The sequence below is a fragment of the Zingiber officinale genome, chromosome 10A (assembly GCF_018446385.1).
Source record: "Zingiber officinale cultivar Zhangliang chromosome 10A, Zo_v1.1, whole genome shotgun sequence".
NCBI classification, from domain to species: domain Eukaryota; kingdom Viridiplantae; phylum Streptophyta; class Magnoliopsida; order Zingiberales; family Zingiberaceae; genus Zingiber; species Zingiber officinale.
In genome coordinates this window covers 71,653,586-71,797,764 of record NC_056004.1, presented here as the reverse complement: position 1 = coordinate 71,797,764, position 144,179 = coordinate 71,653,586, and the positions used below count along the sequence as shown (strand labels likewise).

General features: G+C 37.3%; 1 protein-coding gene, 1 long non-coding RNA gene and 2 pseudogenes across 2 annotated transcripts; 2 read left to right on the top strand and 2 right to left on the bottom strand.

The window, feature by feature from the left end:
* Window positions 1-39,360: 39,360 nt before the first annotated feature.
* LOC122027702 lies at window positions 39,361-41,463 on the top strand. Its single transcript, XR_006124502.1, has 3 exons — window positions 39,361-39,779; window positions 40,359-40,420; window positions 40,770-41,463. It is a non-coding gene; the product is annotated as an uncharacterized LOC122027702 (long non-coding RNA).
* Window positions 41,464-44,344: 2,881 nt separating this feature from the next.
* On the top strand, window positions 44,345-55,449 carry LOC122027701 (annotated as a pseudogene).
* Window positions 55,450-56,048: 599 nt separating this feature from the next.
* Window positions 56,049-70,105, bottom strand: LOC122027700 (auxin response factor 19-like). Its single transcript, XM_042586701.1, has 14 exons — window positions 69,690-70,105; window positions 69,476-69,588; window positions 68,292-68,390; window positions 68,150-68,206; window positions 67,544-67,699; window positions 67,376-67,460; window positions 67,033-67,123; window positions 66,590-66,754; window positions 66,338-66,460; window positions 60,384-60,459; window positions 59,992-60,127; window positions 57,738-59,611; window positions 57,178-57,368; window positions 56,049-56,670 (listed from the first exon to the last, which is right to left on the bottom strand). The coding sequence occupies exons 1-14, from the start codon at window positions 69,733-69,735 to the stop codon at window positions 56,457-56,459; spliced, it is 3,426 nt and encodes a 1,141-aa protein (XP_042442635.1). The 5' UTR covers window positions 69,736-70,105; the 3' UTR covers window positions 56,049-56,456.
* Window positions 70,106-72,192: 2,087 nt separating this feature from the next.
* On the bottom strand, window positions 72,193-72,438 carry LOC122028328 (annotated as a pseudogene).
* Window positions 72,439-144,179: the final 71,741 nt, after the last annotated feature.

The following is a 144,179-nucleotide window of genomic DNA, read 5'->3' as shown; positions in this document are numbered from 1 at the left end:
AATTACATTAACAATAGTTTATAACCATTGTTTTATTATCATAATGATTCTTCGTGCACTATTATTCTAAGTATTGTAAAAATATTTTTATTGATAATGATTCATTATACCATTATTTTAACTATGGTTAAAATTATTTTTTCAGGTAAAATACAACTGTTTTATTAAAAATCATTAACTTTTACTAAATTACAATAATTTTTCTTAAAATTATTTTCTTTATAGTATTGTCTTTTAGTAATTTTGTTGTAGTGACTATATTATCACACGGTCATTTGGTAAGCCTTTATATAGACGACCATGAGTAGTCGTTGATAAATTCATCCAAGACCTAATCTTCTTCCTCCAAAATTTCATTTTCAAGCCCTCTTCAAGTCTATTTTCATCCCTTCTCTTGAGCTTGAGTTTGTGACTCATTCCCCATGTCGAGGTATATTATTTAACCTGCCTCTTTTAATTCTTTTCGATTAAACATAATATTCTTTGCCTTTCAGTATGCTTAAATAATTGTTAGAACTGTTTATACTTAAGCATAGAGAGACTGAGGCCAATATCTTTTAACATCCTTTAACTGGCCCATGTTTTCCATCTGAGAACCATAGGATTAGATATAGTCAGTACACCTACTAACCTATGGATACTCGATATGTAAGTAGGAAATTCTTCATTGACCACTGTGCTAATGTTATATATATTGATCCTGTCGGGAAGTTGAGAAGACGGACTTGTCGGTGTGACGTGCTTGGAATGCTGACCACATCCCCATGACCCGGATGGTGAGCTGTCTCCTGTGTTGACCAAGTCGCCTGAAATCCTCGGGTCAACAATACCTGTAGCCATCGACCGGGTTGCCCCGGTCTCTAGTACCTCGGTGCTCGAGGCGAATCCCACAAATATATAAGCAGCCGAATACTAATAACAGAATAGTGAAATAAATGCAAGAAAAATACGATGACGTACCCTGGCCCCGGGGGGCGCCCTCGGATAGGTCGGTGAACTGGTTGCGGTGCTGATCGAGTCGCCGCTGGCGTGCAGAGTGGATAGATGTCCACTAGATGAGTAGTTAGCTCCGGTGACTCGAAACCGGACTCGATATGGATCCGCAGGACGGAGCACGGTCCTACTACAACATCGGCTCGTAGGCCGGAATAGGGACACGAAGACCAGAATACAACCACGGCGCGAGGGCCGAACAGTCTCTCGGCTCGCAGGCCAGGATACAATAAAGGCACGAAGGTCGGACACACTCTCGGCTCGCAGGCCGGAATATAAACATAGAACGATACCTGAGCACTCGGACGGTTATGACTCGGAGGGTAACGACGGTTGACAGGCGGTGCCGACGGCTGCGGCAATGGTTGCCAGAGATGACGGCGCTAAATGCCGAAGGCACTGGCTGCCCAAGGCAGCTGGGGCAGTGGCTACCGGAGGCGATAGTTGTTGCTAAGGGTGGATGAGGGTGGCGATTGCCGCTAAGGGCGGCTACTGCCGCTGTGAGTGCCTGTTGCCGGTGGCAGTGCAAGTCCAGCGGCGCTAGTGTGTCGAAGGAAGGGAGAGAGTGACGGAAATCGCCGGCTAGCCGTGGGCGAGGGAGACGGGGATGAGGAGAGCATGAGGTTCGGCTGCTGGCCATCGCGAGGGCGGCGATCTGTTCGTGGAGGCTTGCCGGCGAGGAAGGAGAGGAGTGAGAAGAGCGCTGGTGGCGACCAGCGATGGCACCGGCGATAACACCGGTGAGGCGCCGGAAAGGATAAGGAAGAGGGTTTTTTTTCCTGTGTGCGGTGGCAGAACCACCCTCCTCCTTTCGATCAATGAACAGTGCCTTATAAGCACTCAAACCCTTCTCCTGCCATAAGACGAAAATGCCCTTCCCATCTTCTCTAATCTCTCTTGTGCCATAAACCACATCCGCATCACAAGCCTCCCTTTCAAGTCTAGTCGAAGGAAGCGCAAGTCCGACTAACTGGACCAAGCCCTAAACAGAATCGCTACCGAACGCGAAATCACTAGGCTTGTCTTATTACGTCGAGCGAGTGGCAGTGGCGATGCCGCACAAGTGACTCAAGTAGTATCGAGCAAGTGACGAGAAATAATACGATCCAGGCAACGGAGATAGTGCTGATCAGGTAGAAAGACGGGTGATCAAGCCGAGCACGCGATCAAGCAGATACCGATGCGAACCGAGTAACCGAGAGAGCGTCACACGGGAGATGGTAACGATGTTGGGCGAACTGCGAGAAATAATGTCAAGTTGGAAGCCAGCACGATGCCGAGAGGACGAAAAAACGCAATGCTAAGCGAGCGGCAAAACGCCAAGCGAGCGGCCAGTGAAATGATAGACGACTGAGCGCCACATGGGATATCGAACGCACAACCGCGAAGATGCTGACCTGACGACCGAGCGGGCGATGCCGATCGAGTGGCCGAGAAGATGTCGACCTGATAACCGTAAAATGTTGACTTGACGATCACCAGGATGTCGAGTGAAACAAGCATGCAGCTAAGTGGACGATCGGGTAATAGAATAATGATGAGGGGGAGCGAGTCCTGTAGACGGAGTGGGCGTGGAGTTCGTGAGAATCGAAGGTGAACAGGAGCAGAACCTTTGAGTCGAGCAACGAGTAAGATGCGAGTGTCAAGCAATGCGATGGGTGGGATGAGTGTTGACCGAGCAACATCACAGAGTAAAACGCTAATGATGAATGCGGGGGCAGAGTGACGAGTAAACGAGTTGCGAGCGATGAGTACAAGGAAAAATGATGGATGAGTGGCAAGCGCCAACACGGCGACCAAAAAATACTGGTCGGAGGGCCATAAAATGTGATAGGGAGACCGAGCGAGAGGCAAAGCAACACTGGGCGAGCGTGGAGCCTGAAAACTGAACGGGAACATAGCCCGTGAAATCAAGTGCAAACGGAGATGAAAGTCGTGAGCCGAACGAGCGCACCGCATGTGAACTGAACTGAGGTGTAACCCGTGAGTCAAGGGCGTGTGGAAGCGAAAGTCGTGAGCCGTGCTAGTGCATTGCACGCGAAACTGAAACCGAAGTCATGAGTCAAATGAGCGCAGGGCCTATGAGATATCCTGATTCGAAACCGGTGGAGGTACTTTTATTAAGTTTAAAATAATTTAATTAAGTTTAAATTAATTTTATTGAAAGAGGTTATTGAACTCATGTTAGATTCAAACTTAGCTTTGGGTTAATCAAGTAGGCGTCCTAAGGATAAGTTTCAGTTCAGTGACGAGGCATATGGCCTACTTGAATATCATTAGACCACTTGCTGAAGACTTTCCAAACTGTTCCTGCCCAAAAAACTTAATACTAAATTTTGGTCTAACTAGCCCATGTTTGACTGGGTAAGCTTCGGTCAGATCCACTAAGTCTAGTGCACCAGGTAGAATTCCATATTCAACCTAGACATACCTTCGACAGAGTTTCCTTGACGTACTATCATCCCAATCCATTCCGGTGCTATGTTATAGGGTTTGGTAAACCTTTTTCATCTAACCGTTCTAATAATCCTAATCCTAAGTATTGAGTTTGGTTTAATTAAGTTGGTTGGATTGTTTTTCTAGTTGCTCCCCCTGAGTCATAGCTTAGATAAGGTCTATCTAAGTAATTGATTTGACTCTTAGGAACCAAGTAGTGGTTTGGTTTGGTTTGATTGGTTTGGTTAAGTGTTTTGTTTGAACCCATGCTTGGACTTGACTTCTAACATTTTGACTGATTAGAGACATGTATGATTTATTTGTTTTGTTCGGTTTATAGCCAAGCCCTGATTTGTTGTACATAGCTCGTTGCGATCCAAGTACCATATTTAGACACTTGGATCCCATTTCGAACCTTTCCAATGTTTTCTTGAGTCGCTCGACTTGACCTTTCAAATCGGAATTTTCTTCCTCAAGTTTTTTAACTTGAGTAGAAGTTCCGACTTGAACTTGGTTAGTCGAGTCACTCAAACTAACTTGTTGCTTAAGGTGGTCTATTTCCTTAAGTAACAAGTTATTTTGTTTTTTCGAATTTGCTAATTTTTTAAACAAACATTTAACTACTTTAAGTAAATTTGACTTTGAATAAATCGTTATCATATTCGGATCTTTCGATCCGGGGCTTCTCTCGGAATCGAGGTCGAGCTCGGACTCGTATTCTTCGTCGGACTCGGACTCGGAATCTTCGTTCCTTGCCATAAATGCAAGGTGACTCGAGTGCTTCGTTTGCTCCGTGTCGGATTCGTCGGAAGAGGTTTCGTCCCAAGTCGCCTGAAGTGCCTTCTTCCGTCTTGTCGATTTGGGTCATTCTTCTTTCCAATTTAGGCATTCATTTTTGAAATGCCCCTTTTTGTTGCATCCAAAACAAATCATTTCTGATTTGTTTTGGATCTGGTTCGGTGGAATCTTTTTGGTATTTCTTCTGAATTTTTTCTTAGTCAACAATCTTCGGACCATGTTGACTAGTTCTTCTTCATTTGTTGAATCTGAGTCTGACTCGCTTTCAGACTCGATCTTTGTTTTTGATTTTGTCTCTTTGCTTGAACCTGCATACAAAGCAACTCCTTTCTCGACATGGCTCATGTTAGATTGCTCGTGTAATTCCAACTCGCAAAACAATTCGTCTAACTTAAGAATTGAAAGATCTTTGGAAACTTTGTATGCATCTACAATTGATGCCCACAAAGCATTCCTCGGAAAGGCGTTCAGAGCGTACCTTATCGTGTCACGATTTTCGAGTTCGTGTCCGATCAGGTGAAGACCGTTGAGGATGTCCTTCAATCGGGCGTGTAGTTGCGAGGTCGTCTCTCCAGGAAACATTTTTATATTAAGTAAATTATTTAAAAGAAGATCTCGTTTGTTTACCTTTGAATCGTCAGTTCCTTCTTGTAATTTGATTAGTGAGTCCCACAAGTCTTTGGCGTTGTCGTAGGGACCAACTCGGTTCAATTCCTCCATTGTGAGTGTACACTGAATGGTGTTGATCGCCTTGTAATTTAGTTGTGCCTTTTTGACCATTTGTGGAGTCCATTCTTCCGGTTCTAGAGTTGTTCCGTCCTTCGTTGGAGGAGTATAACCTTTCAAGATTGTGAACCAGAGTTCGATGTCGGACTTCAGGAAACACTCCATCCTATTCTTCCAGTAGCTAAAGTTTTCTCCTTTGAATAGTGGAGGTCGGACCGTGCTATAGCCTTCTTGATATGAATTTAACATCCTTGCAAAGCACAGATTAAAAAAAATATTTCCAAGACTTTTGTCTTGGGATTAGTAGTGCTTGAAAAAATAGAGATAATGAAAAAGAAATTTGAAGAAAAGAAAAGATTTTAAAGATGCTTAGAAAATCGGTTAAGAAATTTCAGAGCTAACTTTGCTCTGATACCAATTGATAGGATCGAGTAGCGCAATAGAGGGGGGGGTGAATATCGCTTCTTTTTAAAACTATTCTTTTCTTTTTAAGTCAGATAAATAGGAAAATAAGAAAGGAGACACATCGTTTACTTCGTCGAGCCTAGCTCACCTACTGAAGGCCCTGCGGTCCTGACGCTTAATGGGCAAACACTATAATCCTTCTTTCCAACTCCTGAAAGAAATGAATCGTCAAAGTGATATGTAAGATAGTAACACTTACTATCTTCTGAATTAAAATCTTGAAAATAAAGCTATCACCGACAATTGCGAATTTAAGTTGTGGCTCACGCAATCGGATGAAGTTGCTTGCAAATTTAATGAAGACTTATAGCGTGAGCCAGTTTGACGAGCACAGAGTTGATCGGAAAAGTTGTTTCGCCTGCGTCTTGAGCTGGTTTTATAGAGTACCGAGGTTTGGTCGATCGATCCTGTTCGATCGACCGAACCATTCGATCACCTCCACCGTCGATCTTTGTGCTTTAATTTGTCTTCAATGCTTGATCGACCAAACTTTTATCGGTCGATCGAGAACAATTTCCTTGTTTTTGAAATTGCGAGATCACCCTTTAATGCTGATTAAATGTTGATTGGATCGGTCAACCGATCCTCTTTTACGGTCGACCGATCAGCCCTTCTTTCCTTTGCTTGCTGATTTGGTGCTGATGAACTGGCTTGCTGAGTCAACAGGTTCGGTCGACCGATCTTACTTTTCGGTCGACCTCACTGTCGCTCCTCCAGTTTGCTTACCTCAACCTACCTACCAAACTTTGATCCTCCAGATCTAGTTTGGACTTCTCACTCAGCCTTGATCGGCTCCCCAGGACTTTTCCTTTGATCTTCGGTCCTTCAAACCTCTCGATCACACTGCCAAGCTTCGTCTCCCCTCAACCTTCTTGGACTTTCACCTGGGTTCCACGATCTACTAAGATTTCTCCTGCCTAGCCTCCAATTAGGTCTTTCCCGGTTGAGTAAACATTCTGCACACTCAGTAAACTTGTTAGATCACAACAAGACTTAACTTGAACCTTTGACAACATCAAAACTTAGGTTTGATTCTAGTGCAGCTTGCACCAACACTAAGCAATTCGCTTATAGATTTATTTTCCTCCTACCACAGATAAAGGAAAAGCTAAAGTATAAAGAGGAAGGCGACAAGGAGGATGCGTGATGAGGGGCGTGTGATGCCTGGACTATGGAGAGATCTGGGGATTTGCTAAGAATTTATTCTTTAAATTGTTAGAGAGTTTAAATTGTTTGATTCTTAATGTTGCTGGATCAATTCCTTCTCCCTTCAGTTGTTGCTGGAAACATTGTAGTATGCTAGATATCTAGTTCTTTGCCACTACTACCGTGTACTAGTAACATGCTAGAGTTTATGTTGCTTTCCTGGAATTATTTCAAGTATCTTGATGTTGTTTTAATGTTGCCGAATTATTCTGGTTTGGTATAGTTGAAACTGGTTTCTTTGTTAATTGCTAAAGTTAATTCCTTTTGATGCTGCTCTAATTCTTGTATAGTACTGCTAGAATTAATTCATTTAATGTTGCTGGAACATTTCTTGGATATGTTGGAATTAGATTTTTGTAGAAGAATCTCCATGATGAAACAGTAGTATGCCTTGTTAGTAAATATACTTCAGTTGTTCAAAATTCAGAACCGTAGCATGTGTTCGCAGCTAGATCTATTTCCGTTGTTTTGGTTGTTTAGTAATGCAGCATGTTTTAAATTAGAAATGCATGTTATGTTTCCTTATGTTTGGTGAGAATGTTTACAGAACCATGGTCCTGTATGGTCAGCTATCACATGATTGCATGATTGGATTTTATTTCCTAGAAATTTTAAGTATTACAAATATTAGAGTAAGGAGTTCTGAGTTAAGTAGAGCCAATAGATAAGTAACGGTTACCCTTTTAGAGAGTAGTAAGAAGGGTGGTCGTTATAGTTGGTATCAGAGCAGTTCCCATTCTCCAGCATCACACACACATCAGCATCAGCCTTGCCGTCTTCAAGTAAGAAAGTATTTAAGTTTTTCCTTTTATACTTTCTTTATTATTTGCAGTAGAGAGTAATTGCTTATATGCGCTTTAGTAAGATAGAAGTTTTGTTTTTCTTTATTTATACATATGTTTGTTTAGAAAGGATAGAGAAGATATCAAGCCTTTTTCTTTGCATAATTAGATGGCAAGAAGAGGGCGTCCCCGTACCGCTCGTACTGAGGACCAGGATCAGGAGAACGAAGGCCCAGGCTCAACTGAGCCCAATCTCTCTAAAGTTGTTGCCCAACTCCAAAAACAAGTAACAGAGCAGCAGCAAGTAATTGCCAATCTGATGACAAATCAGCAATCAGTTCCTCCCCCTCCCCCAGCTATCACTACGGAGACTCCAGTGGTAACTGAGGTTCCACCAGCTACCCAGAGAGTCGTCACAGTACCTCAGAGACAAGAAGCTTACCTCATACAGTGGCTGAAATTGAAACCAGAGAGCTTCTCAGGCACGACTGAGCCCTGGGATGCCCAGGCTTGGTTCAAAACACTAGAGAGCACAATGGAGCTTCTTGACTGGCCAGAAGTTAAGAAGGTCAAGTGCGCCTCTTTCTACGTGTCAGGAGATGCTCGTATGTGGTGGGAGAGGATAAAGACCAGGAGGGCAGCCAATCAGATGAGCTGGGCTGATTTTCAGTCAGAGTTTTATGAAGAGTTCTTCCACCTACAGATCACCAACAAGCACTATGAGGAATTTATAGAGTTCAAACAATGTGACCTGTCAGTGGAAGAAGCAACCAAGAAGTTCAACAGACTAGCTCGTCTCTGTCTAGAGCTGGTAAGTACAGAGAAGGAGTGAGTCAGACTGATGCTCAGAATGCTGAGACCACAGATAGCACTGAATGTGAGCAATGGAGCTCACCGGCCCCAGACTGGTGAAGAGCTGATCAGTAGGGCATTAGTTGCTGAGCACTACCTGAACAGCATCAAAGCACAATGAGCGCAACACAAGCCAGTCAAGATCGAAGACAAGACAGTGGGTAGCCAGAAATCCCAGTCAAGTAAACAGAACTGGAAGGGCAAGGGTCACAAGAGAAAGTAGTGGAACTCAGGAGGTAACCAGAAAAGAGGACCAGCAAACAAGCAGACCAAGTTCCCTCCCTGTCCTAAATATGGAAGAACACATCCAGGAGCTTATCTTTTGGGTAAGACGGGATGCTATTCATGTGGGCAGGAAGGACACATGGCTAAAGAATGCCCTAACAAGCTCAAAGCACCTCAGCCATAGCCAATACAATATGGGGGCAAGCCTCAGCTACATTATATGCCTGCAACTTTGGAAGGACCTCAGCTCAGTCAAGGAAGGTTGGAAGCCCCACCGGTTCTAGCCAGTGCCAGAGTATTCTCCCTCACTAAAGAGGAAGTTGTTAGTGCCTCCACGGTTGTAACAGGTCAAGTAGTTATTTTTAAGCATTTAGCTACTATACTATTTGATACTGGGGCAACCCATTCTTTCGTATCAGTACCCTTTTCCAGTAAATTACAAGTTTCTGACAACTCTTTCTTCTGGGGAAGTCATGGAATCTAACTAGTGGCTTCGGTCTGTACCGGTCAGAATTACAGACCGAGAGCTATATGTTAATCTGGTAGTCCTCTCCATGCAGGATTTTGATATCATTTTGGGTATGAATTTCCTCAGCAAGTACAGTGCTTCAGTGGACTGCCGCAGAAGGAAAGTGATCTTTAGTCCAGAAGGTGAACCATCCTTTGAGTTCACAAGGGTGCCGAAGAGGAAGACCCCGAAGTTCCTCTCTTCCCTCACAGCTCACCAGATGTTAGCTAAAGGGTGTGCTGGTTTTCTTGCATTCATTGTGAGTACAGAAGAACGAGAAAGACCCAAGCAGGAGGAAGTTCAGGTAGTCTGTGAGTATCCAGAGGTATTCCCAGAAGAGCTACCGGGACTACCTCCCAACAGAGAAGTGGAGTTTGAAATTGAATTGGTTCCTGGTGCCGGTCCAATTTCAAAAGCTCCATACCGCATGTCTCCAGCAGAGCTGAAAGAGTTATAAGAACAACTTCAGGAGCTGCTTGACAAAGGCTTCATCCGCCCTAGTCATTCACCATGGGGAGCTCCTGTATTGTTTGTCAAGAAGAAGGATGGATCTATGCGGATGTGCATAGATTATAGGGCTCTGAATCAAGTGACAATCAAGAACAAGTACCCACTGACCAGAATCGATGACTTATTTGATCAATTGAGAGGGGCAACAGTGTTCTCTAAGATAGACCTGCGCTCTGGGTACCATCAGTTGAAAGTGAAGGAAAGTGATATACCCAGAACGGCTTTCAGGACCAGATACGGACACTATGAGTTCGTAGTCATGCCTTTTGGTGTGACTAATGCACCTGCAGTCTTCATAGACTTGATGAACAGAGTGTTCAGAGAATACCTTGATAAGTTTGTCATCGTGTTCATCGACGATATTCTAGTCTATTCCAGAACCCCAGAGGAGCATGACACGCACTTGAGGATAGTATTGCAGACCCTTCAGCAAAAGCAGCTGTATGCTAAATTCTCAAAGTGCGAGTTCTGGTTAGATCAGGTGGCGTTTCTAGGTCACATAATTTCTAAAGAAGGTATCCAAGTGGATCCAGCCAAAATAGAAGCGGTCAACAACTGGAGTAGACCCAAGAACGCCAGGGAGATCAGAAGCTTCCTTGGTTTAGCTGGGTACTATAGGAAATTTGTGGAGGACTTTTCCAGGATAGCCTCACCACTGACAGCCCTCACTAGGAAGAACAAGAAGTTTGAATGGTCAGACAAATGTGAGCAAAGTTTCCAAGCATTGAAGAAGAGACTGACCAGTGCTCCCATTATATTCGAGCTCCAAAGTGACAAGAGTTTTGACATCGAGACCCGACGCTTGTGGCCCCTTTTGCCCCATTCTTGTGGTCTTATGCGGTGGCGACCTCTCATGTCGATGATAGACGACCCTCTTAGCGTTATCGTTCCACTTACCCTACTGATAGTAGTTTGCCTGCCTTTCAACTCTAAACCTCCAGCTTAAGTATTAGAGGTTTATGAATCACAGTACCAAGTGAGATCTCACTGGTTGCGGGATTCAAACTCTAATACTGAGCTGGAGGTTTAGAGTTCACCAGGCAAACCACATCACTGCCGTGGTGACAGTGGGCATGAGTAATTCGGGCTTGGCTTCACGACCGACGAACACTCGTAATAGCCGCGACATTGCGAGCCGATGAAGCAAAGGGCCGGTAAAACGGTCTAAGCGTTATGCTTTTTGACCGGTACGCCCACTTGGCTCATTGGTTTTCTGTGGTCCGTCGACGCGCCTATTCGCGCATTTTCGACCTCGTCGATGACCGGTCACGACCCGCATACTCACTAGGACTTTCCACCCCAGTGGTTTTGCCTCCCGAGATTCAAACTCTAAACCTCCGGGCTTGGGTATTAGAGTTTATGAATCCTGGTAACCAAGTGAGATGATCACGGCCAGGGTCGCTTGCGATCGGCGACAGAATGAAGTCGCCGAATGACACAAGCGACGTAAGACGACGACGACCGAGGTCGCAAAAATGGAGCCAAAAGCAAAGTCGTCTCGATGCTTCCAAGATGGGCTTAGGAGTTGTACTCATGCGGAAGGAAAAGTGATAGCTTATGCTTCCGACAACTCAAAGATTATGAAAGAACTACCCCACTCATGATCTTGAGTTGGCGGTGTGGTCTTTGCACTAAAACTCTGGCGACATTATTTGTATGGCGTGTGCGAATCTTCACAGACCATCAGAGTCTTAAGTACTTCTTCACCCAGAAGGACTTAAACATGAGACAGCGTAGGTGGCTAGAGTTGGTCAAAGACTATGACTGTGAAATCCTCTACCACCCAGGCAAAGCTAACAAAGTGGCAGATGCACTAAGCCAAAAATCTAGTGTATCCCTGATGTCTTTGTCATCATTAGCCCTGCCACTGCAGAAGGAGTTGTCATATTTTGGAATGGAAATTATTTATGGGCAACTCTCTGCATTGACCTTAGAGTCAACCCTACTTGAGGATATACAGAGAAAGCAAAGTGAAGATCCAGATATCCAGAAAATCAAGCAAGGGATACAAGAAGAAGACAATTCAGAGTTTCGAGTATCAGACAGTGGAATTCTTTATCAGGGGAGTCGCCTTTGTGTTCCCAATGATGAAGAGTTGAGAAAGAAAATTTTAGAAGAAGGCCATAGTACCCCTTACTCCATGCATCCTGGTTCCACCAAGATGTACCAAGACGTGAAACAGAGGTTCTGGTGGTCTGGACTCAAAAGAGACGTTGCTAAATATGTCAGTACCTGCCTGACATGCCAGAGAGTCAAAGCAGAACACCAGAGACCGGGAGGAATGTTACAACCTCTTCCAATACCAAAGTGGAAGTGGGAAGACATATCCATGGACTTCATAACAGGTCTTCCAAGAACTACAAATGGATATGACGCAATATGGGTAGTAGTGGACAGATTGACTAAGTCTGCTCATTTTCTAGCCATCAAGGTGTCCCACTCTATAGAGCAGTTGGCACAACTGTACGTCAAGGAAGTGATCAGACTGCATGGAGTTCCTAAATCTATTGTTTCTGATAGAGATGGGTGCTTCACCTCTCACTTTTGGGAGTGTGTTCAGACTGCACTAGGCACCAAACTCAAGTTCAGCACAGCCTTCCATCCTCAGACTGATGGACAAACAGAGCGAGTAAATCAGATCTTAGAAGATATGCTCAGGGCTTGTGCACTGGATTTCAAGGGAAGTTGGTGTAAGTATCTATGCTTAGCTGAATTTGCCTACAACAACAGCTATCAGGCTACCATCAAGATGGCACCATATGAGGCGTTGTATGGCAGAAAGTGCAGATCACCTATTTGCTGGCAAGAAGCAGGTGAGAGAAAAGAAATGAAAGTAGAGCTGGGCATCCAGACAGAGATGATAGATGAGACCACTCAGGCTATCCAAAAAATCAGACAGAGAATTGAGACTACCCAGAGTAGACAGAAGAGTTATGTTGACACACACCGTAGGCCACTGGAATTCCAAGTAGGAGATTCAGTCTTTCTCAAGGTCGCTCCTATGAAGGGAGTGATGAGATTTGGCAAGCAGGGCAAATTAAGTCCTCGCTACGTGGGACCTTACCTGATCATAGAGAGGATTGAGAAAGTAGCTTACAAGTTGGACTTACCACAAGACATGTCGGCAATACATAATGTATTTCATGTCTCCATGCTAAAGAAGTGTCTCCATGACCCTAGCCAAGTGATTGAGCCTCAGTCAATGCAGATTCAGGAGGATCTTAGCTATGAGAGCAGACCTACACAGATTGTGGACAGAGAAATTAAGAGACTAAGGAATAAAGAAGTACCACTAGTGAAGGTCATCTGGCAAAATCAGAAGCACGAGGAAGTCACTTGGGAGCGTGAGGACAGTATGAGACAGAAATATCCAGAACTATTCTAAGTTCGAGGACGAGCTTTTTATAAGGTATGGGGGATTGTAATGACCCAATGTTCCCTATTTCAAGTTCTAAAAGTCCTTATTAATACTTAGAAATGCTATAGAATATTTTAGAGATTATTAGAAATTTTTAGAGTATTTTTACGCAATTTTTGGAAGTCATTTGATATTTTTACAAAACGAAAGAAGTTTTGACAAAAAAATAATGTCCAAGCCGAGATTCGAACCGGAGACCTCGGACAGAACCAAACCTTAACCGAATCCAGCTAGCCAACTGTTCTGCAAGTGTTTCGTGAATAATTAGAGAGCGGAATAAATTTAAGTAGTAATAGATGATAGAAATACTGAGAGTTATAAAAGGGATAAGGAAGGTATTATTGAACCTATATTCCACCTTCTTGCGGTGTCTCCTCATAAGGTGGGGGCATAGATACACTGTCTGTAGGCTCTTCTAGGCGGGCTTCCGTCTGCGACCACCTCGTCAAAGAGAACACGCGGATAGGAAGGGATCATTGAAATCTTCACCTCCTCCGAACCCTAGAACCATTCCGTCAGTTGTAAGTGCAAGAACAAGAGTAAGTTCTACTCACCTGTGGTAGGAGTAGTTCCGAGCTTTAGGTTTTCATTTCCTTGCTCACAGAATTTGCAGTGCCGAATAGATGATGCTAGGGTTTGCTTTTCATTCTTTCCTTCAGTTGCTGCTTAGATATTTTGCCATGCATTCTAAGTTGGCAGAGACAACTTGTACATAAGCAGGAAGTTTCGGTTGCCTTTGAGTATTCAGGTTTTCCTTTCCTTGCTTACAGAACCTGTCGAACAGAGATTTCATTGCTAGGGATTTAGTTGGTTTTGGGTTCCTTCCTTGCTCTGTTTGTCAAGCCGAACAGTCATACCTATTTGCATGAGAATTTTAAGTTTTGTGATTGATATGCTTCAATTGTGATAATCCGAACAGTCCTCTAATTCTAGCACGTAGTTCATGTTTTAAGCATGCCTTTAGCACTTCAGTGTTATATCCTTGTGCATTTACCTACTGCCCATAAATTCTAGCAAGTTTAGTTTTCTTTTGGGCCATGCAAATGGGCGATCTTTAGCATTTCAATCTTAGGTAATCCTGGTTAATTAGTAGGCATGATCAGCAGGTTATCTAAGTGGCAATATTAGTTTTTGGTGCTATTCTTGAATACAAATAGCCCTATTTCTTTCCAGCATTACAATTCTGAATTCTTTGCTTATTTTGGTTAGCATGAACAGCCATATTACAAGGATTCGGGATTTGTTTGTCTTGCTACCTTCTCTAGCATCCCAGTATTTAGTTCCTTGCAGTTTTGTAATCTTCCTGTACTACCGTAAGCATGAATAGCATTTTCCTTGCTACTCAAAGAGCAAGAACAACCCTTTATTTAGTTAGAATGGGTTTAGCATTTTGCTTGCTACTCAAAAAGGCAAGAACAACCTTAACTTAAAGTATGTAGTGTTAGTTTCTTGGGTTCTTGAACATGAACAGCTATTAAGCTTATCTTGTAGTTTGATTGGCTTTGCTTTATTTTTATAGCATGCTCAGTTAGTTGCAATTTTCTACTTGTTAGATATACTTACAGTGTTCTAGTAAGCACTATTATGGGATTATGAGAAGTTATGAGTAGAGAAAAGACCAAGGTCTAGTTAGAAAAGATAACAAGTAATTTAAAGTAAGAGGCTAGTACCCGACTTCCAAGGTTGTCGTTAAACAATTCCAGGTGACCAATTCCAAGGTCTTGGCCCTGGTAAGACCAAGGTCTTTACCCTCATAGGACTGGAGGCTCGCTACCTCAGTCTCTATTAGGGAGCGCGCATTTGGTACTAAGCCTGGGCCCAAGAAAGAGAAGAAGAAAGTTAAATATTAATTTCAAGTATAAGGCTATAAGTAAATGAAACAAGTATCACCTATGTTTAGAACCAGCAAAGTTTAGCTCTTATAATTCTAAGCATACAGTATTAGTTTTCATTTGCTTTCCTTATGAGTTTATTGAGCATGATTAGCTTTATTTCCAGCATGCAGATTTATTCTTGTATATCATGAGTATGCAGATTATTTTAGTGTTTTGCTATTAGATGAGCATGAGTAGCTTTTCTTTTTAGTATTTCAGTTTTAGCATCCTTTGTATCTTATGCACTTTCGAGTTTTTGTGGGATAGGTTAGTACTTACTAAGCAATTCGCTTATAGATTTATTTTCCTCCTACCACAGATAAAGGAAAAGCTAAAGTATAAAGAGGAAGGCGATAAGGAGGATGCGTGATGAGGGGCGTTTGATGCCTAGACTATGGAGAGATCTGGAGATTTGCTAAGAATTTATTCTTTAAATTGTTAGAGAGTTTAAATGGTTTGATTCTTAATGTTGCTGGATCAATTCCTTCTCCCTTCAGTTGTTGCTGGAAACATTGTAGTATGCTAGATATCTAGTTCTTTACCACTACTACCGTGTACTAGTAACATGCTAGAGTTTATGTTGCTTTCCTGGAATTATTTCAAGTATCTTGATGTTGTTTTAATGTTGCCGAATTATTCTGGTTTGGTATAGTTAAAACTGTTTTCTTTGTTAATTGTCGAAGTTAATTCCTTTTGATGCTGCTCTAATTCTTGTATAGTACTGCTAGAATTAATTCATTTAATGTTGCTAGAACATTTCCTGGATATGTTGGAATTAGATTTTTGTAGAAGAATCTCCATGATGAAACAGTAGTATGCCTTGTTAGTAAATATGCTTCAGCTGCTCAAAATTCAGAACCGTAGCATGTGTTCGCAGCTAGATCTATTTCCGTTGTTTTGGTTGTTTAGTAATGCAGCATGTTTTAAATTAGAAATGCATGTTATGTTTCCTTATGTTTGGTGAGAATGTTTACAGAACCATGGTCCTGTATGTTCAGCTATCACATGATTGCATGATTGGATTTTATTTCCTAGAAATTTTAAGTATTACAAATATTAGAGTAAGGAGTTATGAGTTAAGTAGAGCCAATAGATAAGTAACGGTTACCCTTTTAGAGAGTAGTAAGAAGGGTGGTCGTTACACTTCCCGCTCCAACAATCTCCCCCTTTTTGATTATGGCAACTGAAATTCAAAGTTAAGTAAAACAAATGCATAAATATATTTAAAAAGGTTTAAGTGAGCAAGCTTAAGTATATAAATTTTAAATACAAGCATAACTTAAGCTAACACTTAAACTTTGTGAAGCTCCCCCTTAATACAGGGCTTTCTTTTTGAATCAGACTTTTACTTTTGAATTTGAATTTCCCTACTCTCCCCCTTTGCCATTTATCAAAAAAGAAGCCATTTGAAAGCAAGTTTTAAGTGTTTAGAAAAAATAGATTTCGGCTTTGAAAGAAGGTAAAAATGCTTGGGTAACACTTAGCTTATAATTAAATTTACTGAAAAAAATTGTTAGCTAAGGGAGAAAGAGGACTTAAAAAAGAATATTTTTCATCTAAGTTTAAAAGGCTAATATATGGCTGACTTCGAAGGATGACTTTAGCCACTTATGAAACTTAGTTGTTTTTAGATAAAATACTTAACTAAATTTTGAAAAACTTAGCTAGATTTTAAAGAATTTTTGGAGCCAAATTATTATTTGAAAAAATTTGAAGTCTCTTTTTACTTAGCAGAAATCTTTTGAAAGCAATGAGTTAAATTTTGCAAGTAAAGAAATATGCTTTTTAATACTTTTAGCTAAGTATAGAATGAATCTAAGAGGTAACTTAGAAAAGTATTTTAGCAAAAATTTATAAAGGTGGCTAAGTTTGAGAAAGTTTGAAAGTTGCTATATGAGTCACTTAACCAAGCCTTTTGCAAACATTGAAAATGTAGTTTCAGTTTAAAAAGGTACTTAGCTTAAAAACTTAATTTTGAAAAAAAAAAGAATTTATTAAATTTTAGGACGAAGAGGGAGTAGCTAAATATTTAATTTAGGTTATTTAATCAAATTTATTTGGTCCTTAAGTACAAGCATGAATCAAGTTAAATAGTTGTTAACTTATTCAAATTGTTTTGATCAGGTATCAGAGCCCTTAAGTACAAGCATGCTCAATGTTAAAATCTCCATTTCCTTCACCAACTGTCTAACCCTTAGCTACTTGCTGATTGTCTAGAGGGCAGCAGTTTTCACTCGGTTAGTCAAGTTAAGTTAATAGATCCAGTTAGATTTGACTAGTGTTGGAAGACTTGACTTGATTAATGTTGATTAGGTGTTTAACGCCCAGACTCATATTGATGCACAGATATAAGCATTCTTGAGTCCAGGCTATACCCTATGCATCTCACGCCATTCTATGTTTTTCAAACACAAGCAAGGTATACCTAGGTGTTTGTGAGATGCTCTGGCTTAAATCTAGGGGAACATGATTTCTAGGGTAGAGCCTAAACTAAGTCCATATTTTTAAAAGTCTAGTAAAATTGAAATTTTTTAAAAAAAACATTATTTTCCTAGAATTTTTTAAAACATGAGATGAGCAGATTTGAAATGCAGAAGAAGTGGAGATTTGATTCGAAAATCAATGACTACTCTACCCAGCACATACCTAGAATAATGATATCAAAAGACTGATAAACATAATAGATGGAGTAGTAGTACAGTCAGACTATAAAAATAAGGAGGTGTCCAAGATATATGATAATGTCAGACATCCAGATCCTTAGCTGGAGGGTTGTCAGCTGGAGGTGGTGCATGGGGCTGCTCGGGTGACAGCTGTCCCTGTCGTCGTATCTCGTCCCGGAGGGAGGCAAATCCGACAGACATCTTGGACCGTAGGGACCGGATGGATCAATGGCTATCCAGTACAACTTGTCGTGTCTGAATGGACTGGTGCTCGAGTCGAGCGAGTTTATCCTCGATGGTGGGTGGAGCCGAAGTCGAGGGGTCGGCTGATGTAGAAGGCCCGGCAGAGGTGGAAGGTGGAGGATCTCCGAAAAAGTCCTTTGCTAAGAAGTCGGGCCAGTCTTCACCCTCACCAAGTACGTCCTCGGCCTCTGGATCAACAGGAGCAGCGACTGGTGGTGGCCGGCCCTTCCAGGCCAGAATCCCCTCGGCAGTGACCTCTGCACTCGCTAACCTAAGACTACGCTGACCTAACTCATCATATATGGTGAGTGGGATGAGTGTCTCTCTGGTAGTGTCTATCCTAGAGGTGGAGAAAATCTGGGTCAAGATGTGACAGTAGGGCATGTAGATCACCCCAGATGTGACTGTGCTGGATGCATGAATGATGTTATGAAACATATGTAGGGTGATATCTATATCAAGGCGCTGGCTAAGAGCATACAAAAAGAAGGAGTGTGATGGTCGCATCTTCGAGACATCTCGAGATGTGATGGGCAAAATGCATGCTGTCAAGACTCTGTACATCACATAGTCCTGAACTCGAAGAAGAGTGGACCTGAACTCAGTCAGTCCAACGGGTCTCTCCTCCCCAAAGAAATGCATGTAGATGTCATCTAAGGTAATGTGGGAATAGGGAGCACCGAAAGGTAGCTCCCTACTCGGGTAACACAAAAATGTGCACTCAGACTCCCTAAGCTCTAAGCTAGTGCGAAGCAAGGAGGGAGTAAACTGAATGTCAGTGCCACCAACTCGGGTGGAATAGGTGCTATCATCAACCTTTTCAAGGTTGTGATAGAACTGGGCACACAAGTCTTGATTTACTGTAGTGGTACAGTTAACCAGTTTACTTAGATGATAGTAGTCTATCATCTGGATAGCGGGTAGACAAAATTGGGATAAAAGTTCCCTACCAATATACCTAGGTTTAATGGACTCAAAGGTAAACCTGGCAAAATCTATCATATGTTGCTCTGAGGGGAATCTAGGGTCCGTGGAAGGGGCCCTAGCCGGTGTAGGATCCACAATGCGACGCTTCCTATTTTTGACATTATACAAGAAAAATAGCAAACTAGCACGAAATTTATGTAATAGATGATTGAGAAGAGTTTAGAGTATACCTAGGAGGCATTACTAGGATTAAAGGAGGAAGAGATGGGTTGAAGGAACCTTGGTTGGGGAGAAATCGCACGAGAACTTCGTGTTGAGTTTCGGCAGAAAACGAACAGCATAAGCTTCTGTTCGTGGCAAAAACGTGAAATGAAGGCGCCTTAAAGGTTCCTTAAGGCGCCTTCTTGATGGTCCTAGACGCCTTAATCAGGTCGGCGGGAGATTTCCCGCCGCTGTTGAGGGCGCCTCCCTTGTGTGGGAGGCGCCTTTGTTCAGGTGCCACGTATATAAATTTTTATTTTATTTTATCGTTGAAGAAGTTTTGAGATTAAATATTAAAAGTTAATTTAATTTTCAAAAAATAATAATTTAAGTTGATTAATTTTAAAAAATAATTTTAAGTTAATTTTGAGATATAATTTTAAGTTAATTAATTTTGAAAAAATAATTTTAAGTTAATTTTGAGAAATAATTTTAAGTTAATTAATTTTGAAAAAAATAATTTTAAGTTAATTAATTTTGAAAAAATAATTTTAAGTTAATTAATTTTAAAAAATTATTTTAAGTTAATTTTAAGAAATAATTTTAAGTTAATTAATTTTGAAAAAATAATTTTAAGTTAATTAATTTTGAAAAAAGAATTTTAAGTTAATTAATTTTGGAAAAATAATTTTAAGTTAATTAATTTTGAAAAAATAATTTTAAGTTAATTAATTTTAAAAAAATAATTTTAAGTTAATTAATTTTGAAAAAATAATTTATTAAAAAAATTTGAATTAATTTTAATTTTGAATTTAATTTTGATTACGAATTTTAATTTTAATTACGAATTTAGTTTTGAATTAATTTTAATTACTTAGTCATCTCACCTGATCTAAATTTTCAATCAGGGAATCCTATAATTTTATGAGATGAATTAGTTTCAATTTAAGGGTTTTGTTTAACTTTGTGTTAGATTTAGGTTTAGTTTTGGGGTTCAACAAGCAGGCGTTCTATGGATAAACTTCTGGGCTATGGTGAGTCACAAGGACATCATTAAAGTAACCATACCTTCGAGGTTTTCCAAATAGTCCTACCCATTGAACTTAGTACAAAACCTTGGTCTAACTGGTCAGGATCCTTAAAGGGTAGCTTCGGTCAGTTCCACTTAGCCAAATGCATCAGGTCGAAGCCATATCTTCCTAGACATGCGATGACTAAGTTTCCTCAACGTACTATCATCCAATACTTCATTTACCCTGCCGGGTAGGTAAAGTTCGGTTACCCTGCCGGGTAAATTAAGTTCGGTTACCCAGTCGGGTAGTTTAGTTGGGGGTGCCAGCTATTCTGGATCCTCCTTCTATTTTTATTTGATTTAAGTTGAATTTTATTTTTAATTTTGAATTAATTTTGAATTGAATTTTGAATTTTTTTAATTTAATTTCAAATTTTTAATTGAATTTTAAATTTTAAATTTTAAATTTTTTAATTTAATTTCGAATTTTGAATTGAATTTTGAATTTTTAATTGAATTTTGAATTTTGAATTTTGAATTTTTAATTTTGAAATTTTAATTTAATTTCAAATTTTTAGAATTATGTTCGTTTTATTAATATCGTTTTTCTCTTTGCTCCCCCTGGATCATAGCCTCGATATGGTCTATCGAGGTAGTGTATTTGATCCTTCGGGATCCAATATTGACCAGGTCCAACTTGATTAATCAATTTGGACTTGGAGACCCATGCTTGGACTATTTTTCTATCTGCTCTTTGTACAAGAGATAAATAAGATTTATATTTTTTCTTTGGTTTAAATCCTAGACCAATTCTATTGTAAACGGCTCTTTGTGTCCCAAGAATTAAGTCAAGATTATTGGAATCTAAAGAAAACCGCTCTAGTGTTTTTTCCATATCCTTGACTTGAATTTTCAGGCTGGAATTCTCTTCTTCAAGTTTTTGGACTTGAATTGAATTTCCAGTCTAAACTGGTTCAGTCAAAGATTCGGAGTTAGTCACTTCTTTAAGGACTTCTACTTCCTTTAGAAGTGACTTGACTCTAAGGTTTGATTAAGCAAATTTTCATAACAAATAATTAACTAAATTATTGAGTCGAGAGATACTTACAGAGGGATCGGGCCCTTTGAAAACGGATACGGATCCGTGGCTTCGCTCGGACTCGGACTCGGCCTCCGACTCGCTCTCACTCTCGGACAGGTTGATTTGGTCCCGGGCCATCAGCGCAAGTAAACTCGTCTGATCGAGTTCATCGTCGTCGTCTTCTGAGGAAGATTCATCCCATGTCGCCTTCAGGGCCTTCTTCCTTCTCTGCTTCTTTGCTTCCTTTTGGTTAGGACAGTTGGCCTTGATGTGCCCCTTCTGGTTGCATCCGTAGCAGATCACCTCAAATTTTACCTTAGAATTCGGTTGGGCCTCCTTGGATTGGACTACGTTCTTTAGGTCTCTCTTGTTGAAACCTTTCTTCTTCTTGTAGAGTCTCTTCACAAGGTTCATGAGTTCAATGGTTAGTTCATTGTCTTCTTCATCTGAGTCGGTTTCTGCTTCCGGCTCCTGTTCGATTCTTCGTCGTGATCTTGATTCTCGAGCTCCACCGGTACCTACAAGCAAAGCAATTCCTTTCTCGGAAGGCTATGTATTAGTCTGCTCATGAAGTTTGAATTCTGAAAATAGCCCGTCTAATCTAATTGAAGATAAATCTTTGGAGACTTTGTAGGCATCTACCATTGATGCCCACAATGTACTCCTAGGAAAAGAGTTGAGTGCATACCTTATAATGTCCTTATTTTCGACCTTTTGACCGATTGCGTGGAGGGAGTTGAGAATGTCTTGTATCCGTGCATGAAGTTGGCAGACCGTCTCATCTTCCTACATTTTTAGGTTATACAATTTATTAAGCAACAAGTCGCGTTTACTTACTTTTGTGTCAGAGGTTCCCTCGTGGAGTTCGATCAGCTTCTCCCAAAGCTCCTTTGCTGATGTGAATGGACCAACTCGATTGAGCTCCTCCTTGGTTAGTCCGCACTGGAGGGTGCAGGTCGCTTTGGCATCAGCTTCCACCTTCTTGATTATGGTCGGTTCCCATTTTTTGCAGGGTGTCGGCTTGCCATCTTCGTCGGATGGGAGTTGTAGTCCAGTCTTGACGATCATCCATGTCTCGAACTGGGTTTTGAGGAATGCTTCCATTCGCCCCTTCCAGTACCCGAAGTCTTCCCGGTGAAGAGCGGGGGACGAACGGTGCTATAACCCTCTTGATGGGCCATTTGAAATCTGAATGACAAAAACAATAAAACTGGTTCCAAGACTGGGTTTTGGATTAGCAGTGCAGGAGAAATAAGGGAAAACAGGCTCGAGTGGTATTCTACCAACCTCGAGCAAAACCGATTCGATTAAAACAATTAGAATGTAGCTATTAAGCTAATTCTAATTTTACTCCGAAAAATCTGAAAATACCATAAAAAAATGTTTTGAATAGTGGTTGTACTGATTCAAAACGACCCCGCTCTGATACCAATTGTTGGATCGAGAAGTGCTAGAGGGGGGTGAATAGAGCTCGTGGCTTTCACTTTTCGAATTCGTAAATCGTACGAAAAACTAACAGAGTAATAAGCAATGGAAAATAAGAACAAGCACACAGACACGAAGGAATTTACTTCGTTTGGAACCTGTGACGACTCCTACTCGAAGACCCGCTATCCTTGATCGCTTTCCGTGGAAAACAACTATAAGCTCGAATAGAGTACAAATATTACAATTAAGTACAATTGGAAAAGACAATTATACCGACAACAGTATAGTAATCTGAAGATTTGGAGCTCCGGGTCGTTGGTGTCAAGTCGCAGCACTTCCGGGTCGTCTTGTTAGCAGCTAGTTGCAAAGGGATCGCTTGGAATTCATTCATTGAAGGTGCTACTCGAAACCCCCTTTTAAACAGTGTTCAAGGTGCCCTAAAGCTCGTCCAAGGCACCATAAACTAGCCAAGTCGCCCGCATAGATCAAGCCTGAACAGGTCGTGACTTATCCCTTCAAGGCACCTTTTGTGCTCTCCAAGGCGCCTTCATCCAACAATCCAAGGCGCCTTGAGCCTCCTTCAAGGCACCTCCAGGCTTGCTTCGCAGCCAGCTCAGCTTTGCACCCGAGGCACCTCCAAGCCCTATGGAGGCGCCTCGGACACTGTTCATCCAAGGCTGAGTTATGCTCCTTTGGTCCTGCAATAAGTGTTAGTCCCAAACACATACCCTGCAAAACAAAGTTAGCACAAAACAATATAGATATGATAATAGAATATGATGACAGTCTCCGAACTGTCCGGGTCTGACTTCAGATTTCCGACTGGAAACCCTAGGTTGACCCGACGCCTACTGTTCCCTCTACGGGGAGCGCGTCCTCACCTACTCCACTCAGGAGATTTACCTGTTGCCAGTGCGATCCTCCAGATCGACTGGACTTTTGCTCGGTGCTCGAAGCTTCCGAACTTTCTATTGGACTTCCGCTTCCCGGCTGGTCCAGTCGTTCACCTGGTTCGCGACACCAAGACTTTCCACCTAGGGTTACCCCCCCCCTTTAGGACTTTTGCCTGAAGCACTCGACCCACCAAGACTTTCCGCATAGGGTTACCACCCCCTATGACCTAGGGTTACCATCCCCTAGGTTTTGACCTTGTCTAACCATAGTTAGGGTTTTTGCCTAAGTACACTTAGGACTTTCCTGCAAACTCATTCAGACTGTTAGATCACCACACACCTTAACTTTGAATCCTTTGCCATTATCAAAACTCAGGTTCGATCGTCGGATGCTTCCCGCACCAACAGAAACTACCTCAAATGGTTCTGCTCAATACACTCAGAGTGTACTAGTGTAATTTTATAGTCAAGATAAACTAATATCAAATTACACTACGACTATTCCAATGGTTAGTTCCTATCCATCTTAGTCATGAGCTACTGTTTATAATTTATAAGGAACTGATAACATGATCTTCTGTGTGTGACACCACACACCATGTTATCTACAATATAAATTAATTGAACAACTACACTTAGCATATAAATGTAGACATTTGACCAATGTGATTCTTTATTTTAAAAATAAATGTTTACAAAAAACTAGACTTTTAGTATACACTCTAACACGCGCAACCCTTGCATGACCATGCGGCCGAACCAGAGGTGAAGCAGAACACGACCGTGCAACCCTGCATGGTCATGCACCCCATGATCGAGGCCAAGCAGCACACAGCCGTACGACCCTGCACGGTCATGTCCCCAGGAACCGAGCCCCATCATCAAATGGCCGTGACAATTGGCACGGCCCTGCAGCGCATCCAGAGCCCAATTAGGGCACGGCCGTGCCATCCTTGCACGGCCATGCCGCCGCACCGTGCCCTAGCCTATAAAAGGGGGGTTTAACCCCTTTTTCCAGGGGGGAAGGTAGGGAGGCGAGCTGTCAAGAGGAGATTCATTCTGGTGTTGTTTCACACCGTCCAAGACATCGATCCAGCGACTTTCCATCGCCACCTCAACTCTAGAAGTAAAGGATTGGATCCGGAGATCACTCATCGTCATTGGATAAGCATACTTCTTCTTTCCCTTTTCGTTTTGGAGGATTGTATTGTAACGCCCGCCCGCCCTCCCTGCTAACCCTAAGGGACAGGGCTACGATACTCCATGTACAGATTTTCCTTTTTAAAACTGCGGAAGACTTAAAATAATTTCTTAGTTTAATAAAAACTTTTCTTTTGTTTTTCTTTTCATCAGATCCGAACTACACTATCACGGCATCAATAACATGATATCAAAATTAGTAGAACCATAACATCAAGTCACACATACGGTACTACAATTCATGATACCAAAGCATAGTTCTTTAAAAGTTTTTAAAGCATGTTCTTATTTGGTTGCCTAGCCACTGCCACACACATCTCCTGGCCTCTCCTGCTGCTCCTTTAGCTCATCCAGCTTTTTCCTTTATTTGTGGTACAAGGAAAGTAAGCTATGAGCACTCATGGCTCAGTAAGTTCCTTTCCTACTCACTAAAACCGAAAATCATCACATGATCAAAGAATGTCTCAACATAACATGATCTCAACTAGTCATGGCATAACATATCATACTCTTTAAGCATATCATGCAACATAACAAAATCATAACTAGTCATGGCATATCATCTCTTAAAGCATAGCATGAAACATAACATAATCATATCTAATCATGGCATATCATAGTATCATCATAAGGTGGCATGGCATATCAAGCTCTTAAAGCATAGCATGAAACATAACATAATCATATCTAATCATGGCATATCATAAATCATAGCATCATCACAACATGATCATAAGGTATATGCAATATGATTTTGAAAACATGTATCCGAAAAACATGTGTATGTCTCATGATCTTTAAAACCATTTCTTCTTACATATATACTTGAACATAATATCAACATAATCAGGGCCCCGGCTTGTACCACACATAGATAAATCACGTAGATATGCGCGCTTCCTAAGTATATCCAAGGTAGCAAGTCTTGAATCATACTAGGAACTAGGTCCGGATCACACAGCCATAGACCTAGGGGCGTACTAAGGAGCCCATCCCTTTGTTTTTACTAGCCTGGATCACACAGCCAAAGGCCTAGGGGCTGATTAGGAGCCCACCCTTGGTACAAGCCTTACAAAGTAAAGTAGCATGTATAAAAATGCATCATTTAGTCACATAGCATATCATAGAAGTATGCATCACTTAGGCATACATTATGTTATAAAAGTATGCATCACTTAGGCATACATCATATCATAAATAGTATGCATCACTTAGGCATACATCATGTCATAAAAAGTATGCATCACTTAGGCATACATCATGTCATAAAAGCATGCATATTTTCACCACATAGCATATCATGAGAGCATGCATATTTTAGGCACATAGCATATCATCAAAGCATGCATATTTCTATCCACATAGCATATCATAAAAACATGCATATTTTAAGCACATAGCATATCATCAAAGCATGCATATTTCTATCCACATAGCATATCATGAAAGCATGCATTTTTTTTTAAGCACATAGCATATCATCAAAGCATGCATATTTCTAAGCACAGATCATATCATGGAAAGTATAAATCACAAGCATACATGTTTAAGCATAAGGGTGTATCATGTGATTATACTATCATAAGAAACATGGTAACATAGTTAGCTTGGGTTCTAAGCTTCCTAATCCCTTGGGTTCTTGTCATGGCCGAACCCCCCTTAGATCTCAATTTAGGTAAAAACAACCTCTAAGCATGTGGAACCTAAATTATCATCACATCAATTTCATAGGAAGCATTATAAGCATGATTAACTTAGTTTCTAAGTTCTCCAAGTCCCTAAACTTCATGTGGCCGAACCCTATCAGGTGTGAAACAAGGTCCCAAATGTCATGAAAGCATGGAAACCTTAAACCATATTTATAGCATTTTTTTCCAAGTAACATAGTAAGCATATTTGAGCTAGTTCCTAAGTTCTTCAAGCCCTTAACATATGTCATGGCCGAAATTTAACAAGTATTCATTAGGGATAAAAGCAAGCATACAAGCATGTGAACTTGAACTAACATCATGTATAAATTCATAATAAGGCATCATACAATGGGTATGGCCGAAACTTACCCTAGCCTCATTTTAGGTCATTAAACAACATATAGCATGAGAACTTTGGCTTTCTACTTATCATATTTCATGTAGAGTGACATGAGCATATTTAATTTTTGTTCTAGGGTTTCTAGGGCATCTATCCCTTCATGGCCAAAACATACAATGGTCCATTTAGGTCATGGAAAAATTATACAAGCATGTGACACAATCAACATATTATCATATTTCCATAAGAAGCATTTTTAACACAATTGGTTTCAATTCTAAGGCCTCTAGGTCATTTAAACCCTACTTGGCTGAGACTCATCAGTGTTTAAATTTGCTTCAAATAGCCTAAAAGCATAGGAATTCATACAAGTTTCATAGCATGTATAAAGACAAGCATAATAAACATACATGTGAATTGTGTCTTAGGCTTCCTAGGTTTCTTTCCTTTTTCTTTTATTTTTCCTCATGGCCAAAACCTACCAATCTCTAAACTAGGTTTTAAGTGGCCTAAAGCATGGAAAACCTAAGTAAGTTTCATGGCAAAAATTACTAAGAACATCATATACAAATTTGGTTCATAAACAAGCTAGGACCCTTGTGATCTTACATGTCATATATCATGTAACTAAATTCTCTATACCCTAATTAAGCATGAGAGCATTAAACAACTTTCATATCTTAATATCACAGAGGTCTTGAGCATGTTAAAATTTTGTTTAAGCTTTTCTAAGCTATCCATCTTATCATGGCCGAAAATCTTAATGAAGAGTTCATGAATTTCTAGCAATATTCGACATGCAATTCTTTAAGAGAACTCTATATTCTATCATATAAACATGGTTACCTAAATTTAAAGGTCTTCCTAACCCTAAGCTCTTTTCTTGGCCGAAACATATGAGTGGATTTCTTTTGGTTCCAAGTAACTTTCAAGCAAGAAAAACCCATAAAAGACCCTTAGTAATTCATGGAGGGAATCTTGTACTAGTTTGGTTAAACAATGCTTTCCCTAACCTCTTTAAAATATTTTTGGCCGAAATTCTAGGGTTAGGTACTCCTCTGACCAAGCATCATATAGGTATAAAAACATGAAGGAAAACCTTCCTACATAGCATAGAAAAATATCATGAAATGAGGACTTGTTTAAACCTTCCTAGATTTGAAAACTCTTCTTTGGCCGAATTTTTCTTAAATTCTATTCTAGGTTTTCTAATCCTCATAAAATCCGAAAAGTACATAAAACGCCTTGTACCACAGGTGAGGGGAAAGCTTACATCCTTTTCGCTTGTGGATCTAAGGTGTGGTGATGGAAGAAGTAGCCTCTTCTTCTAGTTCCCTTCCCTTGATTCCCTTGCTAAGTCCTCCTTGTATCTTAGGCTTTCTTAGGAGAAAACCTTGGCTTGGGGCCGAAGATGGAGGAGAGGGGACTGAGGGTTCGGTGAGGGAGAGGGAGGATGAGGGAAAATGAGAGAAAATAGAATTTTCCCTTTACATCATCTTTTTTTTTTTTTTTATATTAAGGGGGGAGAGGTAGCAAAATTGGTTTTTGCTTTCCTTCTCCTTTAACCCATTTTCTATTTTCTTTTATTTATTTTATTTTCTAATTTATTCTCATCATTTATGATGAGAACAAGGGGGAATGAATCCCCTTCATTCTCCATTTAATGTCACGGCAAGAGAGGGAAAAGAGAGAGAAAGGGAGGAAGGCAAGTTGCCTTTCTCTTGCTCTTTTCTTGCTTTCTCTTTTTAGATCTTTACTCCTATCTTTATCATGCATTCCCTTTCCTTGCTATCAATATCTTCTCTCTATCCCAATTGGTTTCTACTAATTAATTCCATAAATTATAATATAAGATGTTCAAGGTTCAATCCTTGACTACTCCCTATTTTTATTTCTTTTTATTTCTTTTTGGTTCAACATTCTACTAATATTTTTCTAAGGTAAATTCATCATTCTCTTATTTATCTTAAAAGCTTAGTGGGTGTTACATGTATGTTTAGTTTCACTATGTCTTTAGGTTCTTCTCTAGCGTCCATGGAGTAGAGTCTTTGTTCTGGGATGAGGGAGTAATTGTGGATAGGTTTGATGTAAAACTCATATCATGTTTATATTCATTGGATGATTTCGCTTGCTTTATTTCAATTCCTCGATTTCTTTGTTGTGTTGATTGATGGTGCAGGAATTGCCAACCTCGTAGAGGAAATACCTTAGATCGTACTCCCGAGGGGCCCTAGTAACAGGGGTAACCCGTTCACGGACATCTAGGGCACTTCCTCGAAAGGAGAGGTGATTCCTTCGCAAGGAAGTAAGAGACCAAACCTAGCTTCTTATTTCTATCCTTGATAACATCGGTAAGAATCATATTATTACGATCTACCGAGGCGCCCTCGTGATAGGGGTTAACCGTGACAGGATTTCGTAGGGATTGCCTCTGTCTGGTGCTTAAAGATAGTTGCTTAGGCTTCCGACGAATGCATGTCGAAGGACAATGAGTATAAGATAATATGAGAAACATCAATACCTCCACAATGAAACCGAACTCCTAGAGCTCTTCATTAACCAGGTTGATTTCCCCTTGTTGCTAATTCTCTTTCCCGCTCTCCGATCTTTTCTCTTAGATTACTACAACCATCGATAGTGTAACTAATCCTAAGTGTGCCTTCACTAGTGCTTATAACCAGTTCTTGAGGGTTCGACAATCTTTTATATTACTGATGACGAATCCGTACACTTGCGGAATCGTAACAGAGTTCTATTCCTTCGTTCTACCACACCATTCTGTTGGGGTGTACTAGGTGTAGACAATTGGGATTGAATCCCAACCTCTGATAAGTAATTCCTAAACTCTCCTGAGAGGTACTCGCCACCACGATCAGACCGTAGTGTCTTGATACTTTTACCATGATGTTTCTCCACATCAACCTTGTACTCTTTGAACTTATCAAAGCACTCAGACTTGCGGTACATCAAGTAAATGTACTCATATCTCGAATAGTTATCTATAAAAGAGACAAAATATTCAAAACCACCTCTCGCCTGGATAGTCATAGGTCCACTCAAATCAGAATGAACCAATTCCAACACATCTTTTGCTTTATACCCCTTGGCCTTAAAATGTCTCTTGGTCATTTTTCCTTCCAAGCAAGATTCATAGGTTGGAAAGTTTTCCACCACTAATGAACCCAAGAGTCCATCGGCTATTAGCCTTTGAATCCTACTCAAGTTAATATGACCAAGTTTTAGATGCCAAAGATATGTTTGGTTCATTTCTAAAGGTTCCTTTCTCTTATTAGAATTAGAGGATGTGTTATTAATTTTCATTTGTTGTTTTGTGGGAGTTATTAGATTTAGAGTATACAAATTACCAACTAATGTACCAGAATAGATAACTACCCTATTCTTCTTGATAACCACTTTGTCATCAAAAGAAACAGTATATCCATCTAAAAATAGTTTAGAAATTGAAATTAAATTTTTTCTAAAACTTGTTACATAAAGATAATTTCTCAAAATCAAAGTTCTATTCCTATCAAATGATAAGTAAACATCTCCCACTGCAACAGCCGCCACTTTCGTAGCATTGCCCATGTAGACGGTTATCTCTCCTTCATATAGTTGTCGGATTTCCTGGAACCTCTTTATTGTTTTCTTTCCTACGAGGGCAGCCCATCTTCCAATGTCCAGACTGCTTGCAAATGAAGCACTTGCCCTTCAGCTTCTTCATTCCTGCTTTTAGTCCAGTACCTAGAGATCGATTCACTTTCTTTACCGATCCAGTTTGTTTCTTCTTCTTCTTCTTGCCTTTCGACTTAGAAGTAGAAATATTTTCAGCAAAGTGGATTTGAGAACTATGACGAAATAGTCCTTCTGCTGCTTGAAGTTTTGTCAGTAGTTCCTCCAATGAATAAATCCTTTAATTCATATTATAGTTCAGGCGGAACTGCTCAAAACGTTTGGGTAGTGTTTGGAGAATAATATCGACCTGGGCTTCCCCATTGATTTCAGCTCTAAGGATTTGTATCTCATTCAAGTAAGCTATTATTTTGAGGATATGATCCCTTACGGGTGTACCCTCTAACATGGTGGTTGTCATTAAGTTTCTTATAGCCTCTTGCCTAGCAGCCTGATTCTGGTGTCCGAAGAGTTCCTTCAGATTGTACATCATGTTATAGGCAGTAGGCATGGACTGATACTGATGTTGCAGCACATTTGACATAGAAGTCAAAATGTAACACCGCGCCATCTCATCTGCCTTGACCCATTTCTTATGATACTCAATCTCCTCTTCACTAGAATCACTATTAGGCTCATTAGGGCAGACCTCTAACAGTACAAACTTATAGCCTTCAACAGTTAAGATAATGTCCAGGTTTCTTTTCCAATCTATGTAATTGGGACCAGTAAGTTTGTTCTCTTTCAGAATAATAGGAAGTGGGTTGAAAGTCATCCTAAGAATCACAAAATAAGTTTTGGTCAAAACTTAAGAATTTAAAATAATATTGATTCCTCAAACAATATCATTTAAATTCATCAACACCTCAAAACACCGTGAATTTTGTATGTCATAATAGTGTGGACGTATACAAATTCAAACATTTGTAAGAGGAGATTTTACCCATTAATTTTATTCTTGTCAACCTAACTTTATGACAAATAAAATTAATAGTTGGTGTTCCTTCGGTCACACAAATAATAGCAGTGACTCCGATGGGGAGGATACTATTAAATGTGCCTAAGTGTATACCATTACTTGATACTTAGTCCATTAAATAGGATTGTGCCCTTTCAGATGGAGAAGATCACACGCTCCTAAATAATTTCCTATAATCATCCATAAAAGTGTTGGGTTTTTTGGGCCGCGAAAACCGCTTTTTCGCGTCGCGGAAACCCCGAATCACCCTAGCCAACGGATCTCGTGCGAAGAAAAATTCGAAAACATATGAGTACGAGTTACAAAACTTCTAGATCTACATGATGAAGATCTTTACCCTTGTTGCGTGCCCTTTTGCGTATCTCACTCGTCCTCGGTACGCCGGATCTCGAAGTTGTCAATGTAGACAACTCTCTACACGTATCCACACGAACACACTAGGTGGAGGTGACGAAAAACCAAGGTGTGCTAGCACCTATGTGGTTCGGCCAAGGAAGGAGGAGAGGGAGAGCTTGAGAGGAAGAAGATGCAAAATTCCACACTTGAATGAATAAATAAAATCAATTCACACCCCATTCAAAATGTGGCCGGCCACCTTTCTCATGTGTAACTCCCCTCATTAATGCATTAAGTTGTCATCAAGGAGAGAATGTAACCTCCATGAGGTGGCACTCACTAGTAACTCCCATGAGGTGGCAACCATGATGATGTGGAGTAACATCATTAGTCCACATCAATGCCAACTCACCAATGAGGTGGCATAAAGTCAAGTCAAACTAGACTTTTAATCTTCCTCTCAAGTCAAGTCAAACTTGACCAAATCTCTTCCATGGTTGATCTAATCTAACCATTTGATTCAAGCCAATTTAATATATAATGAATCTAATTCATTAAATTAAATTGATTCAATGAGTCATAATCTAAATTAGACTCATTGAACACATGAATCAACTTGAGTCCAACTCAAGTTAGCCCAATTAGGATTACTCTTAATCCAATTTGATTCATCAAATGAATCTAATCCTCTTGGTTCATCATATGAACCTAATCTCCATCTAATTGTCCTTAGTGTGTGACCCTATAGGTTCTTGTAACGTTGGCAATGCCCTAAACCCATTTAGGAGCATAAGTAATGAGCGGTATCTAGCAACACATCATTACTACCCAAGTTACAAGAATGTCGAGATCCAACATCACCTTGTGACTACTAATTGTGACTCCTCACAATATATGACAAGTGTCCTTCTATCCTAGACATCTAGATTGGTCAATGTGAGGCATAGACCGTGTCATCCTCTGACCAATCTAAATCTTGAACTCCAAGTAGACTCACTAAATCAAATGAGCTCAATATCCTATATTGACTCATTTGGGCATGGCTATGCACTTCGTGGTCTCACTCTATCAAGAATACCGATGTCTCTCCCGTCATATAGGAGGGATAGATCCCATCTACATCACTCACATCCCTCTGCATAATTTGTTATATACCCAGTAATCACCTTTATAGTCCACCCAGTTACGGGTGACGTTTGACGAAACCAAAGTACATAACACCTTATGTAGGGAACCATGGTGACTTCAGGTCTAAGGACTAGTAGTCATACTAATAGTCACATGAGAAAGTATATGACACTCATATAACGATCCATGATACTTTCTCATGGCGGGTCATTCAGTATACATTCTCTAATGTATACCCATGTGTCAACTTGATATCTCTATATCCATGACTTGTGAGATCAAGTCATTGAGTTGACCTACATGCTAGTCTTATTGCATTAACATTGTCCCTGAATGTTAATATTCGACTAGGAATGATTAAGAGTAGTGTTCCCTATATCATCTCACTATCGGTTCAGCTAACCGATTGATATAGGTAAGAACCTTCTACTCAAAGACGTTATTATACTTAGTTTATTTGGCACCAATATAAGTAAGTATAATAACCAAAAACCAAATATCTTTATTAATATAGAATATGATACAATAAGTCCAAAATACAATCATTAAATGTGTAACGACCCGCCTCCTACTGACTAGGCTGTGAGGCCGATCGCTACATTATGCTGTGCTAAATTACTATTGCGGAAATCTGGATTGATTAAAATTTTGCTAAACTGATTACTGTAAAATCTGAACTTAATATTCTAGTGTACCTAGGAGTTATACACATGCTAGGGAAGATAATCTATGCCTCTCGGATGACATGCTAGCTGTAATCAGGCATTTCAATCGACCCATGGATCGATTGGGCTGTCGGATCGATCCAGCTTGATACTGGCACGGAGAAAACCTCTGGATCGGTCGGCTGACCGATCCATAAACCATAAAACTTCTGTATGCGGCTGGATCGGTCTACCGACCGATCCAGGAGCACACTGATCGGTCGGTAGATCCGTGCTCAATGCTGCGCGATCAGCTGGGCTAATTGAATTTTACTCTACTAAGGACGGATACAACTGATGACAGGTCTACAGACCGTCTTTGCTGGTATCCATATGCTAAGGACGGGGAATTGAACATCCCAACTGAGCTCGGGACTGGAAACTGAACTTCCCAACTACCTACTCACCTGCCGATCGATCCGTAGATCGATCGAAGTTCGATTCTGTTCGAAACTCTGATTTCAGCACTAGTTCGTGCCAAAACCTCACACAACAATTATACAATGCATGGAAAACATTCTAATATCCACTAACTAGCATTCTGACTTGACATAGTGCAAGGTTTATTAATTCATAGCATTTAAACCACTAGAAATGCATAAAAGTGTCTTAAGAAAAGAAACTAAGTTCTTAATTTGCTAAACTTCCTAAGGATTTTCATTCCAGGTTCCTGCCACACACACCATCTCTGCATTGACCTCCAGCTTCCTCTGCTAGTCCATCTTTCCTTTACCCTTATCTGCAGTATAAGGAAAAATAGTATCTGTAAGCTTTAAGCTTAGTAAGAAACCAGCTACCTCACTAAAACATGCAACGATGCAAACATGTTTTTAAAGAATGTTATTTAAAAACATGCACTGAATTTGTTAAAGCATGCACTATGTGAAAATCGATAATAGACTTCGGATATTATCCGAAGTAATAGGTAGATATTTACCGAAGTAGACGCACGTGAAGTAAAAGGGTTATTATTTTACTTCGGCACATGATTACCGAAGTCTATCATCGGTCCAAAACCGGTTCAAAATCAGACCGATTTCGAAGTAAAAAACCTTTATTACTTCATCAAGACCAATAAAATTACCGAAGTAGTTGATGATATATTACTGCAGAGGTAACATTGTCTAACGAAGTGTAAAGAAGGTACGACTTCACAATTGTTTATATTATGGTGTAGTAAATAGTTAATATTACTTCTGCATATTTTAGCTTGATCAAAGTAATTGTTATTGTAATACTTCAGCGTAGTATGGAAGTAGGAAAGCATATTTTACTACACTTCAACAATTTACGTTAACGCAGTAATACATACGAACGACTTCAACAATTTTAATCAGTGACAAAGTAAATAGTTTCTTTAACTACGACAATATTAAATATACCGAAGTCTTATGTATTGTATTGCTTCATCATTTTTATTTATAGTATCGAAGTAGTTGACTATATTTTACTACAATACAAATTTAATTGACAAAAGTGTATATCAAATATTTTACTATAACACAATAATTTTCATCACCAAAATTGAACAAATATATCACAAAATATCTGTCAAATACAATTCAAAAGTGTATTCATAAAAGAAATGTTTAAGCATAACCCAAAAACTTTTGTATCCATAAATCTCTAAATACAATCTAAACTTTATATCATAGCCTACACTTAGGCACCCACATAGAAATAGACAAATTCGCTCCATTCACTTCTGACTTCATCATACTGAGATTTATTGTAATTCTGTTTGTTTTTTTGATGCTGCAAACTGAATCATTAACAAAAATTTTAGGATCAATGAAAAATAACTTAATATTTTATAAATAAAATATTTCATAAAGAAGAAATTCACCTTTCTTTCCAATTGTGGATATTCATCTAAGACTATCTCTTTCATGTACCGCATCACACAATATCCACATTCAACACCACCATTTTGTTTAAGATTACTCTAATGAAATTGAAAATGTCATGCAAGAAGTCACAATCCAAATAATAAGAATTATTAATTGATGTCTAAATACATAGTCACAATACATACTATCAATTGTTTAAAACCTGGTCCTTTTGAAATACCCCTTGATGCATTGTATATCTTGACCCCACTACATTGTAAAAATAGAAAATTAGTTTTTCAACCTATAATGAATTGAATGCATTCAAAATTAGCATAAGTTACGACTTACTTGGTCACAATAGTTTGCCAAGCATGATCTCGGTTCCTGTTACTCAAAGAGTCCAATAAATATATCTTATTCTTATCTTCATTAATTATAGTCAAGATCCAATGGTACCTGCACACAAAAAATATAACATTGACTAGCATGTAGTAGGAAAAAATAAATAATTAAAATCTTACCCGGTGTTATATGGGATGAAGCATATGCTATCTTTGTTCGATGCTCCCAACTGAGCAGCAATATGTTGTGATAATTTACTACCATCTTCACCCACACCGCATGTAGGTATGTGACCAAGATCCACAAATGACACATACTCAGCTCTATTTTCTTTCTTCATGTATTTGTAAAGGTAACTGCAAGGTATTAATTGCAAGGTAATGGCAAAGTAATGAAAAATCTAAATATACCCTATGTAAACCAAAGCAAAAGCATGTGAACAAATATTGTGAACAAAGCAAAGCATGTGAACAAATATTGTATTTAACATATAACATACCCCATGTAAACCAAAATGTGTCTGGTACCTATCTCTTTCATCTCCATAAAGCGTAAGATATCTTCTCTTAGCAACCATACACTTTTAGGACGTCCAAACATAGCTTCATCATATTCTATGTGTATGCTCTCATCTTTAGGCATCAATCTGATAACATACGAGTAGATATACTTGCATGCCATCGGTAAAGTTTTCTCAATTTCCTTGTACTTGTCCTGATCACCATGAACATCCGAAGGAGCAAATGATTGATGTTGTACATTCTTCTGCAATATGTTAAAATATTCAAATGAGTATTCAAATGATTAAGGTTTTTTCCAATACCAACTTTTCAAGAAAATTGAAAGTACCTTCTTCTTTGGTAAAATTACCAACTCTTTAGGCCAAGCAACAATTGTTCCAAAAGCATCATTGACGATTGTTGGTCCAGACCGAATTGGGATTGGAAGCTCTGCTTCTTCATCTAAGACAACATCAATAGATACCTTGAAATTCCCTTCCCCAAGTGAAACATGATGAATCAGTATATGTGGGCCTCCTTCTGATAGTATTGCACCATATTCCACCACATTTTCACGTTGCTTGACAGCCAAGTTACATTTTTTTCCCCTTTAAGAACAATAAGAAATTGTATATAAATATCTGAATTTGAAAGAAAAATAACTTTGACATAAAATTAAGAATTATAGAACCTCCAAGTTTGAAGTGCCACATTCATAAACCTCCACATCATCTCTCCATTTTGGGTCGTTCATGTTTGAGGACTTGTTTGATATCACAACCTCACAAGTTTGATTATCAATGACCTGAGCAAGTTGAGCCTTTAATTTCTCTACTTCAGCCTTCAAGCTCTTATTTTCCTCTGATTGCTCTTTGAAGTTATCGATCGAATCCTTTGGGACTGATTCCCTTTTCTTTCTAGCAGTTTTAAAGTAGAGTTGGGGTTTTACACATCCTCCCATGCCTCTAACCCGTCCATAGTGTTCTCAATTTCCTAAGGCAGTAGTTAACACATCATTCATCCCAGATGATTTGAACTCTCCTTTGACTTTCTTTTCCAACAAATCATCCTACAATGTGAGATTGTAACAAATCAATCCAAAAATTCTAATATTATTTAGCAAGACAATATGAAAATTAGATAAAAAAAAATATTTATAATTTTTTCAGCGACTTCTGCTATCTCCATATTTGTTATGTTGCCAGATTTGTCCTCGCGGGCTTTCCGCCAAAGTATCGATCTATCAACTTCTTCATTTTCAGCAATTAATTTTTTCTCCCTCTATAATTCCAAAAATGATTAGTTACAAAATATTAAATACGTGATTGAAAATGACAAATACAATGTTTCGAAGCTTACCAATTCAGCCTCTAAGCCGATGTAACCCTTGCGAGATAGTCTGTGATGATATTTATAATGCATCGTTCGTTCTTTTTGCTTGTTATGAATCACCTACATAGAAGATACATTCATAAACACTTGTATGCATTGAGACTTGTAAGCAAACAAACTATAAAGACTTGCTGCAATCATTTGTGCAAATTGTAATCCTTCTCTTTCTCTAAAATTTTGAATATTCCATATATTTCATTGCAAAGTTAACTTCTGAACAACTGAGGGGGTTAATATCAATTTTTTTCCTTTTCTTTCGTCATTTGTTCATTTCTATCAATACAAGAATTTGCAGCGGAATTAGATAACAACAAAATAAAAAGTCATAAATGATTTACTTAGTTTTAAAATCCCAAGATTAGTATGTCCAAGACTTATGATCTGCTTATAATTTTTTCTCTTTTTCAAAACTTTTCTGGTGGCAGAGAAGCCACTTAGAATTTAAGGGGGTGTTTGGTTGATGGGTTTGGGAATGAGGGAATGGAATGATAGTAAAAGATAATGCTTGGATTATGGGTTTGGAAATCACATTTTGGGAATGATTACCAGATTTATGGGAATCAATCAAACCCATATAATTTGATGGGTTTCATTTCCATTCCTATTCCCATCCCACCCTACTATCAAACTCATACTCATAGTCATTCTCATCATTTAACCAAACGCCCCCTAAGTACAATCAAAAGATAATGAAATGACGTACATGCACTTAAATATAAATAAATTTGTCGAGTCGATTTGAAAATACGTTGTGGATTGTGTTTTCCTCGTTGTAGTGGAGTAAGTTGATATATATACATATATATATATATATATATATATATATATATATATATATATATATATATATATATATATATATATATATATATATATATATATATATATATATTGAAATTACTTATATTATTCATGTCTGAAATTAGGGCTGTAAATGGACCAAGCGTTCGTGAACAAGCTTGGTGTTCGCCTTGGTAAGAGCTTGTTTATGTTCGTTCAATATACATTAGATTAATTAAACAAACAAGCTTGAACAACTCGTTAAGCTAAACAAACAAGCTTGAACACATATGTGTTCAGCTCGTTAACGTTCGTGAACAATGTTCGTGAACAACGTTCATGAACAATGTCCACGAACAATATTTATTAATAAAATTCATTTCAATATGCTAAATAAAATAAAATAAAATAAAATAAAATAAAATAAAATAAATAAATTTAAATTATCAACCTTAATAACCAATCAAACAATTAAAAGTTTCAAACAATCAAACAAGCTTAAATTGAGAGCTTGATAACATCTAAATAAACCAAGCTTAAACTAAGCTCAAGCCAAGCTCGAACCAAACTCAAGCCAAGCTCGAACCAAGCTCAAGTCAAGCTTGAATTGAGAGCTTGATAACATCTAAATGAACCAAGCTCAAGCCAAGCTTCAAACAAGCTCAAGCTCATAAAAAATAAACCAAACCAAGCTTGAACACTCATTTCAAAAGCTTGGTTCATTTTAAGCTCGGCTTGGCTCGGCTCGGTTATCTTATCAAACAAGCTTGAACACCCCAAAACTCGGCTCGGCTCGGCTTGTTTACAATCCTACCGGCCGTGTTAGCCGAGGATTGAGAGGCCCTGAGGGCTGTGTATTTATGGATTCAGATTGTGGTACAGGGGAGATGTTGTCGGATTTTTCTCTGGCAGAGACTCTTATAGGGCGTGACAAATTTAGTATTCCTGTAAAATATAGTACCTAAATAATAATTAAATAATAAGATTATTTGTGTAAAATATGGTATCCAAATAATAATTAAATAATAAGCTTATTTGACAAATAGTTTTATTGAAATTTTTAGAAATTTTTTGAAATTTAATCGGAGCTTGTATGACATATTTAGAGGGGATATACTTATGAGATCGAAAAAAAATTTGTTCGGAATATCCAAAAATACGAGTTGATTGAGAAACCGAACTAGGGTTTAATTGGAAAGTTACTAAGTTATAAGTTTAATTCCCGTGCCCTAGCTTTTCCCTGCCTCGCCGAACTTCCTTTTACCCGAGCCCTCTCCTCTCGCGACCATCTTCTCCCCAAATCCACCGCCGGCTCTCCTCTTCTCCGCCGAGCCATTGCCACCGGTCTCCTTTCTTCCTTGCGCGGGAGCACCACAGCAGCCGGCGATTTCTCTCTTCCTCACGCGAGCACCAGCTGATCTCCCTCTCGCAATTTTCCCGAGCCGCAAAAATCGCCGGCCTCTCCTCCTCCTCGCACGGGCACCACAGCCGGCGGTCTTTCCCTCTCGAGCTACAGCCGCCTGCTCTCCTCCTTCCCAAGCCCTCACGCGACGCTGCCCAAATCCATCGCCGAGCCACAGTCGCCGACCCCTCTTCCTCACACTGACGGTGCCCTAACTGATCCAGCGAGTAGATTCCCGTCGTAAGTATGAGATGAATTTTTTTTTCCATTGGTTGCAATATGATCCGGATGATGCCCTGGTTCTGCACAAGGATTTCTGTTTTATTTTTCAGAATTTGTTGTAGTGAGTTCTTCTTGATGGGTTTGAGATTCTGGCACTGATCTGAGTGATGTGTGAGTATCTCCATGTTTGTCTCGTTTTGTTTTCATGATGTGGGATGGAGTTTTGGTGAAGATTTTACCTCTGGTTGTAGATTCAGATCCATACGGGTAGTGGTGGTAGAATTGTGATTTCCCTTGTGTACTGAATTTCTGGTGGATTCGAAGGTAGGGAGTTGAATTGGATTTAAGTTTTGGTTTAGATTTTTAGCAAGATCTCGGTATAGATTTTGGTGGTATTTTGATGTGAAATTCAGTACTGTGTTTGGTTTCCTCTTCTGGAAGAGTTTGTTTTAAAGGGGTTTGGTTGTTTTGTGCATCTATTTCGAGATAGGCTGATGGTTATGAGGGTTGTTCTAGGATTGGGTTAGATATGGTTTGAGAATTGGTATTAGCTATTTGATTCATATGAAGATAGCTAATTTGTGCGCGCCGGTGCAGGACGTTGATTGAGACGGTTGACGTGACAAGACGTGATTTGGTTCATACTACAATAAAGACGGGTACTTCTTGCTTTGACTCTTTAGTTCTTTGAATTTAGTGCATGAGCTATCTTTGGATAGAAACTGCTTTTACCTTAACTCCATCCTTATTTTTCCTGCGGTTGATACTTCCACTCGATCTTTGAGATATTCGTTTCCATATCTATACAGTCTCTCGTTATTATCCATGATACGTAGCAGATACTAGATACCATGTTTGCATGTTTTGATTGTTGTTTATTTATGTTCTGTATTGAGCATGCTGGCTTCATGTAGCATACCTGATTTCCTTTTTATATATATATGATGACTGTTGTATTGCGCGCATTATATCATTGCATACATGTCAACGACAAATTCTCCCTTGCAGTCGAGAGAGTCGTTGACCAAGGACGCATCATCGACCACTCGACAGAGTGGTAGCTAGAGTTGATGCCGCTGGTCTGTTGTGCCACATTCGACCACTTGTGGGTAGTGGTAGCTGGAGTTGCGAACAGCAGGGACCCCCTTCGCTGTGTAGCTAGGTAGCTACTCAGTACCTACCCACTCGGTCACTTGAGAGGAGTGGCGGCCTTTGAGTGGTACAGTTGTCATTGATCCGGTCTCTCGATCATACAGGGGTCGTGGTGCAGTGAGGTGGGCGGGGTGACCATCCGTGCATACGCTGTTATTATACTTGCTTTAGCTGCTGCTGTTTTACAAATGCTGTTATTGCTTACCTGTTGTTGTTCACATATGCTGATATGCTTACTTATGTTGAGATATACTCTCATTGTAGGTGTTTAGTCATTGGTTTATTTATTGGAAATGTTTATATACCTTACATATTACCTCTGTAGTTATGAGCAGTACTGTAGTAGATTTGTACTACTTTTGACCTTCTATTGTTAGCTTAGGATATGACTTCAGGTATGGACATTTATTATGGCTTTATTTTAGTATCTGCTACTTCCCTTATGAGACTATATTTCTTTTGGCATTCTCTATTTATATGTTATGTTTATGCATTATCTTTTCTTGCCCGCTGAATTCCAATACTCACCACCTCGGAAACTGGTTTTCTTCCGCCAGGTAATAGATAGATGAGTCATGGATGCTTGGAGAGATGCTGCTTGTCAGTCCTGTGTCATATCCGAGAAATGATTTTGATTTTGTTTCTCTTTACTTGCATTTCATATTTGTTAGATTTGGTGCTATGAGAACTAACTATATTTTGATATTTGTTTTGTGGACTTTGCATTTGTGGGTTTTCTTTTCGTTATTCCGCTGTGTTTTCAGTGTAGCCGTGTGGGCTGTTAGTGTTTTAAACTGCGTGGGTGTTGTTGTTTTGTTCCAGCCGAGTAGGCTGTATGAATATAAATTGCGTGGTTATGTGTGTTCCAGCCGTGTGGGCTGTTGAATGTGTTATGTTATTATGTTATATGTTGTGTGTATGTATATTAGTCCTAGTTGTCACCGGTTCAGGGGAGATGTTGCCAAAATTTTGTCGGTAGAGACTCCTCTGGGGGCGTGACAATTTCTATCACCCTCGCCTATCTATTTCACCGCCGCCTTCTGCTTCCAGAACTCTTCTTCCATACTATCTTGAAAAGTAAAGCTTGACACCTTGACATGTTAATTTTATTCGCATCAGTAGGATCACCATTAAAAGCTTACTCCACAGCCGCAAGCTGCTCTTTAACTTTCTTAACATGTCATGTATCTCTCCAAACACTTCAACATTCCACTACTGCAAATGAGCTTTTAATATTTTAAGTTTAAACTAAAATTTCTACGGTCCAATCCCATAGCAAGACAACATCTAATTTAATCTAACTGTGAGGGAAAAATTGTGATGTTTGATCCACATATATTGAAACCTAAAAGAAGCCATCAGACTCAAAAAGCATGAAATTTTAATAAGAAAAGGGCTATGATCAGAGAAAATCCTACTTAAATGCTCCACACGCATCAAGAAGTCATTATTACTCCATGATGGAGAAATTAATATTTGATCCAAACGCTTCCAAATTTTATTGATCCAAGTGAATCTATCACCCACAAAACCAGTATCCAGCAAACCACTTAGTATTAAAAATTTATTGAAATCATCCACAACTCCTAGATTAAAAAGAATTCTAACAGATTGTTCACAAAGTCTAGCAATAACATTAAAATCACCACCCACTAACCAAAGTTCCTCAACATCAGATTTGACTTCTAAAATCTTTTCCCATAAGGTATATCTTTCCACTCTCATTGTATTGGAACAATTTCTGCAGTGTCAAATTGTATTGGAAAATATGGTTTGTTCTTGATTCCATCGTAGAATGTAATGTTTTGGTGGATCATGAACAATTTCTTCACCTTAAGCTACATTCTTATTTATCTCCTAGTGATACATTGGTGACTATGGTGTATGCAAAGTGTTCGAGAGTGGAAAGATATACCTTATGGGGGGTGATTTTAATGTTATTGCTAGATTTTGTGAACAATCTGCTAGAATTCTTTCTAATCTAGGAGTTGTGGATGATTTCGATAAATTTTTAATACTAAGTGGTTTGCTGGATACTGGTTTTGTGGGTGATAGATTCACTTGGATCAATAAATTTGGAAGCGTTTGGATTAAATATTAATTTCTCCATCATGGAGTAATAATGACTTCTTGATGCGTGTGGAGCATTTAAGTAGGGTTTTCTCTGATCATAGCCCTTTTCTTATTAAAATTTCATGTTTTTCGAGGCCGATGGCTTCTTTTAGGTTTCAATATATGTGGATCAAACATCACAATTTTTCCCTCACTGTTAGATTAAATTGGATGTTGCCTTGCTATGGTCTTGGACTGTAGAAATTTTAGTTTAAACTTAAAATATTAAAAGCTCATTTGCAGTAGTGGAATGTTGAAGTGTTTGGAGAGATACATGACATGCTAAGAAAGTTAAAGAGCAGCTTGCGGTTGTGGAGAAAGCTTTTAATGGTGATCCTAATGATGCAAATAAAATATTAAAAGCTCATTTGCAGTAGTGGAATGTTGAAGTGTTTGGAGAGATACATGACATGCTAAGAAAGTTAAAGAGCAGCTTGCGGCTGTGGAGAAAGCTTTTAATGGTGATCCTAATGATGCAAATAAAATTAACATGTCAAGGTATAAAGCTTTACTTTTCAAGATAGTATGGAAGAAGAGTTCTGGAAGCAGAAGGTATCGGTGAAATGGATAGGCGAGGGTGATAGGAATACTAAATTTGTCACGCCCCAGAGGAGTCCCTACCAGAGAAAAATCCGACAACGTCTCCCCTGACAATCTGAACCCATAAATACATAGCCCTTAGGGCCTCTCAATCCTCGGCCAACACGGCCGGAACATAAGGAATAATTTAAATAAACATTCCACGCAGTTATATATATATATATATATCAACTTACTCCACTACAGCGAGGAAAACACAACCCACAACGGACTTTCAAATCGACTCGACAAATTTATTTATATTTAAGTACATGTACGTCATTTCATTATCTTTTGATTGTACTTAAATTCTAAGTGGCTTCTCTGCCACCAGAAAAGTTTTGAAAAAGAGATAAAAAATTATAGGTAGATCATAAGTCTTGGACATACTAATCTTGGGATTTAAAAACTAAGTAAATCGTTTATGACTTTTTATTTTGTTGTTACCTAATTCCGCTGCAAATTCTTGTATTGATAGAAATGAACAAACGACGAAAGAAAAGGAAAAACAATTGATATTAACCCCCTCAGTCGTTTGCACCCCTACTCTTCGCAAGTGACAAATTAAATAACAAGTTTCAGAAGTTAACTTTGCAATGAAATATATGGAATATTCAAAATTTTAGAAGGATATATTTGTAAAATTATATTCTAAATGGTAAATAAGTAAATTAGAAAAAATGCGAAGGATATACCTACAATTTTACCTGAAAGCAAAACAAACAACTAAACATAAGCGAGGCAAAGAGAAAGAGAGCGATTCCGCCATGGCCGTCGCTACGAATGTTTCCGCTCCCCACACCGTCTTCGTCTACGACACTCTGATGGATGACGAGGTTGTGCAGGCACTGCTCAAGCACATCCCTCCCTCTTCCTCCGCCGTCCTCAACCACTAGTACCTATCTCTCTTCCCCCTTCCTCCACTCCTCGATTGGTTGTTTGATTGCGCTCTTACTGTTCTCGTCTCTTTGATGGATTAGATCTCAATCTGGTTTGTCGACGACCAATCGCACTTTTACCTACGCGTTTCGTTCCGACAAATTCGGAGGGTGGTTGCCTGTGGATTTAGACATTGGCTTAGCCTGATGCCGACAAAGGGTCATATTACCGATGATACCGTATCAATTTTTAACCATGCAAACTGTTTTTGAAGTATATCCACTTCTTGACCATGCGAACTGATGATCAATGTTTGATAATGGTTTAAATCTATATTTCTTGCTTCTATTGATCGAGTTATGTTGCAACTAATTCAAATTTTATTCATGTAGGCACAGGTACAGCATAAAGGGGCGTGTTTATCCTGCAATTCTTCCCGTAGAAACTAAGAAGGTGAACATAAGCGAGGTAGAGAGCGGTTCCACCATGGCCGTCGCCACGAATGTTTCCGCTCCCCACACCGTCTTCGTCTACGGCACTCTGATGGATGACCAGGTTGTGCAGGCACTGCTCAAGCACGTCCCTCCCTCTTCCTCCGCCGTCCTCAACCACTAGTACCTCTCTCTCTTCCCCCTTCACTCCTCGATTGGTTGTTTGATTGCGCTCCTACCGTTCTTGTCTTTTTGATGGATTAGATCTCAATCTGGTTTGTTGATGACGAATCGCACTTTTACCTACGCGTTTCGTTCCGACAAATTCGGAGGGTGTGGGGTTGCCTGTGGATTTAGACATTGGATTAGCCTGATGCCGACAAAGGATCATATTACTGATGATACCATATCAATTTTTAACCATGCAAACTGTTTCTGAAGTATATCCACTTCTTGACCATGTGAACTGAGGATCAATGCTTGATAAGGGTTTAAATCTATATTTCTTGCTTCTATTGATCATGTTATGTTGCAACTAATTCAAATTTTAATCATGTAGCCACAGGTACAGCATAAAGGGGCGTGTTTATCCTGCAATTCTTCCCGTAGAAACTAAGAAGGTGACTGGCAAGGTGTGTTGTTTTACCATACTTTATCAAATATCTGAAAGGTGCTTTATTCCCGGGGTAGATTTCATGATTTGAAATCAACTGAATGGTCATTGGCTCTTAGCCTTGATTATTAAGGATTAATAATGTAATATTAAACCTAGATTGTTTCTACACCTCTTACTCATGATCTTGATGTAATTGTTTCTCTTGTAAAATGATATATGAATTGGTAGGATCCCAAGCCCCAACTCAAAATGAGAAAATTAAAACTAAGAAACCATCACTTCGTGAAAAGACAAATCCATCCTCATTATGTTACCCGACTCAAAAGGCACTTATAGCTTGTTCGGTAGTGTATACCTTTTATTTTGGAACTGCATCAACTTCCAACACTTTGTCTGCTGCCATTGTTTTGAAAAACATAAATTGGGAATTTTTATTCCAACATCCCATGAGACCATGTTTGGAAAATCCCATTAGAATTTATTGATTGTATGTATTTGTGAATTATGTACAAGTCATGGAACTAAAGTGGCTTTATAAGTTAGTACCAAATATAATCATATGATAAAATTCCAAACATGACACATGGAATTCTGGAATATTTTCCCACTTAAATTAAGAGTATAAGAATTGATGAAAATTTTCTGTGGAACTAATGGTTTATATGTCTGATACACTTTGGATCATGGCTTATAGATCTTTGAACTACTCTTTATGTAGGTCCTTTTTGGCATTACAAATGTGGAGTTGGATGTCCTGGATGCATTTGAAGATATTGAATATGAAAGGAGAGTTGTTGAAGTTTCTTTGCTAGTATGTGTTTTTGATACATTATCTCAGTATCTTCTGCAATTTTCCCAGTATTCAAGTAAAAGTTTCAATTAAGCAGGACATCTCTTTATATGTAGGTCACAAACAGTTTAATTATACCATAAAGAAACTCAGTTGATTTTACCTCAAATGTTGCAACTTATGCCCTCCATATGTCCTTTTGGATCTAATGGCCTATATCACCTCAACCATCTTATATTTTTTCTATGTCACCCTTAATGAAGATACAATACACCTATCTTTCTCTTTTATTTTTTTCCTTTAGATTTTCTTGAAGAGCCAGCCCTAAGTATTCTTTTTTGGCCTGGGGTCTAAAGTCTGTATATCACCTCAATCATTATTATTATCGTCCTTAAAGACTAATGACATTATTTTTCTTCATGTTATCTCTCCAAGAGTTTGATCTGCTGATTTGTTATCATCTTCCTATTTATCTGCATGAGATTATGATCATCCAAGTACATGTGATGTTTATCTAAAAAAATGATATATTTATGCTAAGCAAGGATAGAAATGAGCCAAGGCTAAGCAGAGCCTGAATTTAACTTTTCATCCCTTCTCCACACAAACTAGGGAAGAAAGGTTATGAACTAAAATCTTCTTTCTCATCCCTGTCATGTGAGACATATTATGACAAGATGAGAATGGACAAGGAAACAAAAAATGCAAAAGCCACTAGAAATTTATGAAAATTATTCTCAAGCACTTAAGAAAATTGCTAATATATACAGACAAATTCATTATCTATAAAATTATTTTGATTTGTGCAAGGTAGTTAGAGTCTTGTAGGAAATGTAATTAGTTTTTCTGAAAAAAATTTCCTCTATCTCAATTACTATATCCAAGAATGACGAATTGGTGTTGGTGTAGGACAAGACAGAGAAACTACTTGTTAATGCATATGTATGGTCCGACAAGAATGATCCAAACTTGTATAGTGAATGGGATTTTGAGGTGAGCTCTCTTTTCTTTGGCATTTACACTATGTTGAATTGGCAAACATGCTAATTATTTGCAAACAAATATATATATATATATATATATATATAACTTGTCTACCTTTACTCTTCCTAAAAGGTACTTTTTTTCAAAGGCAAATGTGAGGTACCATGTTGATTCCACTAATTCTTCCTTTCTATAACAGATTTTTTTGTATACAATAAGAAACATCTGTTTTTTTAGTATTATCAAATAACTTTAGGATTCTGATTTGGAGTGGAAACGCTAACAATAATATATACATTTTTTTACATTAAGTTAGATCTACATTGTGCCAGATGTATCCAACTTTACAATACAATCCATTAAGTTTAGGTTTGTTATTTGGGACCAAAGTAGATTCCTTCTAGGATAATTCACTTGAGAGGGTATTTTCTTTGTTGAGGTTCTCATGCTAGTGATTTCCCATGGATTGTAGATTTGTCATCACATAAATTAAAGGTGATAATGACTTGCCATAAAAGGAGCAATATTGTGGCGAGCTAACCATGTCTTTCATCTAGTCACATATGAGCAATGGCTTTGGGTTTTTTTATTTGTCACTTACAAGTGTGTGCAAAGTTTTGTGCATTTTTTTTGTCATTGGCGCCTAGTTGTATATGGATTAAATATTGTCTTCCTAACGTTTCTGGGCTTTTGATGAGAGCAAACAATTGGGACTGATTATTTGTTGTGTAAGAAGTTTAAGCAATCAATAATTAGTGCTATAATACTCAAAGGAAGGTTGCAACAAGTAACAAGAGTGACAACATCTTATACAATTCTCTAGCCCTCCCCTTGATTAGAAATTTGCAGTGATTAGACTTTCCTTGAACGCTAAAATTTAAAATTCCTACTTATTCCTTCCGTATTCTCCTATACCATGTAGTATTCAACTCTTGGCAAGTTATCAACTTCTTCCTTTTGGTTGTTCTTTTCAATGAGTAAGAAATGTTAAGATTAGTGATGGAGCTAGAGTGGGGTTAGACCTTAAAAATATAAAAATTGGCTACTCTTGCAAATACAAGGGTCAAATTAAGTTAGCATTTAAAAGTTTTTGTCAATGTAAACAAAAGAGACATGTTGTGGAAACAAAATATGTGAACACGAATATAATAAACAATGATAAGTGAAGATATTTAATATGGGTTGGACAACCTTGTCCCAATCCGCGACCTATAGACTCGCTAAATGAGTCACTCCTCGTAAATACCTATCAAAGAAATCTCTTTCACCTTGTACAATAGACTTTTTATAAAGATAAAAACAATTTAAAGCACGAAAGAAAACTAAAAGAAAAAAACATTTTGCAAGAACTCGAAGTTTATATTATCTTAAGCTCTTGGTTTTATTGAGAGCACTCAGGAACTATAAAAGAGAATAAAAAAATGGGTATTTTGAAATTTATGCCATTGTTATTTAGGCCTCCTTTGTTATTTAGGAATAACTTCTCTAGATTGCATTCTAGGTCCAATATTTCTAAATATGTATGTTCTAGTGTTATAATCATATTGTATGTCCAATATTTCTATAATCTTCCTTTTAGACATTAGTTTGTGTAGTTTGATAGAAATTTTATTTCTTCATTGATTGAATATCCTCCTTCTATACAAAGATAAATCCCTTAAAATTATGGGTGTGATAAGTATGAGCTAATTATAATCCATCTAGGAAATAAATCCCTACAAAATAGGGATAAAATAACAAATTGTCTGGTTTGTATTTCAACACTCCTAGTGCTAGGCAATAAATGCTCTCCAAATCCAGAATCGAACTCAGTACGGTGATGTTGGGTTTGAATAGTGTCTTTGTCAAAATGTCAACTGCTTGCAATTTTGAAGGCCCATGGCGGAGCATGATATCTTTATTTTCAATCTTCTCACTAATGAAATGTTTGTCAATCTCCACATGTTTGGTATGGTCATGCTGTATTAGATTCTTGGCAATGGTAATGATTGACGGATTGTCACACATAATTTGAATTGGATTTCTTGTTTTTAGCATGAGTTCCGTTAGAATCCATTATAACCAGATTCCCTCACAAATGCCCAATGTCAGAGTTTGAAATTCAGTCTCGGCACTACTTCGAGCAACAACTGTTTGCTTTTTACAAGTGATCAAATTTCACTGAACGAACGTACAATATCCAGAAGTAGATCTTCAGTCACTAGGTGAACCTGCCTGATCAACATCAGTGTAAACTTCCAAGGTTCGTTTGTCTGTCTTTCTAAATATGAGTCTTTTTCCTGGGTCTCTTTTTAGATATTTCAATATTCAAATTACAACATCCATGTGATCAACTGATTTCTCAGAAATTAGCTAATGTGCAAAACTTATATCTGGACAAGTGTAAGTTAGGTAGATAAGTCTGCCTACCAATCGTTGATATCATCCTTTATCAGCTTCCATTGGTATTAGGATCCATAGGTGTATCTACTCTTGTATCCACCTAATCCAATTCTTGTAGTAGGTCAAAGACATACTTTCTTTGAGACACAAAAATTCCTTTGTGACTTCTAGCAACCTCCATTCCCAAGAAGTATTTGAGTTGTTCCCGATCTTTGATTTTAAACTCCTTAGATAGGAGTGACTTGAACCTTTTGATTTCTTATTCATGGTTTCATTTGAGGACAATATCATCAACATATACAGTATTACTAAGATTTTTCCACTTGGAAAATGTTTCACAAATAGCATGTGATTAGCTTGAGACTGGGAGTAGTCATTTCTTTTAAGGACTTTAGCAAATCTGTCAAACCAAGCTTTAGGTGATTGTTTAAGCTCATACGAGGCTCTCCTTAGTTTGCAAACTTTTCCTTTTGTACTATTTGTCTCATATCTTGCAGGGACATCCATGTAAACTTCTTCCACAAGATCTTCATTTAGGAACGCATTCTTCACATCTAGCTGAATCAAGGGTCAATCTAAGTTAGTAGCACAGTAATATTCGGATTGTATTGAGTTTTGCAACTGGTGCAAAGGCTCCTGATAGTCACTCCCATAGGACTGGGTGTAACCTTTGCTACCAGTTAAGCCTTGTATCTATTTATGCTTTCATCTGGTTTTGCTTGATTGAAAAAATCGACTTATATCCCACAGTTCTTTTTTCTTTGAGGTAGCTCAATAGTGCTCAAGTCAATCTTTTCCATGGCTGTGTATTCCTCTAGGATTGTCTTGCGCCATTCAGGAACTTTTAGAGTTTCATACACATAACTAGGAATACTGATATTCTCAAGTCATAAATGCTTGGTACCCTGGAGATAAACGTGAGCAAGACATATAGTTGTGCATCGGATGAAGACTATAAGATCTAGTTCCTTGTCTGTGTGTAATAGGCTGGCCCAATGTGGGATTTGTCTATGGAACTGGTTTTATTAGATCCTACTATTTTTCAAGTTCAACTTGGCCTCGAGTTGAGCTATGATATGGCTGAATTTCGTGCAAAAATGCAAGATGTTTCTCCTCTCCTAGACTTCCACTATATCATGGGAAGGTGGTGTGTTCTTTTGTGATTCCGAGATAGGTGGCACATGCGATTGTTGTGATGATGAAAAGAACGGAGTTGATGGGGATGATGGAGAGGAAGGAGTTAATGATGATGGTAAGATTGAGGAAGGACTCTCGATTCAAGAAGGGACTCCCAATCCCAATGTTGTAAGGTATTAGAGTAGTATGGAATGTGTTCAACGAAGGTGACATCCATAGAGTGATAAAATCTCTAAGTGACATGAAAGAAGCACTTAACCTTTTTGTTGGTTGAATATCCCGAGAAAATGCACTTAAGTGCACGTGAATCAAATTTTCCCCAATATTGAGAGTAGATGTGGACAAATCCAATACATCCAAAGAGTTTGAGAGATGTTCGAGACAAGTCTAAGTGTGGGATACAGGTTTTGTAGAACTTGAAATGGAGTCTTGAACTTAAGAACCCCATAAGGGAGGCGATTAATAAGATAGGTAGCTGTTAAAACTACGTTCCCTCAAAATGTTGGAGTGTGAGCTTTGAAGAGTAAAGAGCGGGCTACCTCAAGTATATGACAATTTTTTTGTTTAACTATACTATTTTGTTAGGGTGTATAAACACATAAACTTTATTGGACTATGTCATTATATTGGAGATAGGAGCAAAAGTTGGAATTAAAGAAGTTTTTGCCATTATATGTTTTGAGACTATGTATGTCAGCCTGGAATTGGGTCTTGATCATGGTCAGAAAACTCTGAAAGATTTGTGTGGTCTCAGATTTTTCTTTTATAAGAAAGGTCCAACACAACTGTGTGTGATCATCAACGAAAAATAAGAAAAATCTGGAGCACTAAGACTTGGGTTTTTGAATGGTCCCCAAATGTCCCCATGATGAGAGAGAAAGGTTGTGTTGGTTGATATTGACGGGGTGTATAAGTGTTGTGTCTAGTATGTTTAGCATATTAGCATACATCACACTGAAAGAAATTAGGACTTTAATTGATAAATAATAAAGGGAAAAGATGTTTCGAGTACATGAAATTTGGATGTCTTAATCAATAGTGTCATATCATAATTTCACTTTGATTATTGGATAGACTATTAGACTTGAAATTATGGATTGTGTAATAGTTGAGCTTAGCAAACTGGCTAGATGTAGGAGAGTGTCCAAGAAGGTAAAGTCCGACATGAAGTTTAGCACTGCCAATCTTCCCAGTGCTAAGTCCTAAAAAACACAACAATCACCAAAGAACTTAGTTTGATACTTAAGGTCTCGGTTGAGCCTACCAACCAACACAAGATGACAAGCAAGTCCAAGCATATAAAGCACAGAATTGAGATTGATATTGTTGATAATTTTAATTGTTTCCGTTCTGACAATTTTAGTACAAGTGTCATTTGCTATATGCACCATTAGATGTTTGTCACATAATGTAAATGTTGAGAATAACATTCTGTCACCTGTCATATGTTCAGATGCTCCTGAATCGATGATCCAAGAGGACTTGTTTGTGTGCATTGCCATAGGACTGCTTGTCGATGAGTTGGAAGTTGATCTCTTAAATAGATTGTTCTACTAACATAACTTTTGGAGTATATTCAACTGCTCTTTGGAGTAAGGAGAACTCATAGATATTGAATTTTCAATAGACGCATGATGTGTCTTTGCCTCTTGGCTAGAAGGTTTCCAATCAACTGGCTTTCTATGGAATTGCCAGCATTGTTCTTTGAGATGACCTGACTTTCAGCAGTGATTGCACCAAGTCCTGTACTTCTATGGTCGACTGTCACATGCATTTCGAGGCTCACCGATGCTGCGGTTTATGGACTGACTTTGATCTACTAATGCACTAGAATTAGCAAAGGAGTCCTTGTCTCAATTTGGATTCTCTGAGATGTAGGATTGTCCCAATATTATTCGCTTGTGACTCTTCTCTCGGCTCACTTCTACAAATCCTTCCCTAAGTCTAGGTAGTGGCTTGGTGCTAAGAATTCTGCCCCGCACTTCATCAAGCCACTTATCAAGCCCACTTAAGAACTTGAAGACACGCTTTGCTTCCACAATCTTTCGATAGCAATTTCTTCCTCTGTGCACTTCCATTTGAGAGTTTTGAACATGTCTAGTTGTTGCTAATACCAATTGAGTTGTAGTAAGCTGTCACCGTAGACTTCTCTTGTTGGAGACTTTGCAGAGAGCTCTCCACTTGAAATAACTCTATAGTGTTGTCACGAGGTTTCCCAAACAACCTCCCAAATATCGCTAGTAGAGGTACGTAGAAAACAAATTCACCAACCTCCTTCATCGAGCTAATCAGCCATGACATCACCAAGTTATTCTCAGCCCTCCAAATACGATGCTATGTTGTTTTAGGATTTGGTTCTAGAATAAAACCAGTTACATAGTCATCTTTGCCTCTTCCACTCATGACCATCATCATAGATTGGGACCATTGAAGATAATTGTAGCAATTAAATTTGTGAGTGGTGATGGGAAGGAGACTGCCTTCTGGAGAAGAAGGCATGACGCAGGACATGCCGGAGGAAGTTCCTATCATGTCTTGCATTGCAAAATCAGAGTCGGCCATGATCCTATCATACTTGGAAGTCGGTTGCTCTGTTTGTTGTCGATGACGTCAGAATGGTGGTCAACGATGCTGTTGTTGAAAGAACCGACAATCGTCGGAATGGAGGTTGACATTGCTGCTGCTGGAAGAACCATCAATCGTGCGGCTTTGTCTTGCGACTAGACGAAGAACCAACTGCTAGGGTTGACAGCTAGGGTTTTTTCAGCCAAGGTTTCTGCTTTAATACCATGTATCTATTTCTTTATTGATAGTATATCCTCCTTATATACAAAGATAAATGTTGTAAAATTAGGGATGTGATAAGTATGAGCTAATTACAATCCATCTAGGAAATAAATCCCTACAAAATAGGGATAAAATAATAAGTTGCCTAGTTTGAATTTCAACAATTTGTAACCCAAATCAATCTTATACAATCAGGTGTACTTTCCTACCATGTTAAATTTTCTAGAATCATTTGCAATTTGTCTCATGTTCTTTGATTTTAAAACTAATCATTCTCATGCTTACCTAGGATTAGTTGATACTAATTTTAGCTTTTTTATGAAGTTATAAATACTTGGTCAATTTTTTAGATTCTTCTAATTGAAAAAGACAAGTCATCCAATACTTTATGTAAACTAGATTTTGTTACCTTCTTCTTAAAGACTTTCCTAGACCCCCTTGGTCTGAGCTTTCCTCTTTGATCTTTGCCTTTTTTTGCGTTATGTGCTTGATTAGGTGTTGTCTTCTGGTTCTCCTTTCTTTTCATTCTTTGCATGAGGACATTTTGTTTTGTAGTTTCCCTTTTCCTTGCATCTAAAGAATATTCTTTGATCTTTATTTTTAGTCATGCCCTCATTATTTAAGGTCAAAGGAGCTTAAAGGAGTGTTGATGATGCTTTGTTTGTCACTCAACCTTAATGCTGGAATCTCATTTTCCAAGGGCTTGAATGGTTTGATGTGGAAGTAATCGATGAATCTTTGATATTCTTGACTTTCTTCAAAATATGATTCTTGATTTATTTCCATTATTTCCACATCTTGTGCTAGTGAAGGATTTTGTGGAGGTCGACCACTTTGTGCCACGCCTATATTGTATCCGAGGGCTTGGCATCCACTTTCCACTTTTGATAGACTTGCTCTATTTAAGTGTCAATAGTCCAAGGCTCTTTAAATTTTGACATGTGTCCATTAACAGATTAAGTAAAAGTGGATCTAAGCTGTTCCCTCATCTCACGACATGTGCAATTCTTTAAATTTGTTCAATGATGATTGTTTTAGCTTTATCATTTTTCTCTACAGTTGATCCTAAAGTATATTGGAATGGATTTTTTTGTCATTTTTTTGTTTCATTTTGAATCAAAGCGTGATGTAGAAATTGTGGATGGAGCTGATTTTTTTGCAGGCTGTGGCAACTCTTCCTTGTCACACAGGGAGATGTGTATCGAGATGTGTGGAGAAATTGGTTTCCACCAACTCCTTACAGGAGCAACAACAGGTGGGGAGAGACCTTCATGCTTGGAGGCTACATAAGTGCGTAATTTAGAGCAAGCTGCAGAAAGTTGAGGTTCGAGGAATCTATGAAAGCAATCAATAGCATCTGTAAGCAGCTAAGCAACGTGCAACCTTAGAACCATTTGAGAAGGTTAGATGAGATATCGATCCCATTCACAGAGGAGGCAAACATCTTACTATTCAACAAACCCCTCTAGGTGAGGGTTATTGTTATCGGTGATACCACTTTGTTGTGCTGAAGCTCACATAACCGTAGAAGATCAGGGTCACTTGCATAGGAAGCACATGACGAGTGGGCCTTCTTGAATGAGAGCATAGCTGGTAATGGATGTTAGGATGGAGAATGCGAAGAGAAGTTGATCTAGAAATTGGTTGGTGGAATTAGAACCAGACAATTTATTGAGAACTGAGAACACCAGCAATGCATCTCTTATCCATTCAATTTACGTTCATATGAAACACATTGATTTGCTTACATGCTTTTTTTCCACCTGCCTTCCTGACACAGCTACATTGTAACTTCCCACTGAAAAACTACATTTTTCCTGACTTTCTTTTTTTGCTGTGCTTCTTAGGAATGGAAGCGACTGCACAAGGAGGGTTTTCTCTCGATGACATTGGGGTTTATGGACGAAATTGAGCAACCCGATTCAAAGACTAGGGTTGCTACATATGAATCATACTTTCAAAGTTGAAATGCACCAACTCGTACTTCGAACAATGCTGGCTGGGCTGTTTGCTTCTGTATCTAGTCATTCTTATTCAATCAGTTAAAGTTAAATTGCATAAATAAATTAATAACTAGTTCTGCATGGGAACTAATTGATGATATTACATCAACTATGTAGGCATAATTGGGATGCCATGTAAATGCTTGTCTATTGGTACCACAGCAGTATTTTCATGGAATATTGAACATTTTGCTAGAGTAATTACTAGTTTCAAGAAAGACTGCTGAATAATACATTGTCATATCAAATAGGCAGCCTACATGATGAAAGTTACAGTGTGAGTTTTGATGGTGATGCACAAGTAAGATTTAGTAGCATTTTGGTGGTTATACCTCCTCAAGCTGGACGTCCAAATCACCATGATTTCTCAAGAGCCTAAGTATTCTTTTTTTCCTAGCCACTAGATAGCTCTTTGGACCAAGTGTAATCAGCAGGTGGGCACAATAAGTTACAATTAGATTGAAAACATAAGCAGTATCAATACAGAAAATTAGCTCGTTTCTCCAGTTTTCTAAGGAGATGCTACACATTTACAAACTTGAAAACTCTGGAAACTTGTCCCCATTCTATGAGTGGGACTGGCATTTAACTACGTAACATACCTGAATCATCAGAAGACTGATGCTTCTGATAGAATCCTAATAATTGCCTCCACTTCAAGTTCTAGTCTTCATCAGAAGAAGAAAAGGATGGATGGTGTGGTCCATGTGGCTACCTGTGCTTTTCATGAATCAGCCTTGCAAACCAATGTCTTAGGAAGGATTTCAGTAGTATGAGATCATCCATCACAATTTTCTCAGACAATTTTCATTGTGAAAAGGGAAATGGTTTTGGATTACAGGTTCACTGCATGACCATCTGTCGCTCAAAATGTTCATATGACCCGGCAGATGGATTGCCTGAGTTCTGATCACATTGGCCCCTCCAGGCATTTCCACCATCTGAACTGCTGCATGCTTGATTTGGGAGGTTGTTTCCCAAATCAACATCCAGGCTCATTTGTTGAACTTCTTGTGGAGACAGTATTTTGATGTGCCGAACACAATTCACAAACTCCCTGCACATTTGTAGCAAAGCTTGGATAACAAGGAAAGAAAATATATTCGCAAAGTATGATATCAAACTATCCCCATTAAATCAATATGCATTTGAATTTGCTATTTTTTCCTTTTAATTTTATTTTGCTCTCTAGAGGTACACTGACTAGATCAGCAGATCAGCTTTCGAACAACGTCAGTGAAATACCAGAATCATAAAGAAGATAACTTATTTGGAGTCACTAATTAGTGAAATCAAGATTTAACAGTCTTGAATTTTTTGTAAATGCTTTAATACTTGCCAACATGAGAAAAACATTGCAAATTTCAGTAAAGATTTTGTAGCAATTAACTCATTATGGTTACTTCCAGAAAAACATAAATATTATCTTTAGTAATCCTATATCATAATAATGCCAGAAATTTCTAGGTCCTGTATTTGGTTTTCAATATTATGATATTCTAAAGAATACAGGAAATATTCCTCATGTCTAAAAGTCATATGTTTAAGTCATGTTATAACTTACTCCCATGGATCATCCCCGACAAGTAGAACATCGTTCTCATGATCTACATAAACAAGTTTCCAGCCGATTCTCTGACGATCTTCAAGCTGTCCCTCTATGCTGAACATCCGTGCAAGATCATGTTTTAGCTCATCATATCCTGAATAACGTGTGATATCTATTGATCTGCCAACAGCTCCTCGCTTATAGACCTACAAACAATATCACATGTGTATTAGAAAAACAGTACAGCTAATGCATAAACTAGCAGTTTAGAAGTAGATTCAACATGGTGGATTGTTTCAGCTAATATCAAAAAATTGGGCGATTCTTACATCCATCAGCAGAAAAGTTTCAGCACAAATGCTAAACCCATCTAAGCTACCATTTGCATTAAATTTCCATGCTACTACAGTATATACAAAGAGCTGTAAAAGGTTTGGACTAACTTTCACCTTCCCTTCATGGTGATCAAACCTAAATTAAGTTCAGATAAGATTTTGCAAATAAAAAAAGCAATCCAGTTCATCTTCCAATTGTATTTTCACAAAGTGATGTTTGAAGAAGTCAAAAGACCATACCTTGGTGTACGTGCGCTTGCGTTGAAGTTGTGGTGGCGGTGGTGGAGCCCAGGAGTTTAAGAACCCATTTTCACTAATAGTTGAATCAATTGAATTAAATGCCACATCTGGAACTCCAAATGATTGTGAAACCATTGATGATGACAGCTCTTGTTGAGCATCTTTTGTGGTGTTGTAACTGGCAACTATATCGCTAGGGATGTGATTCTGATACTTTTCAGAGTCAATGCTGTTAACCATCAAAGCATCAGAAGTGAAAGGTATTCCCAACGTGCCATCAATGTTAACTCCAAAAAGTACATTGTTCCTGGGGTCTGTATTAGGAACATCACTCTCTGGTGGTGCATCTCTGAGCACTGGCGGTTGATTAAAATTTGAGAGAGGGAAGATTTGATTTAAGGATCCATTAGTCTGAGATAAGCATACAGAAGTTGCTGAGGAGGTTGTGTCTAAGTAATCCATTTGCGCTGTGTTGCCTACATAAGTTTGAGGTGCTACAACACCCTGATGTTGCACCTTGGAAATTGGGATTGACGGCTTTACATTATGAACAATTTTTGGAAGCTCCTTCGGCATATTTGTATTTGCTGCTGGAGCTGAGTTTTGATTAAGCAATGTAGCAAGTGTCTGAGATGCCTTCTCTGTTGACAATTGATTGCATTGTTCATGTTTATTTAGAGCTAAATGGGGAGGAATAGCTCCATTGTTTGTTGATGGTGATGTGGAGCATGATGGGACATCATCTGTAAGCCCTGATTGTGCCCCACCAGCACCCATCAAGGAATTTCCAACTGCCGGGATAATATTTGTGGCTTGGTTAGCTGGAAGGATAGCTGCAGGTAATTCACCCAGTAGAACTTCCTGCTGCTGAGATTTTTGCTGCGGCTGGTCTTGGGATGACTGTGGCAGCCTCACAGACTGTGAAGCAACTTTTGGACATTGTTCAGAGTTGATTGATTGCTGAAATAGAGAATTGAGATTTGATAACTGCTGCGATACATCTGGGAGAGTTTTTTGGTACTCCTGACTTTGGGGGAGTTGAGCTGATTGCATTCTCGGCTGTGAAAAATGTGGATGCTGCTGCTGTTGGAGCTTCTGTAGCAACTGCAACTGAATCTGTTGGTCGGATAGTTGTTGATTTACATGGCCGGGGAGTTTAACAGGCATCATGCCTTGTGACTGCTGGTATTGCTGCTGAAGTAGTAATTGCTGCTGTTGTTGCTGTTGCTGATGTTGCTGCAGCTGATGCTGTTGTTGTTGCTGCTGCTGCTGCTGGTGGAGCAATTTCTGAGTATTTTGTTGTTGATTTTGTGGCAGGCTGGCCTGTAATAGCTGATTGTTACGAATTATCGCTTGCTGTCGTTGCTGTTGTTGCTGCTGCACTTGAGACTGTACCAGTAGTTGTGTCTGTATGACATTGTTCTGAGTCTGGTTCAGTGGTAATGCTTGGTTGACTATCTGCTGCTTCTGATGCATTGATAAATCTTGCAATTGCTGTGGAGATCTACTAGCAGCACCCACTTGGCTCACTGGAATTGAGACCTTAGCGAGTTCATCAACTTGCTGGCCTGGTTGAGATAATCTACTAGGGTGAAACTGTATGCTATTTTGCTGCAACATTTGAGCTTGCAATCCCAACTGCCTAGAAAGATCAGTTGCGCCAAGGTTTTGCATAGGTCCAGATAGAGAACGCAAATGTTCAGTCTGTAAAGTTTGGTTAGCTAATGAAGGATTCTGTTGCATGCTCATCCACTGAGCCAAACTTAAACCTGGCATTACAGTGCTCTGAGTTTGAGAATCCTGTATGCAGATTTCCTCTCCAAGCCAAGGCATTGCCCTCTTAAAAAGATTTTCCATTTCTGATGATTCATCATCTGCAACATCAACATAACCAATTCAGAAAATATACAAATTTCCCAATAAAAAAGTTGCTTGCACAATACAACCATTTCCTAGTTAAATTATTAAATTCATCTCTGACTATCGCCATAGCACTACCCACTATTTAGGCGACCTGAGTTTCAAATTACAGTTATAGCTGGTTCTTGGGCAGTTACTGATGAAATCTAGATTCATCAAGTTACAAGTTTAGACTTCAAAAATTCTTAGTTTACAACATCCAGCTGGTTTCAAGTTAATTTGGACAAGCAGTGTGAGAGAAGCAACAACATAAGATGAGAATATCCACCACACAAGGATCTAAAATTCTAAATCCACTCTAAGTATGAATTGTGTAAGATAATGCGATAAGTACCTGGCATTCCTGGTTGCCTAGGTCGTTTTCTGAAAAATGGAGGAGGACAGATGAAGAATGGTGCTATAACAGGCTCAATTTCCCATATTGAGACTCGGTTTCGCCTCTCACCAGCTGCAGACTCATCCCACCCAACCTGTCGAGAAAGAATAACAATATTAATGAAAAGGAAACTATAAACCACAGATGAAGAATGGTGCTATAACAGGCTCAATTTCCCATATTGAGACTCGGTTTCGCCTCTCACCAGCTGCAGACTCATCCCACCCAACCTGTCGAGAAAGAATAACAATATTAATGAAAAGGAAACTATAAACCAGAAAATATTAAATTACTAACTAGGCAAGCGTACAATTTAACAGATCATCATGGCTCATTGATAGAAGACCAACCTGCAGATTGCGCCATTGTGAGTTTTTCCATCTCACAGGATCCAAATCACTAATACCAGTAATTGTGCCCATGTACCTGCAGAATTTCACAGCAAATTTAACTTTCTCATAGGGTCTTCAAAGAACAAATTAAACTTCTCATGACACTTGGACATACAAATGCTACAAAAGTCCAGGAATTTAATTTCAATAAGAAATCAGTTATTTAGTCTGGTACTTAGTGGAAAAACACAAGGTCTCAATTAGACTTAATACTTTGTGTTGCCCATGGTATACTTTTAGGGTGCGTTTGGTTTAGGGATGGTTCAGTACGGTATACCGATAGTAATTTTCCCCACCCCTAGTTTGGTTCAAGGTTATCATGTAATTTTGATTATGTGATTACAGATAATCACATAATCAAACTATGGGAAATACAACATAACCTAATGTTGTTTGATTCAATCTTAGCTAATGCAATAAAACTTGTTTGTTTGGAGGTTTTAAGGTATAACTTAGTTTAATATTTTATTTAAAAAATAGTAACAATATAATTCATAATTACTAAGGAAATAAATTTATATTAATATATAGAATTTATTAGACTTTTTTAAAAATTTTCAAGAGTTTTTAAATATTTTAATAGGTTAAATCAATTAGGGTTTAGAAAAGTCTGTTTGGTTATCCTATTTAAACTGGAAATTGATTGGAACTTAACCTAAGTTTGGGAAATTAAAACCTAAGTTTTAATTAAACTCTTCCCCATCGCCGTTCCTCTTCCAGTTCTTCGCGAGCGCCCACAGCGTTGTCACCCGAGCAGCCTACCGAGTGCATGTCCTCCGGCGTCACCTCCGTCCATGCAAGACAGCAACGCACCATCCTCTCCATCCCAAACCACGTGAGACGCCGGTGCTCGTACTGGAGTTCCTCGCAAGCGCCTACAACACTGTTGCTAGAGCAGTCGGTGACTAAGTGCACATCCGAAGACGTCGCCTCCGTCCACGTGAGATATCGACACCCCATCCTTCTCCTTCATGAGCCACGTGAGACGCTGACATGGGTACTAAATGTCTGACCAGTTTGGGAAGACGAAGCTCCACCCAAGTGTGCCTTTCATTGGCCACCCCAAATCGCCGCGACTCTCTCCCCCTGCTCGTTGATCGCGTTCGACGATCGACAGTTGCTCGCACACGACAATGATAACCCCGGAATCGTCCAAAACCTTAGAATCGAGGAAACATAATCCGGTTGCATGCCTTTGTGACGTGGCGAGCATGCATAATAATTTGGGAATCGATTATTACCTAAACCAAACAAGGTTAAATAACATAGCATGAGATGGATAACTAAGGTTATCACCGATTACATTGAACCAAACACACCATTTGTACTATGATGTTTATGTGAACAACATGATACTAGCATCTGTTGGTATTTTTAATTTAAAAAATTATAATATAAAAATATAGCAATTTTTATTTCAAGTATTTTTTTTATCTTAGAGGGAAACGTGAAAAAGATGTGAAGGAATAAATATTAAACTCGAATCTTAACAGAAATAAAAAATTTTAAGCTTAGTAGAGTAAAGATAAAATATATATATTTAAATTTAATAATATTAGATGTAAAAAGACAATTGTTAAGATAGGAGACAATGAGTTGTTTATAACTAAAAGCTTTAAGTATTTAGGATCATTTTTACAAAAGAATTAGGGACTGAGACATGTCTTATATAGAATAAAAACAGGATTGTTGAAATTAAAAAGAGTGTCAATGATCTCTGTGATCATAAAATACCTCTAAGACTTAAAAAGAAGTTTCACAAAACCGCAGTTAAACCTACTTATGTTATATAAAACTTATTGTTGGACTATAACTTGAGTACATGAGCAAAAGATGAAAATTACAGATGTAAAGATATTAAGGTGTATATATAAATATAGGAGGATGAATAGAATACGAAATAAGAACATTAGAAAAAAAAGTCAAGATTGCATCTATTGAAAAAATCTCCGAAAGACACATTCAATATGGTGCAGAGATATACTAATTAGGGGATGTAAAACTATAAAAAATATGCATATCAAAGACCAAAAAGATTTGGTTAGCAATAATAAATTAAGATAAAATTTATTTAAATATAAATGACGATATAATATGGGATAGCATCCAATGGCATAAAATGATTCATATAGTCGACCCCACCTAATAGGATAAGGCTTGGTTGTTGTTACTTTGATCTCAGGAGGGAACATCTTTAGAGAAGTAACCTTAAATAAATGTAACCTTAAATCAATATAGGCCCATTTGCTCTTTGTGAAAGGAGGAATTTTAAGCATCTATGCACCAATAAGAACTCTTAATCAGCATCCATTAAATGGAGAAAGAATTAAAAATGGACACAACAATTTGGGGCATTCATTCTTTATATCAACCCAATCTTTTTGTTGAGAAACCAGTAATAAATAAATAATTAAAGCCCAGCAGGAGGAGGTTAAAAGCCACTTAACAAATGGCATGCATAAGGTAGTCATGTAAAGGGCCAATGATCAAGTGGGCAATATCCACAGCCCACTGTTGGACAAGCCATTAGCAATATCAGCTAAGGAAAAGCACTATGCACCCAGGGATGTTTGAATGCTTAGATACAGTGGCAAAAATCAGTACAGGTCAACTACTATGGCCAAATCTGAGAAAAAAGGACACATAAGGCTCCTTGTTCTTCATGAAGTAGTTAGCGAGCCTGTCCAACTCAGAAATAGCAAGCTTTTTGGTCATGTCTTGCAAAATCATCTAGTTTTTTCATGACGACCTTATGCATGCCATTTGTTAAGTGGCTTTTAACCTCCTTATGCTAGGCTTTAATTATTTATTTTTTACGGGCTTCTCAACAAAATGATTGGGTTGATATAAAGAATGAATGTCCCAAATTGTTGAGTCCATTTTTTATTCTTTCTCCGTTCAATGGATGCAACACACTGTTGGTCAATATCCAAGCACACTGTTGAACAAGCCATTGGAAATATCAGCTAAGGAAAAGCACTATGCACCCAGGGATGTTTGAATGATTAGGTACACAGTGGCAAAAATCGCTATAGGTCAACTACTATGGCCAAATCTGAGCAAAAACGACACATAAGGCTCCTTGTTCTTCATGAAGTTGTTAGCGAGCCTGTCCAACTAAGTAATAGCAAGCTTTTTGGTCATGTCTTGCAAAATCATCTAGTTTTTTTTATGATGTATGTCAAGTCCATAACCTACACGAAAGCTTCAACTCCGTTACTCGGGAGACAATAGTGTTATATATAAGGGTGAGGTTTCAGTGTATGTGTTGCCTCTGAAACACTTTGTGCAAAGGTAGATGATGGAATGATAACACTAACTTAATGGGTGCACCTCAAGATGGGGTGATGAGTAGCCTAGTAAGGTTGTTATCAAAGGCATATATTCATGAAAGGTAGATCTATAGAAAATTTTACTAACTAAAATATCAGTAATAAACTTATTTTGATGCGCTATAATGTATTATTATACATATAATTCTCATTTGTATCAAATTATATATTATTTAATAGCTCAATAAAAAAAAAATGATAAACTCAGTTAGTCCTATTGACTATCCCTGGGATGACCGGCCGGGTTCCACGGAAGTTTCCCATCGGCCACAGGGTAAATCGGGAAGCACGCGCGACGACCAACCCAGAAGCCCAGCATCATTTGGTTGCGCTCCCCATTTGGAGAAAAAATTCCTACAAATATGACATAGCTGGGGATCGAACCGCGGATACCTGGATGACAACCTGGATGTTCTATCATGGCACCGCAACCTCGGAGGCTCAATTAAGAGGTTGATTAAAGACTAATGGCAATGGTATAAATTTGATCAAAAGTATTGTTGAGCATTGATGTATACAATTAATCTAATGAAAAAGGAATGTGCTTATACATATAACTCTCCATGCAAACTTCATTATTTCTTCAGCTAGATAAGTATATGCAGGATAAATTTGGTTGTTGTGTTGGTTAAATATATGCTACAAATTTAGCACATACGCATTTATCTCCCATTTATTCAATTATTTTAAAATGTACTTATAAATTTAGTTGATAAGTTTTTAAAGGAATATAAATATTGTTTAATCATAAGATTTTTAAAATAATGTATGAGGATCTCATTAAGAAGATTGATTTCATGTCTCTTAAAAAAGAACTATACAAGTGATCACTTCAAATATAGTAAAAAAGAGATGGACAAAAATTAAAAGGGCACCCTTTTTATTAGAATCATCAAAAGGCTGTCCCTTTTTCATTAATCATCAAAATTGCACCCAACTCCATCTTTATTACCCAAATTATCCATCCTTACGCAGCTGGTCCAAATGCATGGAAACTAAACCATCGATCAGATTAACACTATGATGTCGCAGCAATGAGTAGTTACAATTCATAGTTGCTATAAAATGTGCACAACTGAGATCCTATTCAACTCAACATTGGTTGACGTTGTAGCAACAATAAATCATAGTTACTACAACATGTGCACAAGTGAGATCTTGTTCAACTTAAGTCAACATTGATCAATAACATGTTGTAGCAGGCAGCTATGGTTACTAGCTAGCACAACATATGCAAAGGTGGTTAAATATCATGTCATAACAATTATAAACCATAATTGCTATAAAATTATAGCAGCTACAATTCAAAGTTGCTCCAGCATGGACATTGGGCGAAACCTATTTGATTTAGACTGACCCAACTTAAGGGTATTAGAGTCAAACCACAGGAGGTGGGACATTGTTTTGATGATTAATGAAAAAAGAGATGTTCTTTTGACAATTTTAATTTAAAAAACGCCCATTTTTGCCCAAAAGACATACACAAAGGTATATGACTATTTTTTCAAGTAATGTATATATATTATTGTATGTCAGAAGTATGAACATTTATCTTTATCGCCCTACCTCCATAGAGTACTGAAAAAAGAATTTACCTAGTTAAAGGCAAAGACAAACTAAATTACTATCTTGAAACCCCTTTGAAGATAAAAACCATGCTTTTGAAGTTAATAATTAATCAAGATCTTATATTTGTCAATGGATATTTGTAAACAAGACGGATCTTCTTACATTGGTGAACTTGGAGGATAATAAAAATCCAGCCAACCCAAAATTTCCATTTAGAAAATTATTAGAAAGTACTTTGTAAAGGTTGGAGTTCAAGATTAAATGATCCTCTGCCTCATTCCTAAGGTGACTCAATGCAAAAGTTTCCATGACAAGTGACTCTACATCACTTAATGGTTCGCCTATATACCTGTTGATAACTATGACTAGGAGCTAGATACTCCCAAGTGTGATCACAAAAATCAAGGCATAAGAACACAACCGTCAATGCGCCAACATACATTATATATTCTTCTATGTATACTTTAGCTAAAGTCGGATCAAAAAGATTATGTAATCCTAAGAAATAATATCAAGTAAGAACTTTTATAAGATGAATGGTAATCCTAAGATGAAAATAACAATAGTTAAAGCTGGATAATAACAATAATAATTAAAAAGATTTTTCTACTTGGAAGTAAAAAATATATATAATTGAATTTTTTTTTTCAAATTATATAGAATGAAGAAAATTGTGCTATAGCAAATGTCGTCATTATTAAATGCTACATAGGAATGGTAAATAGGAAGAGGGTTGGATTGTAGGTTCGTAAGACATTAGCCCAAGTTCTACTTGGGATCTTAATCATTTAGGCCAATTTTAGATTGTAGGATTGAAAGATCTAAGGTCTGGATCACGGCAATATTGACTACCACGAGACCAAGTATCATTATTTTACTTTAATGATAGAAATTCACCTAAAGCACTAAACGAACTCTCCCTACACAACCTGTCTGACTACTTCGACACCCTTATGAAGCATCATTGCACGACAGCACAACAGTTATATGATTAATACAATAGGTTCTTACCTTCTTGTTCCTAATTCTTCAGTTTCGAACATCATACGGAAGCGCATACCAAGGGATATTTGGTTGCTGTATACTGCCTTCTGGTATTTTGCAAAAGGAACAACAAACTCTGAAGGACTGGCCCTGCAAATCAACACCAATTTTGTTACAGTTGCATATGATAAAATCATTAAATAAAGTCATTGCATGAACAATCAATTATCATTTTCAGATGGATATGCATTTGTATCTCAAGTATACAAAATAATGTACCTTGGATTGTAGAATACAGTGAATGGACTGTGGTTTGCAGCAGCATGGGCAGCCGCTGCAAGAATGCCAATGTGCATGCTATCAGTTGAAAGAACTGATGAAGATATGTTAGTAGGTTGCCTGTTAGCACGCCTAATGCCTAAAAGAAGTTGTTGCTTTTGATCCCTGCTCATGAGAACAATGAAGGAGATACAAATTAGTTGCCTACAATATAAATCCTTCAGTATGCATTTATTGTCAACTACAGAAAAGGATGAAAGAAACAATACTGTTCATGAGACAATGGAGGTACAATACTTTATCTAAAGTATTGTACACAAAATTCTAGATAAAAGAGGAACCAACATGAGCGTGCATTACATATAAACCACAAAACAATTTTCTGCTCTTTTATGTGATGAAACTAAATTAATGGAAAATCTGAATCTCTAAATTGGTATTACCTAATAAATAAAACAGAATCACCAGCAAACAGCCTCTTCCCACTCACAAATAAGCTCCAACCCGTGGTGAGCAAGTGTCTTTTGGGTTGACCTAGATTTCAGAGAAAGAAAATCAATCTTTTGGGAATGACAAGTTCAATAAGACGCATAATTTATCCCATATGCTTGGCAACTCATTGAATTTGAATATCCACGGCTATATGCTTGTTAAAACATTAACCTCTAACCCTAGTCATAGTCTTGGAGGTGTTAATCCTAAGTAATAGGATATATGTTACCAGCGAAAGAGACATGAATATTGACCTAGTAGAACATGCAGCATGATTGCTTTTATGTGACTTACCTCGATAAATATGACGGAACGTCCACTGATTATCATGCAAGTCTTTTGCTTGTAATTCTTGAGCAGGTGGCTGCATTGAGAAATCCTATGCACAAGAGCAAAGATTGATCATCAGGAAAAAGTCAGCATCACTTTCAAAGATTATACACAGTTGTGTAATTCACTCACAAGAGGGGGGAAAATTTTCTCTGCAGCACGTCGAGGCACAGAGAAACCTCCATGAGTGCTTGTGTCACTTGCAGTAAGCGTTTTGCAAAAGAAATCTGTCGGCGGTTTGGTCTGTTTTAATGCAAGCTCTGATGCCTGCAATGCCTCCTTATCATACTGCATCAATGAAACAATTGAATTAGAACTTCACACAAGTATTGGAACTAATTCACGTTGGCAACTAAAGCCCATGCCAGTAGCCAAATTGTCCTTTATAATCCATCAGCAGAATAATTATAATATGTATTCCAATGTTTAAATTGTACTACCACACAACCTAAGGATAAGGCAAAAGCATTATTTATAAAGCATATGCTAACAATGAAATTTTTTAGCAAAACAAAAAAAAAAGTGACTTTTATGAAACAACACAATTAAGTAAAGTTATGTATGCTAAGGAAAGAATTTTAGTAAAAAAAGCATATTAAACTCCTTTCAAACTCTAGTCAGAAAATTTTTCTTTTGAAGACAGGATAGAACAGTATATGCCAAGCACCTCATCATCAACTTTTAAGCTTATTATTCGTACAAGCTTGGAACAACATCAGTAGGATAACATAGACTCACAGAGTTGACTGGTTGAAGAGTCATTTGTGCATAAACTTCATCAGTTTCTGGATCAGCCTAAAGCAACATTAATAACCCAGAAAGTTATACACGATGACAGAATACAACAGTAATCAATTTGTACAAGGAGAAAAGACTTCACATGTAATGTAACATTATGAAGAAGACATATCAGCTTTGAGGGCAGATTAGGATAGTTTGGAACATGAGCATCAATATCCTTCTGCATAGAAGCTGCAACCTGAAAGAAGGCACAAATCATTAACTTTGAACATGTAACTGCAAACATTAAACTCTTAATCATAAAATATTATGAGTCTATCAACTTTGTTGTAGGAGATAAAATAATGTTATCATTTATTTGAATCAACTCCATACTATTAAGTCCAAGCCACTCAAAGTTAAAGAAGTGAGATTGAAAAGGCATCATATCTCTTGAGCCCTCTTAAATTTAAAAATATGGAAGCAGACATCTAAGAAACTAAGAGGCCCATCCACTAGCAAACTGAAACAAGACAACTGGGACTGCTATTTCAGTGATTTATTTCCTCAGTCTATCTGGTCTTTTATAGTTAATTTGATTTTTGAGTGAGGGGCAGAGGGGCCATAACCAATCAACAAATAAATTTTTAACCCCAAATATTAAAATTCAACCCCAAAAAGAGAACCAAGTCAAAAATAAAATTTAATGCAACCATGAACTCCTACCTTGAGTTAATGGCTAAAGTTATGTTCAATAATTAGACATGAAATTTCACACAACTAATTATATGGTGGATAAAATATCTGCAGATTGGATAATCAAATTATTAATAAAACCTTTACTGAATTAGTAAAAATGAAATTGCAGAAAGCGATAAGACACTTTCCATTTGAAGTTAAATTTAACTCAAAGTGAATGCTTTGCAAGATTCTTATAACAACGGCGATAGTGAATTGAATGGCACTTGAAGATCGGCAAGAATAAAACAGACTCGTTTAACTACATCAGAAGCGGTAATAAAACCAATTATAAGCTCTAAAATAACTAATTGAAAAATGGCAGGGCAAATATGGAATTCACAAACGGCAAACAGAAAAAAGGGGAAAGGATGTAGTCATAATTGCAACCAGAAAATAGGAAAAGATTCACACAAAGGTATGGTTTAGCATAAAGCTTAGCTAAAGCTTCGGTCCCTGAAAAGGAGGAGGCTTTCCAAATCCACAGGATAGGACCAGGCGCACGTTAGCAGACGGAAAGCCAAAAGCGCACATAGCGGATCGCAGGCGCCAGAAGGCGAGTGCGCGAAATTAGCAAGAACTCCTAGCCTTTCCTCATCTCTTTACCTGCTCGCTGTGCCCTTGAGGGAAGTAGACGACGAGGCTCCCCACCGGAGGCAGAGATACAAGCGGTCCCGCGCAGGCGTACCACAGCTCGGGGTTTATTGTCTTCCTCTCCCCTGCAGCCGCCGCCGTCAATCACCACAAGAGTCAAGTTAAACTCAGCTACCACTGGCACCGTTACTTAAAGCAACTACAGATTGCTCGAAACCCAACTCACCTTCGCAAGGGGTGGGAGCCGGAGCTCCGCTGGCGGCCGCCTTCATGTTTCAAACCTCGGCGATTTCCACGATCACTCTACCGTAGCTACCGGCGCTCATCCACGGGCCACCGAAGCAGCTAAGTTCCCCATGGGGAACAGATCGGTTGGAAGAGGAATAACCAAAGGCCAGGGAATCTCGAATCGGAGCCTCGGCAGGTCGATGGCAGGGCTCCCTGTTTCCGGCGTGCTTGTCCGGTGAGAAGGCGGAAGGGGACCGAGGAGGGAGGAGGGATCCCACAGGGGAGCCGAGCTGAGAGGGTCGAGGGCACTTGAAGGGGTTCGTCTCCCGACAAGGGAGAAGAAGAAGAAGAAGACGAGACAGAGAAAGCAATTTAGAGTACAGGTATACCTTCCTGGTCCAAAGCTCTCCTCGCCTATCTATTTCTTTTCGCATCTCCACTTCCTAATAGACATTTTAGTCCTCCATTTATCCATTTCCCTTTTAACCCCTTGGAACGCTTTTGGCCGCGTTCGAAAACGACAGCGGAAGCATCGAGGAGTATTTCTCTCGTACAGGGACTTTTTTGAAAAAACCTCCGCACAGGCACCGACGGGTAAACGAACGACCCGGTTCCCGTCGCGGCGCAAATCAGTAAACCAACCTCCCTACGTATCGCCTACAGATATAAATGGCAGGTGATTGGACGTCCGCATGGGACCCACCACCGCATCCAATACCAAGAAGGTAAAGCCGCGGCAGAAAAAGTAACAGACGGGCGGCTCGAGTAACCCCGCTTGGGAAACGATCCCTCATCTGAGATGGACCGTGGACAGAAATCCACGTGGCAGGCAGGAACAATCACCGGCAGGGTTTCGCATTACAAGTGTTGACGAGCGATTGGAGATGGAAGAAAAGTGTATGCTCGGAGAATTAGCATTCGTTAGCAGTTTCTTAATCACGTTCAGTAAATTCAAATCATTTGGCATTAATTTGGAATATCTGGGTTTAGGTCACGTAAATGTAACCACTAGACGCAACGCATTAAAATGCCTACGATCTTAATTCTAGCTAATGATTGCTTGCCCGCTTGTCGCTCCGAAAGACTGTGGCAAGTGCGTAATTAGACACAATCCGGAGGGTAAATCCAGCACAGGAATAAAGTGAAGCGAAACCCCGCACGCCGACGTCCGCGGCCGCCATCACGTGGAGGATTAGGAATACGACTTAAACTTAATCCTCGAATTAAACGATAATTAACTATGCTTTTTTTTTTTGCCTAACGATGCAACAACAGGGCGAGATAGATTAAATCGGTGCTGATCTGACGTGGCGCGTATTTTTCGGCGCGTGCTTTCCTCCCCGTGCGACAGCGACGGTACTGCCGACGCATCGTCAACAAAACCACGAAAATCGCCCAATGTTGCTACTCGCGCTACGATTGGGGGAGAGAGGTAAGATGGGAGGTCAATCTTTGAGTGATTTAAAAGGTGGGTTTATTTTGTAATTGTATCCGAAGTTTTAGCTTTGGTTGCGCAATTTAATACCCAGGGGAAGGAAGGGCCGCACGAGGTGGGACCGGGCAGCCATGTTTCGCGGGATGGCGAGGAGGTCCCCCGCGTACGGCAGCGCCTCGGTCTTGTCTGCGGCCGAATGGTCCAGGCGCTCGCTCGGACATGGATCGAATGCGAGTGAGAGGGAGGTCCACTTTTACTCTTGCTAAGAAGTGACTTGAAAAGGGCGTACGATTAGTTTGACCAGGAAATAAGGCAATACGGCGTATTGTGTTACGCTTGAAATGATAATTATCATATCGTATGAAATTAAAATGATTTTAAAATACATAATATAAAAACACAAAAAAGTTTTATGGAGCAAACAAAAATAAAAAAATATAATAAATTTAAAATATCATAAGAAATTATGAAAAGATAAAGATCTTTACGGATGAATTACAGATACTTCATAACTGATATTCAACTCCCTATAGTTGAATAGAAATTAGTTTAGTTAACATTATAGTTTCAACTAATTTGATGAGTAAACATGAAGGTCATGTTATCACATAATTTACAAAAGAAATATAAGACATGTTAAAAAAATGTTGTAAATATCAGGTATCCATTTATAAGTTCATTATAATAGAAGATTAGTCCCATCAGAGGTGGTGCGATGCTTGAGACATAGAGCGTTCCATATTAGGTCCTGAGGTTGAAACTTGATGTGTTCGAGCATATCTTCCCTCATGTCTTGACCACTGCACTATTATGACTAGTAATCACTCGTAATTTACCTTCTTCGTGTTAGCCTATAGATGAATTGACGAAGGCACTAGGGGCGAGCGAATAGTCTTTTACCACATTATAACCGAAAATTAATTTTAAAAGATGCATGACTTGTGAAACAAAAAGGTATGTTGAAGATATTTTGATTAAACTAGTCATCGGGCACACGCGTTACATATGTAATATAATATATAAATATGCGTAAATTAGTACCCCAAGGCTCATAAATTGAACTTGGTAAGGGTGCATCAGACTCATGCAGTAGTGCAACACAAGGGCGACACTCGAGAACCAATATGCATAAATTAGTACCCAAGGCTTATAAATTGGACTTGGTAAGGGTGCGTCTGGCCCATGCAATAGTGCAACGGAAGAGTGATGCTCGAGAACCCTAGTAGTTTTTTAATTTATTTTTTATATTAGATATTAAACTGATAAGAACATATACTACACTTGATCTTTACCAAAAGGCTGAAAAAGGTATGCTTTCTAATATCGTCGATCCAAAATATTTATAGAAACTTCTCCACTCGTGACGTTGCCAATCCTAAAATGTGGGACTAAAATGTATATTTTTTATATAAAAAACAACCAGAAAAAATTACTAATAAGTCTTTAAAAAAATAGCGTGAAAAGAAAAAAGACATTAATGTATTCATTTTACACTTCACAAAAATTAATTAGTAAAGGGTCCAATTCTTAATAAAATAATAAGATTAAGAGAGCCAAGTATTGATATAAATGTCAAAATTGGTGTCACCACCTAAAGGGGATGGGAGATTAAGAGAGCCAAGTATGGATATAAATATCAAAATTGGTGCCACCACCTACAGGGGATGGGAAGGCAACAAATATCAAATGTTGGGATAAGAAAAAATATATTATAACTAATTGTGTTATGAGAGTGATAATGTCATTCTTCTTAGTAAATTGTACATAATTCTATATAAATGCAAAATGTATAAGCACAAATGTTTAAACTTATACATGAAACAATTTAGATCATAAATTGTAGTTAGTGTTAGGATTGTTGAAACTAAAAGGAGGGGTGAATAAAATTCTTTCTTCTTTGAGTGTTTGGTTCTACAAAGACAAGTAAATGTGATAAAAATAAAACCAAAATACAATAAACACTATAGTTGAGCGTACAAGGTGTTTATATGGTTTGACAATTCCCGGGATCCTACTTTATGGCTTGTATCGATGAACCAATCTTAGAAAGTCGTTATGTTTTCTCGTTTTAGTTAACTATCGAAGGTGAAGAATCCCCTAATAAGATCACAAGGTTATAAGAGAGAAAGTTTTAATAAATACAAGTGTGAAGACTAGTCGGATAATGGAAGGAGTGGAAATGATGGAGTTAGTGGAACTCGAAACACTTAGATAAAAGAAGTAGTGGAAGGGATGAAGTCAATGGCATAATAGAAGGTGAAAGTAGTGGGGTTAGTGGGAGATCAAGAGGAACATGATCTATCGGAGGGAAGGTTTAATTGTAAGAGAAGACAAAACCCTGGCAGATTCATTTTGGGCAAAGAAGACGAGGTCACTGCCATAGCAACTTCTAAGGAACGAATAAGTGGACTTATTATGCAAATTCTAAATTTTTCAAATGCAATAGTTTTTATTCTCTAAAAATTAATTTGTTTCACTTCTGAATATTTCTGATTATTGATTACTGTTATTTTCATAATTTTGGACACTAGACTAATTATGAACTAAATGGTAGGAATATGTATTCTGAACATGTCTGACTTTTGCAATATTTCTAATCTCCAACCTCTCCTCTAAGAGAGATAATTCTAGAGAGTTGACATCAGTTAAATCATGAGGAACATGATTTAATTTAAGTACCCATGTGAAAAATCTGTGTCTAGATTTTTTTTTTTTGTTATTTTTACTACTCTTTGTAATAATTTCAATATTTGTATTTTATCTCCCGCCTGCTGAGTGATTCCCAAATCACTCACCCCTTTACAAATTGTTTCAGCTAGAGATGAAAGTGGTACCAAGAATGAGATCAAGGATAGGGAGCAAGTCAAGTTCTGGAGACGGTGAACCGGTTCTAATTATGGACAAGAGGACTAGAATTCTGCTACAACTATGAGTTTCTTAATTTAGTTAGGGGAATGCAATTTAATTCATCTAACAATGAAAATGGTGTAATTTTATGTTGAGAATGTAAAGAATGACTTTATGTGGTAATTACTATACTACCGAGGTTGGTTATTTTCGAACTTTGGGTTGAAAGCAATGCCAATGTTAATCCCAAATCAGTTCCCGGCCCTAGGGCATGACATTTAAGTGGTATCAGAGTCAGGTTCTTTTTTCCTAATCGAATAGAACTTCTGTTGAGAAGAAAAGAAACTCTGACTTAAAACGACTCAATCTGATTTCGTAATTTAACCAAGTTGGATTAATCAATTGAAACACATGCATGTTAACTAGATTTTATCCATTTTGTTTTGTTTAATTTTAGTTAATTAATTTTTTTTTTCTTTCTTTCCAATGTGTCATGGGATGTTAACGTTGTGAAATCCTTAAAGAGTCACACACACACGCGCGCGCACGCACACACACACACGTATGGGATATATTAAATACTCGAACCATTTGCCAATCTAGGCAGAGACATTACCTTGACGTGTTAGGTATAGGACAATGGTCAATGCAGCTAATGTAACCAGACAGTTAGTGAGAGAGAGGTCAAGGACTAAAAATAGCCTTAGAGTATGAACGACGGGAGAAGATTGAATTGCAGGGATTAGCAGACCACCTCCGAGCGGATGTGACACAACTTGCCTTTTATTACCGTGCCACAAAGAAACAACTTAAAGATGCACTAGAAGAATTACGAGAGGCCCAAGACATAATTTGAGGACTCACTGCTCGGAAAAATTCACTATTGGAGCAAAAACAAATCCTGCAACAACAGATGGATTATATCCAACAGGAATACGATGGGTACTATAATTAGATGGAGAACTAGGTGTTAGAACTGCAAGGTGAATTAAACTCCTCGGTGATCAAAACACGGTCTTACTTGAAGCTATTGAACAGTAACAAGGAGAAGACAATAATAGGGAAGAGGAAGAGAGCCTCGAAAAGGATGGAAGATGAGGAGTAGGAGACGAGGAAATAATAGACAAGGCAACAGTCAACTGGGAGTTAGAATAAAGTGCTTCATTATGTTATGTTATGTGTTTATTGGTTAAAATCATTTAAAATGATTTTCTCTACTCTGTCATTGCATTAAGTTACACATCCCAACATCTATTCTTAAAATATCATGATCTTATAGAAAATGGCACCACAAGCAAATCATAACCACGCTACGCCTTTCCAAGAGATAATAACAACAAAGCAGGTGGTTAGGTGGTAGTGAACAACCACCACCAAGATCACCAAACGACAACGAAATAGGTGGTAGTGAACAATCACCACCCAGAGCACAAGGATTAAGTCATGAGGACCTAGTGGCTATAGCAACAATAGTGGTGACCACACTTCAAGGGTTGGTAAACCCAACCCCTAACCAACCACCACCATTGGTCCCTCAGCCCAATGGGACTAAACACCATTATGAGTCCCTTCGAAGGGTAAAAGTTCCAAGCTTCGATGGGAACTCAAACCTGGAGGTGGGACAAAACTGGTTGAAGAAGATAGAGAATCATCTTCGATTGCTAGAGGTTCCCTAAGAAATTAAACTAGAGGTGATAATCCCATTCCTAGTGGATAAAGTTGTAAAGTGGTGGGAAGCGTTGTACCTCCCATGTCAGAAAGGGGATCAATCACATGGCAGAAGTTTCAGAAAGCCTTTTTGAGGTAATATTTCCCAACGGTCATGCGACTTTAGAAGCTGACTGAATTCGACAATCTCACTCAAGCTCTAGATTGTCAGTAGTAGAATATTCATCCAAATTCCATGCACTATGAACCTATTCCCTAGCAATCATGGAAGATGAGACATTAAAACTTTATCATTTTTAGAGGGGCCAGAATAGCAGAATTCAGTCGGCTCTTGCTGTCTTTGAGCTAAGGGATTTTAAAGATATAATGGGGGCAACAATCTACGCTGAAATGGATATCAAGCGAAGAGAAAAGAAAAACAAATTGAAAAGACTCCACACGAGTCAAGGCTCCTCCAGCAATGGTCAAATGTTTATAAAGTCAAATCTTTCAGCCCACCAACCCAGAGGACATGCACCCCCTCGGACCAACCAGGAGGCCAAGTCATGACCCACTTATGGAATTGCACACCCTAGAAAGTGTCGCAAGAAAGTAGGAGTGTGCTTTCGATGCAGACAAGAGGGATATTATATCGCTCAATGCTCTTATCCGGAGCGAAAGGGTGGAGGTGCAAGTAAGGATACAGGTACGAGGGTTAAGGGAGATAACAAAGTAATCGCAAATGCTCGTGTATATAATATAACCTAGGAAGAAGCAGAAGTAGCTAATGATGTTGTGGCAGGTACCATTCTAATCAACAATCTACCTACTTATGCATTATTTGATTGTAGTGCCACATACTCATTTATCTCTAAGAGATTTGCAAAGAAAATAGGGGCCAAATCAAAAAACTTAGAAGAACCTTATAAGGTAGTGACACCATCAAATAAAACCCTAGAAGCACACACGCTATATAGGAGTTGTAGTACCTAAATAACAAATCAAGAGTTTAGGATCGATCTGATCCAACTCAACATAGTGGATTTCAATGTGATCTTTGGGATGGATTTGTTGGGTGCTACTAGGAATTTCGTTCTGTTTCCCTTGTATAAAAATTTGTACAAGCACAGAACTTTTCCTAGCAACCTATGTGTTCTTAAATTTGAATTGGAAATGAAACTTAATATTTTTACTCCAAGTTCAAACCATGTGTTCTTCATAAGTTAAACTTGGATTGGAAACAAAACTTAACATTTTTACTCCATGTTCAACTCATGTGTTCTTCAAAAGTTAAACCATATTACAGAAGTTGATTAAATATTTATTTCAAGGATTGGCTTCCAGGTTGTTGGCGAGGCACTCGACCTTCTTGGTTATGAGATCATCCACCACTTTCTAGACAAAGCCTTTCAAAAAAATTGAATATTTAAACTCCTCACAGTAAACCCTAGGTTTAACTAAAGAGACCTCAATCGAAGACAAGATCGAAATACAAAATCGAAGCACAAGATCGAAACACAAAATCAAAGCACAAAATCGAAACACAAAATCGCTAGCCTCTTGTGTTGGTATTTCAGGATCCATACAAAGAAAAACTAAACTAGTTCGCAGCAGAATAAAGAACTAGTTATACTTTTCTTTGTAGCTAAAGACCTCTTTGATCTTCTGCTGTATTCCTCTCCTCTTCTTGGACGTCGTGTGGGCGATGATCTACCGAGACGAAAACACCCGACCTTCTCCTTCCTTTCCAAACTTTCGGCCACCAAAGAACACAAAGTGAAGAGGTCTTCTTCTTCTTCTTCTCCTCCAAGCAACCGACCACCAAGGTAGAGTCTTCTCCAAAGGGGCACTGTCCCTAATGAAGAAGAAAGGATGGATGCCGCCGGCCTTTAGGGAAAGAAGACAATAGAAGAGGATAGAAGAAGGGTCGGCCATACAAGAGAATAAAAGAGGAGCCTTAGGTTGTGTTGTTGTTTTTGGGCACCTCCCTCCTCCTCTTTTATAATCTTTGCTAGCGGCCAATAAGGAAAGTTTTTAATAAAATTTCTTTTTATTTGCTATTGTAGATGGTTACAAAAAAAAGAAAGATTTTAAAAAAAATTAAAATCTCTCTTTTAAACCATTGTAAATAGCTATAAAAGGAAAGATTATAACAAAATTTTGTTTTAAATAAAATCTTCCTTTTCTCTTCTTGTATGGCCGACCCCATGCTTGGGCACCAAGCATGGCTTGGCTGACCCACATCTTGGGCACCAAGAGGGCTTGGCCGGCCCCTTGCTTAGGCACCAAGCAAGGATGTGGCCGACCCCCTCATTTGGGTAAGAAGGAAAATCAAAACGGGTGAACGCGAGGCTATATAGAGGCAACAGTAGGGACCGAGAGAAGGAATTGGTTTTGGCCTCCTGATGAGCTTCAGCTTCCGGTGTTCAACCCGAACACCCAACTCAAGTTCATCAATAATAACTCATACCACTAAAGAGTTATTATTGAACTACCGCACCAATCCCATATTACATTATGGGCTCCTTCTTATCATGAGTGCATTAATCTCCATGTGTTTAAGATATCGAATGTCCATTAATTAAATAAGTTACTGACAACTCACTTAATTAATATCTAGCTTTAAGAGTAGTACCACTCAACTTCATTGTCATGTTGGACTAAGTCCACCTGTAGGATTTACATGACAATCCTTATGAACTCATCAAGGGGACATCATCAACCTAGATAACTAGGACACGGTTTCCTTCTAAAATCAACAACACACCATATAAATAATATTAGTTCTTAACTTATCGGGCCTATTGATTTAACGAATAAATCTCACCTATTGATAAATTAAAAAAATAAATACTAAGTATATGTGCTTGTTATTATATCGGGATTAAGAGTATGTATATCCATAATAACAGAGGTTATGTTATTTTATACAGTTAGTATAAAAGGAACAATCTCAAATGGTCCTGCTTAATACACACATAGTATACTAGTGTAATTTTATAGTCAAGATAAACTAGTAGCAAATTACACTACAACCATTCCAATGGTTTGTCCAAACCATCTTGGTTGTGAGCTACTATTTATAATTTATAAGGAACTGATAATATGTTCTTCTGTGTGACACCACACACCATGTTATCTACAATATAAATTAAATGGACAACTATATTTTACTAAATGTAGACATTTGATAAATGTGATTCTCATTTCAAAATAAATGTTCATACAAAAAAGCTAGGTTTTTAGTATACATCCTAACAGGATTGATTAGCAAAAAACCACACATTGATGCATTGTCATATAAAGACCGACTGGTTCCAAACCCCAGATCAAGAAGAGATCATGTTCCTTAGTAAAGTTAAGGAGCAAAAATCTCTCTTATCCGCTTCTCAAACTTGGAAAGCCATAAAATGTGGGGATGAAGTATACCTTGCAATGATAAGCGAGATCAAGGAAGACTCCGAGTTAAGACTAGAATATATATCGATAGTAAGGGAATTTCTAGATGTTTTTTCAGAGGAACTTCTAGGAGCAACTCTGAATTGAGAAATTGAATTCGAGGTCAATTTAGTTTCGAACGCCACACCTATTTCAAAAGCTCCATACTAAATAGCCCTAGCGGAACTCAAGCAACTTAGGGAATAACTCCAAGAACTACTAGATAAGAAGCAGATAAGGCGAAGTACATCACCATGTGGAGCACCAATGTTATTCATAAAGAAAAAGGACGACAGCATGCGATTGTGCATCAATTATAGGGAGTTAAATAAGATCACCATCAAGAACAAATACCCTCTACCAAGAATTGATGATATGTTTGTTAGTATTAGCCCTAAGAGTCAATTATGAGATGATTAGGCTTATTAGGTTAATAACTTATTGGGTTAATGATTAATCCAATATACTAAATCCAATCCATTAAGAGGATAATATAGATTAATAGAGATTAATTGGTATCATTATTGAAAGAAGACCAAAAGGCAAAGACTCTTAGTATTTCTTGAGACTCTTGGTATTCCTTGAAGAATATAAAAGGTCTTTTGAGCTCATTTTTCATGAAAGACTCTTGATCTTCTAGTCTTCTTCCTCCACTTCCTTTGACCGAATTCTCTCTTGGCCGAACCATCTCTTGTGGCTAGCACCACGAAGGTGGTTCTTCTCTAAATCATGAGTTTATGAGATAGATAGAACATGTTGGTGTGGATATCGTAGAGGCACAACCACTTGATTATGCTGAGATCTACCGAGGATAAAGTTATATCAGGAGTTCGTGTTTACTCAACAAAGGTATAACTCTCATCACAACTAGTATACTATTTCCTTCGCAAAACATTACTACAACTTAGTATACGTCTTTGCAAGTGACTTATAATTCGTTGTTGAAATCATAGTAAAGTATATGTTATAGATCTATTGTGAATGTTATATGACATGGGCATGATTATGACCCTTTACCCCGATATAATTATGTGTGTATGTTGTAATTCATAATACGACATGCATGTCATTCCTTCATCTTTTTCATTCTTGTTGTAAATTTAGACTACCCTTGAATGCAAATCGAGATTTCTTTAGATTTTGTAATGTACAAATTAGAAAAGAACTAGTCTACTGGATGATGGTGAAAAAGGCAGAAGGATAACAACACACGATGATTAAGAAAGTACTTGGAGAATATGCTTTTACCTAGAATAACCTTTCGATCTTCTCATTGGCTTGAGAAGATCGTAGTAGATGGGGTCATAACCATGCCACGTTATATTTAGCATATATATTGATGTATGCCATGATATGACATGATTGTGTGCGATACATGTATGGTTTAATAGAAATTAGGCCCTTTTCATATGCCTACCAAAGTTTTATACTCACTACTATCTCAATCAATTGTAGTTAGGTTTTGCCAAAGTAAAGTGACTCAATTTATCTTGGTAGAGTGTGATAGGACAGTTGTGATATCTGACCATTGAACTTTGGGTGTGACTTAATGAAGTTACCTCAATTGGATTAAGAACTTAGAGGCATATCTCATACGATGTGATTCAAATTATACTAGTTTTGGGCAATTAGGTAATGCTAACTCAAGATGAGTTATAATATGGATTTCATAAGATAGATAATCGAACAAATAGTCTTGTTCACCTAACTATACAAGAGTTACATATGATGTAATTAGTAAATGTTGTTTATCTAAATTATACAAGTCGTAGGCGATTAACCAAAGTTAACTCAGGATGAGGTATAATATAGATCTTATCCAATTGGTACACATTGTCTACCTAATTTATACAAGTCTTAGCTGATTAGCTAAAGCTAACTCAAGATGAGATATAATATAGATCTTGTCCCACTTAAATATTATTGCTTGCGGGTCTGGAGAGAGTAGTGTGGTTAAACTCTGGTTGTCCACATCCCATGGCTTGCTCCTAACAAGCTTTATAATTTAGTGAGAGCATCATTTAATTAAAGGCCTAATTAAATGATTGAAATATAGTACTTATTTTTGTAAGTACCCTGAGATAGTTTTGATGTGGTCAACCGAGTTAAATTAGGTCTCGTGTGTGTTTGATGCCTTGTGTCTAAGTGTGTAGGAACTTAGGAGCGCAAGACGTCGAGCAGAAGACACGGCGGACGAGAAGGATGGCACGGGAATTGAGTCGATGGGTTTAGTGCATCCGAGGGACAAGGAGCTGCGGAAGAGTACATCGATGGATGAGAAGGACATGCGTGATGTTCGAGAGACGAGAAGTCGAGGAGAAAGCCTGCTCGAAGAGAAGGTCGGAGTTGGGTTCGGGTGAGCTTAACTCTAGATAATTGAAGCATCACCCACATGAAGAAGATAAAGCAACTTCAGGGCTTCATAAGCTGGAAGCTTGCTCGCTGCCTTGTGGAAGGCACCTTCCATGGGCTAGAAGGTGCCTTCAATGCCTCATAGAAGGTGTCTTCTAGCCTATGAAAGGTGCCTTCCCTAACCGTTATTCTGAGGGTAAAGTTTTATCCTTGATGGATAAAATCTATCCGATGGAAGGCGCCTTAGGCCACTTTTAAGGCGCCTTCAAGCCGTGGATAATATTTTTCAAGGGTTATAAAAAGATCCCTGAACCTAGGAAATAAAGAATAACTTCTATATTAATTCCTAGCATATTTTTGAGTATTCAACGAGTATAAGAGGCTTTTCTGCCTTCAATGAAGGAGACTTTTTAGTACTTTCATTTACCTTGGATTAACAATCTCCTACGTTGTAACCAAGTAATTTCCGCCTCCTTTTATTTTATTAATTGTTCTAATCTGAGTTGAAAGATCAAGAAAGGGTTAATTTTATTTTTGTAGGTAATTCACCCCCCTCTTGCCGGTCGCACCGGGACCAATAAGTGGCCCTTGTGGAATTTAAAATACCAATTTAAGCTTTTATAATTTCTTGAATTATTTGGATTAACACATGAAAAAAAAATTTCAATTCAGTCCTTCAATTTTTTTTTCATCCTTTAGTTTTTCATACTTTTCTAAGGAACATGAGTGTGCTAAAATTTCTTTCAGGTCTAAAATTTCCTTTTTTAAATTATTATTTTTTATTTTAATTTGCATAATGATTTAGATATAGATTTAATACTTTCTTAAAGTTGATTTGGAGGAAGTAAGCATAGCTCACTTATCATGTCAGCTTCAGAGTTTGATTCTCCCCCTTCACTGGTGCTTTCTTCTAAAGTGGCTCCCCCTTCGTCGATACTCACCTCTTGGTGACTTGCCATCAGTGCTAGTCTCACATGATCTTTTTTAGTCCACTGGTACTCTTCTTTTTTGACTCCTTGTTGGTCCTTGGGGGAAGACACCTTAGACCACTTTAAAGGCACCTTCAAGCTACAGATAACATTTTCTAGGGGTTATAAAAAGACCCCTAGACATAGGAAATAAAGAGCAACTCTGTATTCATTCCTAGCATATTTTTGAGCATTCAACGAGTATAAGAGGCTTCTCCACCTTTAACGAAGGAGACTTTTTAGTGCTTTTATTTATCTTGGATTAACAACCACTTAGGTGTTGGTGCGGTTAGCACTAACGGTCTAACTCAGGTTTTGATGAATGATAAATCAAGTTAAGTTAGGTTTGTCGTTATCTAACACTCTGAACGAGTGTGCAGGCTAAGTCCAGACAGGTCGACGGGCTGACCGGATGTCTGACACGAAGTCCAAGTGGGTCGATGGGCTGACCGGACGCTTGGCGAGAAGTCCAAGCGGGGCGACGGGCTGACCGGACGCTTGGCATGAAGTCCAAATGGGTCGAAGAGCTGACCGAACATTTGGCACGAAGTCCAGCTAGGTCGACGGGCTGACCGGATAGCTGGCGAGAAGTCCAGACGGGTCGAAGGGCTGACCGGACGTCTGGCAGGTGAGTAAAGGTAAGTCACTAGAAGGGAGTGACTGTGAGGACGCGTTCCCGGGAAGGGAACATTAGGCGTCGATCTGGCTTAGATCCATTTCGGATATCTAAGTCGAGATCGTGACTAGATTCCGGTCTCGGAAAGACAAAATCTAAGTCATACTTTTTATATTGAACTTATAAACTGTGCTAACACTTTGTTTTGCAGGATATACATTATCTATTTGTCTCAGACTAATGTTGTCTTGCAGGAAAGATGTTCCCTGGAGAAAGGTGGTCCAGGTGAATTTTATCCTGATTGCGGCGTGGACACATGGAGCTCGCTGGTTGGACCTGCTACGTCACACCAGGGCGCTCGGAAGGGATCCGGGACGCCCCGAGCCTCATATAAAAGAAGGGGCAGGGGTGGAGCCTCAACAACAACTCAGAACGAACTGAAACCTGCTCTCCTGCACTCTTACAACGCTGCGAAAGATCTCCGATAAAGCTCTGGCCGCCTCTTCTTATTTTCTATTATCGGTATTTCTTGTTCTAGCTTTTCTATACTTAAACTCTGTAATTGAATCTTCGAATTACTAGTGGATTGCCCAACGAAAAGCACCCTTGTGTGCGGGCCTTGGAGTAGGAGTCACCAAAGGCTCCGAACCAAGTAAAATTGGTTCTTGTGTTAGCATTGTTTCAATTTCGTCTTTTCCGCTGCACTTACTCTCGACGAATTTTTATAATCGATATTCACCCCCCTCTATCGAACGTCTACGATCCAACAAGTGGTATCAGAGCAGGTACCGCTCTGATTTGGTGCAACCACCAATCAGGCAAGGGGGTGATTTGTTTTTAAAATTCTTTTTTCTTATTTTCATATTTCAGTTTTTTTCGTAAAATTCTAAATTGGTACAATTACCTTTTTGGAAATCTCCTTCCGTCGTAATTACATCTAAATTGGTGCAACATCAATTTAGTTATTTTTTTTTAATTTTCTTGCACTACTAATCCAAGACCAAGTCTTGGAACCTCTATATTTGTTTTTGTTTGTGCAGATTAAAAATGTCACAGATCGAGGGCTTCAGCACAGTGCGACCTCCCCTTTTCAACGGGGATGATTTCCCGTACTGGAAGAAGCGGATGGAAGTATATCTCAAGACAGATTTCGACCAGTGGCTGAGCGTCACAAGAGCCTACAAAATACCAGTAGACAACTCCGGGAATCTACTGGATCCTGAAGAATGGACAACAGACTTAAAGAAGAAGGCATCAACAGAGAACAAGGCAATCAACACATTACAGTGCGGATTAACAAGAGAAGAACCGAACCGGGTTGGACCACATAAAAATGCTAAAAAGTTGTGGGACAAATTGATCGAGCTGCACGAAGGAACGAGCGACGCTAAGGTAACGAAACGAGACTTGCTTCTAAATAGAATATTTAACATAAAAATGCAGGAAGGGGAAACGGCCAGCCAACTTCACGCAAGAATCAAAGATATTCTCAACGGACTCCACGCAATAGGACACCAAATGGAGAACCGGGACTTAATAAGGTATGCCTTAAACTCTTTTCCACGCAACAGCTTGTGAGCATCTGTCGTAGATGCCTACAAGATCTCTAAAAATTTATCAAAATTAAAACTAGATGAGCTTTTCTGTGAATTAGAACTGCATGAGCAAACTAACGCCGGGGTCGAGAAAGGTGTAGCTTTATTTGCAGGTTCCTCAAAAGAAAAGAAGAACAAGTCTGAACCTGAAGAAGATTCTGACCAGAACTCTGAAGATGAAGAATACCTGGTGAACCTGGTAAGGAAAATGTTCACCAGGAAGAAAAGAAGCTTTAGCAAGAAGGATCTTCAAAAGATCAATTCTCCAACCGAATCGAGGAGTGTGACGTGCTTCGGATGCAACAAGAAGGGCCACTACAAGAATGAGTGCTCGAGATTGAAGATCGACAAACCGAAGTCAACCAAAAAGAAGGTCCTCAAAGCGACGTGGGACTCCTCCTCCTCGGAAGAATCGAAAGCAGAAGATCAGAAGCACTAGAGACACCTCGCGCTGATGGCCCTCGAAGCAGAGTCGGAAGACGAATCGGAAGACGGGTCCGACCCCGAATCGAGCCACGAGTCTGTACTCGTTTCCGAAGGTTTCGAAGAGGTATTCCTAACCTTAAACCGAAAGTTTTTTAAAATTATTTCATGCTTAAATAATAAGTTAGTTAAATTAGAAAATGAAAACAAATTGCTCCTCGAGGAAAATCAAATCCTCAAGGAACAAGTTGTAAATAATAAACCAATTCAAGATCTAACACTTGAGGAGGAGAATTCATCATTAAAATTAGATATTAATAATTTAAAAAATATGTTAGAAAAATTCACTACCAGATCAAAAAATTTAGACTTAATTCTAAATAATCAAAAAGCATGTTATAATAAAACCGGACTCAGATATAAGTCGAACTCAAATAAAACTTTTAAATCATTGATAACCCAATACAAACCAACAAATAAAGCCTGGGTTCCGAAAGCGTGTTTAACCATGCAAATAGAACCTAACCAATATTATATCCCTAAAGATAAAATATATTACGTAAAGTCAAATAAACCAAATCGAAAACCAGAACACAAACCCAAACAAAAAAATTTAAAATCTAAACATATTAGAACTCAACAAAATTTAAACTATCACCACGTGAAATATAATTATAAAAGAAATAGACATAAACCAAGAACTAAAAATTAAATTAATGGGCATTAATTCAGGGGGAGGCTCCAGAATAGCTGACACCTCCAAAACTAACCTACCCGGCAGGGTAACCCTAACCAACCTGCCCGACAGAGTAATTAGGATTAGTTAAAAAGGGTTCAAGTTTAACTTGAAAAATGGTACTGGTGAAATTTTGGATGATAGTACGTTAGAGAAGCTTAGTCTATGCATGTCTAGGAAGATATGGCTTCGACCTGGTGCATTTGGCTAAGTGGAACTGACCGAAGCTACCCTTTATGGATCCTAACCAGTTAGACCAAGGTTTTGTACTAAGTCCAGTGGATAGGACTATTTGGAAAACCTCGAAGACATGGTTACTTTAATGATGCCCAAGTGACTCACCATAACCCAGAAGTTTATTCAGAGAACGCCTATTTGTTGAACCCAAAGCTAAACCTGAATCTAACACAAGTTAAAAACAAACCCTAAAATTGAACCTAATTCATCTCACAAAATTATAGGATTCCCTGATTGAAAACATAGATCGGGTGAGATGACTAAGAACTTTAAATTTAAATTTAAATTAAAATTAAAATAAAAATAAAAATAAAAATAAAAAAAATAAAAATAAAATTAATTTAACTTTAAAATTAAATTAAAATAAAATAAAATAAATTAAATTAAATTAAAATTAAAATTAATCGTAAATTCTTTTTAAATTAGTTTTAAAAAATTAAACTTAATTTTTTTAACCTAAAAAATTTATTTTAAAAGTTAAAACTTAAATTTTTTTAACTTAAAAATATTTTAAAAATTAAACTTAAATTTTCTTAACTTAAAAATTTATTTTAAAATGTAAGTTTTTTTAAATTAAAACCTAATTTTTTTTTAACTTAAAAATTTATTTTAAAAATTAAAACTGAAAATTTTTTTAATTAAAACTTAAATTTTTTTTACTTAAAAATTATTTTAAAAAATTAAACTTAAATTTTCTTAACTTAAAAATTTATTTTAAAAACTAAAACTTAATTTTTTTTTAAAATTAAAACTTAATTTTTTTTTAACTTAAAATTTTATTATTATTTTTTAAATTATTTTAATAATTCAACTTACTTTTATCAAAAATGACTATAAGTCCAATAGTTAGACTAACCCCAATTCCTACCTATTGTAGGAAACTAAGTAAATTTTGGATAGTGGTTGCTCCAAACATATGATTGGAGATCACACAAAATTCACTCAACTCACCTACAAAAGCCTAGAAACAATTGCCTTTGGGAACAACGACAAACTCAAGGTAATTGGTATAGGTAATATCGAACTAAAAATTGACTTTATTATTACAAATATTTTACTTGTTGAAAATTTCAAGTATAATCTTTTAAGTATCAGTCAACTGTGTAATACTAGGTATAAAGTTAGGTTTTTATCTACAGAATGTTTAATCAAACACCTAGACAACCCTAACATAAGCCTAAAAAGGTTTAGAAAAGACAATATCTATGCAATCAACTTAACCACTTCTTCAATTAAGTGTCACCTAACACAAAAAGAAGAAACCTGGTTATGACATAGAAGGATGTCACACACAAATTTTAGAAATATAAGCAGACTAAATGGATTAGTTAGAGGTCTACCAAAATTACCTAACCTAGATTCAACCATATGTAATGCCTGTCAACAAGGTAAACAGACAAAATTCACTCACAAACCAACTAATCAATCACAAACCAACTCAATTTTAGAACTGTTACACTTAGACCTATTTGACTCCCATGGAGTCAAATCAATAAATGGAAGCCTATATTGTCTAGTAATAATAGATGACTATTCTAGGTTCACTTGGGTAAAATTTTTAAAAAATAAGGATGAAACTTTTGAAATTTTTACAAACTTTTGTAAACAAGTTGAAAATGAAAAAGACCTTAAAATTAAAATAATTAGAAGTGATAATGGGGGAGAATTTAAAAATCATAACTTTAACAAATTCTGTCTTGAAAATGGCTACCATCACGAATTTTCATGCCCTAAAACCCCCCAACAAAATGGGATTATAGAAAAAAAAAATAGAACCTTACTTGAAGCCTCTAGAACGATGTTAAATGAATACAACTTACCTAAATATTTTTGGGCAGAAGTTGTTAGTACAGCTTGCTATGTACAAAATAGAACAACACTAAATAAAACCCATAACAAAACATGTTTCGAAGTTTATTATAATAAACAACCCAATATAAAATACTTTAAAGTATTTGGGTGCCTAGCTTTCATCTTAAACACAAGAGAACACTTAGGAAAATCCACCTCTAAAGTTGAAAATGGAATCTTCTTAGGCTACTCCCTAAATAGTAGAGGCTACAGAATTTATAATAAGGTTACCTTAAGAATTGAAGAAACTACTAATATGAAATTTGAAGAATCCAAACAAAACCTAGAACAAACACAACTTCAACCAATTGAATTTGTTCAAGAAAATAATAACTCTGAAGGAACCAACCAAATTCTAAATCATGAAGAAGAAGAACAACCTTAGAAGAGTCAACCCCCTAGAACTATAAGAGTCAACCCAAATCACCCAACTGATCAAATAATAGGTGACCCAGATCTTAGGGTTCAAACTAGATCATCCTTTAGAAATCCAAGTCAAATATCTTTAATCTCAAAAATTGAACCCAAAACCATGGCCGAATCACTACTTGACCCAGACTGGGTCATAGCTATGCAAGAAGAATTAGCTCAATTTGAGCGTAATGAAGTTTGGGAGTTGGTACCACCACCCAAGAATAAGAAAATAATAGAAACAAAATGTGTATTTAGAAACAAATTAAGTGAAACTGGAGAAATTACTAGAAATAAGGCCAGGCTAGTTGCTAAGGGGTTTAGTCAAGTAGAAGGACTTGACTATGATGAAACATATGCCCCAGTGGCTAGACTAGAGTCCATTAGGATGTTACTAAGTTATGCAGCACATAAAGGGTTTAGACTATACCAAATGGATGTTAAGTCAACATTCTTAAATGGACTTATAAAAGAAGAAGTCTACGTAGGACAACCACCTGGGTTTGAGAGTCTAGAACACCTTGATTATGTCTATAAATTGAAGAAAGCCTTAGATGGACTCAAGCAAGCACCTAGGGCTTGGTATGAAAGACTAACTTCTTACCTAATCTCTAAAGGGTTTAACCAAGGTCAAATTGACCCAACCTTATTTGTCAAATTAATAAAAGAAGATATTTTTATAACATAAATTTATGTAGATGATATAATCTTTGGCTCAACAAATTTAGAATTCTTAGATGAATTTACAAGTTTAATGGAACACGAGTTTGAAATAAGTCTGGTAGGCAAATTAACCTACTTTTTAGGATTACAAATCAAACAGATAAATGAAGGTAACTACATTTATCAACAAAAATATACTAAGGAATTACTTAAAAAATTTAGAATGGAAAACACCAAAGAGATAAAAACACCTATGGCAGTAAACACAATCCTAGATGATGATCCAAATAGAAAACCAGTTGATTTAAAATACTATAGGAGTGTCATAGGTAGCCTACTATACTTAACTGTAAGTCGACCAGATATCTTATTTGCAGTTAGTATGTGTGGTAGATACCAAACCTGTGCTAAAGAATCTCATTTGACTCAAGTCAAAAGAATCTTTAGATACCTTAAAGGAACAACAAATGTAGGTATTTGGTATCCTAGGACTAATAATTTTGAATTAATAGGGTACTCTGACTCAGATTATGCTGGATGCAAATTAGACCACAAAAGCACAAGTGGCGGATGTCAATTACTGGGTCCATCACTTGTCAGCTGGTTTAGTAGAAAGCAACATTGTGTTGCCCTATCCACAATTGAGTCAGAATATATAGCAATAGGAGAGTGCGTTGCACAATTATTATGGATGATGCACACCCTAAAAGATTTTAACTTAAACCTTACAAATGTCAAAGTCTTAATTGATAACATTAGCTCAATTAACCTAACAAAAAATCCAGTGCATCATTCCAGAACTAAACACATTGAAATTAGGCATCACTTTATCAGGGATCATGTTACTAAAGGTGACATTGAACTCAAATACATTGAGTCCAAGTCCAATTTAGCTGACATATTCACAAAACCAATCCCTGAAAGTGAACTTAGTAACCTGCGTAGAAAATTAGGAATGCGTTTAATAGACTAGGATTTTCAAAAACTATTTTAAAATTGACTGTTTCAAATTCTAGGTTAAAATTATTTTATTTCTTTTCAAAACTTTCCTACTTTTAGAATTTCAAAATAATTTTAGCCTTAGATTAGAAAAATCCCTTTAGAAATCATGTTCCCCTAGACTAGTATTTGAGCATCTCACCAACACCCTAGGTTAACCTTGCTTGTGATTGACATATATAGAAAGGGGTGAGATGCATAGGCCAATTGTCTGGACTTAAGATGCTTATATCAGTGCATCAATATAAGTTTGGGCGTTAAATACAAAATATATAGTGATCAAGTTAAGTTACTCAGTTTAGTCAAACACTAACTGATTACAATGTACTTAACTTAACTAACCAAGTGAAAACTGCTATCTTCTGATAGTCAGTAAGTACATAATTGGTTAGACAGCTATTTTAGATGTCAAGTTTAGGGGGAGGATAAAATCAACACTTAGCACCTAAATTATTTTCTCCACCTTAAACATAATTTTTTTTAGTTTTGAGATTGAATTTCGGTTTTCAAATTTAAAGTCTTTACAAACTTAGTCAGTATTGAAAAGTAGATTTTTCAAACTTAGTTTTGAAATCCTTAATTTTGAAAACTTATGTTTCAAAATCTTTATAAACCTATTCTTGAAAACTAGCTTCTATAAAACTAAATTCTTCAATTGGATTTTATAAACTAAGGTTTTGAAAATTGAATCTTTTGCAAACTTAGTCTTAAAAAGTAAATTTTTCAAACTCAGTTTTGAAACTTTAATTTTGAAAACTCATGGTTGAAAAGTGTTTCAAAGTTGAAACTTATTTTGAAAATTTAAACTTTAAAATTTTGGTTTTAAAAACTCATGTTTGAAAAGTGTTTTAAAGTTGAAACTTACTTTGAAAATTTTGATCTTAAAATTTGTAACTTATAACCTTATGTTTGGAAATTAGAATATCTAAACTTAGCTTTCCTAAACTTAAGCTTGAAAATTAGCTTTTAAAACTTTTTCTTAAGCTTGCAAAAATTATCTTTCAAAATTACTCAAAATGTACTAAATACTAAGTTATGTTACTAAATTAGCTATTTTCAAAACTTAGTTATTTTACAAAAGTTAAGAAACAAAAGCTAAATTACTATTTAAACTCCCCCAAGTTAACTTGACATTTTTTCTTGCAAGTTTTACTTTGTTTGTATTCCGAAATTACTTGACTTATGTCCTTATTTGATGAATGCCAAAGGGGGAGGGATATGTGGTTAAGTTAGAGCAACAAATATCAAATTTAAAAACTAACTTAAACCTTAAAAATCATGCTTATTTGTTTACTTGCATATTTTTTTCACTAACTTAACCAGGTTGTCATTCCATCAAAAATGGGGAGATTGTTGGTGCGGTTAACACTAACGGTCTAACTCAGGTTTTGATGAATGATAAATCAGGTTAAGTTAGGTTTGTCGTTATCTAACACTCTGAACGAGTGTGCAGGCTAAGTCTAGACAGGTCGACGAGCTGACCGGATGTCTGACACGAAGTCCAAGCGGGTCGATGGGCTGATCGGACGCTTGGCGAGAAGTCTAAGCGGGTCGACGGGCTGACCGGACGCTTGGCATGAAGTCCAAATGGGTCGAAGGGCTGACCGGACATTTGACACGAAGTCCAGCTAGGTCGACGGGCTGACCGGATAGCTGGCGAGAAGTCTAAACGGGTCGAAGGGCTGACCGGACGTCTGGCAGGTAAGTAAAGGTAAGTCACTGGAAGGGAGTGACTGTGAGGATGTTGGGTTTTTCGGGCCGCGAAAACCACTTTTCGCGTCGCGGAAACCCCGAATCGCCCAAGCCACGGATCTCGTGCAAGGTAAAACCGAACGAAAATACAAGTACGAGTTTGAAAACTTTAATCTACAGTAGATCTACATAAGGTTAAACCATTTATACCTTTGTAGCGAAGCCCTTCGCAATCCCGCTTGTCCTTGGTTCGCCGGATCTCAAAAGTGTCAAAGTAGACACTTCTCTATTTGTATCCACACAAGCAAGAGATGGAGAAGAAACCTTAGAGTGTGCTAGCACTCAAGCAAGGTCTCGGCAAGAAGGAGAAGAGGGAGAGAAGAATTGTGAGCAAAAGGAAGAAGATGAAATCAATTAGCCTTGAATGAAAAATAAAACATTCATTTTACACTCAAAGTGGCCGGCCACATTAAACCTTGTAACCCCCATAGAATATCAAGAGTCACAACTCTTGGTAACTCCCATGAGGTGGCATTTGGTCAAGTCAAACTTGACCAAATGAAGAGGCCTTGATGATGTGGCATTGGTCAAGTCAAAGTCAAGTCAAAAACATGACTCTTCATCTTCCTACTTAAGTCAAGTCAAACTTGACCACTTCTATCCCTTGGTTGATCTAATCTAACCATTGGTTCAAGCCAATTTTAATTTAATGAATCTCTATTCATTGAATTAAATTAATTAAATGAGTCTAAGTCCAAATTAGACTCACTTAACACATGAACCAACTTGAGTCCAACTCAATTATCCTACTTTGGATTACTCTTAATCCAATTTGGTTCATCATATGAACCTAATCATTTAGGTTCATCAAATGAACCTAGTCTCCATCTGTTTGCCCTTAGTGTGTGACCCTATAGGTTCTTGTAACATTGGCAATGCCCCTAAACCCATTTAGGAGCATAAGTAATGAGCGGTATCTAGTAACACATCATTACTACCCAAGTTACAAGAATGTAGAGATCCGACATCACCTTGTGACTACTAATTGTGACTCCTCACAATATGGGACATTGTCCTTCTATCCTAGACATCTAGATTGATCAATGTGAGACATAGACCGTGTCATCCTCCAATCAATCTAAATCTTGAACTCCAAGTAGACTCACTCGATTAAATGAGCTCAACATCTAATGTTGACTCATTTGGGCATGGCCATGCGCTTAGTGGTCTCACTCTATCAAGAATAGCGATGTCGCTCCCGTCATATGGAAGGGATAGATCCCTTCTACATCACTCACATCCCTCTGCATAATTCGTTACATACCCAGTAATCGCCTTTATAGTCCACCCAGTTACGGGTGACGTTTGACGAAACTAAAGTACATAACTCCTTATGTAGGGATCCATGGTGACTTCAGGTCTAAGGACTAATAGTCATACTAATAGCCACATGAGAAAGTATATGACACTCATATAATGATCCATGATACTTTCTCATGGAGGGTCATTCAGTATACATTCTCTAATGCATACCCATGTGTCAGCTTGATATCTCTATATCCATGACTTGTGAGATCAAGTCATCGAGCTGACCTACATGCTAGTCTTATTGTATTAACATTGTCCCTGAATGTTAATACTCGACTAGGAATAATTTAGAGTAGTGTTCCCTATATCATCTCACTATCGATTCAACTAATCGATTGATATAAGTATGAACGTTCTACTCAAGGACGTTACTATACTTATTTTATCTGACACTAATACAAATAAGCATAATAACCAAAAACCAATGCCTTTATTAAGAATATGATATACATGAGTCCATACAATCATCAAATGATTGGCTCTAGGGCTCTAACTAACAGAGGACGCGTTCCCGGGAAGGGAACATTAGGCATCGATCTGGCTTAGATCTATTTCGGATATCTAAGTCGAGATCGTGACTAGATTCCGGTCTCGGAAAGACGGAATCTAAGTAATACTTTTTATATTGAACTTATAAACTGTGCTAACACTTTGTTTTGTAGGATATACATTATCTATCTGCCTCGGACTAATCTTGTCTTGCAGGAAAGATGTTCCCTCGAGAAAGGTGGTCCGGGCGCTCGGAGGTCCGGGCGCCTGGAAGGGATCCGGGCGCCCGGAGGTGAATTCTATCCTGATCGCAGCGTCGAGACATGGAGCTCGCTAGTTGGACCTGCTACGTCACACCAGGGCACCCGGAAGGGATCCGGGGTGCCTCGAGCCTCATATAAAAGAAGGGGCGGGGGTGGAGCCTCAACAACAACTCAGAACGAACTGAAACCTGCTCTCCTGCGCTCTTGCAATGCTACGAAAGATCTCCGACAAAGCTCTGTCCGCCTCTTCTTATTTTCTATTGTCGGTATTTCTTGTTCTAGCTTTTCTGTACTTAAACTCTGTAATTGAATCTTCGAATTGCTAGTGGATTGCCCAACGAAAAGCACTTTTGTGTGCGGGTCTTGGAGTAGGAGTCGCCAAAGGCTCCGAACCAAGTAAAATTGGTTCTTGTATTAGCGTTGTTTCAATTTCGTCTTTCCGCTACGCTTACTCTCGACGAATTTTTATAATCGATATTCACCCCCCTCTATCGAACGTCTACGATCCAACACTAGGTTGTAATCAAGTAATTTTTCGCCTCATTTTATTTTATTAGTTGCTCATTTAATTTATTATAATTATGCCACTAATTTGAGTTAAAAGGTCAGTAAAGGGTTAATTTTATTTTTATAGGCAATTCACCCCCCCCCCCTCCTTGTTGCCCACATCGGGACCAATAAGTGGCCCTTGTGGAATTTAAAGTACCAATTTAGGCTTTTATAATTTGTTGAATTATTTGGATTAACACATGAAAAAAAAATTCAATCCAATTCTTTAATTTTTTATTTTCTTCCTGTAGTTTTTCATACTTTTCTAATGAACATGAGTGTGCTAAAATTAGTTTCAGGTCTAAAATTTCCTTTTTCAAATTATTATTTTTTTATTTTAATTTGTATAATGATTTAGACATGGATTTAATACATTCGTAAAATTGATTTGGAGGAAGTAAGCACACCTCACTTACCATGTCAGCTTCTAAGTTTAACTCTCCCCCTTCACTGGTACTTTCTTCTGAAGTGGCTCCCCTTCGTCGATGCTCTTCTCTTGGTGACTTGCCATCAGTGCTAGTCCTACATGATTTGTTTTGTTCCACTGGTACTCTTCTTTTTTGATTCCTTATTGATCCTTAGGGGCTATAAATCATATTTAATAATTAAGAGTAATTCAAAATCTATTTTAGAAAATTTATTTTGTAAAAACTATATTTCTATATAAAATATTTTATTTCTGTTAAATCCTTAAAATATTTTTCATGATTTTTTTTTAAACAATTAAATTGTACAAATTATGTATTCTTTTTTTACTCTGAATTCTATTTCCTTAGCCCTTAGAAATATTTCAACCTTTTATCTAACTGTTATATTTTCTTTCCTCGACTTTATTTTGATGTGATCAAAGGGGAGAATTTAGAGCTTAAGTTCAGGGGGAGGAGTACTTTTGTAACTTTGTACTTAACAAAGTTCCAGTTTTTTTGTCTTGTTAAATTTTATATGTTGTTTTCCCTAACTCTAACTCGGGTTGATGCACATCAAAAAGGGAGAGATTGTAAATACCCGAGATAGTTTTAATGTAGACAACCAAGTTAAGTTAGGTCTTGTGTGTGTTTGATGTCTTGTGTCTAAGTGTGCAGGAACGTAGGAGTGCAAGAAGTCGAGCGAAAGACACAGCGGATGAGAAGGATGACACAAGAATCGAGCTGATGGGTTCGGTGCATCCGAGGAACGAGGAGCTACGGAAGATTACACTAGTGGATGAGAAGAACATGTACGATGTTCAAAAGATGAGAAGCCAAGGAGGAAGCTTGCTCGAGGAGAAGGTCGAAGTCAGGTTCGAGTGATCCCAACTCCAGATAACCAAAGCATCACCCACGTGAAGAAGATAAAATGACTTCAAGGCTTCATGACCTAGAAGCCTGCTCGCTGCCTTGTGGAAGGCACCTTCCATGGGTTGGAAGGTGCCTTCAACACCTCATGGAAGGTGCCTTCCAGCCTATGGAAGGTGCATTCCCTAGCCGCTACCCAAGGATAAAGTTTTATCCTCGATGGATAAAATCTATCCGATGGAAGGCGCCTTAGACCACTTTGAAGGCGCCTTCAAGTTACGGATAATATTTTTCAGTGGTTATAAAAAGACCCCTAGATCTAGGAAATAAAGAACAACTCATGTATTCATTCTTAGCATATTTCTGAGCATTCAACTAGTGTAAGAGGCTTCTCCGCCTTCAATGAAGGAGACTTTTCAGTACTTTCATTTACCTTGGATTAATAGCCACCTAGGTGTAACCAAGTCATTTTTTGTCTATTTTTATTTTATTAGTTGTTCATTTAATTTATTATAATTGTACTACTAATCCTAGTTGAAAGATTGGGAAAAGGTTAATTTTGTGTTTTAGGCAATTCACCCCCTCTTGCCAGCCGCACCAAGACCAACAATTTCTGCATTTCTTGTTGCAGTTAACAATGTTATCTAATACACCAAATACTCTCTCTCTCTCTCTATGCGATCTATCATTAATAAGGACAAGCTCAATATAGCTAATTTCTTGGATTGATATAGAAACTTGAGAATTGTCCTCAAGTAAGAACGAAAACTGTACGTCCTAGAGCAAGTTATTCCTAAACCACCCAGCATCACTGTTACTTGTGCTGATAGGGATGCTTATAAGAAGCATCAAGATGATACATTAGATGTGTCATGTCTTATTCTTGTTACCATGAACTCTGAGCTTTAGAAGCATCATGAGAACATAGATGTTTATGATATGGTTACACATCTTAAACAATTATATCAGGGGCAGACAAGGCACGAGAGATTTGAAATATCTTAGGCTTTATTTTAATGCATGATGCAAGAGGGAAGTCCCGTAGGAACTCATGTACTTAAAATAATTTGGTACATTGAGAACTTTGAAAGATTAGGATTTCCTATGGGCCAAGAATTGACCACTCACATTGTTCTACAATCGTTACTTGAGAGTTATAGTCAATTTATCACGAACTACAGTATGAATAAAATTGACAAGCCATTACCTGAAATGTTGAGCATGTTAAGAACTACTGAACTTAACCTTAAGAAGGCAAAACCTAGTACCATTTTGATGGTGCAAAAGGGCAATGGCAAACGACATCCCAAAGGTAAGGGTAAGACCCAAGCCAAACGCAAAGCCAAATCTCATGCATTGAAACCTAAAGGTGGGGTGGCTAAGGAAGGAACCTGCTTCCACTGTGGTAAGACCGGATACTAAAAGAGGAACTTCAAGTTGTACCTTAAGGAAGTAAAAGGGAAGAGAAGTGAGACTTTTGCCTCAGATATATATATTATATAAGTCAATCTATCTATTTCTTCTTCATGTGTATTAGATACTGGTTGTGCATTTCACATTTGTACAAATGTGTAGGGGCTGAGAAATAGTAGATCATTAATGAAAGATGAAGTTGACCTACAAGTGGGCAATGACACAAGGGTTGCTGCTATAGCTGTAGGAACATATTTCTTATCTTTGCACAGTGGGCTTATTTTGGAACTTGAAAAGTGTTGTTATGTGTTTGTTGAAAAGTCTCATATAAACTATGACCCAAATTTGATAAGTGCTATTTTGTAGAATATCCTAAGAAAATAAAGGGATATTGCTTTTATAATCCCATACAAGGCAAAGTGTTTGTTGCCAGAAATGATGTCTTTCTAGAAAGGGAATTTATTTCTAAAAAAATTAGTGGGAGTAAAGTTGATATTTAAGAAATTCAAGATACACAAACTAGCATCGAACCTTTGATGGAAATTGAATAAGTATAACAAGATGTTATGGATCATGATTTTATTACATCGCAAGAAGTTGTGGAGTAACAATCTGTTCAAGTAGAACAAACTCTATGTAGATCTGATAGGACCCGTCGTCAACTTGAGAGATATTCTTTTCTCTTATCTGACCACGGTGATGTGGTTCTAGTTAGTCTCAATAAGCCTACATCTTATCAGGAAACTGTACAAGGCCCAAATTTTGAAAAATGGCTAGAAGCCATCAGATCCGAAATGGAATCCATGTACACTAATCAAGTATGGACCTTTAGTTGATCCACCTGAAGGGATCAAACTCATTGGGTGTAAATGGGTCTTCAAAGTGAAGACTGACATGGATAGTCTTATGGATACCTATAAGGGAAGATTGGTGGCTAAATGATTCAAGCAGATTTATGGTATAGACTATGACAAAACATTTTCACTAGTTGCGATGCTTTAGTCTACTTGGATCATACTTACTATTGCACCTTACTATGATTATGAGATCTGGCAGATGAATGTCAAAACTACATTTCTTAACATAAATATACTCATAGATGTGTACATAACACAACCTGAGGATTTTATAGATCCAAAGAATGCTGGAAAGGTATGTAAGTTATAAAGATCTATTTATGGATTAAAGTAAGCTTCTAGAAGCTAGAATCTTTGATTCAATGATGCAATCAAAGCGTTTAGTTTCATCAAGAATAAAGATGAACCTTATATCTACAAGAAGGATAGTGGGAGCACAATTATCTTTCTCGTCTTGTATATAAATGACATACTTCTCATTAGAAATGATATCCCTTTATTATAGTCTATGAAGACTTGGCTTGAGAATTGTTTCTCAATAAAAGACTTATTAGACATCAAGATCTATAGAGATAGATCTAAGAGATTATTTGGTCAAAGTCAGAGTACATATATTAATAAAGTGCTTAATCATTTTGCTATGCAAAATTCTAAGAAGGAATTTCTGGCAATATCACATGATGCTAGCCTTTTAAAGGCTCAATGTCACACTTCTAGGGAAAAGAGGGACCACATAGATCATATTCCTTATGCATCTAATATAGGATCTATCATATACTCCATGCTATATACTCACCCTGATGTCTCATATGCATTATTACTGGATAGTAGTTAAGAATATTCTTAAGTATTTGAGAAGAACGAAAAAAATATTTCTTGATATTTAGAGGTGATGAGGAGCTCACTATAAAGGGTTATAGTAATACAAGCTTCCAAACTAACAAGGATGATTCTAAATCACAGTTAGGGTATGTATTTTACTTAAATGGTGGTGCTGGGTATTAGATATTATGACAATTCCATCTTATTTGAGAGATCATCGATAGAGGAGATGTGAGACTATGCAGAGTTTCAACTGATGCTGACATTACAGATCCTTTGACCAAGACTTTTGCATAGAAGCATAATGGTTATACTAGGTTACTGGATATTAGATATTTCAGTGATTAGCACTAGTGACATAAGAAGATTGTTAGTGTAAGTCCTAAGAGTCAATCAAGAGTTGATTGACTTAGGACATTTAATATTATATTTCATTAATAAAAGGCAAAGGTTATGGTTATTACATTTACTTCAAATCTGTGCCAGATAAAGAAGTATAATAATGTCCTAGGGTAGTAGGTTCTAGTCTACAACATATCAATTGGTTGAATTGATAGTGGGAGCCTATAAATATATATAGACACTACTCATAATTATTCCTGGTTAAGCATTAATATGCAAGGATAATATTAATGTACTGAGACTAGCATATAGGTCAATTGATGACCTAACCCCATAAGTCTTAGATATGAGATATCACATTGACACATGGGTATATATTAGAAAATATGTATCGAATTGACCTACCATGAGATGTTTCATGGATCGTTATAGTGCTATAAATATTCTCAGAGTGACTATTAGTATGGTTAGTCTTTAAACTTGAAGTTACTCTGGTTGCCTACATAAGGAGTTGTATACTTTAGTATCGTCAAACGTCACCTATAACAAAGTGGATTATAAAGTTGATCACTGGGTATGCAATAAGTTATGTAGAGGGATGTGAGTTATGTAGATGGGATCTATCCCTTTCATATGACAGAAGTGATATCTATGAGCCCCTTGATTAAGTATAACACAAGAATGCATAGTCATGCTCAAATTAGTCAATATGAGATATTGAGCTTATTTGATTAAGTGTGTTTACTTAGGGATTAAGAAACACAAGATTGATAAGAAGATGACATAGTCTATACCTCATTAATCAATCTAAATATTAAGGATGGAAGGACTGAATTATACAAGATAATAGACATGGATAAGTTCTCGATGTTCTCATCACTTAGGTAACAATGATGCATTACTAAATACTACTCATTGCTTATGTATCTAAAATATTGATTTGGATACATTTCCAATGTTACGAAAGCATGTTGGGTCACATACAAAGAACTTGGAGATGGATTTATTTTAGTTTGACTAAAATACTATGGACCTTAAGAATAATGGATTAATCCAAAATGTTGGTGTCATCTTTGCAGTGATTGACACTAGTGCTATTAGGAGATTGTTAGTTTTAGTCCTAAAGGTCAATTATGAGATGATTAGGCTTATTAGGTTAATGACCTATTGGGTTAATGATTAATCCAATATACTAAATCCAACCCATTAAGAGGATAATGTAGATTAATGGAGATTAATTGGTATAATTATTGGAAGAAGACCAAAAGGCAAAGATTCTTAATATTTTTTGAGACTCTTGGTATTCCTTAAAGAATATAAAAGGTCTTTTGAGCTCAATTTTCATGACTTATGAGAGACTCTTAATCTTCTAATCTTCTTCCTCCCCTTCATTTGGCCGAATTCTCTCTTGGCCGAACCATCTCTTATGGCTAGAACCACGAAGGTGGTTCTTCTCCAAATCGTGAGTTTGTGAGATGGGCAGAACGTGTTTCTGTGGATATCGTAGAGGCGTGGCCACTTGATCATGCTGAGATCCACCAAGGATAAAGTTGTTGCCAAGAGTTCATGTTTACGTAATAAAGGTATAAATTTCATCACAACTAGTATACGGTTTCCTTCGCATGGATCTTTTGAAAAGGATCTTATTGTTTATTCCACTACACTTGTATTATTTTATGCTCAAGATCCTAACATTGTTCGAGCAACTCAAAAGAGCTAAAGTGTATTTAAAGCTCGACTTGAGGTCGGAATATCACCAGTTGAAAATTAAAGTAGAAGATATTTTAAAAACTGCTTTCCGAACGAGATATAGGTATTATAAATTCATGGCAATGTCATTCAGATTAACAAACGCTCTTGCAGCATTCATGGACCTTATGAATTATGTCTTCAAACCATTCCTAGACAAGTTTGTGGTAGTATTCATCGACGATATCCTTGTCTACTCATCAAGTAAAGAAGACCACATAGAACGCCTTCGACTTACACTCGAAACTCTTCGTGAGAAACAATTATATGCCAAGTTTATGAAATGTGAATTCTAACTAAAGAGTGTAATCTTCCTGGGTCATATCCTATTGGCAGAGGGAGTATCAGTGGACCTAAAGAAGGTGGAGGTGATACTAGAATGGCCATGGCCGACAATGATTACCGAAGTTTGAATCTTCTTAGGATTAGCTGACTACTACAGGAAATTCTTCTAAGGATTTTCCTCAATAGTCATACCTCTGACTAAACTCACCCAGAAAAATTCCAAGCTCAATTAGGATGAGAGATGTGAGAGGAGCTTTGAGACCTTAAAAGGAAAACTAGCGTCGACGCTAATATTGGTTCTACCCACCGAAGGGAAGGGTTTTACCATCTATAGTGATGCTTCAAAAGGAGGCCTGAGATGCGTGCTTATGCAAGAGGGCAAAGTCATCGTGTATGCATCAAGATAGTTAAAGTCATATGAGCAAAATTACCCTACCCATGGTCTCAAGATGGCAGCAATAGTCTTCGCTTTAAAAATTTAGAGACACTACTTATATGGGATTAAATGTGAGATCTTTATTGACCACTAGAGCCTCAAATACTTATTTACTTAAAAGGAACTAAACATGAGGAATAGATGATTCTTCCTTCAGTGTTAGCCGAACCATGCATACGCCAAAGAATCAAAATGAGCCAGAACCAAGACCCTAATTTGATTAAACTCAAAGACCAAGCATAGGATGGAAAAGCTTCAAAATTTCAGGTAGATGGTAATAACACAATTTGGATGAGGGAACAACTATGTATACCAGATGTTGACAACCTCTGAATGGAAGTATTATCTGAGGCACACAAATCTAAATTCTCAATTCACCCCAGAAGTAAAAAAATGTATAGAGACTTGAAGAAAACCTTCTAGTGGAGTGGAATGAAGCGAGACATAGCAGACTTCATAGCTAAGTGTTTGGTGTGTCAACAAGTGAAGGCCGAACACCAACGACCTGGAGGACTTTTACAACCATTAGAAATTCCAGAATAGAAATGGGAACACATTTCAATAGACTTTGTGGTAGTGTTACCGAGATCGCGTTAGAATCATGACACTATATGTATAATTGTGGACAGACTTACCAAGTCTGCCCACTTCATACAAATCTGCATGAATTATAATCTTGACAAGCTAGCAAATCTTTATATGGATAACATAGTGCGACTACATGGAATGCCAGTGAGTATTTTGTCCAACAGGGATCCAAGATTCGTGTCTAGATATTGGAAAAGCTTCCAATAGGCAATGGGCTCCAAAGTTACTCTTAGCACAACTTACCATCCACAAACGGATGGGCAAATAGAAAGAACCATCCAAACACTCGAAGATATACTACAAGCATGAGCGCTAGATTTTAGTTCAAATTAGGCTAACCATCTTCCTTTAATCGAGTTTTCTTATAATAATAGCTACCACAGTAGTATCAGGATGGCCCCATATGAGGCACTGTATGGACAAAAATGTTGATCATCTTTATACTGGGATGAAATAGGAGAGAAAACTCTTATGGGGCCCGAGCTTATACAAGTCACTATTGGTAAGGTGGAAATTATTCGAGAGCGACTAAAGATAGCCTAAGATAATTAGAAAAGTTAGGCAAATGCAAAACAAAGGCCATTAGAATTTGATATTGGTAAGAAAGTACATATAAAGTTATCATCGATGAAAGGTGTGACAAGATTAAGCAAATCAAGAAAGCTGAGTCCTAGATACGTAGGACCATTTGAAATCTTAGGAAGGGTCGGTACCCTAGCATATAGATTAGCCTTACCTCCAGCGTTATCAAGAATCCATAATGTCTTCTATATCTCTCAATTGAGAAGATATGTGGAGGACTCGAGTCATATCCTGAAAGTGGAACTGTTGGTAACTCAAGGAAACTTAAGGGAAAACCTGAAGTATGAAGAGATCCTGATTTGCATCGTGGATTCAAAGGATCGGGTGTTGAGACAAAGGACTATTCTATTGGTGCAGGGAGTATCAGATGATCTAACCTAAGTTTTAATTATAGCAAAGGGTTCAAAGTTAAGTTGTCTTATTATCTAACAAGTGTAATTAATCTTGTAGGAAAGTCCTAAGTGTTCTTAGGTGTTAAGTTGTCTTATTATCTAACAAGTGTAATTCATCATTGATTGGTCGACCGAATTGGGATCGGTCGACCGAACCTCCATGCAAGCAAAGTAGATTTCCAGCTAGCTGATCGGGTTCTACCGAAGGATTGACCGACCGAACCTGGGGTTCAGTCGACCGAAAGGTGGATAGGCGTCAACGTGGTCGGGTTGGGTGGATTGGATCAGATAGGCCAGTGAGGTCAGTGGGATTGGTCGATCGAACAACATGATCAGTCAACCGAACAAGGACTCATTCGAAGTGGCAGAAGCTGGACTGGAAGCCGGGCCTATTCAAGCAGGATCGATCGACCGATTAGGAGGATTGGTCGATCAATCAATGACGAGTCAGACTTGATCCCAAGATCAGTGGATCTAGATCAGGTCTAGGTTGGCTATAAAAGGAGGGATCGACTAATTGCTTCAACAGACATTCTAAGATTAAGAAAGAACAATTGCTGCTCTCTTCTACGTTGCTTCGATAATCGATGATCTGCTGCCATTCTTTATTGTCAGTAAACCTTGTCGTTAATACTTAATCTTCTGTACTCTTCTTTGTAAAGAATTTTGAAATTGATAGTGGATTGTCCAACGTAAGCGATCAACAATCACAGGCCTTGGAGTAGGAGTCGTCACAGGCTCTAAACCAAGTAAAGGAAACTATGTTAGCATTGCACTTGTTTTCTTTCTTTATTCCGCTACGTTATTCTGTGTTTTTCAAAACCAGTGAAAAAACCAAGAGTGCTATTCACCCACCCCCCTCTAGCACACATCAATCCTACAATTGGTATCAGAGCAAGGCCACTCTGAATTTGTGTGTGTGTGTATATATATATATATATATATATATATATATATATATATATATATCGTTCTTGTTTAAAAATATTCTTACGCCTTTCATTTTTTTCCTCCATTTTTTTTATTTTTTCACCATTGGTCAGTGTTGACAAAATATAGCATTTAACAAAATTTATAATAATAATAATATTATTATTATTATTATTTTCTCAACATTAGTGAAATACTATTTTATTTTTCTCCACCACTACTAATACAAGACCAAGTCTTGGGATAAGTCTACTTGTTTTTGTTATGTGCTAAATTTGTTCAATAACTAGTATATCAAGATGGGTACATCACCACATGCCCACCACTCTTATTCGACTAGAATTTCAGATACTGGAAAGACCAGATGAGTACCAACTAAAGACCGAGGTAGAGATATGGACCATGATCCAGACTGGATTCATACTCCCCACCTAAGAAGGTGTGCCCATCGCCTGTGACAAGTGGGATGCACAAACAAGGAGAAAAATCAAAGCTGATGCAAAAGCAACATGTACTCTCCTATGTGGACTAACAAATAAAGAGCTTGATCGAGTTGGAAAGTTCAACAATGCTAAGGAGATTTGGAAAAAATTGATCGAGCTTCATGAGATTCCATCAGAGCCAGAAGACCAAGTCGAACTTGAGTTTGAACCTAAGTATGAATCCCTAGAGTCAACCTCTGAACTAGACTCAGAAGAATCGGATTAGACCAATTTCATAACACTGATGGCCAAGGAAGAGATAGTTGAATCTGAGTCTACATTCGAGATGACAATAGTCAAGGGGGAGAATCCTATCATGGATCTAAAAGGTAAAATTGTAAAATCAAAATTTAAATTTCACATAACTTGTTTTAAGCATAGGGAGAGAGGGCACCACAGAAACCAGTGCCCTACTCGTAAGATTCGGATTACACAAACAGAGGAGAAGGAGAAGTCGATGCTAGGAGTCTGGAAAGGGAAGGAGTACATTGAATGCTTCAAGTGCAAATAGATGGATCAATACAAAAGTTAATGCTCAGAAAGAAGATCCAAGAACTCAGGGGAAAAAATCAATGTTAGTAAATTTACATTACACGAAAATCTAATTTTTGCAACACATGTCAATACCCTAACTAATCCTAATTGCTCTAGTTTAGATTTCTCTCAAAAATTATATATGCATGCTAATAATGCAATGAATAAAGTTCATTCAAATCTATATAAGAATAACTCAAAATTATTTAATAAAAACAAGAGATTAGCTCTTAGAAAATCAGAAAAATAAAATAAAATTTTAAAAGATAAAATTGATAAATTATAAAAGATTATTAATAACTTAACCAATTCACAAAATCTAGACTTGGATTACAAGTCTAAGGTGAAGCTTAAATTCTACAAACCAAGCTATAATCAAGTACCTTTTGATTCTGAAACTAATCAATAAACCAGAAATTAATAACTTAAACTTAAAACTCAACTTAAAAGGTTAACTTAAACTTGTAACTTAAAATTAACTAATAAGTGCTTGATTTATTTGATCCATTCATAATTACCATGAACATGCATATAATTAATTAATTGATAAATGTTATTCATGATTACTAATTACTTAATCTAGAAAGGATAGATAAGGACTTAGGCTTGATCTACACTTGACTAGTTAGACCTAGGATTTTCAGGAAAAAAAATTAAATAGTCAATTTCTTTAAATGACTTTGTCTAGAAGTAGTTGATGATTCAATACCCAAGAAGGTTTAGTGCCTCATCACAGCCTGGAAGCTAATTATTGAAATGAATATTTAATTAACTAACTGTTAAACCTTAGTCTAACTCAAATGTAAATCAATTCTTAGATTTGAATTTAAATTAAAGATTAAATTAACCATCTCAAAAAACTTATAAGGTTCCTTAATTGAAAATCTATAAAAGGGTGAGATAGACCTAGATTTAAAATAAAAGGTAGTTAACCAAATCTAAATTAATTAAACTTAATTTAATTAAGTTAACCTAATTAAATTCAACTAAAATTAATTCAATTTAATTAATCTAAGTCACTTCAATTAATTTCAAAAATATAATTAAGTATAATTAATTTCAAAAGTATAATTAATTTTAAAAGGGGCGAATGGAGTACCACCTCAAGACGCAAGTCGAGATGTGGATGATCATCCAGACCGGCCTAGTACTTTCACTCGACAGCATTGGAAAATTAGTATCATACGAGAACTGGGACACAAATTTAATGAAGAAGATTGAAGCCAACTCTAAGGCAACATGTACTCTATAATACGGTCTGACAAAAGAAGAGCTGAACAGAGTCGGTCCATTTTCAAGAGTAAAGGAGCTGTGGAAAAAATTGATCGAGCTGCATGAGGGTACTTCCGACATAAAGATAAGCAAGCGAGATCTACTATTAAACAAATTGTATAATATAAAAATGCAAGAAGGTGAGTCAGTGAGCCAGCTACATGCTTGCATCCAAGATCTTCTGAATGGACTCCACGCGATCAGACAGAAAGTGGAGAATTGCGATGTAATAAGGTACGCGTTGAGCTTTTCCAAGGAATACCTTGTGGGTATCGATGGTAGATGCTTATAAAGTATCCAAGGATCTTTCAATTATTAGATCAGATGAATTATTTTCTAATTTTAAGTTACATGAACAGACTAATGCATGCCCGACCGAGAAAGGTATTATTTTGATTGCAGGTACAAACAAAACAAAGGAACCAAGAGTCAAGTGCCTAACGAAACCTGAGCCTAAAGATGAGTCAGACTCAAAGGAAAATGACGAGATCACCGCTGAACTCGCCAACCTTATACGAAAACTGTACAAGAAAAAGAAGGGCTTCATAAAATGGAAAATTAAAAAGGTAATCCAATCACCTGCTATGGCTGCAACAACAAGGGTCACATCAAAGTCAACTGTCCAAATCAAAAGAAAGTGAAGAAGCTACAAAGAAAGAAGGCGCTACAAGCAATGTGGGATGAATCTTCATCAGAAGACTCTGATGAAGACCTTGAACAAATAAGTTTCCTCGCACTTTCAGCCCAAGAGCAAGTAGTTGAATTCGAGTCTGAGACAGAGTTGGAAGCTGAGTTCGAGCAAAGCCACGGATTTGTATCCAGTTCAGAAGGTTCCCAAACTAATGTAAGTATCTCATTAACTAGATCGCATAACTTAATCTCTTACCTATCAAGAAAGTTAGCGAAGTCCAACCTTCGGGTCAAGTCACTCCAAAAGGAGGTAACAACTCTTAAGGAAGTGATCAACTTGAGTTCTTTGACTGAGCAAATTCAAGAAGGAAGCTCAACTCAAGTCCAACAACTTGAGAAAGAGAATTCCAATTTAAAAACTCAAGTCAAAGAACTCAATGACTCATTAGAACGGTTCACCTTGGGTTCCAAGAATTTTGATTTGATTCTTGGAAAACAAAGAGCCATATATAATCAATCCAGACTTGGATATAAGGCTAATCGCAAGTTTAGATCTTATTTAGCACTGGTGAATCGAACAAGTAGAAAAATAATCCAAGCATGGGTCTCCAAGTCTAACTTGATTAATCAAGTTGGGCTTGGTCAATATCAGATCCCCAAGGATTAAATTCATTACCTTAATAGACCCTATCGAGGCTATCATCTAGGGGGGGGGGGGCTAATAGAAAAATCATATTCATTAGATAAATTTGTTTGATGTATGTTCTACTACTCTCTATTATTCATGTTTAGATTAGGGCAGATAAAGACTTAGACTTGATTCACACTTGACTAATTAGACCTAAGATTTTCAGGAAGAAAATTAAATAGTCAGTTCCTTTAAAAAGCTTTGTCTACAAGTTGTTGATGACCCAATACCCAAGAAATCCTAGTGTCTCGTCACAGCATGGAAGCCAATTATTAAAATAAATAATTAATTAACTAACTGTTAAATCTTAGTCTAACGCAAATGTAGATCAATCCTTAGATTTTAATCTGAAGTGAAGATTAAATTAACCATCTCACAAAACTATTTAAATTCCCTGATTGGAAATCTAAAAAAGGGTGATGTGGATCTAGGTTTAAAATAAAAAGTAGTTAACCAAATTCAAATTAATTAATGCTTAATACAATTAAAATTAATTCAAATTAATTAATCTAAGTCACTTTAATTCATTTGAAAATCCTAATTAATTCTAAATCATAATTAATTTCAAAATTATGATTATTTTCAAATCATAATTAATTTCTAAAATATTAATCATTTTCAAATCATAATTAATTCTAAAACTATAATTATTTTCAAATCATAATTAATTTCTAAAATATTAATCATTTTCAAATCATAATTAATTTCAAAATTATAATCTTAATTAATTTAAAAACTATAATTATTTTTAAATCATAATTAATTTCAAAATTATAATTATTTTCAAATCATAATTAATTTATAAAACATTAATTATTTTTAAACTATAATTAATTGTCAAAATCTTAATTATTTTCAAATGTTAATTAATCTTCAAAATCTTAATTATCCTCAAATGTTCAAATCTAATTAATCTTCAAATTCTAATTAATTTTTAAATTCAAACTTAAAATTCAATATTTTAAATGTAAATTTAAATTCAAACTAAAAATTTAAAATTTGATATTTTTGAAATCTAAATTTAAACTCAAACTTAAATATTCTTCAATATCATAAAGATTTTTCAAAATGATAGATAAAATTAACTTAACTCCATATCACACAAACTCATAAGCTGAACATGTTTGATAACATAGAATGGGTGAGATGAAAAATTAGGAAACTAAATAATTACTTTTACTTTAAACTTGTATTTTAACTTCGAACTCTCATTCTTGGACTCTAGGACCCTAAAACTTAAAGCATTCATTTTTTTTTTTTTGCATTAATTAAGGGAGAGTGAAAGCAAGTTCAAGATTTCTTAACTATTTTTCTTAAAGGGGGAGTGACATTAATTTTTCTTCAATGTTTTCTTAAAGTAATAGTATTCTTTTTCAAGATTTCAAATCAAAGTATTCTTCAAAAAGGAAGTTCAATTTTTTTTTACTTAACTATTTTTGAAAAGAAAGTATTTTGCTTAACTATTATTACAAGGAATTCTTTTCAAAACTTAAATTTAGCTAAGTTTTTTTTAACTAAGTTTTTGTTAAAATTCTTTTAAAAACTAAGAATTGAGCTAAGTTTTTTTTTTTTAATGAAAATATTTTAAAAGCTAAATATGGAGCTAAGTTTTTTTAAAGAAAATATTTTAAAAGCTAAGTATTGAGTTAAGTTTTTTTTAAAGAAAATCTTTTAAAAGCTAAGTATCGAGCAAAGTTTTTTTAAAAATCTTTCAAAATCTAAGTATTGAACTAAGTTTTGTTAAGAAAATATTTTCAAAGCTAAGTATTGAGTTAAGTATTTTTCAAATACATCCTTTTTAAAGCTAGGTATTTAACTATTTTGTTTAAAAGATAAACTATTTTTAAGCCAAGTGCTACCCTTCAAGGAGAGTTTAAAAAATTTAAAAAATAGCCTTTCAGATTTAAAGATTCTTTTTCTCTCTAACTTATTACCCTTTTTTGATATATGGCAAAGGAGGAGAGAAAAGTTAAAGTTAAGAGTTGAACATAAACCATGAGTATAAGGGGAAGTTTTTGCTAAATGTGTCAAAATTGTTGATACAAAACATGGGTATAAGGGGGAGTTTTCTTAAATATGTCAAAATTATTGTACTTTACTTATGCTCATGCTTAAATTCCTTTTCATTATATTATAGTAAATATTGTTATATTTTACTTAACTTTGAATTGTATTGTCATAATAAAAAAAGGGAAGATTGTTGGTGTGAGAAATATCAGACGATCGTACCTATGTTTTGATAATGGTAAAGAGTTCAAAGTTAAGTTGTCTTGTTATCTAACAAGTGTGATTGAGCTTGCAGGAAAGTCCCAAGTGTTCTTAGGTAAAAGTCCTAGTGGATACTAGGTAGGTGGAAAATCCTAGGGGGAGGTAATCTTAGGTCTTAGGTGGTTGTAACCCTAGGTTATGAAAAACCCTAGGGGGAGGTAACCCTAGGTCCTAGGGGGTGGTAACCCTAGGTGGAAAGTCTCGGCGGATCATAAACTTTGGGTGAAATCCTAGAGTCAGGGACTCTAGGTGAAAATCCTGTTCGTCGCGGACCAGGTGAAAGTCTGGACGGGTCATGGAGCGGACGTCCAGTATAATGACCTGAAGTCTCGGGTGTTGAGCAAAAGTTCAGTCGGTCTAGAGGATCGGTCTGGCAAAAGGTAAACTCTTCTGAGAGGAGTAGGTGAGGGTGTGCTTCCCGAAGAGGGAACAGTAGATGTCGGTTCGACCTAGGGTTTTTGGAGAAAATTTGAAAGTCATAACCGGACAGTCTGAAAGCTATCAAAAGTTATATATTTCTTTACTATTATTTACTATTTATCTAACTTTGTTTTGCAGGAAAACTAACATTTTATAGGTTGGATTTTCAGCCTTGATTGGTTGACCAAATTAGGGATTGGTTAATCGAACCTCCAAGTAAATAGATTGGATTTCTAACGAGTTGATCGGGTTTGACCAAGGGATTAGTCGACTGAACCTAGGGTTCAGTCGACCGAACCTATGGGTTCAGTTGACCGAACCTAGGGTTCAGTCGACCGAACAGTGGATAGGTATCGACGTGTCAAGCTGAGTTGATCGGACCAAATGAGCTGAGGATCGATCGACTGAATGGCGGGATCAATCGACCGAACAAAGACTTCTATCTGAGCAGCAGAAGCCGAGCTGATTCGGCCAGGGTCGATCGATCGATTTGGGGGATCAATCGATCGATCAGAGTTGGGTCAAACCTGATCTCGAGATAAGTGGATCTGGATTAGGCCTGAGGTGGCTATAAAAAGGGGTACACCCCTCGACAATGATCAAGCTAAAAGATTGATTTCACCAAGTTATCGGTAACAAGTTGTATTACAATATTTGTAAAGCTTCTTACTTATACTTGTTTTGTGTAAAGACTTTTCGAATATATAGTGATTACCCAACGAAAGTGATCAACGATCCGGGCCTTGGAGTAGGAGTTGCCACAAGCTCCAAACCAAGTAACCAAAAGTGTTAGCGATTGTTCTATTGTTTCTTTCTATCTTCCGCTGTGTTATTCTATGTTTTACAAAATGAGTGAAAAAGTCATGAGTGATATTTACCCTTCCTTTAGCATGCGTTGATCCTACAGTAACTCTCCTGAGAGGAGTAAGTGAGGACGCGTTCCCCAAAGAGGGAACAGTATGCGTCGGTTCGACCTAGGATTTCCAGAGAAAATTCGTAAGTCAGAACCAGATAGTCCAAAGGCTGTCAAAAGTTATATATTGCTTTACTATTATTTGATATTTATCTAACTCTGTTTTGCAGGGAAACTAACATTTTACTGGTTGAAGTTTTTGCCTTGATCGATCTACCGAACAAGAGATCGGTCGACCAAACCTCTAAGCAAGCAGAGTAGATTTCCAGCCAGCTAATCGGGTTCGACTGAACCTGGGGTTCAGTCGACTGAATGGTGGATAGGTGTCGATGTAGTCAGGTCAGGTGGATCGGATCAACTAGGCCAGTGAGGTCAGCGGGATCGGTCGACCGAACGGTGAGATCGATCGACCGAACAAGGACTCATCCGAAGCGACAGAAGCTAGACGAGAAGTTAGGCCGATTCAGGCAAGATCGGTCGAATGATCAGGAGGATCGGTCTGGGTTGGCTATAAAAGGAGGGATCAACCAGTTGCTTCAACAGACATTCTAAGATCAAGAAAGAACAACTGCTGCTCTCTTCTACACTACTCTGACAATCGACAATCTACTACTATTCTTTATTGTCAGTAAACCTTGTTGTTAATACTTAATCTTCTGTACTTTTCTTTGTAAAGAATTTATGAATTGATAGTGGATTTTCTAACGTAAGAGATCCTTGATCACGGATCTTGGAGTAGGAGTTGTCACAGGCTCCAAACCAAGTAAAAGAAACTGTGTTAGTGTTGCTCTTGTTTTCTTTCTTTATTCCACTGGATTATTCTGTGTTTTCCGAAATGAGTGAAAAAATCATGAGTGCTATTCACCCCCCCTCTAGCACGCATCGATCCTACATATTCCGTATGTTAAAGTCCAATGGTCCAACCATACTGTCAGGGAGGCTACTTAATTATGAATGAGAAGAGGAAATGTGTGTACTATAACTACACCTTTTTAAGTTCTAAGGCAAGCCAAGTTTCGAGGATAAAACTTTAAATAAGGAGGGAGGAATGTGAAGACTGGTCGGATAATAGGAGTGGAAAAGATAGAGTTAGTGGAACTCGAAACACTTGGATAATGAAAGTAGCAGAAGGGATGGAGTTAGTGGGATGATGGAAGGTGGAAGTAGTGAGGTTAGTGAGAGATCAAATCTTCACCCCCACCTCTATAAATAACCTCACACCTTTCGGAGGAAAGGTATGACCGTAAGAGAAGACAGAACCCTGGTATATTCGTTTTGGGAAAGGAAGAAGAGGTCATCGCCATAGCAACTTCTAAGGAACGGGTAAGTGGACTTATTAAGCAAATTCTAGATTTTTTGAAAGCAATGTTTATGTAGGGTGTACCAGACGATCAAACCTAAGTTTTGATAATAACAAAGGGTTCAAAAGTTAAGATGTCTTGTGATCTAACAAGTGTGATTGAGCTTGCAGAAAAGTCCTAAGTATTCTTAGGAAAAAGTCCTAGTGGATTATAGGCAGGTAAAAAATCCTAGGGGGAGGTAACCCTAGGTCCTAGGGTGAGATAATCCTAGATTATGGAAAGTCATAGCTACGGTTAGGTAACAAAGTCCTGATTCGGGAGACTGAGTGAAGCCTTGGCGGGTCGAGGACGTTGGACAAAATCCTAGAGTCAAGGACTCTAGGTGAAAATTCTGGGGGTCGCGGACACCAGGTGGAAGATTGGACAGGTCGGGATCAGATGTACAGCATAAAGTCCTGATGTCTCGGATGCGGAGCAAAAAGTCTAGATGGTCTGGAGGACCGGTTTGGCAAAAGGTAAATTCTTCCAAGAGGAGTAGGTGAGGACGTGTTCCCCTAAGAGGGAACAGTAGACGTCGGTCCGACCTAAAGTTTCAGTGAAACTCAAAGTCAAGACTAGACAGTCTAAAGGCTGTCAAAAATTATCTTTACATGTTATTGACCTTTTATTCTAACTCTATTTTACAGGAATACTAACACTTTATAGGTTAGAATTTTGGCTTGTTCGGTCGACCGAATGTCCTTATCGATCGACCAAACCCTCAAGTAAAAAGATCATATAAGTAGTGACTTGATTAGGTTCAATTAAGGGATTGGTTGACCGAACAATGGATAAGCAGCCACTTGATCAAATTGGGTTTATCGAACCAGATAAGCCAGCGAGTATAGCAGGATCGGTCGATCGAATGGTAGGATCGGTTGACCGAATGACAGGATCGGTCGACTGAATGAAGGCTTTATTCGAAGAGACAGCATCTGGATGGGAAGTTGGGCAGATGCAGAAGGTTTGGTCGACCGATTAGCATCGAGTCAAACACTAATCCCTAGATCAGTGGATCTGGATCAGGTCTATCTTGGCTATAAAATGGGGTTTGACCAACAACTTCAACAATAGATATTTAGACATCATTCAAAACTACTTTAGCTCTTGTGTGCTGCTTCAAAATGATTCGACAATGCCCAAATGCTACTCCAACAATTGATGAACGACTGCTAATTCTATTGTTGTTGGTAACTTGATTTTATTACTATTATACTTTAAGTTTGTAATCATTGTTTGAATTATTAGTAATTGTCCAACGAAAGTGATCAACGATCGTAGGCTTTAGAGTAGGAGTCGTCAAAGTCTCCAAACCAAGTAAGAACTCTACCTTGTTAGCATTAATTTTGCTTTCTTCTGTTTATTACGCTGCATTCTACTCCAAAGTTTTTAAATGAACGAGAAATAGCCACGAGTGCTATTCACCCTCCCCCACCACCCTCTAGCACGTCTCAATCCTACAAGCAATAGTTTTTATTCTCTAAAAATTAATTTGTTTCACTTCTGAATATTTTTGATTATTGATTACTATTATTTCTATAATTTAAGGTATTAGACTGATTATAAACTAAATGGTAGGAATATGTATTCTAAATATGTCTGATTTCTATAATATTTTTTATCTTCGACCTCTCCTTTAAGAGGGATAATTCTAGAGGGTTGATATCTGTTAAGCTATGAGGAATATGATATAATTTAAGTGCTCACTTGAAAATCTGTGTCTAGATTTTTTTTGTCGTTATTTTAGTATTGCTTCGCAAGAATTTCAATATTTGTGTTTTATCCCCCACCTACTGAGTGATTCCCAAATCACTCACCCCCTTACAAACCATTTCAGTTAGAAATGAAAGTAGTATCAAGAATAAGATCAAGGATAGAGAGCAAGTCGAGTTCTGGGAATGGTGAACCGACTCTAATTATGGATAAGAGGATTAGAATTCTGCTATAACTATGAGTTTCTTAATTTAGTTAGGGGAATGTAATTTAAATCGTCGAACAGTAAAAATGGTGTACTTTTATGCTGGGAATGTAAAGTCTGACTTTATGTGGTAATTGCTATACTATCAAGGCTAGTTGTTTTCGAACTTTGGGTTGAAAGCAATGCTGATGTTAGTCCCCGGTTGATCCCCAATAACAGCAAGGCTTCTAATTAACTAGGTTTTGTCAACCTAATTCGTCAGTCACAAAACCTCTCTAAAACCTTCCCTTTTTAACTTCCAAATCCTCTTGTTGGAATATGATTTGTCATCTATCATTTGACTAGTCTATATCATCAGTCACTTGCTTCACTCGATCGGACCATTATTGAGTTCCAATTACTCTTTTTCTACTTTCCATTCTTGACATTAGTCAATTAATAGCTTATTATCCATCAATTAATGCGCCACTAGTTAATTGCTCTCTCAACTAGTCTCCTAAATAAAATAAATAATTAATGTCTCCTTAATATTAGTTAACTAGCTAGTCTACTACTCCACCATCCAACCAATATGAAATTTGTTAGATATATGTGAATGAAGAAGAGGTGGAAAGGAAAGAAGTTCCATTGTGAATGGAATTTTAGTCCCATATTAGGAATTTCAAAGCATATTGGTTAGTTTATATTGGGGGAAATACATTATTATATCCCTTTTGTTTCTAATTTTTCCTACTTGTGTCCCTAACACATTTTCATTCCTATTTATATCCTTCCTCCTTTATTTTTGTTGCAGATAATATCTCTACCATTAATTGAAATACATTATTATGTCCCTCTTGTTTCTATTTTTTCCACTTAGTCTCTAAAACATTTTTGTTCTCATTTATATCCTTCATATTTTATTTTTGTTCTAAATAATATCCCTACCGTTAATTGCCCCGTGAATATCAGACGAAAGTGACATGTGTGTGCATGTGACTTTATTCTTCCTTGTCACACATTTTTGTTCCTCTTCTCCCCTATCACAGCGCGTCCTCGTTGTTGCTGCTCGAATCTGACCTATCATTTCACAATAAGAAATTTGTCGGTAAGTGAAAAAACCATGCCACCGGTTTCCTACCTCTCGCCGATAATCTGTCTGCCGATGATTCTATGGGTGGCTTGTTCTTCTTCTACAAGTTTCACATGATGTTGGCGCAGGCCTTGTACACCATATTCAGGAAGTCCCTTATGGTGATGAACAACAACAACGGGTGGGCTCCATTTGTCTTAGAGGTTCCAGGGTGGTAGTATTCCTTGATGCCCCTCACCAACTCCAATGCCCACCCCTACTCTTCTCTCGTCCTGACGAATGCCTGCATCTCCCTCATGAACCTGTCATCGCCGCATGAGTCCAAGAACTTCTTGATCTCAGTCAAACAAGCACCTAGAGAAGCACATATCTCAGCGAGGGAGTTCGGGTCGACGTAGGCGACCTTCTTGACGTTGGTGAACTCATCACTGATCCCCCAATGACTAGAAGGCCCAACTTGATGTAATATTTCTCCCTCTCCTCCCTCATCCCGATGCCTCCCAAGATGGTCATGCAATCCAGGGTGGTCAACTCGTGGCTATGGTTACGGTTCACCACTAGGCGCTTGCCCTCTGACCAGACGACCTCCTCCACTACGAAGTGTAGTAGCATCGTGCTCCCGTCAATGCTCTTCACGTCAGAGAACTTGTATAGGACTGAGAGGTTGAAGGTCTGGGCATTGTCATGATGGAGCTGGTGAGGGGCATAATAGAATACTATCACCCTAGAACCTCCAGGATAAATGGAACCCACCCATTACGGCTGTTCATCACTATAAGGGACTTCCTAAACATGGTGGACTAGGCCTATGTCAACATCATGTGGAACTTGCAGAAGAAGAACAAGACACCCGTAGAATCATTAGCGGGCAGATCATCGACGAGAGACAAGAAATTGGTGGCTCATTTTCCCCACTTGCCGCCGAATTTCTTATCGCGAAATGTTAGGTCAAATTCGAGGAGTGACGATGAGGACGTGTCGTGACATGGGAGAATAGGACATATGTCATTTCGTCTAATATTCATAGAGCAATTAATGGTAAGGATATTATCTGGAACAAAAATAAAAGTGGAGAGATATAAATGGAAACGAAAATATTTTAAGAACATAAGTGAGAAAAATCATAAACAAGAGGAACATAATAATGTATTTCAATTATTGATAGGAATATTAACTGGAACAAAAATAAAGGAGGAGGGATATAAATGGGAATGAAAATATTTTAGGGATATAAGTGGGAAAAAACCATAAATAAGAGGGACATAATAGCATATTTCTCCATTTATATTGATTTACATGCATTGATGATGTGCACAAATGCATAGGGAGAGGCTCTCTCTCACACATGAGTGTGAGGGGGGTTGTAAATACAGTGCCTGTATTGTACGGAACCAAGTTGATTTATGTATGAACTGTTGGGATCTAGTGCGCCAAAGACGCGGAAACGCAGCGGAAATATTACTAGATCCTCTTATCCAGCAGATCCATGCGAAGGGAAGAAATATTTTCTATTCATAATCTATACTAAGTTACATGATAGGATTATACCTTCGTTGCGTGCCCTTTGCAATCCCGACAGCAACCTTTCTTCGGTGCAGATCTCAGCGCGTTCAAGCGCCCGCGCCTCTACGGTATCCACATGAACAAGCCTTGTCTTTGCTTGTCTCACGGACAAAACAAGATGGAGAAGAAATCACAAGGTTGTGCTAGCAACCACAATGGTGATTTCAACCAAGAGGAGGAAGAAGGAAGAAGAAGAATGCCAAGGGTCTCTTCACATCAAACTCATGAAAATCACTTCCAAAATGATTTATATAACCATCCTATGGTATACCAAGAGTCTCCACCCTTTCATCTTCTAATCCAATGGCTCAAAATCAACCATTCAATCCAATGGTTGAATTTTGACCATTCAACTTCCTTTGTGAACTCAAGTTCACCCAATGAGTCTAACCCATTGATTCCCATGCAATTGAACTTAATCCAACAATTGGATCCCTTTGAGTCTAACTCAATGAGTTAAATTTGGATTACACTTAATCCATTGATTCATCACATGAACCCATCTCCATATCAACTTGTTCTTTGTGTGTGACCCTATAGGCTCTCATAACGTTGACAATGTACCCAAATCAACATTTGTGATACATAAACAATGAGTGACATCTAGCAAGGCATCATTGCTACCCAAGTGACGAGAAAGTCTAGATCCGACATAACCTGTCCGTGGCTATCATCGTGTATGACTTGGTCCCTCTATCTTTGATATCTAGATTGATCAATGAGGCATAGACCGTGTCATCCTCTTATCAATCTTTGTGTTTCTTAAGCTCCAAGTAGACACACTTATCAAATAAGCTCAATATCTCATATTGACTCATTTACGCATGGTCATGCTTTCTTGTGTCCTACTAATAAAGGGGCCCATAGATATCACTTCCGTCATATGGAAGGGATAGATCCCATCTACATCACTCACATCCCTCCGCATAATTTATTTCATACCCAGTGATCGACTTTATAGTCCATCCTGTTACGGGTGACGTTTGACGATACCAAAGTATACAACTCCTTATATAGGGAACCGTAGTGACTTCAGGTCTAAGGACTATTCATACCAATAGTCACTTGAGAATATTTATGATACTCATACGACGATCCATGAAACATTCTCATGGCGGGTCATTCAGTATATATTCTCTAATATATACCAATGTGTCAACCTGATATCTCATATCCATGACTTGTGAGATCAAGTCATCTGTTGACCTACATGCTAGTCTCAACGCATTAATATTGTCCTTTTATATTAATGCTCAACTAGGAATAGTTAAGAGTAGTGTTCTCTAAAATATTTCACTATCAATTCAACCAATTGATATACTGTAGATAAGAACCTACTACCCAAGGACATTATTATATTTATTCAATTGACACTAAACTGCAATAAATATAATAACCAACTTTGCCTTTTATTAATAATGATATATGATACAAAATGAGTCCTTTACAATCATCTCATAATTGGTACTAGGGTTAATACTAACATGAGCACGACTTGCGTGTGCCGAATGCAGGATCGGTCAAGGTAAAATTTTCCCAAGTGGAACAACCAATATTTTACCACATAGAGATTATTTTTATTTGCTGCTCAAGACAGTAATAGAATCATTAACCATTGTTAATGACGATTTCGTAATCTCCCGAATAGTAATGGTCGACCATTGATGGTTGACGACTATCATTAATCCTTGGGTATTGAATGATCATTACTCGGTGTTCAATGTAGATGAGGAATGATGCTCCTATATAAAGAGAGACTTGTTAGGATCGGTTGATCTAGAGGGGGGGTGAATGACTCACTTTTATTTCTTGGTTAACTTGATGTTGTGCAGCGAAAACTTGAAGACAATGCTAACTCTTTGTATTTATTTGGTATCTACCTCCTTCAGGTGACTAATCCAAGGGTCCACACCACAGTCACACTTTACACTATAAAACTTCTCCTTCTTGGATCAACATCGAAGGTGGAAAAAACTTACACAATAATCTATAAATCTTCCTCTCAACAGAACACCTCACAAGGAAGAAGAAGATAAGAGATTAGACTTTTAGGTACACCTTCTTCTTCTTTGAGTGGCTTGAGATTATAGCACTAGTGAGAGCTTGAGCTTGAGAAAAATTGATCACAATGGAGAAAAATTGATCGCAATCAAACATTATCTTCAAAATAGGCTCCGTGAGCTTTCTTAAATCCTTCGAGAAAGAGTCATTTTTCTTGTCATTTTATGAGTCTTAATCAATTAAGAAGTGATCTTAATCGATTACCCGACATTAATCGATTAGAGTAGTCAATTTGGTGCATGTTTCATTTACGTGATTCCTCTAAATCACCTACCCTAATTGATTAAGATTAAGGTAATCGACTAGATCAATCGATTAGGGATTATTTTGTTTCGAGCATAATGTATTGTAAGCGACTGAGCTAATCGCTTAAGCTTCGAATAGAAGCATTATGTTCGAAGCAAAAAAGGCACCGTAAGCGAATAATCCAATCGCTTAAGGTGCCCTAATCAATTATGATAATTGATTAAGAAACCTTCTGTTTCAAATAGAAAGTTTGTTAAGCGATTGTCCCAATCGCTTAATACACTCTTAATCGATTAAGCATTTTTCGTAATTTATTAACATGCTTTGCTTGTACTGATTATCAATTGCCCCACCAAGAATCTTGTTCGTGACCTCCTTGGACTTCTTTTACCTTACATCCGGTGTTCCAACTTGCAAGGGGTTCTCCTGTGCCAAAGATCTGGTCCCTTGACCTCCTTGGACTTCTCTTGCCTTACATCCGGTCTTCCCACCTGCAAGGGCTTCTCTTGCCAGGAATCTAGTGCTCAACCTTCTTGATCCTGTAAAATCGATCTTATATTAGATCCAATGTATTAGCCTAAACTTAAATAATCATCAATTATCAAAATTTCTTCCTTAGGGCATGATTGCACCAACAAGACCATGGTCTTGAGCGGAGGACACACAAAAGGAAAAGTTGAAACTCTCCGCCTACATTTTCCCTCTCTCTTTTCCATCATGCATCTCCTGCTCTACAGTGTACCTATGATGGCAATTGGGTACCACTTAGTTCACCGTGACTGCTAGTGTTTGGTGTGTATCACGATTAACCATGTATCCTAGGAAATAGACAACCCAAGAAAATCTTGAAGCACAGCCGGAGGTGGGAAAAATCAATTTCAAGGAAATTTCATCCATCGTAGGCCTCAGTCCATCCACCTGCTTGGCTGTTCTACCACTTGGTAGTTCTATCCACTCAGTCGTTCGGCCGCTCTGCCCACTCGGCCTCTCTGCCACTCGCCCGCTCTGCCTACTCGACCACTCTGTCACTTGACCACTTTGTAGTCTGCACTTAGCACTTGGCAGAAACAAGCCCCGATGATAGCCTGAGATTATTTACTCAGGTCATCTCGATAGATAAGTTGAATTCAATTTGGTGTAATTTCATTTCAGTTAATTCTCCAAAAATTTTTGACAGATTATCCAACAATCTTAAAATAGACTCAATTTTGTTGAGATAGTTACAAAATAAAGTGTTGAGGTGCAACATACTCAACACATAAAGGCTCCCTCGGCTCTGATTGGAAATGTGTCAATCAACTACATGGAAATACCAGAGAAGTTCACTGGAGTGAACTTCAAGAGGTGGTAGTAGAAGATGCTCTTCTACTTGACCTCACTCAATTTGACTCGGTTCTTGACTGAGGACCCTCCCAAGCATACTGAGGATGTTGATGTTCACACCATCAGTACAGTGGAGGTATTGACTCATTTTGAGTTCCTTTGCCGAAACTGTATCTACAACTACTTTGCTGACTTGTTGTATGCTGTGTATAGCATGAAGAGAATGATTAAGGAGCTATGGGAGTCTTTGGACAAGAGATACAAGACGGAGTATACAGGAGCCAAGAAATTCATTATGGGCTGATTATTAGACTACAAGATGGTTGACTCTAAGACAGTGATCAACCAAGTCCAAGAGCTTCAGGTGATCTTGCACGAGATACACCTAGAAGGTATGGTTATAAGTGAAACCTTCTAGGTGGCTGCTATCATTGAGAAGTTACCTCTTGGTTGGAAGGATTTCAAGAACTACCTGAAGCATAAGTGAAAGGAAATGAATGTGGAATAACTCATAGTTATACTTTGAATTGAAGAAAATAATAAGAGTTTAGAGAGGAAATTGTTCTCTCAAGCTACTATGAAAGCCAATATGGTCGAGTACAGTCAAAACTTAAAATGGAAGAACCCAAAGCTTCCAAGATGGGACCCAGAGGAGGCATAAGCAAGAAATTCTCTGGGAAGTACTTCAGCTATGACCGAGTAGGTCACAAGTCTTCAAAGTGTAAAAACTCGAAGAAGAAGCAGGAGGCCAACCTGAACGAGAGACTAGAAATGAATGACCTCTGTGTTGTGGTCTCAAAATTAAACCTGGTGGGTTCAAATCCGTAATAATGGTGGATCGATACCAGTGCCACCAAACTCTATATACTTCTCAACAAAATATTGTTGTTGAGCCAAAGAACAACACTTTAAAGGAGATGATAAATGTTCTTCTATTAAGCTCTGGGCTGCTAGAGTTCATGTGATGGGAAGTTGTGTTAACATCTAATTATCTTTTAAATAAGGTGTCTCGAAAGAAAATAGTTAAGAGCTCTTGTGAGTTGTGGAATGGAAAATAACCATCCTATAAATATTTATAAATGTAGAAGTGTCTTGCCAAAGTTTTGGTGCCTGATTTGAAAAGGATTAAGATATGATCAAAAATTATTTATTGCATATTTTTTGGATACACACAGAATAGTAGTGCATATGAGTTCTTAGTGTATGAATCATAAATACTGGATATACATAAGAACTCAATAATAGAATCGAGAAATATCTCATTTTTTGAGCATGTGTTTCTGTATAAGACCCTAAAGGAAGCTAGCTCCTCAAAATAGGCATATGAAACAAAAGGTGAAGAAGATGAAGATGAACCAATTGAGGTTGAGCTTAGACAAAGTAAAAGAAATCTAGTGGAAAAATCCTATGGACTAGATTTTATCACTTTCATATTGGAAAGTGAGCCCCATATTATTTAGAAGTAATAAGCTCTTCTAATAAATTTTATTGGAGAGATGCAATTATATCTGAAATAAACTCTATCTTACCAAATCACACCTAAAAACTTATAGATCTTCCATCGGGAAGAAAATCACTGGATTATAAGTGGATTTTAAAAAAAAAATCAAATAAAATATCACAATTGATAAGTATAAGATCAGATCAGTAATTAAAGGATATCGATAATGAGAAGGCCTTGATTACTTTGATACGTATTCTTCGGCATCGAGAATAACTTCCATTAGAGTATTGTTAGCTATAGGTGCTCTTTGAAATCTTGAAATACATCAGATGAATGTAAAAATAGTCTTTCTAAATAGGGATTTAGAAGAGAAAATCTACATTGAGCAACTTGAAGGGTTTTCTATTCTAGGGCAAGAAACAAGGTTTGTAGATTGGTGAAATTATTATACTGCTTGAAATAAGCTCCAATGCAGTGGCATGAGAAGTAATGCCATAAAAGAATATGGATTCAAAATCAATGAATGTGATAAATATATTTACATAAAAGTCACTAAGAATAACTATGTCATCTTGTACCTATATATAGATAACATACTTCTCATTGGGAGTAATAATAAGATAATCAAATCCACTAAGGACATGCTAAACTCAAGATTTGACATGAAAGACATGGGCCTAGTTGATGTGATTCTAGTAAACAAAATTCTTAGAACAATAGAAGGACTTGTTCTTAGTCAATCTCATTATGTGAATAATATTCTTGAAAAATTCACTAATGGTGATACTTCATTGGCACAAGCGCCGATAGATATTAGTCAACATCTATCAAAAAATTAAGGAGAAAGTATCTCTCAAACAGAGTACTCTCAAGTGATTGAAAGTCTGATATATCTAATGAATTGTACATGACTAGATTTAGCCTATGTAGTAAGTAAACTAAATAGATATATGAGTAATCTCGGTGTTGAAACTAGAAAGAGATAATAAGAGTATTGAGGTACTTGAAGTCTACTCATGAATATAGACTGCAATATATGAGATATTCTGTTGTGATCGAAGGATACAACAATATGAGTTGGATATCTAACATAAAAGACTATAAGTCTACGAGTGGATATATATTAACTCTTGGAGGTGTAGTCATTTCCTAAAAATCTTCTAAGCAAACTGTATTAACCAGATCCACGATGGAATCTGAGTTTATAACTCTTGACAAATATGGTGAAGAAGCTGAATGACTATGATAATTCTTAAAATATATTCTGAGATAGCCAAAACCAGTATCGGTAATTTATATATATTACGATAGTCTATCAGCAATTGGCTAGGTATAGAGCCATCAGTATAATGGTAAGTCTAGACATATACGTTGTCGATATAATACTATTAGATAATTACTCTCAACGGGAGTTATCGCTATTGACTATGTAAAGTTAAAGGATAACCTAGCTGATCTATTAACCAAAGGCTTAAATAGAGAGTTAGTTGCAAGTTGATCATGAGGGATGGACTTGATGCCGATGAGAAATATCAGTGCAAAGGAAATTCAATCTATGCAGATTGGAGATCCTAAGAACTAGGTTAAAAGAAGTCTAATTGTACCGACAAAGTTACTTACTGTGGGGAAATGACCTAATAAATCAATGAAGGATTGAGGTTAAACACATGACTTTTAATGATCTAATAGAGTAATATGGGATACTCTTAATTGATCACCTATACGAGAAAGAAGTGAGGCCGTTTTAAAGAAAATTGGAGACACAATTCTTAGAATTTCTCACAAAATCAGACATGTTCATGGCCAAGAATGAACACACTCATGAGAACTGGTTATATCAGGGAGAGTCTTGGGTGAAATATGTCAATGCTTACATAAACGATAGAATAATTCAAGGGCATCGTGTCTACTGTCAGCCAGTAAGAAGATGAGAGATGGTGCTACTATATAAAGAGAGACCATGATCTTGAGCAGAGTACACATGGAAAAAAAAAGCTGAAGCTCTCCACCTATGTTCCCTCTCTCTCTTTTCCGTTGTGCATCTCCTGCTCGGAAATGTACTTGTGATAGCAGTCGGGTACTGCTTAGTTCACCATGACCACCAATGTTTGATGTGTATCACGATTAACTATTATATCCTGGGAAACAAATGATTTGAGAAACCTCAAAGTATAGCCGGAGGTGGGGTGAATCTATTTCAAGGAAAATGCATTCATCATAAGCCTCAATCCACTCGCCCGCTTGGCCGCTCTTCTCGCTCGGCTGCTCTTCTTGGTTGGTTGCTCTGCCCACTCGGCTGCTCTACCTGCTCGGCCGCTCTGTTCACTCGGCCGCTCTGCCCACTCAGGCGCTCCGCTTGCTCGGCTTCTCTGCTTGCTTGACCACTCTATCACTCTGCAATCTGTACTCAGTACTTGATAGAAACCTGTCCCATTGACAGCCTGAGATTATTTGCTCAGGTCATCTTGACAGATAAGTTGAATTTAATTTGGTATGATTTCAATTCAATTAATTCCTCAAAATTCTCCGACATATCAATCCTTAAATCAACTTGGGGTTTTGGATTTTGTTTGTTCCACCAATCGACTAGATTTTAATCATTCATTTGGAACTCTGACTATATAATCAATTCTAAGGTAGAATCCACCTATATTGATTTCAACCCTCACTCTCATTTCTTATTGATTACTCAACACTCATAACTCATATTAGAGTCTTACCATTTGCAACTTGACTTCACTCCTAAGTCGTCTCCCAACATGTTGCTCTATCCCTCAAATGCACTAAGCACTTGACTCCATCACATATCATCTTTCACATCTTCATATATGGAGTTTGCTTCCATTAGTTGTCATTCTTGTTGCTCCTTATTCTACAATACCTTAAGTGCTTCCTACAACCTTCTCATAACTCTTCGGACCTCGAGTCATCGAGTCTCTAACTTAGTTTGATAAAGTCATTACTCCAGAGTTGTTCCAATTGCATTTCGATGTTTTATCTTCTTATGATCCCTTAGGTGTCTTCTATCATTCTTCTCTAATCTCTATTTAACTCTAAACTATTAAGCATCACTTAACCTCATGAAGAAGGAGCTCTCTATGCTATATATGAGCTTGTACAAGTTCTTGCATACATTTTGAAACATACACATCAAACACAACGACACAACCTTAACTTAAATCTTTACCCAGGTATCAAAATTTAATATCACACTAGGGCACTTAGGGCATGATTGCATCAATAGTTAGGATATATATATTCATTAATAACAATTGATATTAAATATGCAAGTGACTAAAATTTCAATGTCAAAGAACATGATAATTTTTTTTTTCTTCTAATGTATGAATCTTTATTAATATCTGAAAGAGATACAAATTATATCAACATTAATTTAATAGCGATATGACCTTATATAGTGTTTCATTATAATTAAAAAACAATTAATAAAAAAAAATTACAGTTGCTCTATCGCATCAATCCACAAAGAGCGAATTAAAGCACCTTAAAAATTGAAATACCTACCTAGAAGTGACAAATTGTGCCTTTGAGATTCCAAATATCTAAAAGATATCACTCGACAAGACCACCTTTGCATTTTCTATGGCCACGAGCAATCCTAATCTTAGGACTATCCAATAGCAAAATCGATGAAAACCTAAACTCGAGCTGATTAAATCCAAATTAAGATATATCCCTCTATTTCCCCTAAACACAAATAGCCATTAATGACTCGACTATAGCATCGATTCTTTTCTATCAAGGTTGGCGTATAGCTTTCAGCTCCTTCATTTTTTTTTTCTATGCATGCATGATTCGTTTACAGAGACCAAATCTGTTTCAGGATCTTCAAGGAGTCCTCCTAATCATAGAGATCTACATACATGACCCCAACTAGCTTGATGCTCTATGCAAGAAGGCGAACCACCACCTCACGCTGCCTGCAAAATATTAACTATTTGCTCACAGTCGGAGGCATGCATGTTCCTCCCTGCACCACACGTTCCAACTTTCTCTAGCTAACCTCGCTGCAATATATCGCTCCCATATTTTTTTTTCGCAACTAGTCGAGAAAACAGATTATATATATATATATATATTAATTAATTGAAAACTAAATAGATATAATAAATGAGATGGGTCTTTAAGGAAGGACAGTGCACTTTAACCTTCACATGGATTGGTGTGATTGCCAATAATTAGACGTTGAGTGGTCAAGTGCATGCCGACCTTGGAGTTGAGTGCTTTCGAATTCTGGCTGGCTATCAATGGTGGTGGTTCTTCGATGGAATGTGTTGGCTACTACAGGGATGGATAGGATATGCTCCAGCCATAACAACCGGTCTCTGTTTTGTTTTTAAAAACAGATCAGACCTGCCCCATTCAATCAAAACATTGCCACCGAGTGGAGCTAGTATTTTTTTCTCCTCCTTTTATTTCTTTATTGTTATTATTTATATTGCAGATAGCAAACAGGTCACATGGAGTTTAATGATCAGATTTTGAGATGTTGCAGCAATCAATATACCAAATGCATCAATCAATTTTTGCCACAAAAATGTATGCATCCGATCCAATGAGCCCTATTTAAGGAGCAGATATTAATTTTCTTTTCAAATTAGTTTCTGAAATATTATTATCAAAGAATACTGAGTCGAACAACTAAACTCAATATAGTAGGTATAGGGAATAAAATGATGAAGGAATATTAAAATTAACTATAGTATAGTGGCATTTTGCTGAAAAGGATGAAATCATCAAATTGACAATATCTTATTTGATTTTTCTGACACATTATACGATCAAATATTCAAGTGGAAGATGCCCCGTCAATAACATGGCTCTGGTGTAGCAGTGGCTTCGAGAGCATTAAAAATAATACAGCGGCAGCACTGGGGAATACAAAATTGTGAATTATATTCTTCAGACAGCTAAAGGGAAGAGGGAGATTCCATGTGAGTTTGACCATGCTTCATTATTTTAATGCTGGCGCTGGAATGGACCACCATGTCATCCCTGCTCCACTCTATATATAATATAGATTATTGAGTCTAATACCATTTATTACAATAGATAGAGATTAAATTTTAATAGTGTGTATATTTTTAGATTTTTTATTATTTTTTGATAGGCTATAATTTCATCTCATTATTTATTTTTTTTCATATAATCTAAACACGTTTTGTATGTGACGCCACTTTTTTACTATAATATATAATATTATTATCTATTTCTTCAAAATATATTGTTCTATTTTTCTAAAATATGTTGACGGATAGATCTATTGAATTTTGAATTATTTCAAAATAAAATTAATATAATTTTAAAAATCGACCTTTTATTTATGTTCTAGAATTCAGCTTAAATTAAAAATATTAAATTAAATTGAGAGTACTTTCTAAATTTTTATCCCATCAATTTAAAAATTTACTTATCTCAATTGACATTATCGAATTCAAATATGAGAAAATATTTAGGAGGTTTTTAGAAAGTATATATTAATTTTGATTTGAAATGAGTTATGCCTAATGGATCTTCATCATTTAAAAATTTGATTTTTTTTTTTTTTGGAATAAGGAGAGTTTTAAAAGTTCATAGGGGTGTAAATGAGCCAAACCGCTCGTGAGCTATTCGAAGCTCGATTCGATAAGTTCGTTTGAGCTCGTTTAATTAGGCTCGTTAAGATAAACAAACCAAGCTCAAGCTTCACAATATTCGGCTCGTTAGCTCGTGAACATGTTCGTTAAGCTCATGAATCAATTTTTAAATAAAAAAAATAATAGTTTTGATATTGAATTTATAGATTTTACACTCTACTTATGAAAAAATAGACAAATATATTAAATTTATTGATTAGAATAAAATTATAAATTTTAACAAGAATATTATAATATCTTTAAAATATATAATTTAGTTTTTAATGAATATTTAAATTTATAATTTATATTTATTAAGTTCGTTTAGGCTCGATAAAAGTTCGAATAAGCTCATGAGCCATGAATATATTCGTTAAATAAAGCTCGAGCTCGACTCGATTATAAACGAGTCAAACTCAAATATCCAAGAGTTCGGCTCGGCTCAATTACACCCTTAAAAGTTCATGGGTGGAGTTAGATACTAGTTAGGTAATATTATTTTATTGTTTATTATGATAAATTTATTTAGCCTCATTGATTATTTTTGGGGTGACTGATTTGGCCTTACGGAAGTTTTTTATCAACCATCAGAGTAAATTAAGAAGCGCACGCGATTGCCAGCCCATAGGCCCAGCATCCTTTAGTTGCGCTCTCCATTTGGAGGAAATTTTTTTTATAAATACGTTATAGTTAGGGATCGAATTTCGAGTGTCTAAATGACAACCTAGATGTCCTACCGCAGCACCATAGCTCTGGGGATTAAAAATGATAAACCTAGCTAGCCTCATTAATTATCCTAGGGTGACCGGCTCAGTCCTACGAAATTTTTCCACTAACCATTAGGGTAAATGGGAATGCGCACGTTGAGCAACCCAAGAGCCCAGTATCGTTTGGTTACGCGCCTTATTTGAAAAAAAATCCTATAAATAGATCATAACAGGGGATCGAACCATGAATATCTCAGTAATAATCTGGATGACCTATCATGACACTATAATTCCGGGGACTATTTTACGTCTTATAATGAACTTTTAATGAGATTATAGTAAGTTTTATAAAATTTTTGTAAATTTTTAAAATTAATTATTCTTAATTAAGATATGGTGATATAAATATATTAAAAAGATTTTTTTTTTTTAAAAAAGGCATATAGATTTTGATTTAAAAGGATACGAAGTTATCTAAATAATTTTGGATAAAATTAATTAATAAATTTATAGAGAAAGAGAAGGCATATTTTAAAATTACTATGCATGATTTAATATATGTTTTAAATAATATCAAAATTTACATGCACATAGTTCGATACATAATTATATATTGAGTTTTGTTTTGTTTACCATGTCGCGTAAGAGAGAAAAGAGTGAGGGGGAAAGAAATGATTGATGGGATGGTGATTGAAGAGGGCACACTAAGGAGGGCTAAAGAGGAGACAACTTTTACAGCATGGTTTGGCTTTCAGCCGAGAATGCTACTGTTCCATGCAAGTAAAAGGACAAGAAACTCATGGGCTGTCTTTGTGATTTCTTTTTGTCACCCGGAGCTGGAAGTATTAAATAAAACTTTATCTAAGTTTAATTAGGTTGTAACGCTTGTGAAAATGGAATTTGTGCTTTACTACTACAAGTGCTTATTTAATATAATACGATATTTTTATGGTATATATATATATATATAATGATTAATTTATATTATTTAGGTGTACATGATATTTGAAGATATTATATTCGATAATTTTATTTAAAATTTCCAAATGTCTAAAAGCTACATTTAGATTTCATATTTATTAAAAGGGCACTGCATTTTCATTTTACCTTTCTCATCAACTGTTAATTTCATTCATATTTTCCAAAGAATCTGAGCCATATTTAATATTTAAAAAAAATGATAAAGTTTTGTTCGTTTGAATGCACGTAATCTTGACATATCTTTGTGCGAGAAAAGTAGATATCTTTTTGATGTGAATTCGTAAATGCACGAAAACATCGTCAAGTAATAAAAAGATATTGATTTACAAGAACTGTTAATTAAGCACTAGTTGACTTCACACGATGAATTATCTCGACATTCAAAAGTTGGTTGGTCTCGAACGTAAGAGAGAAAGAGAGAGAGAGCAATGAGATTGAGAGGGAGAAGAAAGAGTTGAGAGAGAGAGGGAGAAACAGAGCAATGAGCAAAGAGGGAGAAGGTTGGTTCGAGAAAATGATTTTAGGATTTTAGTTTCACTATGATATAAGTTAATGTCCCTATGAATTGTTCATTTATCTAACTTCATGCTTACACTCGTGTAGAGATTCTAACTAAAATCCGACACAACTCCGCGCAGGTCGCACAATATAGTTAACATTAGTTCTAACCCCATTAAGTAAAGAAGTAACTCTAAAAAGTCTAGTTAAAGAGATATCCTAGGATCCCCTGGTCATATAATCACTAGAGTTATCTAATATACTTCATAATAGTAGATTAATGATATTAATTAGAAAAGGTAACTTAGAAAGTTTGATTAAAGGGATGCCCTCAGTAACAAGACCTCTCGGTCATACAATTGTTAGATTACACAAGTTACTTTCTAACATTAATTTGAGGAAACTCCTACAATTCTAATTAGCCTCTTTAGCAAAGGATTAATCCCTATATCAAAGTCTCCAGAAAGTGGGATAATATTGATGTCCTTTGTCACTGAGGATATAGTATGTCTGATTGAATGAGTATCTTCTATCACTAAGGATCTCCTGATTATCCAGTCTAGTCAACCTTAACATAGAGACAAAATCCCTCACATCTATATGCATTCATCACATATACATTTTGTTAAACACATATTATCAATACATAAAACAAGTCATAAACACTTCATTGAACAAAGAAATAAGTAAATACATAGTTTATGCATCAACAATAGACATAATTACTCTCTATATCCTAAGAATAAGAGAATCTACTCCATGGAGAAGGATTTATAAACCAAAGATACAAAATAAAATATTTTATATTCAAAACATGAGATAGAGAAGAATAAATGCTTATTGAGGTAATTGCTAGTGCCTTTAGAATGCTTCCTTGAACCAGAGGTGGACGAATCGACGAAGATGGAAGGTCTAGGGCTCCCCCAAGAGGGAGAACTCTTCCCCAAGGAATTTGGGGGAGGGATCTAAGGGGAGAAAAATCCCCTTATATAGGGGAGGGCATGAGCCTTACCTGCTACGCTACACTGCCATGCCTGATAGACACAACATGACCATGTATTTCTCTGGAAATGGGGATACGGTCGTGCCACTAGGCACGCCACGATTATGTAACTCTTTGGACTTTGGGATATGGCCGTGCCACTACAATGCATGACCGTGTAACTTTCTGGAAACCCGAGACATGGTTGTGCTGGCATGACCATGTAACTTTCTAGGAATTCCTAGTGACATGGCATGGTTGTGCCTTTTTGACACGAGTCATGCTAGCTATATTGGGTTGTGTAAGCCACTGTTTGGCTATGTTTGGCTGTTTTCTTTGCTCTGAAGTTGCTCTAACATATTTCTTTACCGTTTAAGCTCCATTTTCACTCCAATTTGTATCTTGTCAATAAAATAAGTAAAGAGTATACCTTTAAACAAATAGAATGGAAGTAAGACATAATAATAAAATAGGGTATAATAAATATAGATTATACTCATGAAATATAAGTAGATGTGTGTCAAAGAATGCATAAAAATATATATAATCTACACACATCACTTCTCTCTCTCCTTAAGGAAAGCAAATGTCTTCTTTCTTTGGCCGTCGAAAGCAATCTCTCTCTTGTTGTCAAAAACCTCAGAAGTCAAATCCCTATATATAGGTCATCTTATTCCCCTCTTAGCTTGCGACTAGCGAATTAGGATTTTTATCGAAACTCACCTACTGACAAGCTTTCCCTCTCCCATTCGAGTGTAGTGTTTAGTTTGACTTATCATCCTGTATACCGGTGCCAACGTTGGTCATCTCCCTCTTCTCCTATTGTAAATTGTACTCCTATTTCAGAATGACACAAGATGGTGTTTCAATCTCTCCATCTTGATGTTGGTTGCTACTCGAAAAACCTAGAGGTTCCACTGTACAAAAATTTTGTACAAAGGTCTGAACCTTTTCCTAGCTACCATGTGTTCTTTTAAATTAAATTTTGGATCGCCTGCGGAACTTAACACGTTTGATCCAAAACTTAATCTATTTGTTCTTTTAGGTTTTGACTTGGATCTCCTGCGGAACTTAACACGTTCGACCCAAATCACCTTAAGTTATTAATTCCATTAAATATTAATTTCCATAATCGGTTCCCAGTACTGACGTGGTGAGGCACATGACCTTCTTGGATATGGGAGCAACCACCACCGACTAGACAAAACCTTTTATAGAAATCTAATATTTAATTTCCTAAAATAACTTTAGGTTAACCGAAAAGAACAATCAAATCACAAGGAAAATAAAAAACACAACTTCGAAAAACATATTCGAAATACTAGAACGTAAGCCTCTTGTATTTGGTATTATTTCCAAAAATAACTAGTATGATGCGGAATGAAAAATTACTAGTTATATCTTGTAGAAAAACCTCTTGATCTTCTACCGTATTCCTCTTCTAACCTCGGACGTTGTGTGGGCAACGATCTTCCGAGATGAGAAACCACCAAGCACCTTCTTCTCCTCCTAGCTAGGTTCGGCCAAAACAATAAAGCTTCACCAAGGAAGAAGAAAAACACCAACCAAGCTCCAAGAGATGGAAGCTTTCTCTCCTTCTTCTTCTTCTTCTCCAAGTAGTATCCGGCCTCCACAAGAGCTCCAAGCAATAGAGAGTTTCGGCCACCACAAAGAGGAAGAGAGGGAGAAGATATTGGCCGGCAACACCAAGGAATAGGAGAGGGAGAATAATAGAGGTTGTCCACAATGAAGGCACCCCCACCCCTTCTTTTATATTCCTTAGCCTTGGTAAATTAGGAAATTTAATTACAATAAAATTTCCTTAATTTCCTTGACATGATTTAATTGAGAAAAATAAAATTTCCCAATTAAACTCTTAATGGCCGGCCACATCATAGAGAGGTAATTTAGACAAGTTTCAATCAACAAATTAAAACTTCCTAATTTGTTTCCGAAAATTTTAAAAATAAAATTTCTCTTCAAAAATCCCTTCATGGTTGATAAAAAGAAATTTCTATAATTTTAATTTTTCAACATGTGAATAATTTTTAAAGAGAAAATAAAATATCTTTCCAATCTACAAATAAGGACAGAGATCTAATCTCTTTCTTTAATCTTTTGTAGAACCTTTTAAGAGAGATATTTTAATTTTAATTCTCTTTAAAAAATTATATCTTCCACATAATAAAAATTAAAATTAAAATTCTTTTTAAATTTAATTATGGCCGGCCCCCTCTACGGCCACCCTAAACCATGCTTAGGCCGGCCCTAGCTTGATTCCAAGCTAGCTTGGTCTGCCCCCTTTAGGTGGGTATAGAAGGTGGGTATAGGTGGGTATAGTACTCTATAAATAAGAGGCTACAATAGGGACCGAGAGGAGGAATTGATTTTGGTCTCCCGATAAAATTAAGCATCCCGTGTTCGCCCCGAACACACAACTTAATTTTATCAATAATAATTCATTCCACTAGAGAACTATTATTGAACTACCGCACCAATCCCAAATTACATTTTTGGGCTCCTTCTTATTATGAGTGTGTTAGTCTCCCTGTGTTTAAGATATCGAATGTCCACTAATTAAGTGAGTTATTGACAACTCAATTAATTAATATCTTAGTCCAATAGTAGTACCACTCAACCTTATCGTCATGTCGGACTAAGTCCACCTGCAAGGTTTAACATGACAATCCTTATGAGCTCCTCTTGGGGACATTATCAACCTAGTATCTCTAGGACACAACTTCCTTCTATAATCAACAACACACACTATAAGTGATATCATTTCTCAACTTATCGGGTTTATTGATTCATCGAACTAAATCTCACCCATTGATAAATTAAAGAACTAAACATCAAATATATGTGTTTGTTATTATATTAGGATTAAGAGCACACACTTCCATAATAACTGAGGTCTTTGTTTCTTTATAAAGTCAGTATAAAAAAACGACCTCAAATGATCCTATTCAATACACTCTGAGTGTACTAGTGTAATTATATAGTCAAGATAAACTAATCCCTAATTACACTACGACCTTCTAATGGTTTGTTCCTTTCCATTTTGATCGTGAGCTACTGTTTATAATTTATAAGGTACTGATAACATTATCTTCTGCATGTGACACCACATATTATGTTATCTACAATATAAATTAATTGAACAACTACAAACAAATGTAGATAATATGACCAAATGTGATTCTTTATTCAAAACAAATGTTTACAAAAACTTAGGCTTTCAGTATACACTCCAACACTTGATTATCTCCAAAGGTATGTATTTGGTTTCTAATATAGTCCCTATCTCTTGCACATGTTTAGCATTTATCCTTCACACATTAACTTGCATTTTTTTGATTTTGTATTGGGTTTAGGGTTCCGTAGTCTCTAATAATCACTTTGTTTAGGATTTAGGGTCTGTAAATCCATCGATGAGTTTTGATCAAAATTCATTAGATTTCAAAAATCAATGCTAGGGTGGTGTTGGATTTCAAACAACATCACCACCCTGAATTTCAAGAACTAGTATCACTATGGGGTTGGATTTCATAAATAAGCACCACTGTTGGGTTATTGTTTAAAAACCAGCACCATCCTGGATGGTGCAAGATTTCAAAGAATAATAATATCTCAAAGAGAAATTCTGATTCTTTGGTATTCTGAACAAGGTGGTTCTGATTTTCAAGAACTAGCACCACTACAGTGCTCGATTATTAAAAACCAACACCACTATGGTGTTGTTGTTCAAAAACTAGTACCACTTAATTTTAAAAAACAGAGAAGTCAAACCAACCAACTGTTGGGATGTATACTATAAGCCTAGCTTTTTTATAAACATCTGCTTTGAAATATTTTGAAATGAAAATCACTTTGGTCAAATGTTTACATTTTATATTTATATATATGTCAATGTAGTTGCCTATTTAATTTATATTGTAGATAACATGGTGTGTGGTGCCACACAGAAAATCATGTTATCAATTTCTTATAAATTATAAATAGTAGCTCACAACCAAGATAGATTGGGATAAATCATTGGAATGGTTGTAGTGTAATTTGATATTAATCTGTCTTGACTATAAAATTACACTAGTACACTATGTGTGTATTGAGCAGGAACGTTTGAGGTTGTTCGATTTGTACTGACTACATAAAAGAACAGAACCTCAGTTATTATGGATGTGCACCCTCTTAATCCCTATATAATAACAAGCACGTATACTTAGTTTTATTTCTTTAACTTATCAATGAGTGAGATTTATTCGTTAAATCAATAGGCCCGATGAGTTGAGAAATAATACTATTTATATGGTGTGTTGTTGATTATAGAAGGAATCTGTGTCCTAATTATTTAGGTTGATGATGTCCCCTTGAGGAGCTTATAAGGATTATCATGTAAACCCTGCAGGTGGACTTAGTCCGACATGATAATAAAGTTGAGTGGTACTACTCTTGGAATCAGATGTTAATTAATTGAGTTGTCAGTAACTCATTTAATGAACGGACATATGATATCTTAAACACGGGGAGATTAACACACTCATGATAAGAAGGAGCCCATATTGTAATATGGGATTGGTGCGGTAGTTCAATAATAACCTTTTAGTAGTATAGGTTATTATTGATGGACTTGGGTTGGGTGTTCGGGCCGAACACAGGAAAACCATGATGGATGCTACACGGAATTCCGTTCTGCTTCCCCTGTACAAAAATTTGTACAAGCATAGAACTTTCCTAACAACCTATGTATTCCTCATGAGTTAAACTTGAATTGGAAACAGAACTTAACATTTTTACTTCAAGTTCAACTCATGTGTTCTTCAGTAGTTAAAAATTGGATTGCAAGCGATACTTAACATTATTAATCCAAGTTCATCCCATGTTACAAAAGTTGATTAAATATCTATTTCAAGGATTGACTTCCAGGTTAAACATGATGAGACACTTGGCCTTCTTGGGTATGAGATCATCCACCACTTCCTAGACAAAGGCTTTCAAAGAAATTAGATATTTAAACTTCTTACAGGAACCCTAGGTTTAACTACAGAGACCTCAATAGAAGTACAAGATCAAAACACTAAATCAAAACGCAAAAAATGAAACATGAAATTGCTAGCCTCTTGTGTTGGTATTTCAGGATCCATACAAAGAAAAACTAGTTTTGCTACGGAATTAAGAACCAGTTATACCTTTCTTTGTAAACAAAGACCTCTTAATCTTCTACTGTATTCCTCTCCTCCTCTTGGACATCGTGTGGGCGACGATCTTAGGTAGAGGAAAGGGATGGTAGCTGGCCTTAGAAAGAAGAAAGGGAGAGAAGAAACAAGGTGCTGCCGGCCTTAGGTAGAGGAAAGGGAGAGAGGCCGACCACCAAGGAAAAGAGAGAAGAGAAATTGTGGAGATATGTGTATGTATCATAAAGCACCCTCTATCTCTCTTTTATAATCCTTGGTCATAGCAAAAAAGGAAATTTTAATAATAATTAAAATCTCTCTCTTTTAAATTTCCTATTGTGATGGCTACAAAAGGAAAGTTTTAAAATTAATCTCTCTCTTTTAAACAATGTAGAAGGCTACAAAAAAGGAAAGATTAAAATTAAAACTTCTCTTTTAAATCATGGTTACAAAAAAGGAAAATTTTGTCAAAATTAAAATCTCTCTTTTTAAACATTATAGATAACTACAAAAAAGGAAAGATTTTAACCAAATTAAAATCTCTCTTTTAAACCTTTGTAGATAGCTATAAAAGGAAAGATTTTAAAATTTAAAACTCTCTTTTAAAACCATGTGGATGGCTATAAATGGAAAGATTTTAACAAAAAATAAAATCTCTCCTTTTAATCCTATGTGGCCGGCCCCTTGCTTGGGCACCAAGCTTGGCCGACCACCTCTTGGGCTCCAAGCTAATGCTTGGCTGGCCCCCTTGCACCAAGCAAGGATGTGTCTGACCCATTACTTGGGTAAGAAGTGGACTTTGTGGATACAAGGCTTTATAGAGGTTACAACAAGGACCGAGAGGAGGAATTGATTTTGGTCTCCCGATGAGCTTAAGCTTCCTGTGTTCGACCCGAACACCCAACTCAAGTTCATTAATAATAACTCATACCACTAAAGAGTTATTATTGAACTACCGTACCAATCCCATATTACATTATGGGCTCCTACTTATCATGAGTGCATTAATCTCCCTGTGTTTAAGATATCGAATGTCCATTAATTAAATGAGTTACTGACAACTCACTTAATTAATATCTAGCTCCAAGAGTAGTACCACTCAACTTCATTGTCATGTCAGACTAAGTCCACCTGTAGGGTTTACATGACAATTCTTATGAGCTCCTCAAGGGGACATCATCAACCTAGATAACTAAGACACAGTTTCCTTCTATAATCAATAACACATTATATAAATAATATTATTTCCCAACTTATCGAGCCTATTGATTTAACAAATAAATCTCACCTATTCATAAATTAAAGAAATAAATACTAAGTATATATGCTTGTTATTATATCGAGATTAAGAGTACGCACATCCATAATAACAGAGGTTATGTTATTTTATACAGTCAGTATAAAAGGAACAACCTCAAATGATCCTACTCAATACTCACATAGTGTACTAGTGTAATTTTATAGTCAAGATAAACTAATACCAAATTACACTACAACCATTCCAATAATTTTTCTCAATCTATCTTGGTTGTGAGCTACTATTTATAATTTATAAGGAACTGATAACATGATCTTCTGTGTGACACCACACACCATGTTATCTATAATATAAATTAAATGAACAACTACATTTAACATAAATACAGACATTTGACCAATGTGATTCTTATTACAAAATAAATGTTCATTCAATAAATGTTCATACAAAAAGCTAGGCTTTTAGTATACATCCTAACAATCTCCCACTTATACTAAAAGACTATGCTGCCATATATCTGCTATACATCTGATTTCCATCCCCTCAACATGCCTATCAAAAGCTCTTGCCGGAAGGGCCTTAGTGAAAGGATCTGGCAGGTTATCTTCTGATACAATCTTGGTGACAACAACTTCTCCTCGCTTTACGATGTCTTGTATCAGGTGGTACTTGCGCTCAATGTGTTTACTAGCCTTATGGGCTCGTGGTTCCTTCGAGTTTGCTACTGCACCACTATTGTCACAATAAATTGTGATAATTTTGGGCAAACCAGGAATCACATCTAAGTCCATTAAAAAGTTTTTGAGCTATACAGATTCTCTGGATGCTTCAGAGGCTGCCACATACTTAGCTTCCATGGTGGAGTTCGAAATGCATTTCTGCTTAACACTCCTCCATGTTATGACTCCACCTCCCAAAGTAAACACATACCCTAAGGTTGGCTTACTATTGTCCCTGTCTGATTGGAAATCTGAATCCGTGTAACCCACAGGGAGCAAATCATCTGTCTGGTAAACCAACATACAATCTCTAGTCCTTCTCAGGTACTTTAATATATGCTTTACAGCTGTCTAATATCCCTGTCCTGGATTACTTTGAAATCTGCTAACCATGCCCATGACAAAATAAATATCTGGTCTCATACATAGCATTGCATACATTAGGCTTCCTATAGCTGAAACATAAGGAACTGCCTTCATGTTCTCTATCTCCTTTGATGTTTTAGGACACATCTCTTTAGATAAAGGTACTTCATGCCAAAAAGGTTGAAAACCTTTCTTGGAGTTTTGCATGCTAAAATGAGCTAGGTGAAGCTTAGGATAAGCACAACATTCTTTTCTTGCGATCCCTTATCACTTGGATCCCAAGAATATGTCCACATTCTCCCAAGTCCTTCATATCAAACTGTTTGGACAACCATACCCTTACGTCTGACAACACTTGACATTGTTGCCAATGAGCAAAATGTTATCTACGTATAGTATAAGAAATACCACCACATTTCCGTCACTCTTCTTGTATACATAAGACTCATCAGGACACTGAATGAATCCATAAGACTGGATCACTTCATTAAACCGGATGTTCCAAGATCTTGAAGCTTGCTTCAGTCCATAAATAGATCGATTGAGCTTACATACAAGATGCTCTTTGCCCTTCGCAATGAATCCCTCTGGTTGCTTCATATGAATATTTTCTTCAAGACTTCCATTAAGAAAAGCTATCTTGACATCCATTTGCCAAATCTCATAATCCATATGAGTGGCAATAGATAAAAGAATCCGGATAGACTTAAGCATGACTACCGGCTAAAAAGTTTCCTGATAATCGATTCCCTCTTTCTGAGTATACCCTTTTGCAACAAGCCTTGCTTTGAAGGTTTCCACCTTCCCATCTGCCCGTCTTTTTTTTTTGTAGACTCATTTACACCCAATGACTTTTACACCATTTGGTGGTTATATAAGCTCCTAGACTTGATTAGAATACATATATTCTATTTCAGAGTTCATTGCTCTTTGCCAAGATGCTGCATCTTTATCTTAGAGTGCTTCATCATATGTGCAGGGATCAGATTCATGTTTACCAGGGATCAAGTCCGAAGACTCTCCCAAACATATGAATATATCAGGTTGCCGAACAATCCTCCCACTAAGACGTGACACTGCTTGTAATTGTGCATCATTTGTGACACGTGTTGCAATTTCTTGTGGTATCTCATCTTATACCATTGGTACTAAGGTAGACGTGTCTTCTCTTATTTCTTCAAGAATAATTTTACTCATGGGCTTGTGGTTCATTACATAGTCCTCTTCTAAAAATCGGGCATTGGTGCTAACAATGACCTTTTGATCTTTAGGACTATAAAATAAACCACCTTTCGTTTCTTTAGGATAATCCACAAACAAACAAACTTCTGTACGTGATTCCAACTTATCAATGTCTCCCTTTAGCACATGTGCTAGACTACCCCAAATCCGAATATGCTTCAGACTAGGCTTACGCCCATTCCACAATTTTGTAGGAGTAGAGGGTACTGACTTAGAAGGTACCAAGTTTAGAATGTACACCACCGTTTCTAGAGCATATCCCCAAAATGAATTTGGTAATTCTAAATAACTCATCATTGATCTAACCATTTCCATAAGAGTCCTATTCCTTCGTTCAGCCACACCATTCTGTTGGGGTGTACCAGGTGCAAACAGTTGGGATTGAATTCCGACCTCTGATAAGTAACTCCTAAACTCTCCTAAGAGGTATTCGCCACTATGATCAGACCGTAGTGTCTTGATACTTTTACCATGACGTTTTTCCACATCAGCCTTGTACTCTTTAAGCTTATCAAAGCACTCAGACTTGCGGCGCAACAAGTAAATGTACCTGTATCTCGAATAGTCATCTATAAAAGAGATAAAATATTCGAAACCACCTCTTGCCTGGATAGTCATAGGCCCACAGAAATCAGAATGAACCAATTCCAACACATCTTTGGCTCTATACCCCTTGGCCTTAAAAGGTCTCTTGGTCATTTTTCCTTCCAAGCAAGATTCGCAGGTTGGAAAATTTTTCACCACTAATGAACCCAAAGGTCCATCAACTATTAACCTTTGAATCCTACTTAAGTTAATATGACCTAGCCTTAGATGCCAAAGATATGTTTGGTTCATTTTTGAAGGTTACTTTCTCTTATTAGAATTAGAAGATGTGTTATTAATTTTTATTTGTTGCATCGTGGGAGTTATTGGATTTAGAGTATACAAATTACCAACCAATGTACCAGAACAAATCACTTCCCTATTTTTCTTGACAACTACTTTGTCATCAAAAGAAACAGAATATCCATCCATAAAGAGTTTAGAAGATGAAATTAAGTTCTTTCTAAAACTTGGTACATAAAGATAATTTCTCAAAATCAATCTTTTATTCCTATCAAAAGACAAATAAAAATCTCCCACCGCAACAACCGCCACTTTTGTAGTATTGCCCATGTAGATGATAATCTCCCCTTCATGCAGTCGTCGAGTTTCCTGAAACCCCTGTAATGAATTGCGGACATGATTAGTGGCTCCCGTATCTACACATCAGGTACCGATAGATAACACCACTTAACATGTTTCGACTACTAGAGAATAAGATATACCTCTATTGTTCTCCTTTCTATGAGGACAACCCACCTTCCAATGTCCAGACTGCTTGCATGAAGCACTTGCCCTTCGACTTCTTCACACCTGCTTTTGATCCACTCCCTAGAGGTCGATTCACTTTCTTTGCTGAACCAACTTGTTTCTTTTTCTTCTTTCTACCTTTCGGTTTAGAAGCAGAAACATTTTTAGCAATGTGAATTTGAGAGCTTTGATGAAATAACCCTTCTGTTGCTTGAAGTTCTGTCAGAAGTTCAGCCAACGAATAAACCCTTTTGTTCATGTTGTAGTTCAAGAGGAATTGCTCAAAACTTTTAGTTCAAGAGGAATTGCTCAAAACTTTTAGACAATGTTTGGAGAATGATATCGACTTGGGTTTCCCCATCGATTTTAGCCCCAAGGATTTCTATCTCATTTAAATGAGCTATCATTTTGAGGATATGTTCCCTTACGGGTGTCCCCTCAGTCATGGCGGTCGTCATCAAGTTTCTCATAGCCTATTTCCTAGCAGCCCGATTCTGGTGTCCGAAGAGTTCCTTGAGATTGCGCATCATGTCATAAGCAGTAGGCATGACCTGATGTTGATGTTGCAGTACATTTGACATAAAAGACAAAATGTAACACGTCGCCATCTCATCTGCCCTAACCCATTTCTTATGACACTCAATCTCCTCTTCACTAGAATCACTATTAGGCAAGCTTGGACAAATCTCATAAAGTACGAACTTGTAGCCTTCAGCAGTTAAGACAACGTCCAAGTTTCTCTTCCAATCTATATAATTGGGTCCAGTAAGTTTGTTTTCTTTTAATATAATAGCAAGAGGATTGAAGGCCATTTGAAATCCTAAGAATCACAAAATATTTGGCCAAAACATAAGAATTTAAAATAATATTGATTCCTCAAACAATATCATTTAAATTCACCAACACCTCAAAACACCGTGAATTTTGTATGCCATGATAGTGTGGACGTATACAAATTCAAACATTTGTAAGAGGGGGTTTTACCTATTAATTTTATTATCTTGTCAACCTAACTTTATGATAAATAAAATTAATAGTTGGTTTTTCTTCGGTCGTACAAATAATAGCAGTGACTCCGATGGGGAAGATACTATTAAATGCGTTTAAGTGTATACCATTACTTGATACTTAGTCCATTTAATAGGATTGTGCCCCTTCAGATGGAGAAGATCATACAAACTTAAATAATTTCCTATAATCATCCATAAAGAAAGTTTGATCTAGTGATCTACAAACAAACTCATCTGATGTGGAGGAAGACACTCAGAGCCAACACGCAAGTTTGAATGCATCACTTACAAACCAGTAATGGAGACCATGGAATTTAAATAATTCCTCTCCCACTTAATTATTTAAAACGAGGAATTTTAACATACATATACACGCAACATATATAAACAGCATAAAAGACAATAAATATGAAAAATAATTGTCCAACTATTATGACCTCATTCATAGCTGCCCTCGATGTGCCACCAACCCTAGCCACCACCATTGAGTCATGTCGTCGCATCTATCTTGCTTCCTTTTCCGCTGCACCTCTGGTCCTCAAGATAGCACCACGTATAGCAAGGAGACGAGTCGCAACAAAATAAAATTTTACATTTATCGATCCTATATTTATAACGCCCCACCTCCTACTGGCTAAGCTGTAAGGCCGGGGTTACATTATGCTGAACTAAACTATAAGGTGCGGAAAACTGTACTTATTAAAATCTTACTCTGCTAATGACTATCACGGTCTGTACGATTAGGTTCAAAGACCTTTTTATTTACGTACATATGCTAAAGAAGAAAATTTGACTTTCTATCTGGTCAAGAATCTGAATTTTGGCACTTCTGGCTGAAATCAGACATTCCAATCGATCGGCTGATCTATTGGAGTTGTCTGATCGATCCACTGGTCAACTCAACTCGCTACTGTGCACGGGGTCAAACTGGATCGATCGGCTGATCGATCCAATCTGGTCAATCGATCCAGAGATCGATTCAGAAGCTCTCTATTCGCGGGATTAATTCCCGATCGATCGGCTGATCGATCCATGGCCGATCGATCAGCTGATCGACTCATCAGCTCTCTGTATGCGACAGATCGTGCCTCGATCGATCGGCTGATCGATTAGGGCTTCCCAATCGATTAGCTAATCGACACACTAGCCTTCTGTACGCGGGAACTTCTTCCAATCGATCGGCTGATCGATTGAGGACTGCTCAATCGATCGGCTGATCGATTGGGTTTCTGATTTCTGCAGAAATCAGTCCCGACCTCGTACAGAATCTTCAGTAACTCAAATACAACCACCACACTGTTGGGTTCTTCAGGCCGCGAAAACCGCTTTTCGCGTCGCGGAAACCCCGAATCGCCCAAGCCATGGATCTCGTGCAAGGTAAAACCGAACGAAAATACGAGTACGAGTTTGAAAAACTTTACGATCTATAGTAGATCTACAAAAGAAAACACTTTATACCTTTGATGCGATGCCCTTCGCGTTCCCGCTCGTCCAAATGATGCCGGATCTCAAGACCGTCAAGCGCCGGTCCTCTAGAAGTATCCACACGGACACACTAGATGGAGATGACCAAAAACCAAGGTGTGATAGCACCTATGTGGTTCGGCCAAGGGAGGAGAGGGAGAGGGAGAGCTTGAGAGGGAGAAGGAAGAAGATGCACACTAGTGAATGAAAAATGAATTTTTCACACAAAAACCAAGTGGCCGGCCACTTTCAAAAAATCACATTAATTGCATTAATTGCAATTAATATGAAACCATTAAGAGAGTGGCTTTGTAACTTCCATGAGGTGGCACCCATGATGATGTGGAACATCATTATTGGTCCACCTAATGCCAACTCATCAATGAGGTGGCAAAAGGTCAAGTCAAAATTGACCTTTGGTCTTCCTTCTCTAGTCAAGTCAAACTTGACTCAATCTCTACCATGGTGGATCTAATCCAACCATTTGATTCGAGCCAACTTAATATAATGAATCTAATTCATTAAATTAAATTGATTCAATGAGTCAAAATCTAAATTAGACTCATTTAACACATGAATCAACTTGAGTCGAACTCAAGTTAGCCCAATTAGGATTACTCTTAATCCAATTTGATTCATCAAATGAATCTAATCCTCTTGGTTCATCATATGAACCTAATCTCCACCTAATTG

Bases quoted from the DNA above. Each gene is read 5' to 3' on its own strand.
- LOC122027700 (XM_042586701.1), bottom strand. From the start codon at position 69,735: ATGAAGGCGGCCGCCAGCGGAGCTCCGGCTCCCACCCCTTGCGAAG. The intron at 67,700-68,149 runs GTGAGTCTATGT...TCATTGATGCAG, and splicing joins CTCTTCAACCAGTCAACTCT to TATGATAAGGAGGCATTGCA. The intron at 59,612-59,991 runs GTACTTATCGCA...TTGATGTTGCAG, and splicing joins TAGGCAACCAGGAATGCCAG to ATGATGAATCATCAGAAATG.